Raw genomic sequence first — 141,517 nt, 5'->3', positions numbered from 1 at the left:
CCGGCCTGTGCCACTATAGCTACAGTCCATAATGCCCCAGTCCCATCGCTTTGCTGTTTTTCTAGGTACCAGGAGTTCTCTGTGGCTCCCTGAAGCCACAGGCAATCCTCACTCTAAGAAGCCTTGGTGAGCTGGGGTGGTAGCTACCCTCTGCTCCCAAGTCTGTGCCCCATCTGTTGGGCTGTGTTTCTGGGTTCAGAGGGTCACTTGCCCACTCTACTTAACCTCTGGAGAAGACTGTGGAAGCGTGTGCTGGCTAGTTTTGTCATACTGGCACAAGCCTGAATTATCTGAAAGGAGGGAGCCTCAATTGAGAAAATGCCTCCGTGTAAGCTCCAACTGTAGGGCATTTTCTTAATTAGAGGCTGATGTGGGAGGGCCCCGCCCATTGTGGGTGTGGCCAGCCCCGTTGTGGGTGTGGCCAGCCCCGTTGTGGGTGTGGTCATCCCTGGGTTGGAGGTCCTGGGTTCTATAAGAAAGCAGGCTGAGCAAGCCCTGGGGAGCGACCCAGTAAGCAGCACCCCTCCATGGCCTCTGCATCAGCTCCTGCCTCCAGGTTCCTGCCCTGTGTGAATTCCTGTCCTGACTTCCTCCAGTGATGAACAGTGATGTGGAAGTGTAAGCAAATAACCCTTTCCTCCCCGACTTGCATTGGTGGTGTTTATGACATGGATAGTAACCCTGACTAGAACAAAGTGATCACCCTGTTCTCACGCCCACTTTCTATAGCTGCAGCTGTGATGGGGGCCTGGCTGGGATCTTTAGTTAAAGATGATATTTCTTTAGTCACACTTAGAATATAAATGAATTACACAGGTAGCCCAGCTAGAGGCAGACAGAATCACAGAGCTGCCTCCTCCATTAAGCCACGTCTGGAAGGACCTCCTCTAAACTCTCCTGAGATGGCCTTTCAGTGTGAGCACCCTGTGGGAATCCCCAGGACAGTGAACTCCCTGAAGGTAGCAGCTGGGCAGGCTTATTATGGTCTACCCTGTGCCAGATATAGTATGTGCTCAATAAATACTTGTTGACTTGAATTGAATACTAAATGAAGATCACTCTGCTAAACAAATGTAGGAACTTATCTCTCTTCCTTTCTTGGTTGATCTCAATGACCAGCTCACAGTAGGTCTCAGCAGCATTACAAGGAGGTGGATGATTCAGGCCCTTTCGTCCATCTCTGGGGTTTAAAGCTCTGTTTCAGTACTGATGGCCACTGTGTGACCTAAGCCAAGTGATGCATTCTAGACCTCATGTCTGGACTTCGTACTTAGGGTAGGTAAGAGCGGAGATCACTGGGTTGTGACGGAAATTAAGGAGACATCTGTGTAGTTAAACCGCCTGGGAGCGTGGGCTTCAGTGACCCTGAATGAACTACCAGAGAGCAAGGACGTGATCTTCTCTTTCTACTCCCTTCTTAAGGCCATACTCAGTGTCATACACACACAGTAGGGACACAGATTTTTGGAAAGCACTGAATCTCCCAATGTGTGTCCCGAACATCCTCCTCACCCCGAGGTTTTCCCCATGGGGCTTTCCCTGTCTTTCCAGCCCAGGTGGACACAAGGCAGTGCTCTGTGGTGGCCTGTTGGGGACTGCACTAGTCCCACGTTGAGGTGGCCAAAATAAATGTTGCAGCCCAGGCAAAATGTTGAGGCCCGGGCCGACCCACTTTTGGGCTGCCACTGTATCCCGGCCCAAGCTGCCGCTCCAGTCTTCAGGTCGGGGGTTCAGCAAGAGCGAGGGTGAGGCCAGATTTTACCTAATGTCTGAGATTCGTCTCTGATGATTCCCTGTATTTTCTGATCTCCGTCTATATATTCTCTGATCTCTGGTTCTGTCTTCTATAATCTGACTAATGTCTTCTATCATCTCAATTCTGATCTGTTCTGTCTCTGCCTTTTATATGTCTCACTTCTAAGCCACGCCTCTAAGTTACACCTTTAATCATGCCCTTAGGTCTTGTCTCTAACTCTGATCTCTATACTTCTAAGTATACTATTAAGTCACACACCTTTAATCTCACACACCTTTAATCTCAAGGTATCTAAACCAAGATTATCCGAGTGTTCTCAGCTGTTGTAGGCTATTGTAATTTAAATCTCATGTCAGGGTATATGGCTCAAGATGGCTGCAAAGCTGATAGCCGCTTTCTGCTAAAAGTTGGCCCCCAACAGGTCCCCCTTTTTAAATTTTTTATTAAAAGGGAAGATTGGGAAAACTTACGGAAACCGTGCCTGTCCTAGGTTGGAGCAAAGGACCCCAGCCTCCCTTTCCCATCCTTGGATACTCAACAGCCATTGGTTGAGCTCCTGTCTTAGGATGGTGAGGCCTCCCTTCTTTTAGGGGCAAGGGTCTCGGTATGCTCTCTTACCCGTCACTGACTATCCGGCTTAGCGCGTAAGTTAGGGAATACACCTCATTAGTCTTGATGACAGAGGTTTTACAATCCCTTACTTCCAGCCTGTAACAATGGACCTGTGTGGGTTTCATTTGAATAGCATCTCATACAAAAGCCATCAGTTTGTTGAACCGCATGGACCCATAAGACAAGAGACTTAACAACACCTGAATAGTTAGTATGACAGCAACACTCTTTTTAAAGGGCAACATATAACTCCCTCTATCAGAGGAGTAAAAAGTGTAAGCCTCTTCTATTCTGTTTATAAATGTCTTATACCAGAATCTAAATCTATAGAAATACAAAACTGATCATAGCTTTGATCTAAAGAAAACTAAGGAAATCCCTGTTCCTGCTCTAGTCAATCTCAAACCCAAAAAACAACTATAGTAACTGTGGTAGTGGGTTTTCTCCTGGGTCTAAACAATCTAAATTCCCACTAAATCTAAAACAATCTAGTTCCCCACTAAATCATAAGTCAGGGAATCAAGAGTCCAATAGAGCCACCCTGGAGATATGGGTGGTGATGTCTTCTTCAACACTGATAACTTCCCAAGTCAGGTTTACTCGTTGATCTGTTCCAGTTTGAAGGCAATTGTGAAGCATCTTCATGTTTCCTGTGAAGAAAAAATATGCTTCTCAGGGGGGTTTCTCCTCCCTGGGTTTGTTATTGTTGTCTATTTGTTTAATCAGTCTCTCTGGCAGCCAACGTGCAGCATCTGCAGTTTGGGAATATATGCAAACAGAACCTCTTCCCCAGATAAGCACTGGATCTGGCCCATTCCAGGTTCCAGTTAATGGGTCTTTCCAGAGGACTGTTGCAAAATTCTTTTTGGTATCAGGATGCCAGAATCTATCTGCAGCAGATTTTCCTTCAGAATCCAAATTTAAAAAATTTAAAATGAAGAGTGCATGATGAAGGATATTTCTGGGGATCCCTTGGTAGGGTACCATTCCCCCTTTTTAATTTGTTCAAATTGACATTTAATGGTTTGATGTGCCCTTTCTACCATACCTTGGCCCTGTGGATTATATGGAATACCCGTTTTATGTAGTATTCCCAATCTTTCACAAAATTGGTGGAAACTGGAGCTTGTATAACCTGGGCCATTGTCAGTTTTTATCTGTTTAGGCACACCCATTACAGCGATTGTAGCAAGCATATGAGCAATCACATGCTTGCTTGCTTCTCCAGTTTGTAATGTTGCATAGATGAAACCACTGTATGTGTCTACACATACATGTATATATTTTTGCTTGCCAAATTCATTATAATGAGTAACATCCATTTGCCAGATACTGTTTGGTATCAGTCCCTTTGGATTTACACCCAAATGAGGAACTGGTAAAAGTTTAACACATGATTGACATTGTTTGACAATTTGTCTAGCTTGTTCTCTGGTAATTTTAAACATAACTCTTAAGGTTTTAGAATTAAGGTGATGTAACTCATGAGCCTTTATGGCCTGATCCAAATTAGATTTTTGATCTGATAAAGTCACTGCAGCTATTTGAGTAGCTAGGTCTGCCTTGGTATTTCCTTCAGAGAGAGGACCTGGTAGCCCAGTGTGGGCTCTCAGGTGTCTTATAAAGAATTTACACTTTCTCTCCAAAATTAATTGTTGGCACTGTAAAAACAAATCAGCTGCTTCTGAGGAATGCTTTATCTGTGCAGCAGTTTCTAGCAGAGGGATAGACTGAGCTATGTATGAGCTATCTGTATAAATGTTAATGGGTTGATTTGGAAATGCTTGAAACACAGCAATAACAGCATGTAATTCAACCAATTGAGCTGACACAGATGATGTAGCAAAGGAGATTACTTGATCTTTAAAGGCATAAGCAGCTGTTCCTGATGAGGAACCATCAGTGAAAACTAGCAATGCTTCCTTGATAGGTTCATGTGCAGTACGAGATGGAAAAACAAATTCATGATGATTACAAAACTGAACCAATTTATCTGGTGGATAATGATTATCTATCTGACCAGCAAATGAGGCACATGCAATAGGCCAGACTTCAGAATTCTGCATAAGCCAATCAACCTGATGCCTTGTATAAGGTTGTACTATTACATCAGGATCTTTTCCAAAATATTTTTGACTGTTATCTCTGCCTTTTGTGCTGACCGTGGTGGAGACTGGTGGGTCTCCGGCAGAGCTCGGGAAGGCTGGTGACAGTGGTGTGGGGAGGACCTGGGAGAGAGTAGGGACCCTCCAAAGGTGGCTCAAGGAAAGTGGGATTTGGCCAATCAGCATGACCCCTGTCATGTGACTGTGCCCAAGTCCCTCCATCATTCTGAGTGATGCTTCCTGCGTGAAGCATTCAGTAAGTGCTCCAGTCTCTGCTGCCCCTCCTGTGGGAGACGGAGGCCCAGAGAGAGCCCCGTCTCTTGCTGGTTCCAGCAGAACCCTAACCATTCTCCCTGCAGCCGAGATGTGCTTAGGGTGGATTAGACTGGGGGTCTCCCTGGTCTGAGAGTGGGCTGCACACAGGTGGGGGAGCACTTTCCCCAGTGGACACAAGTGCTGTGCTGGATCACATCTCCAGTCCTGAAAACACCCGTAGAACAGAAACACCTGTGTTCGCCCCTATTTTACACCTAAGGAAACCGAGGGTCCCAGGGATGTGAAATCACTCACCCATGTTCAGGGGAGTCCCCAGCCCAGGGTCTGTGTCCAGAAAGGGATACATAGTACACCCTGGGGTGGGAAGACCAGCTGTCCTCCAGGACCCTCAAAACAGAAGGGAAGAGGGAAGCCAGTGCCAGCAGCAGAGGGGCTTGTGACAGCGTTGGCAGCTTGCAAAGAAACGCAGGAGAGACTTTTATTATCCTCAAAGCACCACACATCCCTCTAGGCCACGCCTCCTGGCCTTGCCTGTCCCTCTAGGCCACGCCTTCTGGCCTTCTGGCCTCCTGGCCTTGCCTGTCGGGACTCCAGGTCAACCTTCCCATCCCACCCACCCACAGATCTCGCTCAATGCCCTGTAGTCCATGGCTTACTTCGATCTGCAGAGGATGCAGACTGGAGCTGCAGGTTGGCTGTGAGATCCAGGGGACCATCTCTAATCTCTCACACATCGGCATCACACGCATCTCAGCTTCCTCCCCTCCCCAGAGAACCCCACACATCGGCATCACAGGAAGGTTATACACACACATCACACACACACACACACACACACACTGACATTACAGGATGGTTATATACACACACATACCACACACACACACAGACAACACACACACACCAGCATCACAGGAAGGTTACACACACACACCCCTGTCCACCCCTACCCATACCCAATCCCTCACCCCCATGCCACCACCCCCACGGGCATCACAGGAGGGATTCACCTGGGTGTACACTGCGTCCACATAGACTTTCTGCCACCACACTGCAGCAACGCCCCTTCTACTGTCCCAATGTCTAATTCTTGTTTGGTCCTGCTATGTAGCCCAGGCTGGCCTGAAACTCAAAGAGGTCTTCCTTACTCTGCGTCCCAAGTGCTGGGATTAATATGGGCACAATGTCCAATTCTCCTTACGAGAGAGCTCTTGCAGGGTGCTGGGGCTTCATTGTATTCACATTAGACCTGAGTGGATGAGAGCTGGGGACATAGGGTGTGCCGCTAACCAAGCCACCTCTATGTCCCTGTCAGGCCTATGGGACTTCCATGTTCTCTCTCCATGGCTATTTGCCATTGCCCTCCCTGCAATGGCTGATTCTTAAAGGAAATGGGCACATGTCCCGCCCTTCCTGCTGGCCACCATCCCTCTTCCCCGTAAAGCCCCTTCCTGTGTTAGCTTGGGGAATTTCTGGAGAACATCTCTGGTGGACAGGCAGCCAGTGAGGGCAGCCTGGCACTGGTGCAGCCTCTCCCAATGACCCAAAGTTTCCAAACCATGTGTAAGAAGCCAGAAGGGAACCCAGAAATAGTGAGATCAAAGAGCAGGGTTCTGTGTAGGGAAGAACGTTCTGGGTGGAGGGGGAAGCTAGTGCTCTTGTTTCTACAGTCTCTAAGCAAACCAGTGACAGACAGTGGCCAGGGCAGGTGATGGGAGGGGCCCCGGCCATGATGAGTGTTGCTGCAGGTCATTATCAAGAAACTGCAGTTGAGCATGAAAGCCCTGGAGTGTGGGGGCGGGGCTTGAAACTCCACGGGGCGGGGTCAGCATGTCCCTGAGGGCCCTGGAGTGTGGGGGTGGGACTTGAACTCCACGGGGCGGGGTCAGCATGTTCCTCAGACCCGTGTGTCCAAACTTAACAAAAAGTAAACTAAGGTTCAGTTCCTCAGTCACCTGAACCTCATTTCAAGTGTCCTTAGCCACACGTGTGTCTGGAGGACAGCACACACACGGGACACTGGCCCCCAACACAGAAAGGGTCACAGGCACACTGTGCTAGAGACAGCACTCAAGGCTTGGGTGGAAAACGTTGTTTTGTTTGTTTGTTTGTTTGTTTGTTTTTTGAGCAAAAGAAGGAAGCCAGTGGGGACGGGCTCCAGTGACTCAGTGAGATTGTCTGGTCAGTGCAGCATGGGGCCTGTCATAAAAGAACACTGAACAGTTAGCTGGCCTGCATGTGAGAGAGATGGCAGGATGGAGACAGGAGGAGGTTGTGTGTCACAAGGACCAGCAGAGGAAGCAATAGTGTGCCGTGGTTCGGGTCTCGGCAACTGGGTGGGTGGGAGGCTGGTTCTCTGAGGTGCTTTGGTCTGTCGTTTCCTATTGCTGTCATAGAACACTGGAGACCAGATCATTTAATAAGCAAAGTTCATTCAGCTTGAGACTGGGAGTCTAAGATACGTGTGACCACCATCCATCTTCCCTGCAAAGCCCAGATGCATATCTGGCAAAGACCTCACATTGCACCAGAATTTGACAGAAAATGGAACAGCAAGCAAGCATGTGTGGAACTGAGAGGCTGTGCAAGGTGGCCTTGCTTTAAACAACTGCTCTTGGGTCTGGGAGCACTGCATTCACTCCCTGGAAACACTTCATTTCCTGGGGACACTGCATTCATTCCCTGGGAGCACTGCAATCATTCCCTGGGAGCACTGTATTCATTCCCTGGAAGCACTGCATTTATTCCCTGGAAGCACTGTATTAATTCCCTGGGAACACTGCATTCATTCCCTGGGGACACTGCATTCATTCCCTGGGAACACTGCATTCATTCCCTGGGGAGACTGCTGCATTCATTCCCTGGGAACACTGCATTCAATTCCCAGGGGACACTGCATTCACTCCCTGGAAACACTTCATTTCCTGGGGACACTGCATTCATTCTCTGGGGGCACTGCATTCATTCCCTGGAAGCACTGCATTCATTCCCTGGGAACACTGTTCATTTCCTCAACAAGCTGGTCGGTCACCTTGCAGCTTTGTCATGTCAAGGAAGAGGCTTCAAGGTCATTTTAGGATGAGGCATCACCATCTTTAAACCCTGACAGGTAAGATCCCTGGGAGGGAGGAGGAGAATGGGGGAAGGGTTGATGGGGTGAGGAGGTGGGAATACAGGGAGTGAGGAGGGAAAGGGAGACAGGTGGAAGGAAGAGGGAGGAGGGAGGAGAGGAGGGGAGGGAAGAAGGAGAAGGGCAGGTTGAACTCACTGCCAGAGGTGTAAGCCTAGAGCTGTGGGCCCTTTGAGGTGGGTACGGTAGGCTCCCTCCCTCAGGCCAAGATAAAGAAGAAAAGGGGCAGGGACAGAGAAAAGAGGCTAGAGGAGAAGAAATGGAGTCAGGATAGGGTGGTACATGTTTCAAGAGAGCAGGGCTGTGCACATGCCCAGTGCACATGCCCAGTGCACGTGAATATGCAGGTAGGATCCTGCATCCACACCTGGGACCTCGTTGCTAATTGTTCTGGAAAGAGAAGATTCTGATACAGAAGGAGATGAAAAAGATTTGTTGAGGTTAGTAGGCAACATTGGTATGTGTGTGCACATGTGTGTGTGTGTGTGTGCGCGCGCGCGTGCATGTGTGCAGCTGAATAAAACAGTATCTGTTATGTGTTTAATCATATATACATCCCCGGGGCTGGAGAGATGGCTCAGTGGTTAAGAGCACTGACTGCTCTTCCAGAGGTTCTGAGTTCAATTCCCAGCAACCACATGGTGGCTCACAACCATCTGTAATGGGATCCGGTGCCCTCTTCTGGTGTGTCTGAAGACAGCTATAGTGTACGAGTATACATAAAATGAATAAATCTTAAAAAAAAAAAAAAAAAGATATGTCCCGGTTCTTACATCTGACCCTCTGAACATCAGCTGAGATGAAGATGTTGATGTTTGGAGGGTGAGGTCTCTGTTTCCTCACTGACAGCCGCCATGCAGCATCTACTCCCAGGGCAAACGGTCAGGGATCTGCTCGGGATTGCCTTCCACAGTTCCTTCTGCCTTTCGGAATTAACAAGCCACGGCATGATTTTTTTTTTTTTTTGGTTTTTCGAGACAGGGTTTCTCTGTGTAGCCCTGGCTGTCCTGGAACTCACTCTGTAGACCAGGCTGGCCTCGAACTCAGAAATCCGCCTGCCTCTGCCTCCCAAGGGCCGGGATTAAAGGCGTGCGCCACCACCGCCCGGCGATGGCATGATTTTTTAAAAAGCACCCCACATTACCCAGTGGGAATAGCTCATTGGGAATCAGCAAAGCCTTGTGGGACTGTGGGTGTGTACAAATTTCAACAGGTGTGCTTTCTTGCTCCCTTCCCTTTAGCTCAGTAACATAATAGTGGCAGTCTTTTTTTTTTTTTATGCTCTTAATATGTCCTACACTTGGCTCCGAACGTAAGTGCTATCTCATTAAGTGAGAGATAGTCCCTGTTTTCTCAAGGACAGAGGACAGGAAAGGGGGAATGCAGTCTCCCCAGTAAATGGAGCTGAAGTAGCTTTCCCAAGATGCATCACTGCCAGAGACGACCCTTCTGGCAGCACAGCTGGTCTGGTCCACTGGCTGCTTCCATGGGTGCTACAATCGAAGCAGAGAAGCATACCCTTTGTCTCTGTCACAGCTAGCTTGCTGACTGACTGGGGGTGTGCCTCGGTAGTTAACGTCTGCCTCTCTCCCACCCCCCCAGTCAGTGACATTGGCTGGGTGGCGGCATTTTGCCTGGAAGAAACCTGTGTTTGCAGCCTCAGAAAGCTTTTTCAGGCTTGGGAGCCTTAGGGAATATAGAGCCAGATGGGGCCGGTAGATTTCTTCCAGAAAGAGCTCATTTTCTTTGCAATCCCAGGATAATTAATGTGTTAAGGGTCAACAGCGGTGGCTGGTGTCTCCCACTGGCCTGGGGGTGGGGGTGGGGGCGGGGACTGGAGCAGAGGATAACCATCTGCTAATAACCCAGGGACAGGGAGGACCTCTGGCCTTTCCCAGCCCTGGGTGCTCTGGGTGTGGGTGACAGAGAGGATTAGAGAGGTGTATGAAAGATGGTCTCCGGAACCAGATGGCCAGTCTACAGCTCTAGGGCAAACCCAGCAGGTGGCTGCTGAGTCTCTGATCAGAAAAAGCCAGCCTGGTTCAGAAATGGGAAGCCAACTTCCTGGGAATTGAGGAGGAAGTATCGTGGGAAGGCAGAGGCAAACATACGTTTTCCTTTGGGTCCCCCCCGGGGCTCCCTGACCTTCAGTGTTCTGCTTACACAACGAAACACATCCCCATCTGCTGCGGAAACCACCATTGCTCAAAGCATAGAGATGGCGTTCCTCTTCTTCCTCTGGACATCTGCGTGCTGAATAATCTTACTCCGTTTCGAGGAGTGCCAGAGTTGACTTAGCCAGGGTAATTAGAAGGATTCACAGCGGCCTTTGCTGTGCAGGCTAGTTCTATGTCAACTTGATACAAGCTGGAGTCACGGAAGGGGCCGGGAGCCTCTATTGGGAAAATGCCTCCATAAGATCCGGCTCTGGGCAAGCCTGCAGGGCATTTTCTTAATTAGTGATTGACAGGGACGGACCCCGCCCCCGCCCACTGGGGGGGGCGGTTTCATCCCTGGGCGGTAGTCTTGGTTTCTATAAGAAAGCAGACTGACAAGCCATGGGGAGCAAGCCAGTAAGCAGTACCTTCCATGGCCTCTGCATCAGCTCCTGCCTCCGGGTTCCTGCCCTGTGTGAATTCCTGTCCTGACTTCTTTCAGTGGTAGACTATGATGTGGAAGTATAAAACAGATTAACCCTTTCCTCCTCAACTTGCTTTGGCCAAGGTGTTTTATCCAGCAAGAGTCACCCTCCCTAACACACCTCCCTAATTCCCTCTATTGTAACTAAAGCTGCCATGAACATCTTTTTGCTTAAAGCCTAGAGGTTCTAATCCTCCTGCTTTCAGTTCCTGAGTTGCTAGGATGGCAGGTACTCCTCATTGTGCCTGGTTTATGTGGTACTGGGAATCAAACGCAGGGCTTCCTGGTTGTCATCTTTTGTGGGCAATATTTTCAGAAATGGCGGGCTACTTTTCAAGAGGGCTTCAACAAGCTACGCCTGCTAACATTCACTTTTACGATGGATGCACTTAACACCGTTGTCTCCCCAAAGTCCGCAGGTTAAAGTCCCAACTTCAGTGAGGTGGATTAGAGGCGGGACTTCTGCAAAGTAATTTGTATAGAGTCAGGCTAAGACCCTGTGATGGGATTTTTGTCCCCGCAAGAAAATGAAGCGACCAAAGTGTTCTGTGACCGCTTGGTGTGAGGATTCAGTGGCAAGGTGGCGGTCTGTAAGCCAAGGGACATCCCATCAGCATCTGTTAGCCAAGGGGCGTGCCTTAAGCATCTGTAAGCCGTATGCCCTCAGCCTCCCATAAACCAGGAGGGCGTGGCCTCAGCATCTGAAAAAAAAAAACCGGGGGCGTGGTCTCAGCATCTGAAAACTGGGGGCGTGGCCTCAGCCGAAGATAACTCTCGAGGCAACCGGTCTCAGGTCTCAAGTGTTTAAGCCACACTCCTACATTTACAGTCTCCTCAGCCGACAAGACACATCCCTTGTGTTACTTCCAGCCAAAGCTGGCCTGGGTGCAGAACGGAACTGGTGTTGCTAGGTCGTAAAAGGCATCACAGCCTCCAGAATGCTGGAATCACTAGCATTCCCCAGCTCCCCCAGTGCCCCAGTCTCACTTGCCTCTCAATTAGCCTGGCTGGCCATGGGCCTTCAAGCCTTCAGCTGTCCACAGCGCCAGCTCTCAGCTGATTGCAACCTCAGGAGAGACCTCACAAGAGCCACACCCACGCAGTAGGGCGTCCTGATTCCCAAGCTCAGAAACTGAATGTCAGCGTGCTATTTTCTGCCTAGATGGTTCTGGTGGCGTCTTTTACAGCAATAGATAACGGATCAAAGACTGGAGCACCTTTAAGATTTATGACCCAGCATTCCAGAGTCTCCCCCCCACCCCCCACCACTCCCGCCCCAGTCACCAGATTGCTGCTTCCTGTTTTGTCATGGGACTGGCCCATGTGTGACATTGCATAACCTTCTGATAGGAGTTCCGGTGTCTGTCGTAGGGTGCGTGTGTTTGGACGCCACGTCTGCAGCCGCTCGCCCTTTCTGCTCTGCTCCCTCGTGGAGAGTGGGTTTTGATTTGTGGCCCTGAGCGTGTCCACAATAGGATGTTCACAGCTTGTTACTCGTGCCCAGCTAAACCATCTAATAGAGCAATGCTGGGCAGCGAGCAAGCCCAGCCTGTTTTAAGTTAATTCCTCTCTTCTCTGTATTCTCTAGAGAAGAGTAAGCAAAAACATCTGGCTTCATTGGCGGCCACGCCGCTGGAATACTCGGTACAGAAACAAAATGGGCTTCCTTTTCTCTGCCCTGCATATTGGAAAACTACCCCACATGATGAGGACCCGGGCCATTGGAAGACATATTGGAGGATTTCGGAAAATTTAAACAAGTGGGAGTCTCCTTGGTACCTGACATGACCTTGTTTACATAAGCGGCAGATGGCATAAAGAAGCCACAGACACTGCAGCTGGAACGGGGTTCAAGTTCTAGTCGCACTTCCTACAAGCTGTGTGACCCTGAGCAGGTTTTTGGACCTCTCTGTGACTTACTTAGTATCCTTTTCTAGAGGAGATACTAGGTGTTATTTTTGTCTGTTTAAGCTTTATTTGGTGATTGTTGTTGTTGTTTTTGGTTTTTGAGACAGGATTTCTCCGTGTGTAGCCCTGCCTGTTCTGGAACTAGCTCTGTAGACCAGGCTGGCTTCAGACTCACAGATCTGCCTGCCTCTCTGGCTGAAGGCATACCCCAGCATAGGCCTGGCTGTTTGAGATATCTTGAGGTTCCAATATGAACTAGTATCCAGACTAGAGTGTGTTAACCCTGCCCAGTGACTACACAATGGTTACTAGACAATCCCATGGCGCCTTGGTGAGGCTGTGTCACAAAGTAAGACAGACTCAATCTTTGAATCCAGCTGTGTGGTGTGAATCAAACGTCTTTGGCAGCCTCGGTTTCTTGGTTTGTAGAATGGGCGCACAATAGGTATTTCTGAGTCATTATGCAGGTTAGCGAAGCAATGGAGGAAGGAAGGTTCTTAGCATTAAGGAGGTCCAAGACACATGCAACTATTTCTTTTTGTAGAGGAAAGCATCCGGGGACCATCGTAACCCAGCATGATTTCTGACAATTTAGGCCGCCATCCCCTTAGGTTCATGGGACCTAGAACAACACATCCCCATTGACTTCAGGCAGAAACCCTGGATAGCAAAAAGGTCATCCTGGGACTTCTAGAAGGGACAAGACTGTGAATGTCTGTTAGAGCAGCTTCCAGAATTCCACCCCAGCACTGACTTGGTATAAGGAAGTTAGTGGTTGAAGTCCCCTCCTGCAGGCTCGGGTCCTTTATGCACGTAGCAGTGTTCAAGGTGGGGACCAGTGCACGCCCAGCACAAGCTACATGCCAGGCCTTGTTCCAGGTTCTCTTTGAAAAGAAATCTATGTATCTATGTGTATCTATGTATGTATCTACCTATATATGTATCTATGTATTTATTTATGTATCTATCTGTCTACATACCTATCTATCTATCTACGGTCTTACTAGGTAGCTATGGATGGCCTGGAACTTGCTTTGTAAATCAGGCTGCCCTCAAACCCATGGAGATCCACCTGCAGGTGCTTAAAACTGCCAGAGTCTCCTGGGACTGGAGTCACAGTTGGGAGACATGGGTACTGGTGACTGATTCCATCCCTTCTGGGAGAGTGAACCACCCTCTTAACTGCTGAATCATCCATCTATTCATCCCCCCTTTTAAAATATTTATTTATTTATATAAGTACACTGTAGCTGTCTTCAGATGAAAGTGTGCATCTGGTCCTATTACAGATGTGAACCACCATGTGGTTGCTGGGAATTGAACTCAGGACCTCTGGAAGAGCAGTCAGTGCTCTTAACCACCGAGGCATCTCTCCACCGCCCCCCCCCCCCCCTTATGATTTTATATGGTTCTACTTTCATTTTACCTGTGTATGCATGTATTCCTGTGTACTTGTGTGCACATACATGCATACTCCTGAACGCAGGTGGTGTCTATGAAGGCCAGAGTCTTCAGATCACCCTGAACCTGGGATTTCAGGTGGTTGTGAGCATCTCTCCTGCACCTAGTCTCTATGGAAACATGCGGTCTTCCAGAGAGTCCTGGACAGCCCAGGCAGTTAGTGTCCCATTTTACAGATGAGGACAGTGAGGCATCAGAAGATAGGATGGATTGCTACTGGTGAATGAATGGATTTATTCCCATGTAGTCTGAACTCTCAGTCAGACTATTGGCTTTTACTCCTGCAGGATTATATTCTCATGACAGCACTGAGGGGTGGGGGTGGGAAGCCTGAACTCAGACAAGGTGTGTGGACCTCTGGCCAAAGGGCCTGCAGTATAGGTGTGGTGGGGAAGGCTATCCTAGATGTTCTGTTCTACCCAAAGTCCCTGCTGCGTCATTCACAGAAGAAGCTCTTAGAACGCTGGACATCCACGGTACACTTTGCCAGCCACCAAATGGACAGGGAGGATGGCAGGGTACACTGGGTACTGCTCTACCCCTGAAGGTTGCCCCCAGCAAATGACATGTTCTCAAAGAGGCTGCAGCCTTGAGCTTGGTGTGGGGGTCTCTACCACTGCATCTCTAGAGAGCTTCAAAGTAGCTGTGTTGGTCAGACAGGTTGAGGAAGCCAAAGCCATGGCCTGGGTCAGCAGGCTGCTGTTGCAATGGTGAGCATAGCCCCATGCCCTTTGTCCCCCAAGTGCTGGGATTCCTTTGTTTGTTTGTTTTGTTTTTCAAGACAGGGTTTCTCTGTGTGGCCCTTGCTATCCTGAATTTCCTTTGTAGACCAGGCTGGCCTCGAACTCTCAGATCTGCCTGCCTCTGCCTCCTGAGTGCTATAAAGGCACATGCCACCAATGCCTGGCAACGCTTCCTTTTATTTTTAAGTTAATTATTTAAGCTTCTGTTTATGTGACTAGAGGCTTATCCAAAACCACAGAACACTGGTGGAAATATGTTGTCTCTGGCTACTTTGGAGATCCAGGATCGAACTGAGGTCTTCAGGCCAGGCCGCTGTGCAAGCACCTCTGTTTGCTGAGCCATCTTGCCATCCCTCCCACGTGGTTCCTGATTAAACAAGATATTGCAGCTGTATTTTCTCAGGTCCCTTACCCAGTAAGCTCAGTAAGTTTCTCTACATCTGAATAGCCGGGGTCCCGCCATGTTTGGAGCCCTAACACTTCTTTGTGGGTGTGGTCCTTCACACTGTAGATTGTTTAACAGAATCTTGGGGTCTACTGGTCAGAATCCGGGCCCACCCTTCTGCGTGCGGCAACCTAAAATATCTCTAAATACCACCACGGTATGTCTCTCCTGGGAAGGTGGGAACAAGGGCCTGCAGTTGAGAGCCACCCGTGCAAGCCTTTGCTGTATTAGTTAGTATTAATTCTCCCTACATGGTGGCCGGGATTGCCTATTTGAGCGGTGCAAGCCCGGCCATGCTTTGGATGTGCAGTGGGCACCTTTGTGCAAAGGATGCAGACGCCAGCTTCATTACTTCGGTAATTAGACTCTTGTGGCAACCAAGCAATTTGGTTGAGAAGATTCACACTTTTTTTTTGGAGAATCTGCGGTACTGTTTTATCTGGAAACCCTTCCACCTGGCACCCTGCTGAGGACCGTCATAGGGATACACTGGATTTAGGGACCGTGAACTTATAGAATTCTGTTTCTGTTTGACTGCCGGGCAGCTACTTACTGAAGACGTTTGAGGGAAAAATGAGTAAACACAGAACAGGAAGTGGGAACACAACGCTTACCCGCATCATCATGGTTGTTGGTCTTGTGTGTCCACTTGAGGACACAGTAGAGGTCCTGGTAGCTGATTAAATATGCTTTCTGGGTGTGTCTGGAAGTCTGTGAGGGGGTTTCCAGAGGCAATGGGTTCAGGCTGCCCTGGAACTTAGGATCTACCTGCCTCCATCTGCCTTCCAAGTGCGGGATGATGAGTGTATGTGCCACACACAGCTTTAATCCCAGCACTCAGAAGGGGCAGGACGGTCTCTGAGTTTGAGGCCAGCCTGGTCTACAGAGTGAGTTCCAGGATAGCCGGGGCTACACTTGGAAACCCTCTTGAAAAACAAACAAACATAAATAAATAAATACATACATAAAAATGAACGTTTAAATGGGGGACAGAGTGGAGCAGATGATCGTCCCCAGGGGTACACACCATATATCCCGTGAAAAGCCTGAACACAAAGGCTGAGGAAGGTCGCATTTCTTCTCCATCTGCCTGTTTCCTGTTTGTTTGTGAGACAGGGTCTCACACAGCCCAGGTTGACTTTATTAAGTAGCCCACAGGACACACTCAGGGCTTCTCCCATATACTAGGATTACGGGCCTGGGCCACCACAACCAGCTTCCCTCTGCTTGTTTGAGCAAGGACTTCAGTCTTCTGAAGACTCAAAGCTTCTGATTGTCAGACCTTATCCCTTGAACTTGACTATGCTCCATTGGCTGTCTGGCTGTCAGGAGCCTGAGCTACATCTTTAGCGGCCCGAGTCTCCAGAGAGACTAGCACATCTGGAAGGTTTCTGTACATCATCAGGTAACATATATCCCTTCAGAGAACTGCTTCCTGCTTGAGAAAGTTCCACAGCTTCTGATAACCTGGATTACTCTTCCTCACAGAGTAGTAGTCTGAGACCACACTCCATGTCCGTGTTTCTATTGAGCCACAGACCTTCCCAGAGGTGTGACCACTTGAAGGCCAGAGACATTGACTTCATGATGGATTGAGCAGAAGTTGGGTTGAGAGTCCTCTTTGCCTCTGAATGGAGTGCAGAATGTCCCCTGCAGCTAGCCACACCCTGTTTTTCTGTTTCAAGAGCACCGAAATGGATTTACCTAGCTTCTCTTATTACACAGCAAGGGTGGGTCCACAGTGAACTGGGGTTTGATACATGTCCTCACATGTACATGGTTGAGGAGCAGCCATGGGCTCACTGGTTCCATATCTGTGAATCACATGCTAAGGTTCATGTGCGGGACTTTGGACTCCAGTACAGTATAGCTTTAAAAGGTGAGGTTGGAGAGGGGAGATCTTTGTTTGTTTGTTTGTTTGTTGAGACAGGGTTTCTCTGTGTAGCCCGGGCTGTCCTGGAGCTCACTCTGTAGACCAGGCTGGCCTCGAACTCAGAAATCTGCCTGCCTCTGCCTCCCAAGTGCTGGGATCAAAGGCGTGCGCCACCACTGCCCGGCCCCAGCCGAGGGGAGATCTGAAGCCAGGAAGTTAGGTCATGGGGGCGTTGCCTATGGAAGAATTACTATTTGGTCTCTCGGAGTGAATTCATTCACATGAGGATAAGAAAGCCAGTCTTGGCTGTGTAGTGATTTTGAGGCCACACCAGGCCTCAAGGCTGTGTGAGATCTTGTAGCAAAAAGTAAACAAAACAGTACTTCAGAGAAAGCTCAGTGCTTTAGAGCAGGGATGGTTCCTCTAGAGGACTTGAGTTGACTTCCCAGGACCAACATCAGGTGGCTCAGAGGGCACCTGAACATATGTGCACACATATACACACAGAGACATGTATACAGACACATAATTTACAAAGTCCTGGCTGTCCTGGAACTCACTCTGTAGACCAGGCTGGCCTCGAACTCAGAAATCTGCCTGCCTCTGCCTCCCGAGCTGGGATTAAAGGCGTGCGCCACCACTGCCCGGCCTTAATTTTTTTTTTTTTTAAGACAAGGTTTCTCACTGGACTGTTTTATCTTTGACTTCATGAGTGGCAAAAACATAGTGTTTAGGCAACTGGAGTCACAGATGGTCATGAGCCACCACCTTGTGTGCAGGGAATCAGATCTTGGTCATCTAGAAGAGCAGCCAGTGCTCTAACAGCTGAGGTATCTCTCTAGCTTTATGTGTGTGTGTGTTTATGTGTGTGCACATATGTATATGAATGTATTTTTGTAGACATATGTAAATATGTATATATTTAATAAGTATGAATGTTTTGCCCATGTGCACATATGTGTGCCATTTGTGTTTTATGCCAATGGGAGGCATCACATCTCTTGGAACGAGAGTTACAGGTGGTTTTGAGCCAGCATGTGGGTTCTGGGAACTGAACCCTGGTCCTCTGCAAGAGCAGCTGATGCTCTTAACCGCTGAGCCACCACTCCAGCCCTAAAATGTAAATGGTTTTAGTATTTACACAGTGAAGTGCGTATATGCCACAGAACGCTACTCAGCGTTAAGAAGGAACGTGCTATTCATATGTGCAAAGGCTTGTGCGTGCCTCTGGGAATAAAGGACTAATACCTATGGGTTGTGGATTATACGATTTCATTGCTATGATAGCGTTAGAAAGCCAACATTTTAGAAATACAGACCCAATGAGTGCTGGCTAGCAGTGAAGGGGTGGAATGCAGGATGGAGGTGAGTTCAATGTGACAGAAGAGACCCCCTCGGGATGGGAGTAGTTTCTATCTTGACTATTTCAATGTCAGTGACAGACTTGGGATGCTGTTTTACAGTTTTGCCAGTAAACAGCCGAAGGCTCTACATGATTTGTGTGTCTTAGTTTTAACATCTACAAGTTACTCTCCAATGCTCTAAAACAAGGAAAGAAAACAGTGTAGGGCCGAGGGGCAGCTCAGGGGTAGTAGGGTACACAGGTAACATGCGGTTCAATCCTTGCCACTAAGGAGAAGAGGAAGAGAAAACACCCCGTGTGGAGTTCAGTCGATCACTTGCTTGGCGCTTTTCTTGTTCTACAGGACAAATACCCAAAGAGAAGAGAATCAAGCTTGGTCAGTGTAGGGTGAAATTTAATATTCTCCAAGCTCTTCCATTGGTCAGTTAGAAGACATGACCTTTGGCATCATTAAAGCCTCTTGTCTGTCTGTCTGCTTACCTGTCTGCCTGCCTGCCTGCCTGTCTGTCTATTATTTATTTATTTAATGCTTCCCTGGGGCTAATTCATTAGCTTCCAGTTGCCCTGGCAGCTTAAGACTCCTGTCCCTATTTGGTATAGAAAAATTATTTGCTATGAGCTGAACAGCTGTGAGGTGGTCAAGTTTTCCCACAGCAAAGGGTTGTGCAGTTCTCCTGCTGGTCCTGGAGGAGAAGCTGGTCGGCTACATGTGGGCAGGTGTGGAGTAAGAGATGAGGTGGCGTTGCTTGTCCACAGTCTCCGCCCTACCAGTGGGAGGGGGGGTAGGGGGAAAGCAGAAACGGGCAGCAGAGGGAAAGTCCTGTCCTTGAGACCACACTGTGGTGGTGCCATCTGTGGGAGTTTAGAGTCGTCATATACCTTTTTGTTTGTTTGTTTGTTTGTTTGTTTGTTTTGTTTTGTTTTTTTGAGACAGGGTTTCTCTGTGTAGTCCTGGCTGTCCTGGAACTCACTCTGTAGACCAGGCTGGCCTCGAACTCAGAAATCCGCCTGCCTCTGCCTCCCAAGTGTTGGGATCAAAGGCGTGTGCCACCACTGCCCAGCCCATCAGATACCTTACTTCTAATTTTATCGTTCAAAGACTGAGGGGACAGATGGATCGATAGTGCACACAGCACATAAAGTGCTTAAGTGTCAGGATCCCCAACGCATGCAGAAGTCAAGGTTTGTAACACGCATCTCTAATTCCCGGGCTAGGGTGGGAAGACAGGTAGACCCTTGGAAGCTGGATGGTAAGCCAGTCGAGCTATTGTGTGACAAAACACAACACACATGTCTATACATCCTAGATAGGGAACCCAGGACAGACCAAAATATAGATATCACCAAAGTCCAACTTGGTCAACAATGAGTTTTCTTGGGGTCATACAGGAGTATGGGTGAGGGGTTACTTACAGGAGCAGAAATGACTCAAAGACAGCTGCATCACCAAAGCCCATCCCAGCACCGGTGACCGCTCACAAAGCTGGGACCTGGAGCACACAGACTGCAGGTATCTGGGTAAATTAGAGTGTCCTTTCCAGGTGCCTGGGTTGGTCTAAACCTCTTCCAGGCAGCTAGGCTGGTCTCAGAGTCGTCTTTGCGGTTGGTTGGGCTTGTCTGAGAGAAATTCTCCAATTTTATTGCTTACTCTGGCGGGGAGGGAGGGAGTGAATCTGGTCAGTTTCAGGGACTTCCTTGTAGTATTGTGAATTGTTTCTCTTTCTGCTTAAGGAGCTTCCCTGAAGAATGAAATGTTTCAATCTTGGCGGAAACTGTTACACAACAGTAGTCAATAGTTGGTAAATCTTAAGTTTTTTGTTTTAAACAGTGTCTTTAAAAATAAGGTAAGGTGTGGTAAAGACTTCCAAAGTTGTCCTCTGGCCTCCCCATGTGCGTATACACCTGGGTTCAACATGCATACATGGGGTAATTGACAGGGTCGGTGTGAGTTCACTGGTAGAGGCCCTAAGTTAGAGACTCTGGGTCACAAACTATATAGAGAGTAGAAAAAGAGGGGAAATAGGACCAGCAGGTAAGACCTGAGTTCAGATCCCCAGTACCTATGGTAAATGTTAGAGACAGCTGCTGGGCCCCCCACCCCAGCCCCCAGCTCTGTTGAAGTACACGAGAGGACTGCTGGGGCTTCTTGAAGGATACCAGCCCAGCTCCAGGTTTGGTAAGTTACTCTGTCTCAAGAGAATAAGGTGGAAATTGACCGAGCAGGACACCTGATATCCTCACTTGACTTCTGGCATACACATACCCACTTCACACACAGCTGCATGTTCAACACACACACACACACACACACACACACACACACACACCAATGAGGGGAACTGATGTGTCTAATATCCATAACACAACGACTGAAGTTCAGTTTGAATTAAATGAGTCTGTCAGAATCCAAAGTCTATGCTTTTTCTCTTTCATCCGCTGCCCCTGAGGCAGTCCAGGTAATTACTAACCAGCTAAGAGACCAGGCTGTGCTGTTAGACAGATGAGGATTCCGTCTGGTCCATGTTGGGTAATTTTAGGCAAGTCAATGTCTCTAATTCTCCAAGTCTTCACCCTTATAACTGGATTTTGGGAAGTCTTTCTATGGCCGTGGGGTTGCTGGAAGAATTTCTGATAATTCTGCCACATCAGGCATTTGGTGGCTGCTGTATTCAACTGGATGGCTTGTTTCCAAAGGCATGGCCAGTGTTCTCAGTATCTCTCAGTTCTCTCTCAAGAAGTCTGCACTCTTCATTCTCCCCAACACACTCAGCCCCCACAGTCTGTGCCCTTGTTTAGTTAAGTATAAAGGATCGTAACAAAAGCAACTGGTTTTTCCAAATCACCATATGCCAGTGACTGCAACAGGAATTTTACCTCCTCTATCCCATTTAAGCAGAGTGGCAAATCTTGCTGGGTATGAAGTACCGAGTCCCTCTGGTTAGCTTAGCTGCTTAGAGGCAAAACACAACCCACTCTCCATATGGTTGAGTCACAGTAGTGACAGCAATAGGTGCTGTGTGTGTGTGTGTGTGTGTGTGTGTGTGTGTGAGCTCTGTCAGGGAGGGGCTGCTATCATAGTCACAGATACGGAAACCAAGCTTGGGCTGGAGAGCTGTTGCTCTGCAATCAACAGCATTTCCTGCTTTTTCAGAGGACTCTTGGTTCCTGGTACTACAGTGGTCCTCTCACAACCTGCTGTAACTCCAGGTCCAGGCTAGCTCAGTCTCATCTGACCTACAGGGGCAAGGCATGCAGGTGGTGTAATTACATACACAGATGCACCCACGTAAAATCAACAAACCAATCTTTAAAAATAGAGCATTGCAGAGAGAAAAACTTGCTGAGCAAGCTGTTTGGTGCTAGTAGACCTGGTTTACACAACACATAATTTAAATACACATACATTGCTTGATTATTTTATTTTATTTTTTGAGGTGGAGTTTCTCTACTTATCTCTGGATGTCCTGGACCTCAGTATGTAGACCAGGTTGGCCTGGAACCACAGACAGAGATCCACCTGCCTCTGCCTCCTCAGTGCTGGGACTAAAGGCATGTGCCTTCTGTTTTGAGGTCACAGGAATTCAGGGTCTCTATCACTGAATGTTGACCATAGGCTCCTGGACATTTCTGAGGCTAAAACAAAGTGAAAATTCGTCCCCCTGCGAACGGTAAAGACGCCTTACTTTGAGAAACAAATGGCCCAACCCCTCAGCTGGCCCTGTTCCCTGGACTCAGTTTCCTTAGGTCTTGGTATTTCAAAGCTTGATATTATTGAAGGGGCTTTGGCTAGTAATGGGATAACCTTATACTCAAGATTAGGAAACCGAAATCCAAAGAGGTGAGCGAACCGGCCCCCTTCATCTGAGAGTAATAGGGCTGGGACTGGAATCCGCGTATTCTTAATAGAGGGACTTTAGCCAGGGAGTCTTCCAGCCCAAGAGTTGCCATCCTGCCCTGAATAGGTAGTGGGACAGAGAGACCCTGGGTGAGAGGCGAGAGCCAGCCCTGATGGAGGCGGGGCTTCTAAGAACTTGGGGCGGGGCTTACGGTTTAAGTACGCTCGGGGCGCGGGCGGGACTTGGGATACAGCAAATAGGATGATAATAGGTTTCCCGGGGCTTCAGGAAATCCGATCTGGGATTTGCGGCGTTGAATTGGGGGAAGCTGGGTTTTTTGGGGGGGACTCACGGACTCGGTGGGCAATTAGCTGCGCTCAAACCACCAAACTCAAAGGGAGGCTTCGTAGAGCCGTGGGTGGAGCCGAAGAACACCCGCCCTGGTACCAAAGAACTGGGTGGGGCTCGAAGGAGCCCGTGGGCGTGGCCACTCGGCCATTCAAGTGCCCTGGAAAGCGGGCGTGTGCTGGAAGCCTCCCTGCGTCTCCCCGCGCCACCAGAGGGGGCGCTCTGAGGAGCGCCGGGCATCTAACCCGGGCCTTCCGGAAGTGGGCGTGGCGAAGCGCGGTTCGGCGGCGCTGGTTGGGCGCGGCGCGGCGCGGGGGCGGGGCCTGCGCGAGGAGGCCTGGGCAGCGGCGGCCGCGCCCCTCCCCCGCGCGGCGCTCAGTGCCAGGCGGGAGGCGGCAGCGGTTGGAGGCTTCGCGGGGCTTTGCAGCTGGGACTTCGGCGGCGGCGCCTCGGGCACCCGGGCTCTGGTAAGCAGCGCGCGCTCAGGAGGGGCAGCTCGGGAGCGAGCCGGGGCGGGCGGGCCTCCGGGGCCCCGCGTGTGAAGCTCCGGGCTGACAGGAGCCGGCGGCGCCGAGCGTGCGGGGCGCACGCGCGTGCCCGGGCGCTGCGGCCGGGGAATGGCCGTCTGTGGGCAGCCGTGAGCCCGGCAGCCGTGAGGCGGTGTCTGCGGGCTGCGGGGAGGCCGCGGTCGGACGCTCACGTGGGGCTGGGTGCGCGGGGTCCGGGGTGCGGGGTGCGTCCGGGCGGGGCTCCGCCTGGCTCCCGGTGCCTGGCTTCCTGGACCCTGAAGACCCGGGGCGGGGGCGGGCTGCAGCGGCGTGGCCCCGGAGGAACCCTGTAGGGAGTCCGGGTGCGGAACCTAGTGACCCGCGGGGCAGGTGGGGCTCAGCCGCGCCGAGATGGCTAGGATGACATCAGAGGTGGAGGGTGGGGACGCCCAGCCCAGCTCTGCCGCCGGTCCCCCGGCGGTTGTAGGCACAGCAGCCCTCTCTCCAGTGATGTGAATGCGCTGGGGGAAGTGGCCGGCTGCAGGGCTTGCGGAGAAGAAAGGGGCTTCCTCCCGGAGGGAGGTGCCGGCCCCGACGTCCTTTTTTGGGAGTGTTCAAAGGGTTTTTTTGCAGGCTGGAAAAGGAAATGCAGGCTTTCGCTCCACCGTGGTTTAGAATCGCATCCTATATTTGGCCTTCGTGTAGGCTGCCCTTGTTTTGTGGTGTCAGGACGGCTTGCTCTACACATTTCGGTCGTGGGATTCAGAGTGAGAAGCAAATTGCAAGTTGTTCCATCTCCTCCCAGGATTGCTTCCTGTAAGCATTTAAAAAGAATCGACCGCAGAGTGTGCTTATACCCAGGGCCACATATGTTTAGTTTTGGAAATGGTTGTCATAAAATATTGTACCCCCCACACCCCCCCATCCCGTGGCCTGCCTTACTGGGATTATACTTGCGAGGCTCTTAGTCAGCCTATATAATAATGTGTCTCATTGTCCTTGTCTGGCAGAACCCTGACACTAGGGCCTGGTAGTCGAGGGAAGAACACGGTTAAGTACAAGCAGTTGCTTCCTGCTGCCCACTCGGTTGTGAAGGCAAATTGTAGTTCATATTCCCATCTGCAGCCTTGAAGCAGCTGAACACAGAACTTGGGTCTGCATCTGCTAGAGAACACTGACCTAGGGAGACTTGGAAATGCGTTTCATACGCAGTAATGTTTGGCTAGACAGAGCCTGACATTAAACCTCAAATCTAGAGGGTGACATATTGTACTGGCTAGTCTTCTGTTGGCTTGACACAAGCTAGAGTCATCAGAGAGGAGGAAGCCTCAACTGAGAAAATGTCTCCATAAGATGGGGTTGTAGGAAAGCCTACCGGGCATTTTCTTAATTAGTGATTCACAGGGGAGGGCCCAGCCCATTGTGGGTGAGGCCACCCCTGGGCTGGTAGCAACTGGGTTCTATAAGAAAGCAGGCTGAGCAAGCCATGGAGAGCAAGCCAGTAAGCAGCACCCCTTTGTGGCCTCGGCATCAGCACCTGCCTCCAGGTCCCTACCCTGTGTGAGTTCCTGTCCTGACTTCCTTTGATGATGAACAGTGATGTGGAAGCATTAACCCTTTCCTCCCCAAGCTGCTTTGTAACTAGAACTAAGTAACATATATAAATAGAAAAAAAAAAAAAAAACTGTGGTAAAGCAGAATTGCTTTGTATCATAACTCTAGAAGTGTCCTGTCTTTTGGTAGTTGACAGTCACACAAACAGACTCAATATAAAGGTCAGACACAGCTTTTTTTTTTTTTTTTTTTTTTTTTTTTTTGTTTTTTTTTTTTCCAGACAGGGTTTCTCTGTGTAGCCCTGGCTGTCCTGAACTCACTGTGTAGACCAGGCTGGCCTCGAACTCAGAAACCCGCCTGCCTCTGCCTTCCAAGTGCTGGGATCAAAGGCGTGCGCCACCACTGCCCGGCAGACACACACTTCTTTAAGAAATTAGAACATGCTTTCTCTGTGTGTGTGTGTTTTACTTGTAGACAGTACATTAAAGCCTGATAAATTTAAAAGTATTTTTTATTATTTTAAGGTGTGTGTGTGTGCACGCGCACGTGCATCTACGTGCACCCTTGCTGGCCAGAGGCATGGGATTCCCTGGAGCTGGAGTTGCAGAGGGTTGTGAGCCACCTGCATGGGTGGATAACTGAACCTGGGTTTTCTGGTAGGGCAGCAAGTGCTCCTAACTTAATCTTAGTCTCGTCTTTCCAGTCTCTTAAGTGTCATGAATTTATTTAACATAAATATCCTGGAGAAATGTCACTGCAGAGGCATTAGAGTTTTCATGGATATTTGTTACTTTGGTCAGTCAGATCATGCTGATCAGTATTTGTGTCCATGTATAAATTAGGATTAGATTCAGGATCCTTAAATACCATTTTTAAACATTATTTCTGGGACCCACTCCAGCTGTGTGGGGAGTCTCTGTAGTGCTCATGTGATGGAGTGTTTGGAATGATGTTATTAGCTTCTTAGCTAACTAAGTGGGGACGTGGAAGACTCTGTTCTTCACGAGAGCACAACACTCATTAGGTACTTTGACATGTCACAAACCGGCGCTTTAGAAACATGGTCATTGAAGTGGCTGACCTCTCCTGGGGGTGGCACAGTGAGTTTACTTTCATACTTAGCCTACTGACCCCTGTGCTGAAGGCTCCTGGGCTTGTGTTCCACCTGACGGCTTCCCTGTGTCAGCGAGCTCTGAGTTACCAAAACCCTTCTGGGACTCGCGAGTGTCTTTTAAACTGAAGAGGCCTTCTGTATGAAAACGTGGAATTCTTCATGAATATTTCAGCACGGCCCAGGACCTAGATGTTGAGTCATGGAATCTCTTGGGTTTTCCCTGCCCTGGTTGAGGTTCTGCAGTTCCCGAGCAAGATTCACTGCTATTTCAGCACCTGCTAGGTGCTCTGACGGTGCACAGTGGGTTCTTTTCTGTTTTATAGTGGCTTTATTGAGCTGTGACTCACATGCCTCACCTGAGGTGCACAGCTCACGGGGTGTGGCAGTATCACAGGGCAGTGCACTCGGTTGGGAGTGTTTCCCCACCCAGGTGAGGAGCTTCCTATGTGCCACGGCTTCCCACCAGCCTTCCTCCTTCTCAGTGCTCGCCCACTGACCACCTCCGTGGATCTGCCGTCCTAGGACAGACCATGCGTCCAACGGTCAGTAGGTGGTCCTTGTTCCTCACCTTATCAACAGACTTTAAGATTTATGTATTCCACAGTGTGTGTAGAATAATCTGTTTATGCTTGAGTAATATTTCATTGTATGGACATACCATATTTTGTTTATTCGTTCATACTTGATGGATGTTTGGGTGTTTGCCTTTCGGGCTAGTTACTACAGGTAAGTCGGCAGTGAGCATTCCTTTGTAAGCGTGTGTGTGAAAATGTGTTCTCTTTTCTCTTGAGTGGCGACCGAGAGTGGAATTGCTGGTTATCTGATAAGCCTGTGTTTAACTCTTTGGAGGAACTGCTATGGTGATTTCCAAAGCAGCTGCATTGTTGGGCGTTTTTAACCCACAATGAGTGAAGGCTGCAGTTTGTGTCTCTTCACGGTGAACACTGTATTCTCTGTCTTTTGGTTCTAGTCAGACTCTGGGTGGAGAGGAGCACCTTGTGGGTCTGGCTTCTGTTGTACCCCTGATCAAAAGTGTTATTTCATGACATCAGTGGGCGCTTGCATGCTTTACCTGTTTTTAAAGTAGAGATTGCTTTACTTTTTAAGAATTATTTTTATAAACACCCTCTCAGGTACACAACTGGGCATTTGTGAGTCACTTTTTCCTGATAGTGCCCATTGAAATACTTATAAAAATTAAATTTTTATAAGTAGTCAGTTCTTGCAAACTAGAAATTATTTAGCCTTTAAATCACATTTTCATGCCTGTCTGGTTTGTTGTTTTCTTTTCTTTTTTCTTTTGTTTTGTAGCAGGGTCTCACTGTAGCTCAGGCTAGCCTCATCCTAACACCAGTCCTCCTGCCTCAACCTCCCAAGTGCTCTGGCAGTTTAGTTATGTGAGTTAAAAGCCAAATGTAAGAGGGTTGGGGAAAGAATTGAATTAATCACCAAGAGGGCTATTGAACAAAAAAGGTTGCTTTTTTAAGTCTTGTAGCCCACACCCTTTACAGTAAGTTCAGATTTATTTATTTTTATTTCATTTAGTGTACATATGAATGATGAGTATGCGTGTGAACGATGTACGTGTATGAATGATGTACACGTATGTGAATGGTGTGTGTGTGTGCGTGAATGATGTGTGTGTATATGAATGTGTGTATGTGAATGGTGTGTGTGTGCGTGAATGGTGTGTATGGATGTGTGTATGTGAATGGTGTGTGTACACATATGTATGTGCGTGCGTGTATATGCGTGGTGTACATATGCAGGCACACAGGCCACAGAGTACCTGTGGAGGTCAGAAGACAACTTGCAGCTTTTTAGTTCTAGGGCTCCAGCGTCATTTGCAGTTTGTGCCGTCAATGTCCTCAGCCAGTGAGCCTTGCTGCCAGCCCCAGACTTTTTAGTGAGCCTCTGGATGGAGAGAGTTTCTGACGGCAACCTGCCTCATCTTGCACCAATGCTCCTGCCACTCCCTGAATTGTCGGTTCTCAGGTCTCCTGAGGTGCTTGCTCATACGTCATTCCCTCGAGATTTCTGGATCCTTCTTGTCTTTGGGGGGTGGAGGGTTTTTGACTTCCTGACAACTCTTTTACACTAGCCGACATTGTCCCTGTCCTCGAATATCATAATTTATCACTGCTGTCTGCCACAAGGATCTAGGTCTGGGTTTGAGCAGGTAGTATAGAAGCTGCCTCCCCCGCGGAGGCAGAAGGCCAGGACATGCCCCATAGAAGGTAGACCAAGGTTCTGCCTTCTTGTTCAGAGCTTAGTCACCAGAGCCCACTGGCTGTTTACTGGGCGAATCACAATTTAGAGAAGTTAGCTGAGGTGATCCTGAAGACAGTAAGGCTCCTGGTTGCTGACATCTTTATTGTCTTTACAGAAAGAGCATAAAGGACGGGTAATTCCCCTCCGCCTTCCTGGCACCCAAGTCAGCTTCTTACTCCAAAAGTGCTCAGTTGTAAAACTGAAGTGAGACCTTCCCCCGAGGCCAGGCACACTTGTCTGGGCTTCCTCTCTCTGACACAGCCTTTTCACCAGGGCCAATGGTTTGATATGATTGAGCCACTGGGCGCATACAGGCTGCCCTTGATGGTACAGGGGTCAGCGTACCACCTGCCAGACTGTGGTGCACCCAGAGGAGTGGGTGGACCTCGAATCTTAAGGTGGCATTACGTGTTCTTGTTTTTGAGATGGGGTCTCACCCTGTAGCCCTTGCTGTCCTGGAACTTAGTATGTAGATCAGGTTAGCCTGGGACTCACAGAGATCCCCCTGCCTCTGACTCCTGGAGTGCTGGAATTAAGGCATCTTTTCATCCTGTTCATACTTTCTAGGGTCTCTTGCAGGACCTGACTACAGGAAGCATTCTTTAGCTACGCTCATTTCTGATAGTCTAATTAGGACATTTCCTTTACTGTCTTTCTGCAGAAGGAGGATCCTAGCAGTTGAGGGTTATCTCTCCCTCACTGCAGAGGCAGGGTGGTAAAGAAGGCGCTGTGGAAGCCCTAGGCATTCGGTCCACCCTGGAGCTGGAGTTACAAGCAGTTGTGGGCAGCCTGTCATGGGTTCTAGAAACTACACTTTGTTTTGGGACCTCTCAGAGCAATGGAAGAATGTTTAACTTTGGGGGCGGGGGTTATGCTGATGAAACTGAGGCCATGGTTTCATGCCTATCTATCTGGAGATGCGAGATGCCTGTTCACACTGGGGGGGGGGGGGGTTTCACACCTGTATCTATCTGGAGATGCCTATTCACATTGAGGCTGCAGTTTCATACATGTATGTATCTGGAAATGCTTGTTCAAGCATGTGTCCATTGTCTCCACCTATGCTTGTGTGTTTCTTTTTTTTTGTTTTTTTTATCCGATTGGCTGTCTGTCAGTCTGTTTAAGGACAAGGACTTAGTTCCAGGTACCTGACTGGTCTCTTCAGGGTTAGGAAGGCTTGCACCGAGGCATTCGTCGAGCTCTGACGGATGCTGTCCCTGCTGTAGGGAATCTGACACCTGTGGCCTCTGGACATACGTACATAAAAAACGTTAAAGTAATAAAAAGGGCTGGGCATGGTGGCGCACGCCTTCATTCCCAGCACTTGGGAGGCAGAGACAGGTAGATCTCTGAATTTGAGGCCAGCCTTGTCTATATAGTGAGTTCTAGGATAGCCAGGGCTATGTGGAGAGACCCTGTCTCAGAAAACCAAAGGGGGCCAGGTGGAGAAAGAAAAGAAAACAGAAAAAAAAGAAAAAAGTAAATACTAAGAGTTAAAAAACTGCGAATGACGTATCTTGCAGCATCAAGCCACCTTTTAAGGAGTGTGTCCTCTTAGGGGTTGAGAGTCCTCATGCTGGCTGCCACTGTAGACCTCTATGAACCCAGCTGCCAGCCTCCAGCTTCCTAGTGGCTCTACTCACGGCCAGAGCTGGAGACACCAGGCTGCTCTGCCTCTGGCATTTCAGGTGCCAGGGCTGTGCTCCGGAGCCTTCCCAACATGCTCACCCAGGAGCTGATGCCCCCACCGCCATTTCATTTGTAGTGTGAAGGTGAGGTGGGTGTGAAGTACAGTATGGGCCCTTAGGTTAAAATCAGCTTCCTTTTTATAAGCTGACCCTGCCAGTTTTAGTGTCTGACCCAGTTTAATGTCTGACTTCCTTTAGCTTCCACCCTGGGCTTCTGCCAGACCTACAAACAGCAGGTACAGGGCTGTCACTGCAGTTCCTGCCTCAGGCCCTGCTCACCGATTCTGCCTGCGCCTGGATTAAAACACTGCCAGTCAGGCTGTGTCCTCAGGACTCTGGGTGCTTGCTGGGTGCCTGTGGCAGTGTGGCTGGGTGCCTGTGACAGTGTGGCTGGGTGCCTGTGGCAGTGTGGCCAGCCCTGGATGGGCTTTGCTGTAGACATCCCTTCTAGTTTTGTTTGTGTCAGGGTCTGGCTGTGTTCCCTGGGTTGGCCAGGAACTTGTTCTGTAGTCCAGGAGGGCCCACAGATCATTTTTCTCGCCTTCTGGAGTGCTGGGGTGACAGGTGTGTATCTGGTCACACCCGGCAGATTTTAATTAATTAATTAATTAATTAATGGTGCTGGGGGTCGAAGACAATAAGTATGAGTCATTTTTATCTTTTCAGTAAGATAAACTGTGATCACGTTTTATGTTTTAAAGGCCAGTTAAAGATGAGCTTATCTTGTCTTGCTGGGAAAAGGGCACTTGTCTTGCTGAGCTGGGGTGGGAACAGCACATGTGGCTGTTGCTGGAGCAACTGACAATCACTGCTTCCCGCTGGGCAGCCTGAGACAGCCTGCACGTGAGTGTAGTCACACGGTGGCTTGGGGGATGAGCCACTGTGAGTCCCCCCCACCCCAGGAGAACAGAGCTGTGGTCATTTCTGGGACAAGCTGGATGAGAGTGTTGAGTGTTTTCCCTTTTGGCACTGATGGGTGCTTGACAGGCTTCAGAAGCAGCTCTCCCGAGGACGAAGGGTTAATCATTATTTGCTTACTTCACACAAGACATACTTAAATTCCTTTTCAGACCCGTCAGCATTCTTTCCCAGTTAAAGATTCTAATTCCTTTCATTCTTAGAGACTTAAAGAATCAAGACTGATTTATCCATATAAGAGTGTGTGCCGCCCCAGTGGGGTCTGGGGGCGCTTGTGAATGAACTGGAGCTGTTATCGCAGTCAAGCAGGGAGATTTGCGTTAAAATTTATTTGTATTTTTAAATTTCACTTTGTTTTTATTTCAGTGTCTATTTCAATATAACATACAGTAAAAAAAAAAAAAAAAAGACTAGTAACGTTTGTAATACTTACAAAGGAAAGAGATGCTAAAAGCTGTGTACCCCAGTTTTAAAAAAAAGCTCTAACGGAACACTTGTAATAAGTGTGTATCCAGACACTCGTTGTGGACCAAACTTGACATCCTTTGGTCAGTAGTTCTGTCTGTTGTTTATGTGCAGGATTTCTGTACAGCCTCTGATTCGGACTCTCGGGCCATTCTTCTAACCCAGCAGGGAGGACACATGCACAGGATCACTTATACTAAAGGAAGGAATGAAGCAGGAAGCAAGTGCCCAAGGCCTCTGTCCGACATACGGACAAGCATTTACCTTTTCCAGAACCAAACAGTTCTTCCATAAAAATATTAGCTAGCTAGGGCTGCAGAGATGGCTCAGAAGTTAAGGGCACTGACTGCTCTTCCAGAGGTCCTGAGTTCAATTCCCAGCAACCACATGGTGGCTCACAACCATCTGTAATGGGATCCGATGTCCTCTTCTGGTGTGTCTGAAGACAGCGACAGTGTACTCATAGAAATAAAAAATAGGGAAAACCAGGGAGGGGGATAACATTGAAATGCAAATAAATAAACAAATAAAAAAATAAATAAATCTTTAAGAAATATATTAGCTAGTTAGGGCCGCAGAGATGACTCTGTGGTAGAAGCACTGGCTGCCCTTGAAGAGTGGGTTTGATCCCCAGCTCCCACAAGGCTGCTCACAGCCACGGGACACCAATTCCAGGCGGCCCAAAGCATTGTTCTGACCTCCAAGGGCACCAGGCAAGCATCTAGGACAGAGGTAGACATTTTGACAAAACACTTAAGCTAATTATCAATGCTTCTAGAAATCTAGTAAGTAGACAAGCTCCGCAGAGCTGGGGCGGGTTCCTTCAAGCCCAGTGTCTGTATTAAAGAAAGAAAGGGCAGAAAGGCTTTGTGTGGTGTTTGTACATCTTCACTACACTTTTCTCTCCATTAGGCAGAGGGATTTTAATTTTAATTTAATTTATTTTTTTTTGTTTTTGTTTTGTTTTGTTTTTTTTTTTTTTTGAGACAGGGTTTCTCTGTGTAGCCTGGCTGTCCTGGAACTCACTCTGTAGACCAGGCTGGCCTCGAACTCAGAAATCAGCCTGCCTCTGCCTCCCAAGTGCTGGGATTAAAGGCGTGAGCCACCACTGCCCAGCTTAATTTTTATTTTAAAAATTGATACATATTTTTTTTCTGTGTGCCTGTGAGTTAACTGAGGATGACCTCCTGGAGCCAAGAACCAAACTTGGGATTTATGAGAACAAGTGAGCCGCTGAACTCGTTCTGTGGTCAGTAGTATCTTTAGCCTGACACTGTCGGCTTCGTTTCTCTTGGCAAGCAAGCGAAGTCCTGGAGCCAACAAGGGCAGGCCATTGCTCTCTGGATGATACTTGGTAAGATGTGGTGTCTGGTTTTATTTTTAATTTTTAAAGTTTACCATGTGCACTTGTGAGCGCATGATGCATGTGTAGCAGGTGCCTGTGCTGTGCCGAGGGTGCAGAGAGAGGACGGCCTTGTGGAGTTGGTTCTCCCCTTTATCTTTACTTGACTCAAGAGAGCACACTCAGGTCAGCAGGCTCTTGGGACAAGTACCTTTCCTCTGGGCTGGCTCATGGGCCCGTAGTCTCTTAGGAGTAGGGTGGCTGGCTGCTCAGGGCTCTCTCCTGTGCTGGCCACGGCTGCTTTGCAGCAGAGCTTCAGCAGAAAGTTGGAAGTTTTGTTCCCCCCTCCGCCCCCCAAGATTGTCATTTCAGTCTCATGCAGTGTGAGGTGTCTTGTGTGCCCTGGGCTGAGCTACACAGTGAGGGGAACTAGCTATGACCCATGGAGCCTTCTGAATGACTCTGAACCCAGATGTCGTCTGTCTGGAGGCAGGCAGTGTTTGCAGGCCCGCTTTGACTCAGGACTAGTCCAGAGTGTTTGGTGTTTGGGGCTGAGTGGCTTTTTAGATAGAGTCAGCATAATAAACCCCAGCTATGGAGAATGTGTCTGCTCAACTCACAGCGGTGTTAAACTGTTAATGGTGGTGGTGGAATTCTGGGCCTTGCTTGCCAAGAGTCATGTGGAAGAAGGGTTGGCTCTGTGGTGCAGCTCCTAGCGTTTCTCTGCAGGGCATGTGTCAGGAGGTCCCCTGCCTCAGCTCAGCAGCCCTCCACGTCTGCTCTGACCTGAGTGGTGCGAGCCAAGCACAACTTACACTGTTGTCTCGTGCTTACTGATGGTCATTATCACACACTAACCAGTGACAGGCTGTGTGTCAGTCCACTCACAGATGCCCTGTGTTAGAGGGTGACCCTAAACTTAGGGCCATCTTATATGTGTAAGCATTTGTGTAGTGCCAAGGGTTAAATCCTGACTTTGTGCTAGGCAAATGGTCTATCAATTGATCTGGTAGTAACAGTTTTTTAAGAAAAATATTTGTTGTTTAGGTTCGTTCTCTCTCTCTCTCTCTCTCTCTCTCTCTCTCTCTCTCTCTCTCTCTCTCTCTCTCTTTCTTTCTTTTGAGACAGAGTTTCTCTGTGTAGCCCTGACTGTCTTGTAACTCACTCTGTAGACCAGGCTGGCTCTGAACCCATAGAGATCGGCCTGCCTTTGCCTCCCAAGTGCTGGCATTAAAGGCATGCACCACTGCTGCCTGGTCTGACTGTATTTTATTCTTAATTATATGTGTGTGTCTGGGGTAGGTACGTATGAGTGCTGGGACTTACAGAGGCGGAGGTAGGTGGAGTTAAGACAGGTACAAGCTGCCTGACGCGGGTGTTGGGAGTCAAATTGAGGCCTTCTGTGAGAGTAGTACATGCTTCAACAGCTGGGCCGTCTCTCCAGCTCAAACATTTTGAAGAAGAGTTTCCTGGTTGGTGAACAGACTGTCTGTGAACTGTATGTGTTCAGGGTAACAGGTTTCAGGAGAACAGTTGAGTGGATGAGGGTCAGGTCGAGCCCACACAGAGGTGCCTTCCCTGTAGCTGGCAGGGAGGAAGCTGTGTGCCCTGTCTGCTGTAAGAGAGTGAGTCCGCTGCTGTGCATGGTCTCCCTCCTCCATCTTTTCTGTCTTCCTTCTGTGGACCATAGTGGGAAGGCACCGTGGCTTCTGGGACCTTTGGGAAGAGGATTAGGGAGGGTGGCGACCGAGACAGGCTTGCAGTGGCAGAGGTACCCTCTTCTCTGCCTGGATTTCTGCTCCTCTTAAACTCCTCAGGTGCTTCCCGTGTGGAGGCTCTGGGGCAGCTGTTTCTAAGCTGTCTGTGGTGCAAAGTATAGGAAGGGTCGGGAGCTTGATTTTTCCTGGTACAAGTAAGTGGTTTCTGGTTTATAAAGTTTGTTACGTTTTAACTTACCTTGAAAGTATACAAAAAGGGTTTTCTTGTTTTTAACTAATTAACTTGTTTATCTTGGAGATAGGTCTTTCTGCATAGTCTTGGCTGTCCTGTAACTTACATCCTAGACCAGGCTGGCCTCTGTCTCCCAAATGCTGGGATTACAGCTGGGCAGCACCAGTGCCCAGCTTGTTTTGTCAGGGTCTCTGTGTAGTCCTGGCTGTCCTATAGCTCGCTGTATAGACCAGGCTGGTCTCAAATCCACCGAGATTCTCCTGTCTCTGCTTCTGGAGTGCTGGGACTCAAGGGCTTTCAAAAGGTTTGAAAGCGCAGACGAAACCTCTGTAGACATCTTGCGGGCATGAGTGAGCCTGGAGAAGTTGAGGTGTTGGAGAGGCCAGGTCGTGGGATGTCCCCGAGCAAGGTAGTGTCTGAGGGTGTGTGACAGAGCTGGTTTGGACTAAACCAGGAGTAAGTAGGGAGAAACAGTGCAACGTGGATGGTTTTGTTCAAACTGCAGAAGGTTGTGATACTAGAATCTGTTGTCATTCAGTGTGTCTGAGTAGAATGCAAATGACATACAATAGCCTGGAATAGCAGCTCACACCTGGAGTCTTAGAAGAGGCAGAGTGACTTTGAGGTCAGCCTGGCTATAGAGTGAGACCCTGTCTCAAAAACAAAACTACCAACAACGAACAAAACCAAAAAGTATACGTTAGCCATGACGCTACAAAGGTGGAGACCAGTCTGTGGTCTTGCCAGTGCCTCCACCAGCTCTGAGCAATCACATTTTGAATTAAGGTAGTAGAAACTAAAAACTGAACCAAGTAAGAATTGGTTTCTAGTTGGAGAAGGGCAACACTGGTACCATTATATTCTGTATTTCTTGAAGGTACAGGATGTTTACTTTTTTGTGTGCCTTTGTTTCTCAGTATAGCCTGGCAGTCAGGCAGCTGATGCTGAACCCGGGTTAGTTGAATAATCACATAATTGCCTGGCACACTTGTGGGTAGAGACTCACATGCATTTTCTTTAAAAACCAAACAAACAAAAAAGCAAAAACAACAACGAAAAGTCACCTGTATTAATGTATTTAGTACTTGGGCCACTGAAGGTTGGAGGTCAGAGGACCACTTACAGAAGTTTTCTCCTGACGTGTGGGTCTGCGAGGGGGAATTTAGGAACTCAGGTTGTCAGGCTTATCCACAAGCACCCTTACTCTCACTAAGCCATCTTGCTAGCCCACATTTTGGGTATTGGAAGTTTACTTGGTTGAGTTCTTGAGCAAATTCAGAATATTGTCAGTATTGGGGGTTTGTATGTTGTGCAGTGCACCTGAGTGTGCATGGTCATGTGCATGTGTGGAGGCTGGAACAGTGTTAGGAGTCTTCCCCTGACACTGCCTTGAGAGGGCCCTCCCTGAACCAGAAACTGACATTGCAGCTAGGCTTGCTGGCCAGAGCTCGCTCAGGACCTGCCTGTTTGAGTCCCACAGTGCTGGGGCTCCAGCATGTGCAGCCCCCCCCCCCCCCCCAGGTTTTATGTGGGTGCTGGAGGTTGGAACAGGTGCTCCATCTTCCTAGCCCTTTGCTTGTTTTGCTCTTTAGCTCAGGCTGGCCTCACACTCACTGTGTAGTCTCACCTGGTCTTGAGCCTCAGATCCTCCTGCCTCAGTCTCTGGAGCGCTGCGGTCATAGGCTACAGCACCTGCCCAGGCTAGTAGTTCTTACAGGTTTGTTTCATAGCTCTGGCCAGTGAGTTTAGCTTTAAACAAGAACTAATCTCACTTCCTGACTGATGTTTTCAATTGTCTGAAGTCATTGTTCAAAAGAATTCAGGAAAAGCCTAGTGTGTATCCAGGTAAGGATCAGCTTCCCTTCAGTGTCCCTCCCTTTAGCATATGGGCTCCCTTGCCGGTGTCCTCACTGCATGTGCACCCTGGAGGAGCAGGGACAGAGGAGGCCTGTGGGGACTTGTAGTCCAGCCCCAGAGGAACTGCAGTGCAGGTGAATTGGGTAGGGCGATCTCACTGCGCCTGCTCAGTGTCCTACTCAGTGCTCCTTTGTGCTCTGTAGTGAAGGTGGGCTTCAGTGTTACAAACGGGTGCAAAAATGGATTGTTTCATAATTGTGTTTGTGTATTTGTGGGTGTTTGGTTGTCATTCCAGCTGTTTTAAAAGATGACTACATTTGTATGTCTGTAGGAGTTTATTATTTCTAGTAGTTTTTAGAGATTTCCTACAGACTGTAAATGGAGTTGCTTATGAGAGTATTACTGTCACTTGATGCTATGCCTCACTCTCCTTTGTGGCTAGAGAATCTCTCTCTCTCTCTCTCTCTCTCTCTCTCTCTCTGTATGTCTGTGTATATTTCTCCCCTCCCTCCCTCCCTCCCTCCGTCTGAGAAAAGGATTCTCTGTGCAGCCCTGGCTGTCCTGGAACTAGCTCTGTAGATCAGAGCAGACTCAGGGATCTGCCTGCCTCTGCTTCGTAAATGCCTTATTTTTATTTTCAAGTCACCTCCTCAGTTTATTTCCTTTCAGTACACTTTATTTCAGACAAAGTAGTGTGTGTGTGTGTGTGTGTGTGTGTGTGTGTGTTACGGTTGACGGCTGAAGCTGGAGCTGCCCACATGCTAAGCAGATGTTTCGCCTCTGAGCCGCATCCCAGCCTCAAATGGCAGATCAGAGTCACCAGTCTGAAAAGGCGCTGGTTTTATGCACCTGGCTGTTTGAGAAGGGTCTTTGAAGAAGCTGCTGAGGCAGGAGGTCAGCTATCCTTGCCTCTTGCTCTGGGCAGGAGGGCACTGCCTACGTGGATCAAAAGTGAGCCAGCTCACTGGGTAAAAGTGCTTGCCTTGCAGGCCTGGCTACTGAGGTCAGTCCTCAGAACCCACAAGGTAGAAGGAGACACTCCTCCAGTTGTCCTTTGACCCCCATTCGTGTACACACACGCCTCTGCAGTCACACTAATAATTTTTTTCTAATGCTAGAATCAATTTTAATGCCTTTCTTATCAAATAAGGTGTTTGAAATCCAGCTGGTGGTGTCCATCCTCTTTTGGCTCCATCCTCTTTTCCTGGCTCAACTGGGACTTACCCTTCTGGCTCAGACAGTTCATCCGAGTGCTCTCACATGCTCCTGTCTGCATGTCCAGTCTCCAGCTGTATTCAGGGGAGGTTTTCAAATGCTAAAGTGATTGTGCCAAACACTGGGCTTCTCATCAGTGTGTGTGTGTGTGTGTGTGTGTGTGTGTGTGTGTGGGTCCATGCCCTATCCTGTTACCCTCCTCCTGTCCAGTTCACATCTGCCCATGCCTAGAGTTAGCTTCTGGGACAGCAGGTGCTTGTCAGTCTCCTGCAGTGTCCAGTGTGGTCCAGGCACATGACTGGGGCCTAAGTCGTCGTTGAAGAAATGAATTAGAAGGATAAAGAAGGACCTTCACGTTTGAGTGTGTCATGTGTGACCCTGTAGATGCTAGAAATGGATTTGTTCTCCGTGACCCAGCATGTTTTCCTAGGGAGGTGTGGACTGGTGTACAGAATGTGTAGACTTGGGCTTTGCATGATGAGAAAGAAACAAGTCATTTTATTTTATTATAAACAGTTTCCAGTTTATAGCCGAAGAAACAATAACCAGGGGACCAGAATAACTTACGTAGGTAGGTGACAGTCAAGGATGACCTCGTCTCTTACCAGAACCATAGTGTCTTATGTTCACCTGCAGCTTCCTGTGACTCCTCATCAAGAGTGTGTGTTCACACACCCCTGCTTGCACAGGGTATTAGAAAGACACCTGACATCTTCAGCTGAAGCTGTGTCTTTAAGAAGTTCAGTTTCTGACTGCATTGGCAGGTTGGTCCAACACTCCCAGCCTCCCTGCCTCTTAGCATCCTGGGTCAGTCCTGGCTTTGTTTTGTGTATCCGTGGCTACACGCCTTCTTATTTTATCATATTATTCAGATCAGGGAATCTAGTCATTCCATTTCTTGAAACAATAAAATTTCCAAAGAATTATTAAAATTTCATTGCAAAAGAAACTTCATTGACTGAATAGCGTAAAACAGACTTAGCAAGTTTGGACAGTCATATTTAGCCTTTTCTTTTTCCTTCCCTGTTGTTGATAAGAAAAGTAGGTCATCAGTGTAGCAGGAGTGTTCCGAAACACTCTGGGCTGTTCACATCCGCCAGCGCTCTGCACTCAGCCCGAGCACTCTAGAGACCAATTTGGCTCTTTACAGAGGCCTCTGGGAGATGCCTGCAGCCATGGATGGTTTCTGGGCTGCCACCGAGTGTTCTCTGGGGCAGGGAGAAGCTGAGGTGTCTTCAGATGCAGGCGGGGAGAGGCAGTTATTATCATAAAGATACTGGTGATAAGCAGAGGATTGGGACGGGGAGGGATTGTGCACATGCATCTTTGCATGTTAGTCCTGTAGTAAGATCATGTACTGTGACGCTGGAGAACTAGGACTGTCTCCTAGCGTCCTGCTTTAATAATTGCAGAACCTCTGTCCTCACTCGGTGCTCCTCCTTAGGTGACTTAGAATGTCTGTAATGGCCCTTGGGTCTTCAGAGGGCCTCTGGATGCAGGAGCGAACATGAGTTCTTGGTCTTCAGAGTCGTTCCATGCTCACATCACCCAGGTTCGTTCCCTGTCGCAGTGATGGGCAAGCATTTCCGTGATGTTGCCGTTTTCTTCATTTCTCATGTTTCACATCAGGTAGTCTCTAGCTTTTTTTTCCTAAAATGAGTACAAGTTGTAAAATATGAAGGTTTTAGAAAACTTGAGAAAGTATAGAGAACTGTTAGCACAATTTAGCCTTTAGGGATTGCATTTTTGGTGGCTGTGTGTGCACACATATGTCTGTGTACATGCGAGTGTATACATGTGTGCATGTGCATGTCTGTAGTGCTTTATGATCATTGCATGTTCTCTGACAGCTGAACAGTTATACAGCCTTTTAAATCAGAAGTGAGGATTCGTTTCCTTGGGTGAGACCAATGCTTTCTTTGCTTCATCTCAGTATAGGTTATCCAGAACACCTTCTGAATTTTGGCTTTTCCATTTGTTCTAATGCCCATAATGCTCAATGGAGTTTCATATTTAAAAATCACTGAGCCAGCAAGTGGCACCATGGCCGGTGAGGCAGCACCCCAGGGAAGGGCTCCGAGGAGTGTTGTGGACTGACTGAGAAGCGGAGGGATGTGTGATGTGGAGTTTGGTGCTGAGAAGTCAGGAGAGCCAACGGGTGGGCCGGCTCTGTGGCTCTGGGACATTGTGACTCAATGTCTCCCAGAGAGGGAGGGCTGAACAATGCAGAGCCTGGAAGCCAGTGCTTTGCAATTCCGCTTCAGACTTCCTGTGGCCCAGGCTTGCCCTCCTCCCCCCCCCCCCCCCCCCCCCCCCCCCGGCCCGGAACCACCATCTAAGTCTATTTTCTTATATTTGTTTCTAGAAACATTTCAGAGCCAGATTGTTTTGGGCTATGGAATTGAAACATGTGTCTGCCCAGACTGTCCGTCTGTCCCTGGCTGAAGAGAAGTTACTTGGAGGCTTTCATGGATTTGACTGTTCTTACCATTCTCTGTCACGATATGCTGAACACACAAAAGCTTATCCTGTGCTTGCAGCATCTGTGTTAGGGAGCTAGCGGTCTCCAGCAGGAATGCCTTCAGCAAGTCCAGCAAGCACAGAGCACAGGGCTCCCTCTTCCCCCTCCCTCCTCCCCTCCCCAAAGCCCTGGCTTAGCCAGTCTGGCTGTGTGTAACTTGCTCTGCATGTGGTCCTGTCTGCTGAACAGTTTTATTAGAGAGCACAGGGGTGCTTTGCAGTTAAGAGCACTTGTTGCTCTTGCAGGGGACCTGGGTTTGATTCTCAGCACCTGTCTGAACTACAGCTTGCAACCATCTGCAACTACAGCTCCAGGGGATCTCAGGCACCAGGCACACATGAGGTACACAGACAACCATGCAGACAAAACAACCATACACATAAAACACAAAAACTAATATATATTAAGTTAGGCAAGTCTTTAAAAAAAAAAAAAAAAAAAAAAACTAGGTCTCACCGTGTGCCTCTGACTGGCTTGGAACTTGCTTTGTAGAGCAGGCTGGATCACACGGATTCACACACAGCCACCTGAGTCTGTCTCCAGAAGTGCTGGGATTAAAGCTGGGAGCTACCTCACATGGCCTTTTGTTTTTCTTGAAATGTCTCCTGTGACTGTTAGTGTTGAATGCAGTGAAATGTGTGATTTATAAGGATTCTTTGAGTATCACTGATAGACAGATTAAAAGCCAGCCCCTTCCCACCCAGAAATGATGAGTGTTGGATGAGTGTTGGATGAGTGTTTAATCAGGGATCTCCTGCATCTACTGTAATCATCTCTTGTGACTATGTTCCGCGTGGGCGGACAGGGTCACTACCTTTCTTACTTCTTAAAAGAGACTCGAGAGTTGAAGACATCTGCCTCAGTTGTTGCCTTATTGGGTGTTTTGTATGTTGTTGTTGTTGTTGTTTTGTTTTTCAAGACAGGGTTTCTCTGTGTCGCCCTGGCTGTCCTGGAACTCACTCTGTAGACCAGGCTGGCCTCGAACTCAGAAATCTGCCTGCCTCTGCCTCCCAAGTGCCGGGATTAAAGGCGTGCGCCACCACTGCCAGGCTGCTGTTTTTGTCTTTTGAAGTTTATTTTTTAATGTTTGTTTGTATGTTTGGCCTACACACGTCTTTTACCACTTGTGTACCGATGGCATTGGGTCCCCTGGAACTGGAATTACAGACAATTAGAAGCCATCATGCGGGTGCTGGGAGTCAACCCCAAGTCCTGTGGGAGAGCAGCCAGTGTTCTTAACTGCTGAGCCGTCTCTTAGCTCCCTGCTCTTCTTTTAATAAAACACATCCAGTCTGCGTTGAAAGTGCCTGTCATAAAAACAGCAGCTTCTTGGAGGCATGGCCTGTCGCTCGCAGAGGCTTTGGAGGCTTTCTGTGGTTGCTGCTGCCTGGGGGAATGTTGGAGCCCTTCTGTGCATTCCTCACTGGTGTGCTGGAATGGTGTCTGCAGAGCTGCTGGCAGGATTCTGCTTATGGGAGCTTTCCTGTGTTTCTCGCAGGATGTGTTTCCTTTCATACGCACCATAGAAATACATCTGCATGACTCTTTAAACAGACAGAGTCTCAGTAAACAGGAAAATGTCGGGATGGCGGTCCTTTTCTTAAAACGAGATTGGCGGAGACAGACGGAGAGAATGGAGGACCGCTTACTCAGGTGTTTTGGGGACAGTTTATCCTCTGCCACTACAGTGTCACAACTGTATCTCATGTGTCTTCCCTTCTCAGACATCACTGTTCTTCCTGTGCTGTGCAGTAACCGCAGACTCGCTCACTACTGGCTTGCAGAGCCATTGCTGGGGACCCAGCTCTTAGCCACGGTGTCCCAGCTGGTTGGTCAGGCTTCCTTCCTTACGATGCCTACCCGAAACACAAGGAAATCTAAGTTCCTTGTTTCCCTGGTGTTAGGCATAATGAATAGTACTTTTCAGAGTTTAGGTTTTCTTTATTCGCTGTCAAAGCCGAGGTATATACTGTCTGCCTGCCAACATGTTATTATGATGGGGGATGGTGGCGAAGGCATGGAATCCCAGCACTTAGGATGCAGAAGCAGGAAGGTTGCGAGTTTGAGTCTAGCTTGGGCTACATAGAGAAAGACCCTATCTAAGACACAAAAGAAAAGCTTGGGTTACTTGGCTTCAGCAGTACCTAGAAACGAGGGCAGAGAGACAAATAGCTATGTTTCTGAGACTGACGCCAGCCCTAGAGAGGATATTCAGTGTGGGCCTGGGCCTCAAGCTTCCTCTCTACTGGGCTATTCAGGTGTTGTAGGCAGGGTCACTATTGCTGTGAAGAAATGTGGTCATCAAAGCAACTGGGGAGGAAAGGGTTATTTGCTCACACTTCCACATCACTGCTCATCACTGAAGGAAGTCAGGACAGGAACTCACGCAGGGCAGGAACCTGGAGGCAGGAGCTGACCCAGAGGCCATGGAGGGGTGCTGCTTACTGGGTCGCTCCCCAGGGCTTGCTCAGCCTGCTTTCTTATAGAACCCAGGACCACGATCCATGGCTGGACCTTCCCCCACTGGTCACTAAGGAAATGTTCTTGCATATAGCCCTGTCTAACCTGGAGGCCATTTTCTCGATTGAAACTCTCGATTGAGGTTTCTTCCTCTCAAATGTCTAGAGCTAACATAAAACCCGCAGGCACATCAGGTAACCCAGGCTAACATCAAATTCACTTTGTGGCTAAGGATAGCCTAATCTTGCCTTTGCCTTTCTAGTGCTAGATTACAGGCGAGTGTTATCACATCTGGCTTTTGTTTTTATTTTTTGTATTTTGTTCTCCTTCCTCTTCCACTGCAGCCACTGTCACATCTGTGTTGTGTAGCCCAGGTCGGCTCCAAACTGATGTCACCTAGCTTTCTGACTTTATGAAACTCATCCAAGCATTCTGTCAGTCTTACTGAACCAGGGCAGAGTGGTAAATTGCATCTTGTAGGGGTTTAGGTTAGATTTGTAGTTCTTACACCACTTGTGTAAGTCCAGGGTCTTACTGTGTAATCTTGGGTGGCCTGGAAGTTACCATGTAGACCAGGCTGGCCTTGAACTCAGAAATCCACCTGCCTCTGCCTCCCAAGTGCTGGGATTAAAGGCGTGCGCCACCACACCCAGCTAGAGTTTGTGTACGTGTGTGTGTGTGTGTGTGTGTACGTGTGTGTGTGTGTGTGTGTGTGTGTGTGTGTATGCGTGCGCGCACGTATGTGTGTCTGTTTGCAGGGAGGTCATTCTTAGGTGGGTTTTTTTTTTTTTTTTTTTTTTTGCCTTTTTTCTCCTCCTCCTTTTTGACATCTCCCCCCCCACCCCCCCAGCTGGAGCTGGCCAGCACGGATCCCTTGCACTGGGGTTACAGTGTGCTACCTCCTCAACTCTTGTCCAGCAGTTCTGGTGGCAGTCAGCCCATTCCTTATATGCCAAGTGCTCTACTGGCCGAGCTTGTCCTTGCTGGCCTATCTATCTGTCTATCATTTTATTGACTTTTGGAGTCTTGCTCCTGATTCCAGGCAGATCTTCAGTTCTGGCCCTCCTGCCTCAGTCTCCATCCTGCCTGGCTCACTGCCCTCTTATGTCTGAGATGTTCTCAACATTTGTGAAGAAAAGGTCACATGGGGGGGCAGAGCGCACTCATAACTGACAGACTCATGAGCAGCCTTTCTGGGGCAGGCTGTTTAGCATACCTGATCTCCTTGTTCAGGACTTCTCATGCAGGTGGCTTCCCTTACAAATAAATTATTTTAGTTTTTAAATTTATTGTTTTATCACTTAGATGAGAGAACTTTAAAAAAAAATCCAAGTTTGAGAAGATGTTTACTTTTTTCTTTTTAGTTTGTTTTTCACATCTTAGTTTTCCAACTGAACTTTTGAATGCCATTAGTCAACACTGGTGGCTCTTAGAGTTCCAGTCTTTGGAATAGTTTTCAGATTTTTCCTTGTTTGGAAAGGGTTAATGCTGCCGAGGCGGGAGAGCACAGAGTTTTGCAGAGTTCTTGGTTACCAGTGGTATTCTGTGAAAGCTCTACTCATGTCAGAGTCAGGGAGGCATTGGTTGGGATTCTTCCCTCGGGCAGGGAAACTTAGTAGGCTCTTAAGTAACAGTTGCTAGTGTTTACAGATCAGTGAGGACTAAGGAGTCCATGCTGGACGCTGTACAGATTAAAAAGAAACACCTGTATACGTGCCATGCATTCACTTAAAGCATAAGAGAGAGAAAACCAAACCAAAACCAAAGCCATGTGCACCCATTACCACAGTGACTTAGGAAGGGTTTCATGACCCCTAAAGAAGCCTGTGGTGCTAGAGAGGTGGCTCAGTAGTTAAGTGCACTGTCTGCTCTTGCAGTGGACCTGGGTTCTAGTCCCAGCACCCACATGGAGGTTCATAACCACCTGTAACTCCATTTGCAAGGGCTCTGATGCCCTCTTTTGGCCTCTGCAGGCATTGCATGCTCCCTGACCCCAAGTGTTTTGTTTACTTTGTTTTGTTTTTTTGAGACAGGGTCTTGCTCTGTGTCCTTGGTTGTCCTGGAACTTGATTGTAAACTAGTCTGGCCTCTGCTTCCTGAGTGCTGGGATTAAAGAGTTTGGCACAGTGCTTGGGGACGTGAGTCTTAAGAAACAGCCCCCTGCCCTTTGTCTTTAGCTCTTAACCCTCAGCCCCCTAACCTGCTAGCTGTATTTGCCTAGTACAGGCTTACTACAAACAGAGCTAGGCTCTGCAGGTTTCTGGCCTATAGGCCTTCTGTCACTGCAGTGTTGCCAAGGTCTCCCCAGGCTGTAGGGTGTGCTGGTGTGTGCACACACTGCTGAGCGGAAGTCTCTGTGACAGTAGCATTTTATCTATTAGAGCAGCACTCGGAGTTTGTCCTTTGCTGGGGGGGGGGGGGCAAGGGGGAGTCTGTGTACTCATTTTCAATTCTCTCGAGAGCCAGGTCAGGTAGAACCTGTTAGAGCACAGGAATTGTGAGGCCCTTTCGAAGCTCAGCCCACCTGACACCCTGGAGACCCCAGCAGCCCACACCTCATCAGCGATCGCTGACTGCTACCTAGTTCATTCACGGAGGCTTTGCTTTTCACGTCCCAAGGGGCAATAATGCCTTGCACGTTCTGTGGACATTGGACAGACGCATGTCCCTGTTGGGCCTTTAATCCATCTGGGGAATGTGCTGGTTATACACCCAGGGTCTTACATATGGCAGGCAAACGCAAGACCCCCTAGCTGAGGCTGGCTTTGAATTTCTCATCTTCCTGCCTCCGGATGCCTGGCCAGTCCGTCTTTGGGATTTTAAATTGTCTCCTCTACTCTGTCTCCTTTTTAATAAGAGTTCCTCATATATTTTAGGTATTAGTGAGTGCCTTATTAGATTTAGGGTTTGCAACAAATGTCTGTGTGTATGTTTTATTTTAGTTAGTTTGTGTTGATATGATGTGTGTGCCGTGGTGCGTGTGTGGAGATCAGGGACTAACTTGGAGAGGCCAGTTCTCCTCTGTCTCACTGAGCCCTGTCAGCTCCTCTGCTGTCGCCATAGAGTGTCGCACCTGAGCTGCTTCTGCCATCCAGGGCCAGGAAGCCATCGCTGTGTTTCCTTCCGGGAGCTTTGTAGTCTCGGCTCTTGATCACCAGCATCTGTTTGCCTGCTCTCAGGGCTGTCCTGCTGTGTCAGCAGCCTTTGTTGACACTCCGTGTCCCATGAGTGGTTTTGGTTCCTTTGTTGAAATTCAGTTGGCTAGAAGAAGCATGGGTTTACTTTGGGACTGAAGTTCTTTTTTAAATGTGATTATTATTGTTGTTGTTAGTTTATGTGTGTGCACTGTGTGTGTATGTGTGGGCATGTGTATGTATATGTGTATACTGTGTGTATATGTGTGTACCCTGTGTGTGTGTGGGGGCACTTGTGTGTATGTGTGGGCAAGCGTATGTGTGTACACTGTGTATGTGTGGGTACATGTGTGCATGTGTTTTTGTGGGCACATGTGTATGTGTGTACACTGTGTGTATATGTGGGTTCATGTGTGTATGTGTGGGCATGTGTACAGAGCTCAGAGGACAGCACTGTGGACTTGGTTCTCTCCCACCATTTTCACTTGTGTTTGGGGGTCAAACTCAGGCCACCAGGCTTGTGCAGTAGTGTCTTTTCTTTCCCTCTGAGCCTCTCTCTGGCCCTGGACTTTGAATTCTGTTGCATTGATTTAGGTCTATCTTGTCAATTCTCACACTGTCGTGATAACTGTTTTCATTTTTCTGCTTTATAAAAATGTGCACGGGCGGATTTCTGAGTTCGAGGCCAGCCTTGTCTACAGAGTGAGTTCCAGGACAGCCAGGGCTATACAGAGAAACTCTGTCTTGAAAAACCAAAAAAAAAAAAAAAGCACGTGTATTTGTGTGTGTGTGCAGTCGTTTTTTCCTGCTTCTGCTGGGATTTACAAGGTGCCTCTGTCCTTGTGAGCTCCTTCCGAGATGCTCAGTGAGTGTAGGGCACGCCCATAGCTGCCACTCAGTGACACAGGCTTTCTCTCTTCTGAGCTTTGTTGTTGGGTTTGCTTTCTGGTGGGCTCCCTTCCGTCCTTATCCGTGGTGTGTATGCCTGTGTGCATCCCCCTCTGTGTGTGTGTGTGTGTGTGTGTGTGTGTGTGTGTGTACCAAATGTGTGGGCTCTGAGGGAGCAATAAACACTTTTAACTGCTGAGCCATCTTTTGAAACGCTTGCTGGGATGTGCTGGTTGGGGCTCTAGCCTTTGTGACTTGTAGAACCAACCGATGGCTGAGAAGGAGGTGGTTTTGGAGAGTGACCAGTATAGAGGTGTGTTCCTTGAGTTTTTGCCACAGTAGAAGCTGTGTCTGACTCATTCCTGAAGGAAGAACTCATGCTGTTTCACAATGAAGGCTGTGGCCTAGTGTCAGCCCTTAGCATCTTGTACCAAGCATTCAAAGTGTACAATCCCAGGAGTCAGCAGGAAGGTCAGGCAGCGGCTGGGCTACAGAACATTGGGCGTGGGGGCTGCCACCAGGCTTTTGCCTCTGCCCAGCCACACATCCCAGCAGTGGAGAGGAAACTGCCACAGAAGCCTTGCAAAGGAGAACAGAGGCTGGCATGAACTTTCTCTGCATCTGCTAGCAGTGGGAGGGGACGTAGAGGGCGAGAAGCAGCATTGCCCACCTCAGGTCCCACATGGCCCGGACAGACAGCTGTTGGTCTCTTCTGTTCACAGCGGTCTGGTTTTCGGTGAATTTGTCAGGGCTTGGCCATGTGCCGGTTCCACTTAGCTTTATCCGAGTTCCATTTGTCTTTTTGAACAGAATGCTGTACAGCAGCAGACGGGAAAATTACATCAAGTGCTGGCTAGGAAACCCGAGGTGTGGGGGCGGGGCCTGGAGCACAAAGCCTCCCATGTTCATACCCATCTGGCAACCCAGAGAGGTCCCAGGGCCCCAGCTAGCTGTCACCCACAATCCCCATGCCCAGCTTCCTCTGCAAGCAGTTGAATGACCTAACACGAGCCTCCATCCTGGTCTCTTTTCTTCTCCACACTTGCCTGTTCCCACCCTTCTGTCCAGCTGCCACTGCCGTGCAGTTCAGGCTTTGGCTGTCATGGCTTGTAGCCCAGTATATGGCCCCTAATGTTCGCTAGAATGGAGCTGGCAGACTCCCGTCATCGTGAGGCCTTGATCAGCCGCTTCCCACTTAATTACAGCTCCTTGTTCTAAGACCCGGCTCTTGACTTCTGTGGCAGCCTCAGGTCAGATTTCCGATCTTGCTGGGCCTTAGCAGCCAGCAGTTGGTCTGGGTAGCTCTGTAGGGCAGAGGGTATTTGGCAGCACAGGGAAACAGGGCAGCAGCCTCTCGTCTCTTGAGTCTGCATAGTTGGTTGTGTGGAGTGACTCTAGGCAGCCAGCACAGTGCTCAGACGGGGATGCTGATGTCAGGGCAAGGGAGGGATGGTGTTTAAAAACTGGGAAATTACCCTGGCAGGCTGAGGAGAAAGCCACCAAGTCTATCCTGTTTGGGGATTTCCTTCAGCTCCACACCTACCAGGTTCCTTCACCTAGGTATTTTCTTATCTCCAGAGTAGGAAGGGCAGGATGAGTTTTCCATGGATTTTCTTTCAGGTCCTGCCTTGATCTTTCTCTGGAAGTGCACACTCTCGGACTACCTCTGATGTTGTGAGCCTTCCAACCTGTTTGCAGTGCTCTCCCTGCCCCTGCTGCAGAGGGTCTGGGATTTGCAGTCTGACTACCTTTTAGGAGCGCAGACAGTGCCGAGGGGCTGTCTCCAGCTTGCCTGTGCAGAAGTGCCTTAGACAACACGTGGTTCTCACACTTCCCGCCACTTTCCTTTCACAGACACCATGCGGCGAGTGGTGCGGCAGAGCAAGTTCCGGCACGTCTTTGGACAGGCAGTGAAGAATGACCAGTGCTATGACGACATCCGTGTCTCCCGAGTCACCTGGGACAGTTCCTTTTGTGCTGTCAACCCCAGATTCGTGGCCATCATCATAGAAGCGAGCGGGGGAGGGGCCTTTTTGGTGCTCCCTCTGCACAAGGTGAGTGAGCGAGTGAGTGAGAGAGCGACATCCAGATCTGGAGCTGGAGATACAGGCCGCTGGTTTCCAAGTTGCCTCATGTGGGTGCTGGGAACTGAACTCAGGTCCTTGGCAAGGGCTCTGACCACTGAGCCATCTCTTTCAGCCCCTGGCCTTTTGGGTTGTGAGTTGTAAATAGAACACAAGCTCAAGAAAATGTCCCAAGGGATGGGTTTTAGCTCTGCAGTTCATTGCTTAGGTGTATATGATCCTGGTTCCACCCCTGCTGCCAGAGTAGCAGGTGTTGGAGGTATCTACACAGGCAGACACAATACAAGATTCGAGATTTATCCCACTCTGGTAAGAGTGAGAGGTCCCACGGGGTGGCTCTGTGTGCTCTCCTCAGTGTGGGTGCCGGTCCTCTCTTGCCTTTCCTTGAGCCCTGTCCTAGCAGGGTATAAGATGGAGCTTTGTCTGCCTGTTCTTGTCGGAGGAAAGGGGATTTGGTGAGTCGTAAGCTTTAGAGCTAAGAGTTAGTGCCCTGACATGAGGTGGAAGTGCAGGGGTTGGGTGCACTAGCTGTTTCCACGCCGTGAAAACCTAAGGGCGGCAGTGAAAACTAGGGCACGTCTCACTGTGGATCGAGGGGCCTGAAAGTACGCACCACGAAGTCCACCCTCTGTCAAGAGCACAGCGTGACAGCACTCGGGGAGGCTTCTGGTTCCCTCTCAGATGTTCGTGACTAGCTTGTTCTGGCTGACGCCTGTGCTCAGCTTCTCTGGCTGGAATGGTTAGTGCACAACTGAACCAGCTCTGGAAAGAAGGGAGGTGGTGCTGGAGGATCCGCGGGCACTGGCCCCAGTGCACCTTCCCATTAGTCAGCGTGAATCTTACCATTCTTTGGAGCTTTTTCTACTGGGATACTTTGCTTCTGTTGACTGCTGCCATATCCTCGGGCCTTAGCCTGGTTTTGGAGTGAGGGTTTGAAGAGAATGTCGGCTGTGTTCAGCCCACATATCTGTTTAGTATGTTCTTTCAAGGGTTTGCTTTTTTTTCTTAAGATTTATTTATTGTATGTATATGAGAACTCTGTCGCTGTCTTCAGACACACCAGAAGAAGGCATCAGATCCCATTACAGATGGTTGTGAGCCACCATGTGGTTGCTGGGAATTGAACTCAGGACCTCTGGAAGAGCAGTCAGTGTTCTTAACCACCCAGCCATCTCTCCAGCTCCAAGGGCTTCCTTTTAGCTATGTGTAGGCGTGTGCATGTTCGTGGACGTGTGCTCATGGGGACACGTGCATGTGGAGGATAGAGCCTTTGGGTTCCCTGGAGCTACAGATCGCTGTGAACCCCCTGCTGTGGGTGCAGAGAATAGAACCTACGTCACTGGACAGCTCTTAGCCACGGCCCATCCCTAGCCTGTGTATTTCTTTATTAGTAATGAGAAGCCCTCAGGAACTTTTTGTTGGTAGGGCTCAGGCCAGCCAGCTGAGAGGACAGCCACAGCCTGTCAGCCAGGTCAGGAACTCATGGTCTGCTTGGAGTTAAAGCAGTTTTCTTTTTATAAACTGAGGAACGAATTCAAGACATTCTTTTCTTCAAAGAAATGGAACAAGCCAATTAAGAAGCCCAAAATAAACTCTGAATGGCTAATCTTCCATGGAGTTCAGACAGTTCCTTCAGCTTCCACATCCACAAAAGGCTCTGTGAGTCTGCCTTGCCTTCTGCAAACCACAGGAGACTTTGACCCTCATGGCGCTTGCAGGAGACCTGTCTGGTGTCGTGGTTCTTACTTACGTTAAGTGGCCTGTATTGGTCGGTAGGTATCACGTCACTTGGTAACCATCCTTATGAGAATGAGAATGCGGCCAGTCCTTGGCTGCGAAGTAAGCTTAGTGGGTAGAGTTAGCATGAGGACCTGACTTCAGACCTTCAACATCTGACAAGCCAGGCCCAGTGATGCTTGTCCATAACCCCATAACTAGGGGGGCCGAGGCAGGAGGAGCCTAGGGACTCTCTGGCTGCCAATCTATCAAACTGGTGATCTCCAGTGTCTCACTGAGAGACACCGTCTTAAAAGGGGTTGGGTGGGGTGGGACAACAGAAGATACCTCTACATGTCTCTGTGTCAGAATGAATGGCGCTGAGGGAGGCGTGCAGGCTGGCCACTGAAGAGAGGGAAGAGTCCTGGCTGGGTCACCTTGATTTGCCACCCTGTGCCTTCATTTTTCTTTCTGTAATATAAAGGAACTATATGTAAAAGTGGCTGGGGGGTGGGGGCTGGGGACTTAGCTCAGTGGTAGAGCGCTTGCTTAGCAAGCACAAGGCCCTGGGTTCAGCTCTCAGCTCTGGAAAAGGAAAAAAAAAAAAAAAAAAAAAAAAAAAAATAAATAAAAGAAAAAGTGACTTTCTGAGCCCTGAAAATTCCGTGTTCTCAGCCCATCTTCTCTCAAGTGGCAGTTTGTTCTGAGGTAATTTCTGAGTGATTTGTATTCAGAATCTGTAAAGGAAATGCTGGTTTCTCCTTCTCGGCCTGACTTGTAACTCTGGGGAACAGATGCCGGGCCCCCGCCCAGCAGGCGAGGGTGGTGGTTAGACCTGGCTGTGGTAGAAGGCCTGGCTGTGAGCTCCATGTCAGTTGACAGTGATGTTTCTGCTCTTCCTGGGCTACTGCCTGCTCACTGGGCCATCAGTAGCTGTAGCTAATAGGCCCATCCTCACTGTTGGCCGGAAATACCTACCCTGTAATAGATGGTCTAACCGTAAGTATTTGAGGAGGGTTGTGGATTTTACATCGTTTCTGATACTTGATTGTTTCTAGGTCAGATTTCGTTGTTGTCTGACCATCATTATGTGACTGTTGGTTTGCAGTTTGCAGGCTCGGTACTGCCCTTTGCAGTGTTTCTCCTTTGTGGGGGGGAGGATTGAACCTCAGGCCTGACGCATGCTAATCAAGTCCCCTGTCACCAAGCTGTACCCTGCCACCCTGCACCCCCACCCCAGCGTTGTAGACGGTTTTCTAAGCTGTATCTTATTAGTTTGCTGTGATTGGCCCTGTGTGATGGTTTATATCTTTCATCCCAGCACTTGGAAGGCAGCCCACATAGTGAGTTCCAGGCCAGCCAGCCTACATGGTGAGACCTTGTCTCAGCACCCACCCCAAGATGGGCGGGAGGGATAGCAAAGACTTGTAATCTCAGCATCTTGTGATTAGAGTTTGGGAAAATAGGAATGTGTTATGTTACATGGTCTCTGTCTTCCAGGACTTAAGATCCAAGATGAAAACAATGACAGGGACAAATATATTGATACACACATGCCTGTGCTCACACATGAGTGGTCAGCACATGCACACACATGCCTGTGCTCACACAGGAGCAGTCAGCACATGCACACACATGCCTGTGCTCGCCCACACATGAGCGGTCAGCACATGAGGCCACCTGCGGCCACGGATTAACTGGCCAAGGGTTCACCTGAAAGGGGGCTGGAAATGAGGAAAGGGACGGAGGGCGAGAAGAGGTGAAGCCAAGACAAAGTTCTCTGATCAAGGCTCGAAGCTTTAATGTCCAGCTCTCAATTTAAAGGGAAAGGGCCCACTCTGACCCCTTGTTTCAGCCAGAGATGGGTGGGGCCGGAGATATCTCAAGGCAAGCCCAGCGCAGTTCTGCTTCTGTGTTCTGTGCAGCTAAGGTGGGTAACTCCACCTAGATCCTATCACTTGGTCTGTTGTGGTAAGCAAGGTCTCTCAGGCCTGCTTAAGGCTGGGGGAAGGGCACAAGCACACATACCTGTGTTCACACGAGCAGTCAGCACACACATGACCGAGTTCACACATGTGCCTATGCACACACACACACACACACACACACGCTTGTGCTCACACATGTGCCTATGCGCACATGCGAGCACACACCTGCGCTAAAACATGAGTGTCAGCACACACATGCCTGTGCTCACACACGGGCAGTCAGCACACACACCTGTGCTAACACATGAGTGGTCAGCACACACACCTGTGCTCACACACGGGCAGTCAGCACACACACCTGTGCTAACACATGAGTGGTCAGCACACACACCTGTGCTCACACATGAGTGGTCAGCACACACATGCCTGTGCTCACACATGAGTGGTCAGCACACACACCTGTGCTCACACATGGGCAGTCAGCACACACACCTGTGCTCACACATGAGTGGTCAGCACACACACCTGTGCTCACACATGGGCAGTCAGCACACACACCTGTGCTCACACACGGGCAGTCAGCACACACACCTGTGCTCACACATGAGTGGTCAGCACACACATGCCTGTGCTCACACATGAGTGGTCAGCACACACACCTGTGCTCACACATGAGTGGTCAGCACACACACCTGTGCTCACACATGAGTGGTCAGCACACACACCTGTGCTCACACATGGGCAGTCAGCACACACACCTGTGCTCACACATGAGTGGTCAGCACACACACCTGTGCTCACACATGAGTGGTCAGCACACACATGCCTGTGCTCACACATGGGCAGTCAGCACACACATGCCTGTGCTCACACATGAGTGGTCAGCACACACATGCCTGTGCTCACACATGGGCAGTCAGCACACACATGCCTGTGCTCACACATGAGTGGTCAGCACACACACCTGTGCTCACGCATGGGCAGTCAGCACACACACCTGTGCTCACACATGAGTGGTCAGCACACACACCTGTGCTCACACATGAGTGGTCAGCACACACATGCCTGTGCTCACACAGAAGCACCGGCACACATGGCTCGTCAGAGACTATTGCTTGAGGAGTACGCAGGTTCCCAGCTAAGGTGTGGCGACTTGGATTAGCCGGCTTGCGCCCGGCTCTTTGGTAACACTGCTCAAGCCGTGGCATGCCACTCTGCTCTGCGGTGCTTTCTGCAGGTGTGGTCTGACGTGTGTTCTTGTTCTCCAGTCTTTCAGAGAATGAGTAAGACAAGGCTGTCTTGTTGAGCACAAGCTGGCTCGGTGATTTGACTGGCACGAGGGATAGCTTTCTCCCCCGATACAAGTGCCAAGCTGCCTCACCTACAGCGTGCAGGCTTTCAGTCCCCTTAGCAGTCAGTCTGCCAGGCTCACTCGTGAGGCACAGCTGAAGTGAGCTCCTCTCCTTGCTGCGGATCACCTGTTAGGTGTGCACTCGAACTTTAGACCTCAGAAACCTGCCAGTCCCGCCTGAGACAGGTAGGTGGAAGGGTGCTCTGGGAGCTGTGCTCCTCACCTGCATGGAGGCCCCACGCTGCAGGCCCCGTCTTCCTGGTGCACTTGGGTGTTTGGGTGACTCGGTAGTCAGGCAGCAAGTGTAACACGGGTATCCTCAGACTACAGTCTTTGGCATACAGTATTTGCTTACACTGCATATGTGAGTAGTGAGCGTTGTGTTGCTTAGTCTTATGTCAACTTGATACAAGATAGAGGTAACTGAAAGGAGGGAACCTTATCTGAGAAAATGCCTCCGTAAGATCCAGCTGGAGGGCATTTTCTTAATTAATAATTGGGTAGGGGAGGGCCCAGGCCATTGCGGGTGGAGCTATCCCTGGGCTGGTGGTTCTGGGTTCTATAAGAAAGCAGGCTGAGCAAGCCATGGAGAGCAAGCCAGTAAGCAGCACCCCTTTGTGGCCTCGGCATCAGCTCCTGCCTCCAGGTCCCTGCCCTGTGTGAGATCCTGCCCTGACTTCCCTCAGTGACAGACTGTGACCTGGAAATGTGAGCTGAAATCAGCCATTTCCTTTCCAGCTTGCTCTTGCTGTTTCATCCTAGCGATAATAGTCCTAAAACAAGTGGCTTTCTGATTATCTGTCCTGCCCCACCCAGATCCAGGTTAGGGCCTTACCCAGAAGGGAGTGCTCTTCCTAGCCTGGCATGTGTCCACCACCACACCCCTTCTGGTTAGTTGTGAGTATTCTATAGACAACGGCAGATAGTGTAAATGCTTACACATTTGTGTATGCGTGCGTGTGTGTGTGTGTGTGTGTGTGTGTGTGAGAGAGAGAGAGAGAGAGAGAGAGAGAGAGAGAGAGAGAGAATATAAACATTCTCTTTGAGATAGGGCTTTTTGTGTCGCATATACCCCTGAAGCTTGAATGGAGTTTAAAGAGTGCTTTAAGACCGCACTTTTAGGGTTGTAGCTCCGTTGGTAGAATGATTACTCAGCACACACAAGGCCATGAGTTTGGTTCCCAGCCACATAGACCAGGCATGGCGATGCACACCTGCGATCCTGCCACCTGGCAGGCCGAGGTAGAAGAGTCCTGAGTCCAGAGTCACCCCCTAGTGGTGGTTTGCATGGGAAAGGGTCCAGTAGGCTCATATGTTTGAATTCTGGTCCCTGATTGGTGGAACTGTCACTGAGAGTAGGCTTTGAAGTTTCAGAGACCCAAGCCACTCCCGGGCGACTTCCCAGTTCTGTGATTGTGTCTCAGGATGTGAGCTCTCAGCGTTGCTCCAGCACCGGGGAACTGAGGCTCAGTCCTCTGAAAGGTTATGCTGAGCCATCTTCTCAGCCTCGAGTGCTTTCTGCCTGGACCGTGCTGGGTTATCACATTCTTGTATTTCAATGTTATCAAAATAAGTAAATAAAACAAATGGGAAGACAGCTCTGTCCTCCCTGTGAAGATGCTAATCCAGATGTGTGCTGCTTTGTCATGGCTTTGGGTTTACGGTCTGGCAGGCCTCTTCTGTGTGAGATGCCAGCACTGCCGAATTTAGTGTCCCCAAGACTGAGACCCTCCTGCATGGAGTAAGTTGTAAAAATTCACCATTCATAGCTGGGTGGGGTGCTGCACGCCTGTAATCCCGGTATCTGGGAGGCAGAAGCTAGTGGATTTCTGTGGGTTAGAGGCCAGCTTGCTCTACAGAGTGAGTTCCAGGACAATGGGGCTATGTAGAGCGACCTCTCTAAAAGAAAAAAAAAAAATCATTATTTGTAGGCAGCAAACATTCCGTCCCCACAGGCTTAGGTCACATACTCCAGGTCTTCAGAGTGCCGACTCTCCAGTAATCTGGTCTGTAACAAGAATTCTCCTCCTAGTTCTTCATGGGCTTCTCCAGAGCAGAAGCCGTGAGACCCCACCCTGGGCAGTACCCATGAGTATCACCCGTCAGCATTGGCTGCAGCTACAGACACCAGGGATGAACACACGGCCGGATGCCTGTCCTGTTCTGGAAGAGAGCAGACCCTCAGCTCCATTGTCTTTACAGTACAGCAAGGAGGAGGTGGCCCGGAGGGTCACCCTTGCCATGATGATGGCTTCACACAACAGAGGATGCCGAGGTCCCACGGGGAAACATGGCACTACAGTGGACGCTACACAGTTTATTCCCCCCTGCACTTGGTAGGAGGACGCATGCCTCCCGTGGGTTCCTGCCATCCTCCGGATTTAATATCCACTCTAGGATCTTGTCATTTGGTATCCCAAAGACTGAGGCAGGAGGATCCGAGTCTCAGCCTGAGATCCCTGATGAGACCCTATCTGAAAAAAACAATAAAAATAAACCAAAACACAACCCAAAGACTATATTTTAGGTCGGAGCAAAACTTACTGTGAGTGTAGCTGCACACAGGCACCGGCCAGCATCTGCGCTGAAACCACCACTGAACAGGCGCCTCAGCCTTCCTGTGACTCTGAGAGGACAGCAGACGTGTTGAAAAAAGCTGCAGACACGGACATACTAAGTCCTCCCTCCAGAGGGGACAGGAAGATGATGTGCACCTCACATGTCACTCAGCGAGTCCCTCCTAAGCCTTAGCTGCCTGTCTCGCACAGACTGAGCCCTGGGGTTTCACCTCTGTTCTTGTCTCACCCCACGGTCACCCACTGGCCCTGGGGTTTCATCTCTGTTCTTGTCTCACCCCACGGTCACCCACTGGCCCTGGGGTTTCACCTCTGTTCTTGTCTCACCCCACGGTGACCCACTGGCCCCAGAGCACTTAACCAGAACCCGTGCCTCCTTGCCCCTTTTCTGTGTAAGAAGGAACCCACCTGCCATTCCTGCACAAGCATGAGTCAGGGCACAGAAGCCATCTGAGGCCTCAAGGGAGTCCTTCCAGGAGGGTGCATGTTCTCCGAGCAGTGTGGGAGAAAGTCTGAGAAAGCCCAACAACCTTCAGAGGGCTTGGAAGTAGCCGCTGGCGGTGCTCCCCGCTGCTCGGTGCTGCAGTGTGGGGCTGCTGGCTCTCTGAGTCGTCTTCCTCTCTTTGTATGTCACTCTGCCCCTGCAGTTGCCCACACTGTGCCTGCAGACAATCGGGCAGTGTTTCATCAGTTGAGAACACTTTCCACCCTTGACCTGCTGAATGCATCAAGTGGATCCATGTGTCCCAGAAGGCTGCATCAGTTTCACCGTGCAGCCCGACCAGGGCCCTGTGTGGGAGGCCACACCCCAGGTGGCTAACCTCTGTCTCACCCTGGGTCTATCCACAAGGTAGAAAGCAGATACTCAAACGCATGTTGATTTGATTCTTCTCAGAAATCAGCCATCGGTCTCATTTAAAGCTGCCCCTGTCAAGTTGGCCCTGGGTGGGGTCGGGGCTCTTCACAGCTACACTGAATAGGTCCCTGGTCACTGGGCTGAAGTCTCCTGCAGCAGGGATTCTCTGAAGGCAGAGGGACTTGCAGCATGATTGTGCTACAGGGGGATTCTCCTGCTCTAGAACGTGTGGTAGATGTCATAGTCAAACAGTTCAGAAACACCACGTAGATCTGTGAATTGTGAGCTGCACCTCAGGGCGAGGCCATGTTCTGGTTGGTGCAGGACAAGCTCCTGACTCAGCATTAAGGAATGGTCTTTCCTCTCCTTCCACTGCCGCAGAACCAGCAGCGACTCACCATCTCCCGAGCCTCCGTGTGTTCCCACAGCCCAGTCGGGCGTGCAGCAGTCAGCTGTGCAGCCGCACGTTTCTGGATGGACTCTTACATTCATGGTTCTGACCTTGGACCACGCTCTGGTTGTGCATGCCAGTCCTCCAGGTGCACTTCAGCAGCGTGCCTGCCAGCTTACTGTAGAAGTTGTCGCTAAAATACACCACTCTGGCTCCTTTCTATCCAGTAAGCTTCAAAATTCATGCAAGCTGTTCTGTGTGCACATCCGGCCTTTCTGTAACTTTGAGGTTTACCCCAAAGTCAGCGGCCTTTCACCTTTCATGAGGTCCCCCTTAGCCACTAGGGAGCTGAGCTTCATGGCTTGAACTGTGACCACATAGACATGGTCCCACTGGTCTTTCCAGTGACGAGCCTCACCCCTTGTCGTTGAGCTGCTGAGGCTGGGGGCAGTGAGGGGCATCTTCCATCTGCTCAGGCAGTGAGCAGGCTTTTCAGTACGTGCTTGTCGCTCTGTATGCTGTGTTTGTCTTTGTTCAGGTGTGTGCACCGCACGCATCGGTGCTGCCCTTCACACCAGACAGCGCGTCATCTCACACGTCATCTCACGTAGGAAGCCGTCCCTGTGCTCCGTGGTGCTCCCTGAGACCTCTTCCCATACATCATTCATTTGTGTTGGGGCCATGGGGGACCTGTAGGCTTAGAGTTTGCAAAACCTGCTTTAATTCGGGCTCTTAGACACTTCAACCTCCCTTCTAGCCCACCTCCCAAAGGCAGGGCAAGAAAGCTTAGTAGGAAACAAGCTTTGTGGACCTATTTATTTAGATCCACAAAGGGAGGGGAATCTTCACTGTCACAATATCAGCAGTTCAGTCCAAAACATCAAACACGAGTCAGTAGCTGCAGCTGGATCCAGAAAAAACCGAAAGGTCCTGCCAAGTCAGCACGAGTCCAAGGAAGCAGCCAGAAGCTGCCAGAACATCCTGAGAAGTTCTTTGGCGACTTACTCTTCATGAAGTCAAAGCATTCAAAGATCAGCAACGAGGTGCAAGGTGAACCAATGCAAGAGCCTCATCACTGTTCGTGGGGTTGTATTTATATTTTCTAAACATCACATGTCACCTTCAGCACAACATCCTCTCACCTGTGTCTGCTTCAGCACAACATCCTCTCACCTGTGTCTGCTTCAGCACAACATCCTCTCACCTGTGTCTGCTTCAGCACAACATCCTCTCACCTGTGTCTGCTTCAGCACAACATCACATGACATAACTGAGTCTCCAAAGAAACCAGAAATTGCCATTTGAGGCACCCCGAGGATGCCAGTCACTTCTTCATGGGAACAACTCAAGTCTCTGTGGACAGTCCCCAGCTGGCTGTAATGCACAGCATCAGTCTTGATTGTTACTGTCCAGGAATCAGAAAACTTGGTTCAGCCTGGTTTCTGCATGACAGTGGTGACTGCTGATGAGAAGGGTCTGGGCAGCCCTGAGCAGGTCCTAACCCCGAGGAATAGTGTGTGCAGGTCCTAAGCCCTAGGATTTATGTGTGCAGGTCCTAACCCTGAGGGTGGGTGTGTGCAGGTCCTTAGACAGCACCGCACTGTCTTTGTCTGCTGGTTGTATCCTCACAGGTAGCATTTTACAGCTCAGATGGGCTCAGAGCATAGGACCAAGTGGCAGAGTGCCACCTCAGCTGCCAGTGGCTGTAGGGTCATTGCATGGCCAGCTCTCCTGTGGGCAGGAGGGAAACATTCCTGTAACAGCTGCCCAGTGCTGAGCCTGTGACTGCAGAAATCACTCAGGCCCTGGGTGATGACTCCCACCAGAGGCTGGAGGACTTCACAGGGAGACTCTTTGCTTTCAGGTTCTGGGAGTTTGCATCTAGGAGCTGAGGGAATACAGTCTGAGAAGGGGAGGTGTTCTGCCCCAGAAGGACAAGGGCTGTGGCCACATCCTCTTCCAGACCGGTACTTCAAAGTGTAGGCTGGCTTCTTTGGTGTGTGGGAAATGGCATGCTAGAGGAAATGGGTCTGATCATCTGTGTATCATGTGAACAACATGTAAGGCAGAAGTTGTTGAAAGTAGCTTTTATGATAGAAAAATCACACATTTGTTGTTGGTGGTCTTCCTCTTCTTCTTCCTCCTCCTCTTCTTCCTCCTCTTCTTCTTTCTTCCTCCTCCTCCTTCTTCCTTTCCAGTATGAATTGTCTAAAACTGACAATTTCCTTGAGAGCACGTGAAGAACCAGAGCAAGCACTCAGGTCCTGTGACAACTCCCATCAGCCAGGATGTCCCTTAGCCATCTCAGGACGAGGCAGCGGGTCCAGTCAGACAAAAGTGAGACTCCATAGTCTGGCCCATCCAGTTGTGTCAGGAGACTGTCCTTCCTGAACTGCCACCTTTGAGCTTGGTGCATCTGCTGTCTCTCCCGTTCTTCAGAACTCTTTGAGTCTGGGATGGAGTGACTGTCCCAGGCTGCGGGCGTGTTTTTTCCACCTTCCATGTCTAAATCTTCCTGTGACTTCCCGGGGTAAGTCGTTGTTATTTCTCTCTACAATGTGAAGGTCTGGGGGCCTTCGGGGCGTGGAGTCCGGTTGAACATCCTTTGCACTCTGTCCCTGGAAGGGACAAGACAGTAGCTTGGCCTTCGTGTGGCAGGCCCATAGGCCCATAGGTCCACAGGAGTGCTAGCTTTCCAGTCTCAGTGTGTACTGTGCCTTGTGGTAGTGATGAGATCTGAGCAGCTGTCTGTTGAGGGCCTTCCATGCTGGCTGCTGTCCTGATGAGTTCCTCGGTTCACAGGCGGTTCAGGAGGCACACAGCCTCCCAGGGTGCTGTTCTGTGTGCTGCCTGTGCTTGCTTGCACCTGCCAGCTTTGCGTTGGCTGCATTGCTGTGTTGCTGAATACACACGCTGACAGGCGGTTTTATTTCTGCAGAGCCGTGCTGATTGTCCACTGTAGAGGATAGCCATTGGTGTTGATGGTGGAGGCTTTTATTCCCTGACATTTCATTTCTTGGTGTGTTGTGACCTGCCAGTTCACTGCTTACTGAAACAGCTTCTGTCTGATGCCTTTAGCACCTAAATTCTGAAGTGTGTGGGTCTTGAAAGGCTGGGGGATGGTCTGGGCATTCAGGGGGAGGGCACCAGGTGCAGAACAATGACTTGTAAATTGTGTCCTGAGCTGCCAGCCACACGGGTGCTGCTTGGCCTCATTACCACATGAAGTGCCACAGAAGGGCCCTTTCATTTTCTCTCAGTGTCTGTGTTCTCCAGCCTCACTGGAGGGAGCAAGGAGGAGGGTTGCTCGCTCACTTGCCCCCAGCTAACAATGAAGCTCAAAGTGCTGCCAGAGGAACCTCACAGTGTGCCCCGGGCTGTGACTCACCGAGAGTATGCCCAGCAGATGATGTGTCCACCCTCCCCCACTCCCAGAGATGAGCAGCAGGCCGCCTGTCCTTTGTGCACCCCTTGCCTCATCCATGTCCCAGCAGCCGGCCCGCAGGCCTGACAAGCTCTGACAGTGCTTTTTACCATATATGGCCATCAGTGCTCGGTGGCTGACAGCTGGCCAGGATAATTTCCTTCCTCTGCTTTGATTGGCTGCACAGCTGCTTAGAGAATGGTGGGATCTGGAAGTGTGTGGTGAGAAGCCACCTAGTCAAAAGCAGAGAGTGTTTAACTCTTTGCTGGGCTTCTGGAGCCCCTGCTGGGCACGGCAGGCCGAGGCAGGGTCTCGGCACATGTGGATTGCTCAGAAAGTCCACCCGGTTCGCATTGAACACGCTTTTGCGGTGCCGTCTACTCATGTAGTGAGCTGCTCTTGCCAGCTTGGGTCTCTGTTGGTTGGGTGCAGAGTCCAGGGAAGGCTGAGCTGGGAGCTGGGGGTGAGGTGCATCTGGAGCATCTGGCTGAGCTCTGTCCTGCATAAGGGACACAGGCCATGGAGTTGGGTTTGTACTCTGGTCCTGCCCCCCAAGGCAGTACTGTTCTGTTTTTCACTCCCACTCTGGAGTCCAGAGGCTATGTCTCCCTCTGCTCACTAAACAGGGACTAGACAAGCGCCCATTCTCTTAATGATGGGGCCACTCCCTCTATCCTACACCTAGTTCCAGACTTCTCGTACTTGTGATTCTAAGTTCTTCTCTCAACTCATTGCAGAAATACCTAGCCAGCCTTAGGGTTAGGGTTAGGGTTAGGGTTAGGGTTAGGGTTGGCACACATCTTTAATCCCAGCATTAGGGGCAGAGGCAGAGGTAAGCAGATCTCTGAGTTTCAGGCCAGCCTGGTCTACAGAGTGAGTTCCAGCCAGCCAAGGCTATGTAGGGAGACCCTGTCTTAATAAACTAAACCCCCACACCTAAAAAGGAAATAGATATTTTTGGGTTGCTATTTTGTTTTTTTTGAAAGCAGAGTGACATTGATTATTAAGGAAACACAGGAAAGAACTCTCCTGGATGCCAGAGGCTGATGGGGAGGCAGGTTCAGTGTGGGGCTCTTACTGTTCTGTCGCTAGAGGGATTGAGTTTAGGACTTGCCTGTGTGTGTCCAGGGCAGTGCCACTGACCTACAATCCCAGCGTGGTATGCCTGAATAAGAACATGTTACCTTTACCCTTTTCCCCCCTTCAGGTAAACACTAACAGTTTACCTTCTCGAGTTCTCAATGGGCTTTAAGTCTGATCTGTATTAAATCCAGTACCACTGCTTGGGCCAGCAAGATGGCTCAGTGGGCAAAGGTGATTGCTGCACAAGCCTGGTGATCTGAGTTTAATCCTGGAATGTGTGTAAAGAAGAAAGAGAGAAGATGTTCCACAGACTTGCCCTTTTGAGCTCCACATGTGTGATGTAGCATGCACATGGCCCTCACCACACACGCATGCACGCACGCACGCACGCACGCACACACCATAATAAATTTAAAAGTTATGATTTTTTTTTTTTTTTTTTTTTTTTGGTTTTTTGAGACAGGGTTTCTCTGTGTAGCCCTGGCTGTCCTGGAACTCACTCTGTAGACCAGGCTGGCCTCGAACTCAGAAATCCACCTGCCTCTGCCTCCCAAGTGCTGGGATTAAAGGCGTGTGCCACCACCGCCCGGCCTTAAAAGTTATGTTAAAGAGTGCACATGGTGGCACACACTTTAATCCCAGCACTCGGGAGGCAGAGGCAGTCAGGTCTCTGAGTTCCAGGACAGCCAGAGCTACACAAGAAGAAACCCTGCGCCCTAGACAAAGGACAGAAAAGGGGAGTTGGTGAGCCCAGCTCTGGGGATGCCTGTGATGCGCCCTGTGCCAGTCACTTCCCGCTGTTTTCTCCCAAGGCCACACCCCCTGCAGCCTTAGCTGCTGGCTTACCTCCCTCCAGAACACCCCCTGTCCCCGCAGCCTCTGTTCCTTACCACAGAGCTCACTCCATGCGTTTCATCAGCAAGTCACACATGGTGTGCATCTCCATAGCTGAGGCCACCCCTGTCATCTGCAGTCACCACGGCGCCTCCCCGTGAAGCAGCTGAGGCCCACAGATTCCAAAAGAACATGTCTTCACATAAATAATTCTGTCATTGGGAAAGGAAGCTGGAGAAAAAGAGGCGGCTTCAATAGATGCCCTTTCCTGACTCCTTTGAACCCCGCGCATGTGAATGGAGCCCTTATGCTTGGCTGGAACTTTCCTCTGCTTCCGAGGAAGCACGTGCTTGACTCCATTCTCCGTGCTGGAGTTCACGAGCCCTCAGTTTATTCCCCCAAAATCAGAGATGATGGTGCTGACATGGGGCACACCAGATGGGTTCGCGCCTCATTTTTTCCCTTACAGAGCAAACATCTGGAAATACCGTGTTGCTTGTCCCTCTTCCGAGAGTCATGGGGCCCTCACCCGTGACTGGTCATAGCTGGTTTAGGCCAGAGGCACAGAGGGACAGCTGAGGAGTTGGAAAGGGACAGGGGAGCAAGGCAGCTGCCCAGATTCATAGGAGACGGCGGAAAACGGAGTGGGCTCCGCGGCGAATTTCAGGATAGAAGCTAGGATGACATGTGCAGCTGGTTCGGCATCTCGAGGGAGTATTTGAGACTGAGGACGTGTGCTGCGTGTCACTGGAGTCCTTTGCTGGCTCTGGACAGGAACTTGTGAGACATGGTCCTGTTTCTACCACGGAAGGGGCCGGTCTCTGCTCATCGGTCCTTCCTAGCACCAGTTCCATTGTGTCTAACTGACTGATGGGACACACGTAGCGTGAGGAATGCTCTTGTTCTGCATGGTCTTGCACAAACCACACACATTCCAGGCCTTGGGTCTTGAGGGCCCAGGAAGATGAGAACACCCAGGTCCCTCTTCACAGGGTGGAATTCCTCAGTGGTTGTTAGTGCCTGTGGGAATCCCCTGTGTTGTATATACTGTGTACATTGACAGTTTGATTGCAGCGCGGCCTTAGCACACAAAGCATGGACCCTCTAAGGGGGAGGTGTGAGGCAGACACAGCACAGGAGGAAGCCACCATGGTTTTCTCTTGGAATTGATGGGAATACACTGTAACTAGAGACTTAGGCTGTATTTTAAGTTCTTAAAGAGGAATACCTTTACACAGCTCAGAACGGTCCTCTTTTAGAGCCAATAGATAAGGCTTTATGACTACTGACATCTCCATCCTGTTTTTACTTTTCACTCTCTTCCACCCTCGCCAAGCTTAGGACAGGAAATGCTGTCTCATTGACTGGGTTTTGCTAAGCTCCCTCTCTCCACGGGCCCTGCTGAGTCTTGGTTTGAAATGTTAAGGTCTTGCCCCAGACCCAAAGCACATGGCAGTGCTGGCATCAGCTTTACTGCTGGGGGTTGCTGCCTGGGACACGCTCAGAGCTGTCACCGTCAGCCCGGGCCAGCCACGTGGAAACTGCCTTTACACCTCTGCCTGGTGCCAACTGTCTGCATGCCTCAGAGGCTGAATTTTCCCTTGGGTTCATGTTGCTTGGCTCAGAGCAGGCCACTAGATCTGTCAGGTACTAAGGAGAGTGTGCCAGGGTGCTGACCCACTTCACCACTGTCCCACGAGTTTATGAACCAGGGCCTGGAACAGCCTGTAGAATCTTGGTGATGGTTTGACAGTTACTGAGTTAAGTCCTGGTAATCTCGACCACTTGGGTTTGTGTTCAGACAGGCATGGTGTGCCGTATGAGTGAATGAAAACCTTATTGAAGGCTCAGAACACAAATGGCTGTAGTTTTCATCCTAGAAAAGGGCAGATGCTAGGTGACATGGTACACACACCCAGGATCCAGGCCAGCCAGCTAAGCAGTGAGACATTATTTCAGAGAAACAAGCAAATAAAGCAAAACTAAATCAGTGACATCCAGGCCAGTGCAGTGGCAGGTGGACATGCTTACCATGCAAGCCTGGCTGATCAGTCTCCAGACCCTTGGCTCTGTGACCTCTCTGTGACCTCCACGGTATGCACACCCACCCACGTGCAAGCACACCTTACACACTAATAATAAAATTTTAGAAAGAAAAATTGGGCTACTCTCTCTAGATGGTGTGGTTAAGGTGACTTACCCTTACTGAGGCAGCAGCATTAGAAAATGAAATTATTATACTGAGAGCATGGAAATTGGAGAGAAGTCCTTAAAACGTCATTTTTTTAGTCAGAAAAACATACCAGAAAACTGGCTTTAAGTCTGTAAGCTTTCCAGCCTTGGTGTTATTTACACGTGCTGCTGAGGTAAGTTGTGGTATCATGGAGTGTGTAGCAGACCCTCAGGGTAGGCACAGTCCTCAGTGTCCACGGGATGGCAAATGAATTCATGTCTTGGGGTGCGTGGGAACTGTGTGCCCCGAGTTCCCCATGTCCCCCTGGTGATGTCTGCTTGTCCTTACACATTAGTCCATTGTCACGGTAACCAGAGTGCCACACGATATGCTGTTTCGTTTGATTGCCAGTTGCAATGGGTACCAAGTGCACACATGAAGGTCGGAAGGTGACTTGATGCAGGGGTTCCTGGGATTGAACTTAGGTCCCCTGGCTTGGCATCAGGTACCTTTCACCTCCAAGCCCTCTTGCCGGGCCTTATCGTCACATCTTAATAGTGCATACCCTTTGGTAAAAAGTCTGCTTGTGCTTTAGTATAATTTGATTTTTGTTGTGGGCGAGAAGGTACCTGGAGGTTATAAACCGTGAGCACAAGAGAGCTGCCGTCCCGTTCGGCATGCACTCAGACCACCGTCCCTCTGTCTGTGCCTGCCTCGCTGTGTAACCAGTGCCTTTTGTGCGGTGCTTCGGTGTGACGGCTGCTCTGTTTGTTGGAAGGATTTAAGGTGACATCACAGCCAGAGGAAGCAGCTGCTTGCAGAGTATCCCGTGTTGTTAACTCTGTTTTTGATGGCCGGCTGCCAGCGATCGATCGCAGGCTACTGTTGTGCTCTCTGCACAGCCCGTGCCCTGGTGGGAAGTTTCCTATCCAAACCAAGTATTGATGGCCAGTGATGGTTCAGATAGCTGCCTCTTGGGTACGGTGCTTCCGTTTATTTCTGAATAATTAAGTTTCCGTATGATCATTGGTCCTGTCCACACCCTGAAAGCGATAGTTATCATCGTAACTTGTGGTTTGTTCTGTTGTTTGTGTATCTGTTGTCTTGCTTGTAACTTGCTCTCCAGACAGGCCAGCCTTGACCTCACAGATAGTCACTTACCTCTGCCTCCCAGGTGCTGGGATTGAAGGTGCAGAACCACCATGTACAGTTCATAGCAGTGCATTGATATGTCTGAGTTCTGCTCATTGTTGTCTTGGGTTCCAGTCGAAACGGGGTATGCGAGCCGTCCTTCAGCAGCAGGCAGCATCCTGGGAATACAGCGGGTCTCTGCTGCTGCTGCAGGCTTGCCGGGCCTCAGATGGGAAGGGCAGAAATTCTGCTTATTCTCAGAGTTCTTACCTGGTTAAAGAGTATGTGTGGACACCCACCTATTGACCTGTAGCTGGCACTGTGTAAGCTGGGGTGATTAGAGAGACTTCTCGTGTGTAGTTAAGCTAGTTAGCTAGGCTTGGCACTCCAGGGTTAGTTTTGACTTGTCTGGTTCTCATCAGTGGCCCCACTTAGCCCAGACCAGATACCACCTGTTGTTCTGGGGAGGTCATGTTCAGTGCTATATTTTCCGTCACAGTGCCGAGTGGGGCTTGCTGAGGTGAGACTTTGGGATACAGAAGCCTGGGATAAGACAATTCAGCAGAAAAACTTTAGCTGGAGAAAAAAATATCAGTGGTGACTAGTGAGGTGGCTCAGTGGATGGAGGCTTCTGCCACCATGCCTGACCACCAGCTTCTGTCCTTGAGGTGAAAGGAGAGACCTGACTCGCAGAAGTCGTCCTCTGACTTTCACCCGCCTGGGCTGCCATGAAAATTCATAACAGTGCATTGATATGTTTAAATTTTCCTATTTTTTAATAGGAAGCATCAAATAAAGTGCGATACTCATGTACTTCCCCCAAGGTTGGACAGATGTTAGCATTTTGCCGCACTGGTTTCCTCCCTCTTGAAAGATGAGTACGGCAGCTGTGGCTGGCCTGCCGCCCCTTCTCCTTCCTCACAGAGGCCCATCTTCTCAGATCTGCTCCTGTGTTCCTGTTCTAGATGGTGGTCCTTTCAGTCCATGGCAACCCCAGCAGTGCCAATAGCCCCCACACTGTCCATGAACACACGCCTCCATTTTTAGGCCTGTGGTCTGGAACTTGCATGTAAATATTTGTTCCCATGATGGAGGATAGCAAACTAGTTCTTCCTTCTGCCACTGCTTGCAGTGCTGCAGGGAGCCTTTCTCACATGGGAAGAGCAGGACCCTTTGATTCCCTTACCAAGGTCATTTAGGAGGGGGCGCTTCACCTGTCCTGTTACTCACAGGAGGAATTGTGACGACCACAGCGGTCCCGTGTATGCTGTTTGTAATGGATGTCACCTGGTTCCTGTCACGTGCTTCCTCGTCATCTTAAATTGATTTCTGGGTGTGCCAGTGTGCGCACGCAGGTGCCCATGGAGGCCAGATTCCCTGGAGCTGGAGTAACAGATGGTTTTGAGCTGCCCACCGTGGGTGCTGGGGCCTGAACACAAGCCTATGGAAGAGCAGCAGGGGCCTTAACCACTGCACCGTCTCCACTGCAGTTGTCTAGTTAACCAGTGAGCCAGGATATCTTCTCGCATCTGCCGGGTCCCAGGCTTCCCTGTGTGAGCTGCTCGCTCCTGTCATCTGCCGATGTTCTGGCTGGCTGTGCTGACTGCTGGCCCTGCTCTTGTCTTGTCTGCTTTCAGACTTGTCTCTTTCACCGGCCTATGTGAGTGTATTTGTTCTTTTGTTTTGAGACAGGGTCTCTTTGTAGCTTAGGCTGGTCTCAACTCACAAGCCTCTTGCTCATTTTCCTCCATGCTGGGATTACAGGCACTGACCACTGTATTTCAGAACAACTCAAGCTGGGCTGGCTGGCTTCCTTCCTTCAAATGTTATATATTTATTTTTTTATTTTTATGAGTGTTTTGCCTGCTCATGTGCCTGCCTGGCATCCTCTGAGGCCAGAAGAGCACACTAGATGCCCTGGATCTGGAGTTGCAGATGGTTGTAAGCTGGCACTTCAGTGTTGGGGAACAAGCTTGGGTCCTCTGGAAAGTCAGCTGGTTCTAACTGTTGAGCCACCTCTCCAGCCCAGTGGTTAGTGATCTGCATGGTGAGTGAATGCTTGCCTGCTGTCCCTCCTCAGGTCCCTCTGAGTTGATCTCAGTTCTGTTCCTGTCTCTGTTATTTGGAGAGCTGGTTCAGGCCGTCGTTTTTGCCAGGATGGGCCAGAACTCATTTTCCAGTGGTATTTCAAGTTTTTTTTTTGGTTTTTGTTTTTTCAGATTAAGTTTTGACAGGTTACGTTTTTTGTACGTACAGTGGTTCCATCTGGAGTTTTCGGATGGCTCTGATGTGGCTCCTGGACTCCCGCCCGTCCTTCCCTGTGTCTGTCTTTGTTCTTGTGTGTGTTTGTTCCCCTTTGATTTCCTGACCTGTCTGATTTCACTCTCCTATTATTGCTGTTTACACTGGTGATTCACGTGAAAAAAACTTACCATATTGAGTATGGTGTTTTCTTTTTGTTTTTTATTCTTTTGAACAAAGATACATTTGCAGTATTATTTTTGTTGAAATTGTCCCTTTTTGTTGTTTGCTTTTTGAAAAGGACCACTCTTGAATGGTGATACAGTCCTTCTGAGTACCCTGTCCTTAGGCATTCTCTGTCTTTTCATTGACTGCTGTTGAGGTAGGTGTGTGTGTGTGTACATGTTATAGTATTAGGTTAATACTATGTGAGATTTATGCCTGTTGAGTCCAAAGATTCTTAGGCCGCTGATGAAACCTGAGAATTCTTGGCCACTGTCTACATTATCCGCTGCCTATTCTGCCTATTCTATTGACATGGGAGCCAGACATCATTCTGTCTTAGGAGACATTCTCCTGTCTTAAGAGGTTTTGGGCTATGGAGTATCACACATTCAAAATGATGACTTTAAAACTATAGTGAGATGAGAGTTAGAAGTTTCTAGAGTGTCATACAGAACACTCCTGAGCCCACCTGCAACAGCCTACACAGTGGAATATAACCAGGGGTAAAGTCAGATAACCAGCGGCCTCCTGTGGGTGAGCCCGGCTGTCTGAGTGTGTGGCAGACTCCGCCTTTAAGGAGAGAGAATGAGGTGTGTGCCAGGGGAAGGGGTGTCTCTGACCATCATGGCCGATAGAGTATCGATCCAAGAGGTCACCGTCTGCTTCAACTGTGACTAAGTAGCTGGTGGCGGCTCAAACTTCAGGAGTCTGACCCCAATAGTTTATTATAGGCATGTTGAAGCATAAGTTGGTTAAATCGTCTCTTGGGACAGTTAACTCAATCTCGTGTACACAATGAAGATGAAGACGTGGCCATGTCGAAACTCTGTAAACTGTATATGACATCTCTCATGACAGTGAGTTCTATAGGTTGGCCACATGTGACACGTTCCATATAGATGGATCCTATAGATCGACAAGCTCAAGATAGTGGGCGAGTAGAGGATAGGGCAGAGGTCAACAGGTTAACCGCATCAGCTCCCAGATGTCTGCGAGGGTCCTCTGAAGGAACAGGCTGGTGCGTTTAACATTCCCAGTCTCCTAGGGCTTATCCATGTGCACAGGGACCTCCGCCCACACTGGGATAGCACGGATCCCAGTGAAGATGAAGATGCGGGAGGGTGAGTCCCAGTGTTTGCTGAATTCTGAAGTGCTTTGCATGCTGGGACACTGACACACACTGGCCCTTGGTTGTCACAACAATCAGGTTCAACAGCTTGAGTAAGGTGGCCGAGAGCCCACAGGTGGGAAATGGCAGACACATCACTCTGGCCTGGACAGTCATGGTGCTGAAATGATGTGGTGTCAAACGGTGTGCCCTGTTTTTCTTTTTTTTCTTTTTTCTTTTTGTTGTTTGTTTGTTTGCATGCAGTGCTGGGGACGAAGCCCAAGGTCTTGTGTACGTTAGGCGAGCGATCTACCTCGAGTCAGATCCTCAGCCCCTGCATTTAATGACTTTTGCCCAGAAAGGGTAGTCTCTGAAGATGCCTGGACCATAGGCCGGTGGGTAGGAGACTCTTTAATTCTCAGCATACTTCCTTCTTAGCAGAAACCCTGGCCTGCATGCTCTGTGACCACACACACTGTCACTTGCTCCTCGGCTCCAGTCCTTGGTCAGCATAGGGTCACAGCCTTCACAGCGAGGCTCTGTCTCGTCAATAGAAATTTACAAATCCGATGTATGGATGAATCGGTGGTGGGGTGATGTAATTTCTGTGCTGGAGGAACTGATAGCGGTGGTTTTACTGCGTCCTCATCCTGTGCGAGGTGCCCTGAGTCATCTCTGTATCTTACCCGGTCACTGTAATAGGACCTTTTGATTTCCCTACACATGGTCTCTTGTTGCATTCTCACCATCAACCTGGGAGCCGGGTGTCCTGCCACCTGTCCTGCGGGCGGGGACCACCTGTCTTGTGGGCGGGGACCACCTGTCTTGTGGGCGGGGACCACCTGTCCTGCAGGCGGGGAGCTGTGGCGAGCCATTGGCTTTCCTTGGGCTAACCTCTAAGCAGTGGGGCCTGGATTGGAGCTCTGATGCTGAGCTTGAGGGCCTGTCAGGTTAACACACCCTCTCTGAGGATTCCTGTAGTGAGTCAGATTTCAAACAGTTTACTAATCTGGAAAAATTGCCAAGAAGCCCGCCCCAGTGTGGAGACCATCGATACAGTCAGAGCGCCGGTGGGTGGATCTGTCTGTTACACAGGGCAGCTGCCATCCTGTTAGAGAAAGAAAATAGCTTCTGTGTGCCTATTGGTACCACAGTAGTTGTCTTAATGGACCCCAGTCGGTGGGTTGGCTTGTTAGATCCAAGCAGGTAACACCGGCTTGGTGGTGACTTAGGGAGGGAGGCATTACAGCCTCGCCCTTGAGCCTCTGCGAAGCAGCTATGGCTTTCCCTGTATTTCTGACACCAGACACCACCAGCGTGCCTGCGAGCTACAGTAGCTCGTTCTCATAAGTGAATGCGCAGGCCGGGAAGGGGCTCAGCAGTTGAGAGCTCCAACTGATCTTGCAGAGGCCCCAGGCTCAGTTTGCAGCTCACAGCTGCCTGTAACTCCAGCTGTGAGGGCATCCTGGCCTCCAGGTCCTTCTGTACACACAGACCCCTTGATTCACAATAAAATAACATTTCAAAGAGGGAATTATAGCTTACAGTTTGAATAATACCAAGGGTCCCCCTTAACCTAGTAAAACTTGTCTACTACAGTGTTGTCGCTATAGAATTGGGCTTGGGTGAAAAGGCTGACCGGTAGGTTGTCGTTGCATTGTTTTTAATGCAGACTAAGTATTTGGTTCTGGAATTTAGGTCTTTGTCGCTGGTGGAGCGCCAGTAGTGAGTATTCTAGAGGTGAAAATGGACGGTCCTTACTAGTCAGCATCGAGGATGAATGGGTGGCGCTGACAGGTGCTGATGCATTGATGTCACACCGTGTCACATGATCTGTTTGTCTCTTCTTTCAGACAGGACGAATTGACAAATCCTACCCTACAGTGTGTGGCCACACAGGACCAGTGCTGGACATAGACTGGTGTCCACATAATGATCAGGTCATTGCCAGCGGATCAGAGGACTGCACTGTTATGGTAAGTCCCCATGGTGTGGTGTGACACAAACCACTGGGACCCGCTTCCTGCTCTCAGCACGTGTCCACGCACGTGTGCGGGGCTAAACAGTAGGAATGGCAACAGTGTTGGCTTCATTGGATTACGCCATACGGCTTTGTCAGGGGTGAGCCATTTACAGGCCCTTGTTATCAGTGAGTTGTACTGTTTCTTGTTTTTCTTTTTGGGGGGTATGACTGCTCACCAACACTTGATATAGGGAAGATTTGGATGCAAGTAAGATGGTTTTCTAATAATTTTATTAATGATGACTGTGTGCCTCCTACCAAAAAAGATGGACCGACTGTCATCCACTGTGCAGCATGGTGCCACACACAGCGAGTGTTGTCACCCTCTGTGCAGATAGTGTGGGGTACGGTGGGGATGAGGATGGTGGGAGTGGAGCCGGGCTGGTCCCAAGCGTGTGCTGGAAGGTGTTTTCTTCTGCTGCTGTGGAGGAGGAGCCTTTATTTTCATTGCGGGTGTTTTACCTGTGTGCGTTCATGTGTGTCTGTGCCCGCTGTAAACACGGGGCCTACGCTGGCCAGAAGCAGACAGTGCATGTGGAGCCAGAGGTAAATGGTTGTGAGCCTCTGTGTGGGTGCTGAGAATTGAACCCGGGTCCTTCCTAAGAGTGGCCAGTTTTCTTAACCACTGAGCCATCTCTGCAGCATCAGAAAGTGTGTTTTGAGGTGGCCCATGCTGGCCCATGCTGGCCCATGCTGGTGCTGGAACTCCTAGACTCTGCTGTTCCTCCTGCTTCAGCCTCCAATACTGTTTCAGGGCACCTTTCAGGATAGTGTTCCTGAGTGTGAACTCACCCTCTGAGTAAGATTAGTGACCTGGATCAGTTCTCAGTGTGTGCTGGCTAGTGGACGTTGTCTCAGTTAGGGTTTTACTGCTGTGGACAGATGCCATGACCAGGGCAACTCTTACAAGGCAACATTTCATTGGGGCTGGCTTACAGGGTCAGAGGTTCAGTCCATTATCACCAAGGCAGGAGCATGGCAGGGTTCAGGTAGGCGTGGTACAGGAGGAGCTGAGGACTGGCTTCCAGGCATCTAAGACAAGGGTCTTAAAGCCCACATCCACAGGGACACACCTACTCCACTAGGGCCACGCCTTCTCCAACAAGGCCACACCTCCAAATAATACCACTCTCTGGGCCAAGCATATTCACACCATCACAGATGTCAGCTTGACCCAAGCTAGAGGCATTTAGGAAGAGGGCACATCACCTGAGAAAAAGCTCTCACTACATTGGGCTGTGGGCATTTTCTTTTTCTTCTTCTTTTTTTGTTTTTGTTTTTGTTTTGTTTTTAAAACGTTGCAGTGTCTTTTTTTAAGGCAGGCTTTCTTTCTTTCTTTCTTTCTTTCTCTCTTTCTTTCTTTAATGTTTGTGAGTACACTGTCACTGTCTTCAGACACACCAGAAGAGGGCATCGGATCCCATTACAGATGGTTGTGAGTCACCATGTGGTTGCCGGGAATTGAACTCAGGACCTCTGGAAGAGCAGTCAGTGCTCTTAACCATTGAACTCAGGACCTCTGGAAGAGCAGTCAGTGCTCTTAACCACTGAGCCATCGCTCCAGCCCCTGTGGGCATTTTCTCAAGTCATGATTGATGACTGCTCACTGTGGGCAGTGACACCCTTGGGCAGGTGGTCCTGGGCTCCATAAGACAGCAGGCTGAGCAAGCCATGGGGATCACGTAGATAAGCAGCACCCTCCATGGCTCTGTAAGTTCCTGCCCTCCCTCGGCGGTGGCGATGGGCTGTGCTGAGGAACTGTGAAGCAGAAGGGCTTCCTTCCGAAGGTTGCCTTTGGCTATGGTGTTTATCACAGTGTGGAGACCCTAAGACACAACACTTTCCCAGATGCCGCTGTAGCCCTGAAGTAGCAAAGCTTCCCCCAAGAGTCCCGGTGTCACCTCAGGCAGGGAGCCTGGAGCACCACACTCTTCTTGCTTTTCCTGGAGTCTTGTTTTGTTGTTTTGTTTGTGTGTTAGATTCTTTCTGTGTCTCTGATCTAAAACGTTACCTAGGATGCGTTATTAGCTGAGTATTTACACAGACAGGTCTGCGCCGAGCTGTATTAATGTAAACACCTCCCACTTGCCTGTGGGCTTTTGGCAGCTGAAAGCACATTGAATGTGCCGCCAGCAAAGGAGTCCTTCTGTGTGTGTGCTAGCCAGACTGATGACGAATGACTGGATACGCTCCCTACTGGAAAGGAGCACAGGTTAGACCTGCTGCCAGGGCCTGCTGCTGAGAGTCCCAACTGCTGTGGAAAAGGCAGGTTTGCTGTGTTTCCTTGTTGCCAGCCTTGCTGATCGTGTTACCCTTTAAAACAACAACCAACACCTTTAAAACAGCAGTGTTTGAGGAATGCAGCAGTAGATGGATGGAGTGGGCCAGGTGCCTTCCTCCTCGGCCTCCCTCACACCCTTCAGTCTTTCGTCTCTTCCTATAGGAGGCTGCTCGCTCACACGGGCCTCTCTAAACACCAGGTGGGCACTGCAGTTTACAGACAGCACAGCGGCTTTCAGTCAGTCTGTCCTGTCTGTTTCTTCCCGGGCTTCTGTTGCAGAGCGCTGGTTGTCTGACCTCTGCTTTTCAGCAGTCTGGATTTTGCTGACTGTGTCCTTCTGGAGCAGGTCAGGGCTCTGGCCTGAATTTCCTGCACATGTGCAGATCCTGAAGCGTATGTGGGTCCAGTCCCCGGAGCGAGGCTCATGTGTTTCTGTCCTCTTGGGTCTGCACGGCTGTTGGAGCTTTGTCTCTCCACCTGGTGACTCAGTAACAGAGCCCAGAGTGGCTCTAGGAGCTGCCTTGGGATAGAGGTGAGGGGCCGGTGATCAGCGGCTGCTCAGAAAGTGAACCCTCACCGTTGCTAGTGTGTCAGTGGCCTGCTTCGTTAGGTCAGAGAAGTAGGGTGCCTCTGGATAGGATTTTGGGTGCTTTGGTCCGTTACCAGTTTTGTTTTTATTTGAGGTTTTGGGGAAATTCCAACATCAGCTGTAATTCAGACCTCTGTCTTACAAAAATCTTCTGTTGCTGCTCCTGCGTTGGCAGAACAAACATTTTGTTAGTTGAACAGTGCTCTGGGCCAAATCTCCTCGTTTCCTTCAGTCTTAAGTGTGGCCGCTTCAGATTAACCGAGGCTACTGCTCACCCACTCAGTGGCTCCACAGGAGTGTGCGGACAGGCTTGGAGATGTCAGAGCGGAGTGAGCTTCACAGGCTTGGCCTCCCGGCTGTGCTGGCTCCGCCCTCTACCCCTGTGCTGAGGACAGTTCAGACTGGCAGGAGATTGTAGACTTTCAAGTCTCCCCACCCCACCCTTCTTTTAAACAGAAGAGCTCTGGATAGTCGCTCAACCACGGAGCTGCAGGTGATAGGCAGAGTTCCGGGGTCTTGGCCCAGCTGAGAAGTTCTCAGCCCAGCAGGCCTCTCTCAGCCTCACCCCACAGACGGTAGGGCGCTGATGTGAGGCCAGGCCTGTGAAGAGAATCACACAGAGCTGGATATCTGTGAGGACTTCTATCGTGGATACATGGCAGCAGGATCACCTCAGCAACGTTCTGTAGTCAGTACAGCAGAGCCAGCTCCTCACAGAGCTGAGAGGATACTCTAAGTGTAAGAACTGCTTGTGAATCACTGAAGCCATTGAGTTGTAAACTTGGCTCTGTTCATTTTGAGCTGACTTGGCTGAAGTGATGTCTCTCAGTGTTAGAGGGTGGAGTCTACAGTCTCATTATTCACCTATAGCTTTGAACCTATGATTCTCCTGCTTCCGTCTCCCAAATGCTAGATTACAGGAATGGGCCATCCTGCCTAGCTTCTCCATTTTTTTGTTTGTTTGCTTTGATTTTTGTTTTTGTTTTTCAAGGCAGTTTTTCTGTGTATCCCTGGCTGTCCTGGAACTCAAGACCAGGCTGGCCTTGAACTCCGAGGCAGACCTGTGCCTCAGGAGTGCTGGGATTAAAGGCGTTCACCACTACCTGGCTGCTTCTCCATATTTTACTTTTTTTTTTTTTTTTTTTTTAAGATTTATTTATTTACTGTGTATGAGTATACTGTCGCTGTCTTCAGTCACACACCAGAAGAGGGCATCAGATCCCATTACAGATGGTTGTGAACCTCCGAGTGGTTGCTGGGAATTGAACTCAGGACCTCTGGAAGAGCAGTCAGTGCTCTTAACCATCTCTCCAGCCCTATTTTTTACTTATTGTAGGGGTCACCTGTGGAGATCAAAGGACACCTTTTTGGGAATTGATTCTCTCTTTCCACTTTGCTGAGGTGGGGCCTCTTGTCACTGCTTCACCATGTATTCCAGGATTAGCTGGCTGGTGCTCTTCAGGCAGCTCTCGTTGTCTGTCTGTCTGTCTGTCTGTCTGTCTCCCTGTAGGAGTGCACCACCACAGCCATGTTTTCACAGGGCTTCCAGGAACTGAACCCTGCTGTCAGGCCAGCAGCAAACACTTCTGCCCACTGAGCCATCCTGCCAGCCCAGCGTTTCCCTTTAAAGGCATATTCTTTAAGCAACCTGTAGTGGAGTGTGGTGGGCAGTTTGCATGCTCAGGCCAGCCGTTTGGGGCAGTGTTGACACTGCCAGGCAGCAGGTGAATCTCATCCCGGAAGTTCCCCTTGCTCCCAGCCCAGGGTTTGGTATTGTGAGCTCTGCTCTTTAACCATAGCTTCCTGTGGAGGTTTTCAGATTGTGGTTTCTCAGTATTTTACTTGGGGAATCTTAGTCCCAGTAAATGGCAGTGATTGAAACGATTCCAAGAACAGTCAGGTCAGGTCGCGACTGCTGTTGGCTACCCTTGTCTGGAGAGCAGTAATCAGACACAGATGCAGAAGCCATGGTTCAGACTGAGAGGTAAAAAGATCCCCTTAGCTGTCCCCTTAGCTGTCCCCTTGGTGGTCCCCTTAGCTGTCCCCTTGGTGGTCCCCTTAGCTGTCCCCTTGGTGGTCCCCTTGGCGGTTCCCTTAGCTGTCCCCTTGGCGGTTCCCTTAGCTGTCCCCTTGGTGGTCCCCTTGGCGGTTCCCTTAGCTGTCCCCTTAGCTGTCCCCTTGGTGGTCCCCTTGGCGGTCCCCTTAGCTGTCCCCTTGGCGGTCCCCTTAGCTGTCCCCTTGGCGGTCCCCTTAGCTGTCCCCTTAGCTGTCTCCAGCTCTCACATCCTAAGCAGTTGCAGATTGTTTATTTACGGTGAGTGCTTTCATCTGTCTTCCCATATCCGTCCTCATCCTAGAAGTTAACAAGAGTGAGCATGTTCCAGGTTTATCTGTGCTTTTATCATGGATTTTTTTCAGCAGACTTTATTCATTACAGTAGAAGCAGGAGCCCTACTGCCGTGTGTTCTGTGGTGTGTCTGATGTACAGATCACCTCTGGGCTGTTGGCCTTTGGCAGATCCAGCCTTAGTCCCAGGCCCAGCTTGCCCTCTAGAAAACACAGACGTGCCAAGCACGCTTTGTCTCATGGGGCCTCCGGACCGTTCTGCAGCAAATCCCTCACCTAGCGTCCTGAGGGACCTTCTCTCGATCTGTCCCTTTGAAATCAGTGCCCTGGGCTCTTTACAGACCTGCCCTTCTACAAGAAAGCACCTCATGGCTGTAACTCTGCTGTCTCACTCAGCAGTCAGCTCCTGGCGGGTGATCAAGATAGGAGAGTGGGCTCTGGAAACACTTTGTGTACTTTAAATTTGTGCCATGTTTGAAAAATAAAACCGTTAAGCCAATTGCATCGACTACTTATGGGGAACAGGTTCCCCCTGCCCTGCCTCCTGTTGGCCTGGCTCTGCAGCCACGCTCTCCCCGTGTGCAGGCATCACACGTGGAGGGGGCACAGCCTGCAGGCTTTGCACTGGTGCTGGAGCGTTTCTTCAGAGCCTCGGTGGGTTTTCAGTGGTTGAGTCCGGCCTTCATCTGGAAGCCCTTTGGGACTGATTGTGTTGTTTTCCTTTCTTTCTTTCAAAACAAAACATTACTATGGTAATGTGTTGTCCAATAGAAGTTTTACAGAGACTCCAGGGCTTTTTTTTTTTTTTTTTTTTTTAAATAGGCAGGATAGTGACTTGTACCTGCCTTGCTGAGGTGCTGCTCTGGACCTTCTGTGGAGGGCATGTCTGCCGTTTGGCTCCCTGCTCAGTGAGTGTTTCTAAGAAAGCTTAGATGTTTTCTGACTGTTTCTGATGTTGGGGTACCGGTGTGTAGCCACAGGAGCAGAGAACAACTCCCCTTCTGCACGGACAGCATCTGCACCGATTGTCCCAGGCATAAACAAGGGCTTTCACACACAGGACAGTGGGATGTCAGTGGATACTAATGAGTTCACTACAAGAGTCCGCTCAGAAATTCTGGGGCTCAAAGCTATGAAGTGTGCGTGATCACAGTGTGCTCGGCCTTGACCAAGGCCTCATCTACATGTTTGTATCGGATCACTGCAGTGACACAGGGCAGACAGGGGCAGAGAGCATCACAGCTTGGAAACCCAGGCTCACATGGGGACAGTTTTGTCAGAAGGTTCATGCAGCCGAGGAGGACAGAGTTCAGAACCCAGGCCTTCCAGCTCAGAGCTGCTTCCCTCCCCACCAGCAGTTTCCTATTAGGTAGCGCTGTGCAGAACATTAGCTCAGCAGGCCAGGTCATGCTCCCTTGGTGTAAACAAGCAGTTTGGCTCCCAGCACCTAAGGGTTCAGTGCTACCATGGTTAATAGCATCCCAGCCCCAGAGGCCCAGGACAGAGTGCCAGCTTGTGCAGGAGAATGGGAGTAGAGTGCCACTCTGCTCTGTGTCCCCAAGCAAGACCTTCAGTGACATTGACAGGCCATTACCAGAAGTAGCAGACCCCCTCCAGGCAGAGAGCCAGATAGTGACAGCCATGAGCAGGCCGGCAGCACCAGGGAGGCCGTGCTGCCTGTGGGGACACAGCCCTTTCTTTCCCACAGCTCACATCAGCTCTGTTTGTTCTCCTCAGCTCTCACTTCTGGTGTCTTACATTTTGTTCCTCAGACTTTCCCAGACACCTCTTCGCGTTATCTTGACGGGTTCCTTTCTGTGCTGGCCCCTCCCGCAGCCAGCCTCTCCCAGGCATTGTTTCCATGCTTTTTAGAAAATGCTTTGTGCACTTGTCGGGTTTCTTTTGAAACTGGCTCCTTGCTTTCCTTTTCCTTCCCTTTCTTTCCCTTGCTCCTTTTCATTCTTAGAGGTCATTTCTTCAGAGACGCCTGCTGGACCAGCTCCTATGGTGTGGTCCTAACTGTGCTTGCATTTTCAGTCAGCACCTGCTTACGGCAGCACAGTGGTGGTCACACTGGGCACCATCCTAAGTGTTCACATTAGCCTGCCCACTGTCCATCACCCAGGTTCAGTGCACACCCCGAGATCACTCACTGCACATCCTCAGCGCAGTGGAGCGCACTGCTGCGTGCCGGCCACACTTGGGGTGCTGTCCACACTTGGGTTGCGGCCCACACTTAGGGTGCTATCCACACCTGGGTTGCGGCCCGGGGTGCCGTCCACACTCAGGGTGCATTTATGTGACCCGAGCTCATGCAGCTCCAGCACCTTCCTTCCGTATCTGGTTGTCAGTCTGTGAAAACTCGGTTCTCGTTCAGCCCCTGGTCATTCCTGCTGCCTTGGGTGGCTCCTCAGTCCAGTGTGATGGACCCAGGGTGAAAGGAGCTGGGTCTCCGTGTCTAGTGGGTCAGTGCATCTAGTTGCCTGGCAGGAGCCATCAAGTCTGCTCAGCTACAGTGCAGACACCAGCTGCCCTGGTTTAAGATTCTGTCATACGGGGCTGGAGAGATGGCCCAGCGGTTACACTGGCTGCTCTTCCAGAGGACCTGAGTTCAGTTCCACACGACAGCTCACAACCATCTGTAATGGGCTCTCATGGCTTCTTCTGTGTGCATGAAAACAAAGTGCTCATATGTAAAATACGCAAATAATTAAGAACAAATTTAAAATTCTGTCCTATAACCAATGTTCTGCTTTCATCGCTGACATTTCCTCTCTACTCAAGAAGTGGGTGAAGGAGATATGGAGGCCGGTAGGTGCCCAGAGCTCTGCTGCACTGTTCCAGGGCATCTCCACAGGCTGGGGCGAGGGCGACACCTGGGGGTAGCTCGCGGAGTTACAACACTTGCAGTTAGAAGCAAAAAACAACAAAAACCCCCGAGTGCCTCTTGAGTCGGTCACCCACATTCATGAGTGTGCCTGCCAATGTCATGCTTCCAGCAGAGTGACCTGTACCGATTCCGTGTGCTCTGTTCAGCTTCAGCTGTGATTATACTCAGCCAGGTTCAGCCGGAGCTGTTTAGCTAATCAGAAACCTTTATTCAAATTTTTAAAAATGTGTCAGGATGAAGCCCACTGCCCTACTGGGAAGTAAAGCAGTGGCCCTGCCTGCCAGGGGAGCAGAGATGTCCTACAGGGAGGGTTGAGGCAAGGTGTCCTGTCATCTTGCCTTCTCCTCTGGCCTCAGCTGCCCGGGCAAACTTCACTAATGCTGGGAGCCAGGGCAGAACAGTTGGTGGCCTCTAGGATTGGGCCTCAAGTGTTTTCTATTCTGCTGTGATTTGCAAGAGATGTTTTATTTACCTCAAGTAGAGTACAGCTATGACAGTGAGCAAATCACCCAGGAGGCTGAGGCAGAAGGATCTCTGAAGTTCGAGGACAGCCAAGGCTACACAGAGAAACTTCTGTCTTGAAAAGACAAAATGAAAAAAAGAATGATGGTCAGGCTGGACAGACGGCCGGGCCACAGGCACTTGCTGTCTTGGGGAGCCTCCAGGCTTTCCGAGGTGATGGGTTTAAAGTCCAGTCTTCATGGAGTGGACATGATGCAGTGATGCTCTTCTCGGGCTTGGGTGCCATGCTGCTCACCTACGACGGTTCTTAGGGAGTAGTTGTGTGTCTTGACTCTGAAAACCTCCATCTTTGCCTGGCGCGGTGTGTGGCTGAGGCTGAGGTAGGGGGTTGTTTTGAATTTGATGCCACACTGGGCTGCGCAACAAGACCCTAAAACAAGAAACAAGGCAGAGAGTCCTCAGCTCCCAGTGTTGAGCAGTGGAGACTCTGCTGCGTCCTTCCCCTCCCCTCCCTGTGACAGTGTGCAGTCTGGATGTCGGCTGGTGTGTGAGTGCACATGTGTGCAGTAAGTGCACTGACAGTGTTGGCCAGGCACCATCCTCGTGCTCTCTGTCCCACTGCCTTCTGATTCACAGGAGTCACGGCTGTGCAGGACAACTGGCTGGCCCACAAGCTCAGAGTCTCCTGTGTCTACAGCCCTCCTCAGCAAGTCCTGGAATCATAGGCACGCACGGCCATGGCTGGCTCCTTATTTGGTGCTAGCAGTGCAAACTCGAGATTTTCCTGTAGAGTGAGCACTCACTGAGCCGTCTCTAGCCCCCAAAATGGATTTTTTTTTTTAAGTATACACCTTGTTAAGATATAATTCACAGGGCCAACAAGATGGCTCTGCAGATAAAGACACTTGCCGTGCAAGCCTTATGATGTGAGCTCAATGCCTAGAAGCCGTGCAAAGTTGTCCTCTGACATCCACATGCGTGCTCCACACACGGGCACACACAGAGAGGCACACACACGTAAACACACACAGAGGCATATGCACATACAGGCGTGCACACATAACACAGACGGACGCATACACGTAGGCACTACACACACACACAGAAGTATACAGCAGCAAATAAGGGTTTTTTTAAGATACAGTGTATACAGAATGTGCTCGTTTAAACTGTGCAGTTCAGTGGTTTCTACTGTGCTCGTGAATATGTATACCCACCAACACAAATTTGACTATTTTCACCGACTCATAAAGGAATGTGGAATGTGGTGACTCAAGCTGTATTTAATAAACGCTGGTTCAGAGCTGTCTGGTACCCACCGGACAGTGGTGACAGGGAAGCACCAAGTGACTGAGGTGAGCCCTCTGATGGCGCATGTGTGTGAACACGGGCTCTGTGTGTTTACATGTGTGATGTGGGAATATTTCTGCCACACCGCAGAGAGGAAATCTTACTAAAGAGAAAGGAGAACACTCACTGCTCGGTCAGCATGAGCAGCCTGTGGTTCTAAGGATGCCGTTGGCCTGGCAGGTCACAGACGAGGAACCGCAAAGTTAGCAAGTACTTAGTATACTTACATTTTTAAAGCAGCCACACAGTCGTTTCATATGTCCTTCGCCCAGGTGCCACTGGGTGGCCATAGTGATCTGGGAGTCAGGTGACAGCAGCTTTCAGACCTTCTTCTTCCTGTTCCAACAGGTTTGGCAGATCCCAGAAAATGGACTGACCCTTTCCCTGACTGAACCTGTGGTGATTTTAGAAGGTCACTCAAAAAGAGTTGGCATCGTGGCCTGGCACCCGACAGCCCGCAATGTGCTTCTCAGTGCAGGTAGGAGCCCAGAGCTGACTTGTCCTTGCCCTGTGATGGGACTCTGCCAGAGCAGCAGCACCGAGGAGCTGACAGACTCTACACGACTCCGTCTGTACCCTTGATGTGTGTGCTCTGTGGCCTCTCCACATGCCATGCTGTCCCCTCTCTCCCGCAGGGTGGGGCCCCACACTGTCCTCTGCTGACTGAGCTCAGCTTGTCTCTCAGCTCCCAGCTCTGGACACTGTGCTGCTTTTGGCTTCTCTGTTAAACTGCTCCACAGTGAACCCCGGCGCCCTCTGTCTCTCTGCTCACCACTTCCTGTGGCTTGATTTCCAAGTTCATCTTACAGAAATGTTTGTCTTTGCTCAAATTTTAAATTCATTCATTCATTCATTCATTCATTCATTCCTTTCCCTCCCTCCCTCCCTCCCTCCCTCCCTCCCCTCCCCATTTTCCTAAAAGCAACACATCAGCCGGGTGTGGTGGTGGAGTAGGTCCGAGGCTAGCCTCCTGGGGACATGACTCATTCAGTAACAGCTTCAGAACCCGTGTGAGGGAAGCCCGATGTGGTGGTGAGTGGCTGTTACCCCAGTGCCAGGAAAGCAGAGAAAGAAAGGCTGTAGCCTGGGACAGGATAGCAGGCCAGGCCAGTGAGAGACTGCCTCAAGAAAGACGCATACTCATCCTCTGGCCTTCACACAGTGTGGCCACGCATATGCACACACACACACACACACACACACACACACGTAGCAATACAGAAAGCGGTAAGTAGTTAGTTCAGCTTTCGGGGGGGATAGAAATGAGCTATTTTCTTGGTTATAGGTATTTGTCAGAACTTACACCCTAGATATATTTATTGGATATTGTGAATTACACCTTAATAATACTGGTTTATTTTGTTTTAATGGGTTTTTTGCAAGTTGGCCAGATCAGTTTTTAACTAAGGCTAGGAAGTGTTTGTGGTGTGTGAGGTTAAGAATGGAGCGCCAGGCATCTACTGATAGAAACGCCAGTCTACAGAAGACATGGTAATGTTCCAGCTTAGCCACTGTTGACCGTCCCTGAGTCCTGATGATCTCAAGAACGAGGTCAGGTGGGCAGCTAGCTGAGGGACAGCATGGCAGGTAGGACCCGTGGGGACCATGCAGCTCACCCTTTTCCTGTTCGCATTGTGCAAGCAAAGGAGATGGACCACCTGGCTCCGTTAGTCCAGCTGACCCCAAAACGAGGCTTCTGCTGTGCTGAGCTTCTTGTTGGGATGACAGAGGGACTCCAGGGGCTAACGCAGTAGTGTTCGTTTACAGAGATCTTGTCACTCCAGCCTAGCAGGCAGGGCCTCTTGTCTCCAACACCTTCCTGTGCCTCTGTGTCCCTGTGGGGCTTGTGGCTTTCTCTGGCGTGCTGTGTGGGCTTCTCACCTGGTGACTGCTCTGCTTGGTGCCTGCAGGCTGTGACAATGCCATTATCATCTGGAACGTGGGGACAGGGGAAGCCCTCATCAACCTGGACGATATGCATTCAGACATGATTTACAACGTCAGCTGGAGCCGAAACGGTAGTCTCATCTGCACAGCGTCCAAAGACAAGAAAGTGAGGGTCATCGACCCGAGGAAGCAGGAGATCGTGGCAGTGAGTGTCCTCAGCGCACAGCCCTGGTGGCCGACTGGTAACCTCTCCTGGGCTCTGAAGGCTGCCATACGCTGTCCTCATGGAGTGTGGGCCTCAGCTGAGCAGGGAGGCTGGAGGGGGTCTCAGTATGGGCTTCCCACTTACCTTTCCACAGTGTAGTTTGAATATGTGAAATGTGTATCTGCTCCCCATCCTTCCCAGGAGAAGGAGAAGGCACACGAAGGAGCCAGGCCTATGCGTGCCATCTTCCTGGCTGACGGCAATGTCTTCACTACTGGCTTTAGCCGCATGAGCGAGCGGCAGTTGGCACTCTGGAACCCAGTAAGCCAGTTTCCCTCCCTTTCCAAATTTCTATCGGTTTGAGTGGGGCTTTGGGGCTGGCAAGGGCTCCCAGGCTTCTCAGTGTGGTTCTCTAAGCTCTTGCTGTTCTAAGTTAGCGGGAGGGTCTTCTCCTCGGTGGGGCACAGGCAAGCGCACCTTAGAAACTCAGGAGCTCCAGGGTTTCTGATGCTTAGACCTGGGACCTCACAAGGATGAAGCACACAGTCCTGCTGAGGAAGTGTTCACCACGGGCATGTGCACTTTCTGTGAGCGTGTGAAGGAAGTAGTGTTCCCTGCCGCCTGCTGGATGTAGGATGGACCGGTGTCTCGGTTCTGCAACTTCCTCTACATATATCATTCTTTAGAATAAGGAAGTGGTGGCTGGAGAGGGGGCCAAGAGCAGTTGCTGTTTGTAGCAGCTGTCACCTGTGGTCACAACTGCAGCTCCAGGGGATCTGATGCCCTCTTGTGTCCCCAGCAGGCAACTGCACTCACGCGTATCTGTGGCTGGCCTGGAGCTCCCAGGTCCTTTAAAATCAAAAATCTTTTCAAAAACAAAACAGCTCAGAGGAGAAAGGTTTTTGTTGTGACCCTACACTGATGTCTGCGTTGATTGCGAGGGAGTTTGATTTGCAGTGTTTACATGCATGAGGTCATCCGTATTCAGACTTGAGGTTCTGCTGGGAAGATGGGGTGGTTATAAGAATTTGTCTTTTAAAGATGTACGTACATGTGTGCTTATGTGTGTCTTCTTACTTATTTTCAGAAAAATATGCAGGAACCAATTGCCCTCCATGAAATGGACACTAGCAATGGGGTGCTGCTCCCCTTCTATGACCCGGACACCAGCATCATTTACTTGTGTGGGAAGGTAAGCAGTGATGGTGGATCAGCCATAGAGGGGCAGGGCTTAGGTAAGCAGTGATGATGGATCGGCCATAGAGGCAGGGCTTATCCTTCAGAACCCTAGAAGCTCGGCGATGTAACTGATGTATTTAATGTTTCTTAAAGTGTGTGTGTGTGTGTGTGTGTGTGTGATGTAACTGATGTATTTAATGTTTCTTAAAGTGTGTGTGTGTGTGTGTGTGAGAGAGAGAGAGAGAGAGAGAGAGAGAGAGAGAGAGAGAGAGAGAGAGCGAGCGCTTGAGCACATTCATGCTGAAAGCTCATTTCTCTTTCAGACCAGGTTGCTGGCATTGAGTAGCTTGCCAAAAAATAGCTGACCGCTTTAAACATGATGACCATGAGAGAGAGTGTGTGTGTGTGTGTGTGTGTGTGTGTGTGTGTGTCTGTCTATCTATCTATCTATCTATCTATCTATCTATCTATCTATCTATCTATGCTCTAGCTGCATGTATACCCAAATGCCAGAAGAGGGCATCAGATCCCCTTACAGATGGTTGTGAGCCACTGTGTGGTTGCTGGGAATTGAACTTGGGATCTCTGAAAGAGCAGTCAGTGTTCCTAACCATTGAGCAGTCTTACCAGCCCTAACCATGGGGTTTTAAAGACTGAGAGCCTGGTGCTGTGCAGGGCTAGAGGAAACCGTTGGAACACTGATGCTTCTTCTAGAGAGCACCTGTTTTGATATTCCCTGATTGTGTGTTGCTGCTGTGGCCGGGGAGTGAGGCCTCTGATGAAGCTGTGGTCTCCTTTGCTCACTTGACTTTAAGCTGGTGCTCAGGGCAGTTGTGAGCTACTCACATTCTTGCCCTGACCCTGAGCTGGTTTCGAGGCCCAGGAGGCTTCTTCAGGAAGTGCTGGAGAGTTCTCAGGAAGAAGGGCTGATCTTGCTGGGGAAACAGCAGCTCATAATTCAGGCAGATGTGTTTGGAGAGAGCAGTGGGCAGCTACTGAAGTTAGATTTCCATGAATTCTGGGTGGTGTGGGTACCACCCACTTAAAAAATGTCTCCATTAATGTGGGCACTGACTTGTCTGGTTCTCAGGGTGACAGCAGTATCCGCTATTTTGAGATCACGGACGAATCCCCGTATGTCCACTACCTCAACACGTTCAGCAGCAAGGAGCCGCAGCGGGGGATGGGCTACATGCCCAAGCGGGGACTCGATGTCAACAAGTGTGAGATTGCCAGGTAAAGAACTGAACCCAGCGTGTCCAGCTGCTCCTGACACAGCAGGCCAGCTGCAGGCTGCCTCGGTGTGTTTGCAGTTGATTGTGGCTTGTGACCTGTCCTTGCAGTGGCACAGCAGGCCTCAGGGTCTCGAGTGCTCACCTCCTTCTGGCTGAGGCTGTGTGCAGTGTTCCCTGGAAGGCAGATGGGCCAAGATCCTTGTTATAAAATCTAAAACGGAGTGGGGGCTGCCTGGCCGGCCCGTGCCAGCGTGTCCCCTGAGGGATCACGCCATGCCACAGACCTGGTGTAAGGGAGGGTTATTTGTAGGAAGGGGAAGGAGAGAAGGGGTAGAGGCAGACCGACAGGAACAGACCCAAGAGGGCAGAGGACAGAGAAGGGGGGAGAGAAAGAGAACAGGAGAGTTCTGCGTAGATGGCCGAGTCGATGGCTCGGTGGGTAAATCCAGCTCAGTCTTCCAAGCACAGGTTGAGCTTAGGTCTCCAGGACCCGTGCTTGTGCACTGCGGTGCACACAGTGATCCCACTGAGATGGGAGGTGGAGGGGGGAGACAGCTGCCTGGAAGCTCCGGTCAGCTAACCTGGCCAGTGTGGGACCGTGTCTGGAACAAAAGGTAGAAGGCAGGGCCAGCAGGATGGCTCAGTGGGTAGACATTTGCCACACAGACCTGATAGCCAGAGTTGGATCCTCGGAACTCTGTAGAGTGGAAGAGGGGCTGACACCATCGTTGTCCCTGACCTGCACACATGTGCTACGCATGCAGAAGTAGCAGTAAGCCGTCTGAGGTCACACGTGTGCCATGTTCAGTACCTGTGCTAGCAGAAACTCAGGCCCAGGACACAGGTGCTGCCTCCTGGAAGGTTGTGCCCTCCTGTCTGAGGACACAGCGGGTCACTGCAGTATGGCTGCAGCCATCTTTCACAGGCCTTCCATGCTTGCTGTCTCCAGCTGTGTGGACAGTCTGTTTTCCCCTCTGCAGTGGGAGCACCAAGCTGCTCTTGGCCTGGAGCAGCAGCTGAGGTGCTCAGTGGACATGCGCTTCAGACCCCACAGGGCCCTGGAGAGAGCAGTCTGGGGGTCACTCACATGTTTCTCTCTGCAACTTTGCTCTTTTTTCTCCTTTGAAGATTCTTCAAGCTTCATGAGAGAAAGTGTGAACCCATTATCATGACTGTCCCCCGGAAGGTAAGTGCCCAGGGGTTTGGTTTTCTGTTTTAGTATGTGTGGGTATTTTGCCTGTGTGCCTTGCTGTACACTGTCCCCAGTTTGAAGTAACTCACGTTTCAGAACTCAGATCATTGTGATGTGCGTGCCTCTTCCCCACTGCTCCAGACTGCGGGGGACAGTAAAGGCTGGGGCACCTCCCGTGGGGATCGCTTGCTTTGCGTACATACACCACTGCATTCGGGCCAGCCTTTCTTCTCACTGACCCAGCGTTCCCCAAATGCCTCTTACAGTCTGACCTCTTCCAAGACGACCTGTACCCTGACACGGCAGGCCCGGATGCTGCACTTGAGGCCGAGGAGTGGTTTGAGGGGAAGGACGCAGACCCTGTCCTCATCTCCCTCAAGCACGGCTACATTCCAGGCAAGAACAGGGACCTCAAGGTGGTCAGGAAGAACATTCTGGACAGCAAGCCGGCTGCAAACAAGAAGACAGATCTTATCTGTGCCTCCAAGAAGACCACAGACACGGCCGGTGTGGTAAGGAGTGTGACCCTCTGGAGAGACCCCTGTGGCCCCCAGCCCTGGGTGACTGCAGTATGCTAGGCCGGCCAGCGCTGGCTTTTGTAATGCCTGCTGTGCTGTCTGAGAGTGGACAGGACCCCTGCTGGGCTACAGGAGCCAGGGAGGGAGGGAGGGAGTGCTCCTGGAGAAGGAGGGGGGCTGAGGGGTGCTTGTTCCCTAGTGTTCCCTAGTGTTCCCTAGTGTAGTGTTCCCTAGTGTAGTGTTCCCTAGTGTAGTGTTCCCTAGTGTTCCCTAGTGTAGCGTCACATGGTGCTGTGCTGCCGATGTGGCTAGCAGTACAGCTACCTTGGCTGGAGCTTGGGGCGGGGAACCTACCAGCAGAGGGCACTGCTGACTCAGGAAAGAGTGGCTGGGAGCGGTGTGGAGGCCCAGCAGCAGCTGAAGCGCCTCAGGCCACAGCCAGCCGAGGAGCCAGCTGTGCACTCGCCTAAGGTTTCCAGTTACTAAGCTCTTAGGAGACACTGGGTCTTCAGAGCCCTACAGAGCAGAGTGAGTGGGCTGTGGGCCCTGCTGTGTCCGGGCTTGCCCTGAGAGGGCTCTGGAGTAGAGGCTCTGCCCAGCAGGTGCAGATGGAGGACCGGGGCCACACCGAGGCGCTGTGTTCTCTTTGTGGGCTCTCGTCTGTCTCAGCCTCGTGCTGTCCTAGGGGCTGCAGCTTGAAGTCCCGAGCGTGTGAGAGGCTCCACTCCGAGCTGTCAGAATTAACAGCACGGGAACAGCTTCGTCAATGCCGTCTGCTCACCTTGTTCTGCTTGTTTCTTAGCAAAACGAAGCCAAGTTGGATGAGATTCTGAAAGAGATCAAGTCCATAAAGGACACAATCTGCAGTCAAGACGAGCGAATTTCAAAGTTGGAGCAGCAGCTGGCGAAGATGGCGGCCTGAGGCCCAGCACCTCCACAGACGCCGCTGCTCGTGCGTGCTCCACGGAGGGCACACAGCCATTTCAGATCTGTCAGCCAGCGATAGGCCACCTTCCAGTAAGAACTCGATTCCTCTCCCAAATTCACGAAAACATGAGAGCTGAGCTTTTTACGGGGCGCTTCTGATGTTTGACGGGTCTGGCGACCTGTTGAGCTGCACTACATTTGAAATGCCAGATACTCTGAATTTTAGCAAACAAGCCCCTGACCCAGTGTCCTCCCCATACACCTCCTGACGACCGGCGATGCCACCTCTGCTCCGTCTCTTCCTTCTTAATGTTGCCAAAACCGGAAGTAGCTTTTTTTTTTCCTTTGTATTTTGCTACTTTGCAGTATTTGTGTGGTTTTTTTTTTTTTTTTTTCCTCCTCAATTTGAAAGGGACAGCACTGTGTATGTTTATAAACTAAATGAAGATGAGATGATTATTTTATATAAACACGAGAACAATCAGCACAGCCGCGCAGGGCTGGTTCACTCACAGCACAAACCTGGGCGTCTGACGACCGTCCAGCAGGAAGACTTGAGAAATCATGTGTACCCACACACTGCCCCGTTCCCTCGAGTCTTCGACCAAAAGCTCTTGTCCTGTCTCTCCTTGCTCGCTCGTTCCCAGAAGTTGGGTGGTTGCACAGATGGAAATCAGCTCCTTGATGCTGTGCCTCAGTGATTATAATCTAACCCAAACTAGCTCTGTTTCTGCAGCTTTGTTCTCCGCAGATGGTCGCCCCGTCGCTTCCAGCAATGTGGCTCACTTCCGGGCTGTTTTGGACAAGGGTAGCCAAGGCGAGTGGATACCCGTGTGTTGACGGTCCTTGTTCACTGAGGCAGCTTGCCTAGCTAGCCCTTGAGTGTAGTGTGGGGCTTGAACCCAGGTGCCGTGCACACAGCCTCTGCCCTAGACCCTCCATTTCCCTCCCTCCTGTCTTCCCTCCTCACTTTGCTGCCTCCTGTCTCCAGTCCCCGAGGGCTCTTGAATGTTGCAGCTGAGGGAAAGGTCCAGAACAAAAAGTACCTTCCTGGCCTCACGGTGCATGGCTGCAAAAGCGGACGACCGGATAGTGTCAGAGGGATCACGGACGGCAAGCCTTGGCATGTGTTCGCGCGGGTGCAGGCACAGTGCTGCCTGCCAGCAAATGGACAGGTTATCAGGACAGAGGCATAGTGTGGCAGCAGCTGCTGAGAGGGTGTGGACTGACTGGGTACTGTTGTAAGAAAAGGTTCTCTCAGCCACCTAGACGGGGGTCGCTGGCACCGCAGCTTCAGGGCACCTGAGCCTTCACGGGTCTTTGTGTCTGGCTGGCGTTTTGATGTTGGGTAATGAGATGGAGAGAAAATGGCTGGAATGACTCCTCTGTCTGTACGTGGTCTGTACGGGTGGTGTGCTGAGGACCTGTTTCAAGATTCATAAATGTTCTGGGGTCAGTTGAATTAATTAAGTAAGCAGTTGTAGAGGCTGGCGATGAAGCCAGGGGGGGGATGAGGTTCAGGGGAAGGAGTGGTTGGCGTGTGTGCCAGGCTGAGCAGGCACCGGCACGCTGTGGGGGGCTGTTTCCCTGTTTTGTCTTAAAGCCGTGGCACCGGAGGACAGTGAGCTGCTCCTACACCCACTCTTATAGAGTGGCCATAGTGTTCTGTCAACACTCACTTCCGTTTTCAGAGATAAAAGACATTGATTACAATCGTGTGCTGTGCTTCTGTCACCCTTCCCTCTGCCGTCTCTGAGCCAGCCACACCCCTGCTGGGCACAGGCGATCAAGAGATGCCCGTGCTCACAGACCTGCTGGGCAGACCCTGCCTCCAGCCTGTGGGCTGTGACCTGAAGCCAAGAACCTTCCACTCTCTTCCCTAGTTTGGGGGAAGAATGGTAATCTCACGAGGAGCGAGGCACCCAAAGCTGACCACTTGGCCTCTTGCCAGGGACACCGTGGCCAGTGAGGGGAGCTCCTCCCTGGATTTTGTTTGTTCTTCTTTTGAGACAGGGTATCATGTAGGCCAGGTTGGCCCCAAATTTGTTGTGATCTCCTAGCTCCCATCTCCCGAGTCCCTGGGATCACAAGCCTGTCCCACCATGCCTGGTGTACATGGTGCAGGGGACCCAGGGCTCTGTGAATGCTCAACAAACACCTTACCTCCCAAACCACATCCTCAGACCGAGGTCTCAGAGCCCAGCACTCAGAGGCAGGGCCAGCCTGGTCTACATAGTGAGTTTCAAGATAGCCAGGGCTATTTAGAGAGACCCTGTCTCAAAAAGATAAAAAAAAGACCAGGTACAGGTACCCCAGGCTGTCCTTGAGCCTCGTGCCTCTGTATCCTGAGCGACGGGGTCGCACGCCCTGCTGGGTGGTAGATGGCAAGCCTTGGCTGTGCTTCTGCACAGCAGGTCCTCGGCGGCTCGATTGTACCTTGGGACTTCCCGTTTTCTGTTACCCCATTGCCCGATGACATTTCAGTTTTTATACAGAAGAAACCTTGTTTACCTTCCTTGGCACCTAAGATGTGATGAGCAAGTACCGGAAGACCCTCCCCAGGTTCCTTCCTCCCGAGCAAGGGGGGCAGCCGCTGGTTCACACGCCAGGCGGGGAGGGGAAGTTGGCAGGCCTCTCTGAAGACCTAGAGGCCTGGTGGTCTATTTACGACTGGCCCCGTTGTCTGGTTTTGGCCACCTTGACTCTTTGCCAGAAGACCTAACAGCTTCTTGTGTCATCCCCAGACAGCGAACCAGACGCTGTCTGGAGAGAACTTACTTTTTAAGGTTACTTCCCTCCCTGTACTTAATGCTCCATGTCCTGTCCAGAAACACTTTTTGTTGGGTCTTGAAGAATCTGTTAACTCTGAGTGGCCCTCTCTCCTTCCAGAGCCATAGACAGTCCTGACATTGTCACGAGGCATCGACACAAAGCATGGCCAAGGCACACTTCACTGGGGTTGGGGGAGGGGTTTGTTGCCCCTACAGGCTACTGCTTGCTAGCAGTCACGTGTGCACCATGACAGCACCTCAACTGTTTGTAGCTTCTTCGACTTCTCACCTGAAAGCTTCCATCTGAAACACCAGTGGGACATAAAGTGGAGGCTTTGCGGTCTGAGGGGTGGCCCCCAGTTACCGGCCACACTGCCCTAACCCCGTATGACTATTTAGTCACGTAAAAAAGACACCGAGTTAGAAACATTAAAAAAAAATCATAAGTTGTAGCTGGGGCTGGAGCGGGTGCACAGCAGTCAGGAGTACGTATTTGCTGGCACCCTCGTTGGGTGCCTGGCCTTCAAAGGCACCTGCACATGTACAGATGCTGATGTTCAGACACAAATAGACATAAAGATAAATCTTTAAAGCTGGGCAGTGGCGGCGCACGCCTTTAATCCCAGCACTTGGGAGGCAGAGGCAGGTGGATTTCTGAGTTCGAGGACAGCCAGGGCTACACAGAGAGACCCTGTCTCAAAAAATAAAAACAAACAAATCCTTTAAAATGGAGAGTGAGGTACAGTTGATATTGTGTGTGTATATAACTGGTCGGGTATAGCAGCAGCATAGTCATAAATCCCAGCACTCTGGCAGAAAGAGTTCAAGGACAGCCAGGGCTACAGAAAGAAACTTTGTCTTGGAAAACAAAAAAAAGCTAATAACAACAGGGTGGCAGGTTTTTTTTGTTTTTGTTTTTGTTTTTTTTTTTAATGTGTTTTGAGAAAAGGTCTTGCTCTAGGGCTTTGCCTGGCATAGATAGAACTTACCTTGTGGACCAGGCTGGCCTTGAACTCTCAGAGCTCACCTGCCTCTCCCAGTGCCGGCACTAAAGGGGTGCGTACCTTGTTAGTGTTTACATTTTAAAGTAGTAGGCAGAAATCCAAAGGAAGACTGTTGAGTGAAAAGAATCGTGAAGTCCAAATCCCAGTGTCCATATACAGTAGGAACATGATGGGACTGGACAGCCGGCTCAGCAGCTGGCCCTTAGAGAGGAACCAAGTTTAGTTCCCAGCACCCACATCGGGTAGCTCACAACCAGGGATCCAACACCCACTTCTGGCCCCTGTGAGCACCTGAACTTTGCCACACTCACAGAAAGATACACATAGTTCAAAATAGAATGCATGTTATATTGATTTGAACACGCTACACATTTCGGCGGTTTTCCTGAGTCCTGGGAGATCTGCTACGACCTGAAATCTTGCTATCTTAGTTTTGTAAACCAGCATGGCCAAAACCAGCTCAGAGAGGAAAGGGCTGGTTTCCTCTTACAGCTTATCCATCATCCAGGAGTCCAGCTAGGAACTCAAGGCAACAGGAACCTGTGGTGAGGGTTTGTAGAGGAGCAGGGGTTCACAGGCTCTGGTCCAGCCAGTCCAGCAATGGCTGTCTCCTGAGGGAAAGCTCAAGAATCCAATAAGCTGTTCAGTGCTTGAGGCTGGATGTCTCAGCTGGTCTTCGTTCTACACCAGAATTCTGAAGAAGTAGGCCGTAATGCCAATGAAGGAATGCCTCAGCAGCCAGAGAGATGAGAACAGGGCCAAACAGGCAGAAAACAAAAGCTTCCTTCTGTGTCCTTTATAGAGGCTGCTACTAGGTGTGGCCCTACCCACCTCAAAGGAGCCAATCGAGAAAAGTCCCTTGCAGGAATGCCCTGTTGCTTGGGTTTTTAGCTGATTCGGGTGACTGAGGCCAAGGTGACACAAGAGCAGCCATTACAAGCCTGGAGGCAGGAGTAGATGCAGAGACCATTGCGTGCTGCTTACTGGCTTGCTCAGTTTATTTTCTTATACATCCTAGAACCATCTGCCTAGGCATGACACTACCCATAACGGCTGGGCCCACCTCCATAAATCATCCATCACGAAAAGTTCCCCAGGCTTGCCTCCAGGTCGATCTTACAGAGTCATGTTCTCAACTGAAAGTCCCCAATGACTCTAGCTGGTGTCAAGTTGGCAAAGCCAGCCAGCACAGCGGACCCGTCATCAGTCTGACGCACAGACGTAACACTGTTCAAGTAGAATTTTTCCTTTCTCCTTTGTTCTCAAGGAGACATGCTAAATATAAAACAATATAACTATATAAAAACATAATATAAAACATCTCAGCTTTTAAAAAGTCCCACAGTCTTTCAAAATTTCAAATATTAACACGTTTCCAAGCCATCCAAAGTTGAGCTAGGGTTGGCTGGAGTTAACTTGTGCTTGTACAGCCTAGATCGATTCCCGGCATTCACCTATTGGCTCACAACCACGTGTTAACTCCAGTCCCATAACCCTAACCCTAATCCTGACCTCAGTGGACACCAGGTACACATGAGAGGCACAAGCATACATGCAGGCAAGGTACTCATGCAGAAAATAATAAAATAACAAATATTTAAAAGCGAAGGAAAAAAACCTAACATCTCCTTTAAAGTTCAAAGACTCTAAAATATCCAAAAATCTCTAAAATTTCCATCTCTGTAAAACTCCAGTCTCTTCAAAACACTATAGGCCTCTGTAAAATCAAAACAAATACTTTTTTACTCCCAAGAGGATGGAACTAGCACACAGTTGCAATGAAAGTCTAGTAGTGTGGAAAGTTTAGTACTTGACCTCTGGGACCCACTCATGGTCCCCTGGGCTCCACAGGACCCAGGCGGCTCGTCCAGCTCTGCCCTCTGCAACAGACAACAGCCTGTCTCATAGGCTCAAGCCAGCTCCACACCTCAGCTGCCGCTGTCTGCGGTGGTGATTCCACAGTACTGGCATGCATTTCCAAGATGTTGGGGTCTTTACTGCAACTGGGCTGCACCTCCACCCATAGCCTCTCCTGGGGGCCCTTCGAGGAGCCTGGCCCTGCCACATGGTGCCAAAGCCTCAGCTGTTCTCTGTGACCCTTTGATGCTTTCAAAACCAGAGCCACCTGGGAAACTCTTACACATTCCCCAGTTTGGAGATCACAGACTTCTCTGTGCTGACACAAAGTAGTCCCAGGATTTACGGTCCTCAGTGATGCTGGTCTCTTCGAATTGCTGCTGATTTCTCAGCTCCAGATGACCAGCATCTGTTGTCCCAGGAACACAAAGGTTCAGCACCACAAATGGTGCTGGGCGCTTGTTAATCCACGGCTGATTCGTCTGCCCCAACTGACCAGAACCACGGATTCTTAAAGTTCAATCTATTAAGTAACCCCATAAGAGCAGTTAAGGGACTCTGAAACTTCACAAGCCGGGAGAGCAAGCATTCAAGGTCCAAATCTAAAGGGGACATTTCAGATTCCAACAATTAGCTCTCCTACACCCATGCTGACTGCATGTGCAGCTAAGACCCTGGTGGGTCATCAGGGAAGAGCTGTGTCCATCAGCTGGTCTGGAAGGGTAGTCTGTCTCTGCCAGGCACTGCTGGGTGCCTTAGAAAGGTTGTAGGAGGTGTGGATTTTTCGCATGTCTTGTTTCTTCAGGAGCGTGTGTGTGTGTGTGTGTGTGTGTGTGTGTGTGTGTGTGTGTGTGTGAGACAATCCTGTAGTCCAGAATGTCCTCGGTCTCACATCACCCGTCTCAGCCTCCCCTTTGCTGGGATGTGAATTCGAATCGGCATGCTTGGCTTCGCCCCCCACACTAGAGCTTCAGGTGTGGGGAAAGGCTGTTGACCACTTTCTGCTGCTGGAGAACTCGGCTCACTCTGGGGTGGGACCGCTGTCTGAGGAAATGACCTACATCGCGGTTTCCAGTGCGGAGACAGCTTCAGGTGCTGCCTGTGTGGGTATCCAGAAGCTGGGCTTGAAAGTGTACCCCCGACACTGTGTTCCTGTTTGAGGAGGGGAATAGAATCTGGAGAGTGGAGGGGGCAGTAGCCATTTCCCCTTCGGGTGACTCAGACAAACCTACAAGCCCCTGGAGTGGAATGAAGCCCTCCTCTAGCTGGGCCTTTCAAATCAAAGCACTACTTCTCTTACTCTATTTTATGACACCTTTGTGTCCTAACCTCACCCTCTCCCCCCCCACCGCCCCCCATAGATAGAGACTCTTGACTGGCCAGGTTTAAGTTTTTAAGATTTATTTTTAGTTATTATTGCTTGTGTATGAATCATTTGAATTTGCCTGTGTATAGACCTGTGCACCACAGGCTTTCCTAGTGTCTTCAGAGGCCAAAGGGGTACACAGGATCCCCTCAAAATGGCGTTACAGACATGTAACTGTGAGCTGCCATGTGGGAGCTGGGAACTGAACTCAGGTCTTCTGCAAAGCAGCAACTGCTCCTCATCTCTCCAGCCCCCCTTATAATTCAGCAAAACCAAGACACACTAGAACTCATCAGTGGTCTAGCCTAGGAACCAAAGGCCGTTCATAGGCCTGCTGAGAGAATTGTTACTTTTCCCACGTGCTTGTCGTGGCGACCCTGAACGTGAGGAACACTGGGGTAAGGAGGAGGACACGCTCGGCACACACACATCCTGCCAAGAATCCTGCTGGCCCTCCGAAGCTTCCGTCATGTTTCCTTTCTGAAAGGTGAGGTCCTATGAACAGTGTGGGCAAACTGAGACCAGTCATTGGACCTACCTGGAGCTATCTCCCAGGCTAAATAGAGCCCAGCCTGTTTCTTTGAGTCGGTGACTTTTAAAGTTTATCCACCATGGGGCTACAGAGATTGGCTCAATTTGTGAAATGCTTGGTGGCCAAGCTTGGGGACCTGGTTTGAATCCCCAGCCCCCACAGAAAGGTTGGGCATAGCAGCGTATGCTGGGGGGTGGCAGAGACTTGAGAGTCCCCTAGGGCTTGCAGGTCACTGACTCTAGCAGAATCCTTGAGTTCCAGATTCTGTGAGACTCGGTCTCTAAATATGTAAATAAATAACACGGTAAAGACATTGAGGAAGGTACCAGGAGCACCCGAGATACAGACACGTGTAGGTGAAACACTCACACACATACAATTTTTAAAATTACAAAAGCAGTTTTTTTTTTTTTTTAACTTGGGTTGCACTGGGACAGGGCAGACTTAGTATCTGACTATCTCTGTATTTCCAAGATTTCCAAGACTGGATGAGCCTGGCCAGTGGAAGCTCAGGTCAGCTCTGGCCATCCAGCACTTCCTCCCTGGTTAATGAAGTCACTGGGTTTCAGTTTCCTCTCCTAACTAGTGCAAAGTGCAGTTAAAGGCCCCGGAGAAGACACAGCTATGTGTGCCATGGTGATGCCCCTAAACTCAGTGTGGCCAGGAGCCTGTGAGCTCGCCCTGCACCCCACCCCCACATCAGCTAAAACAAGGAAGACTCAGGAGACGCTTGTCCACCAAGCAGAAGTTACAGTTCCACTTTTGAGATGGGCCCTGTCAACAGTGACCACTGAGGAGCACCTGAGAGCACCCATTCCCCAGCAGGCCCAGAAACAGACCTCAGTTCCCAGGCTAGCTCGCCACTGGTCTCTAGCACACATCAGGATTGTGATTCCTGCCCTACACTCCAGGGGCTCATAAAGACACTGCATTCTCCCAAACTGGTCACAGCAGGCTGAGATGCAGGAAGGAGCTAAGATTTAGGATCTAATTAGGTACTTTTATAGAACACTGTGTCTTTTCTACCTACCAGCAGATCATCCTGGGCAAGACACTTCACTCTCCTGGACCTGCTATTTCTTATCTCTAAAATAGGGGCAGCAGTACCTCCTTATGAGATTTTTTTTTTTTTTTTTTTTGGTTTTTTTTTTTTTTTTTTTTTTTTTTGAGACAGAGTTTCTCTGTGTAGCCCTGGCTGTCCTGGAACTCACTCTGTAGACCAGGCTGGCCTCGAACTCAGAAATCCGCCTGCCTCTGCCTCCCAAGTGCTGGGATTAAAGGCGTGTGCCACCACCGCCCAGCCCCTCCTTATGAGATAATCATAACGGTTAAAGAGCCCAGAATAAGGGTTGGGGAACCTGAGCACCAACTATTTCTTAGTGCTAGGTTCTGTGCTAGGACAAGGAAATGCCACACCAAGCAAAATAGTCAAGGCTTTCCTCCCAAAGCTTCCAGGAAGACTTCACTCATCAAGCAGGGACAGGACTGGGTGCTCTGGAATCATAGGGAAGGGATGTGGCCATCTGGGGAGGCACACGACTTGGGTCTGGTAAGTGGTAATTGTTGATTAAAAGGAAAAGAAAAAATGCCCCAGGCAGAAGAAACACAAGCCACGGCCATGGAGACAAATACTGTGTTTGTAAATAAAGTTTTATTGATACTCAATTCATCAATTTGTTCATATAGCTGGTGTTGTGACTTTAACAGATCCACAGAGACAGTAAAGATCTACTGTCTGGGGCTGGAGGGATGGCTCAGTGGTTAGAGCACTGGATGCTCTTCCAGAGGTCCTGAGTTCAATTCCCAGCAACCACATGGTGGCTCCCAACCATCTGTAATGGGATCTGATGCCCTCTTTTGGTGTGTCTGAAGACAGTTATAGTGCACTCATATATAAGGGACCTGGGGGCTAGCACACGCAAGGGATCTGGGTTCAATCAACAGGACCTAAAAAATACAACACATGAACACGACACCATTATAGGAATTTATGTATATGTTGGCTCCTTAAAGCCGGCAGCTCCAGGCAGGCGAGAGGTGAGAGAGGTCCCAGCCCTAAGAAACACACCCAGCCGGGAGTCTTGTCGAAGCAGGAACTCAGCTTTAATGCAACAGCCTCTTGTTTATATGAACTCGGAGCATAGGGAGGAGGGGTTTTGGTGGGGTGAGATGACCTAGGGGAAGGGTGACAGAGGGTATGGGGTGACTGACAGGGCCAATGGCAAAGCTTTACATCAGCAACAGAACAGGTCTTGCTGAGTCACCCCGTATGGAAGTGACTAAAACAGGTCTCAAAACTCGAGCCAGGCTTAGACTCTCCCACAAGGCCGCAGAAACTCGAGCCGGGCTTGGGTTTGTCCACAAGGCCCAAACCAGGGCCAAAATGGGGCCCAATCATGTATATATTAAAAAATAAAATAAAATCAAAGTAGACGGGGGCAAAGAAAGGGCTTCCATACCACTTCTGGGACAGCCACACGGGCTCAACACTGAGCAAGCCCTGGGGCCCACAATTCAGCTTTGCTGATTACTTGTGTCTGTGTCCTGCTTTTCCCTTGAGGGGTGGGACCCGCTTTACAGGCCTCCTCCACCCCCTCTTGTCTGTTTTGAAGCAGAGGCTCACAGTAGCTTCCTTCCTGAAGTTCAGCATGTAGACCAGGCTGTCCTCAAACAGAGATTCACCTGCCTCTGCCTTCCAAGTGCTGGGATTAAAGATATGCGCCACCCTTCGGGGCCCTGTTTGTGTTTTGTTTTGTTTTGTTTTGTTGACATAGATCCACAGCCCTGGCTATTCTGGAACACCATCTGTTGTTCAAGCTGAACTTGAAGTGGCTGTAATCCTCCCACCTGGGCCCACAGAGCACCAGAATTACAAGTGTGTGCCACCACACCCAGGTCCTCAAACCTCTTATGCAAATGATGGCTGCTGTGGTCTGTAACTGATTTTTGACTCTTTCCAGGCTCCGTTTCTAAAAAGCAGAGCAGAGACTGGCCTGCAATCCCAGCTATCTGGGCGGTAGGATCAAGGTAGGTTCAAGGATTGCCTGGGCCACAGAGTGAGTTCAAAGCCAGCCTTGGGGATTTAGCAAGGGCCTGTCTCAGTCAAAGGTCGGGGGAGAAGAGAGCTTGTCAACATCCATGCCTGATAACAGTGATCCCCCTGCACTCTGAATACCCACGGTGTGCTTAAGGGAAACTGAGATAAAAGGAAAGAAATGTTTTTTTTTTTTTAAGTTTATTTAAACAATGATTCATAAATTATGAAGTTTGAGGCTGACAGGATGGCTAAAGGCGCTTGCCAAAAAGCCTCACAGCCTGAGTTCAATCCCCAGGACTCAGAAGGCTCCCAAAAGTTGCCCTTTGACCTGTACATGTGCACTCATGAGCACATGCACACACATGCAGACAGACAGACAGACAGGCAGACAGACACAATGTAGTAAAAATTAATAAATCAAGAGGCTTCAAGCCAGACAAAGTTCAGGAGCCCGGCCAAGGCTACTTGGATACACAAAAGGAAAGCAAAGATCTGATTGGCTTGGAAGACTCCTAGTGAGCGATTATACCTGTATTGGCTACTTCTGATTGGTCGAGTGCAAGTTCAGACTGTCTGTAAGGAGCTCTAAGAAAAAACCGCTAAAGCTTTGCTTGCGTCTGTTTGCAAATCAAACAGGGCCTGTCTGTCCGTGACCGCCTGTCTTTCAGTCTGCCTCCTTTCAAGTTCAAGCATGAATATGGTTTTTAGCCCCCGAGCCATATTCCACCACGGGACAGATTTCCGTGGCGTGGGACTTAGGTGTTTCCCCAAATGTTCCCCCAGGTGAGTACCATTGCTCTGTCCCTGAGTGAGGTGGGGGAGTCTCCTGGGCTCCTTTCCGAGAGGCACAGACCTGCTCACGGTGAGCATGCGCCTTGCAGGTGTCAGGTGCAGGAGGGTGTGGCTTTATGGCCCCCGAGAAAGGAAAGCACGAACTGGAATCCAGGTCGCTGGCTGCCGCAAGTCTCCCTGCTTGAGGGACCCTGACAGGGCTGAAGGGCCGCTTCCTCCCGCCACATAAGCAGGCTGGGGTGAAGCTGGGTGGCGGAGCATTTGCCGGCATGCCAGGCAAAGAACAGTTGCAATTCCCTCCCATGCTGCTTACGTCACAGCCCGGACCTGAGTCCTGTTGCTGCAGTGATCTGTCTGTTCAGCCGGGCTCAGCTGTGGGATCCGGCGCTGGCTTCCTTAGGTGGCTGAAAGGTCCTGACATGGCTGACGGGAGCCTTGGGTCTGTCTGTCTGTCTGTCTGGTTGGTTTTGTTTTGTTTGCTTGCTTGCTTTATTTTAAACTATCTTGTGTATTTGTGTTTTGTGCATATCTGTGCACACATTTGTGTGTGTTTGTGTGTGTGTGTGAGAGAGAGAGAGAGACAGAGACAGAGAAACAGAGAGGCAGAGATAAAGAACAACTTTTTCAGGATTCAGTTCTACTTGGCAGATTCCAGGACTTGAACTCAGGTTATCAGGGTTTGGCAGCAGGCACCCTCTCCTCAGCCCTGTTTTGTATTTTGAGACAAGCTATGTGACCCTGGTTGCCCTGACACTGTATAACCCAGACTGGCCTCAGCCTCTCAAGTGCTGGGATGGCAGGCACACACCACCTCGCCCTCTGGTTTTGTTTTCAACAACTTGTGTATACACACAGGCACCGTGCAAGGCAGGGTATGGCCTTCTCTCTACATGAGTCCTGAGCCTGGCCTTGCAAAACTGCAGGGCAGACCCTGGAGGCTCATCCATTTGTCTGCTTCCAGATTCATGATGGGCATGCCTGGCCTCCAGCCTCTGCCTGTGCTACCCTCAGTCTCCTGCCTGACTCTACAGCTCACCCTGGAGTGACATGTTTACTGGAGGGTATGTGGTAATCGTCTACCAACCTGTTAACTGGCTGGCCTCACCATCCCATGGACAAGGGGGATGGCATGAGACTGTGGCTGGTGTTCAACCCAAGATGGAGGGTTGGCCAAAGGAGCAGATAAGGGAGAAACCCATTGGGGAATGGCCCTCCCTGCCCAGGGAGTCCTTGATTGCTGCTAAAGGGACCTGCTGGATTATTCATGGAGTGGTTAAGACAGGGACTTACTCTTTAGCCCAGGCTAGCCTCAGACCCACAGTGCTCTTCCTGCCTTGGCATCCCCCGTGCTGAGATTAGAAGTGAGAGCCACTACACCCGGTTATGTAGAACCTTGTGAGAGGAAAAGCCTCTTATAGCCCCGGAGAAGGGTCCTAAGGCCAAGCTGAGCTGTAGAGATGTAGAGGGATTGGGGGATATGTACACCCATGCATGTCACACACACACACACACACACACACACACACACACGTACACACGCATATGCATACACACATGCACACATGCATGTGCACACACATGTATACACACGTGCACACATGAGCACACACACATATATACATGTACATGCACACACATACACACACATGTGCATACACACATGTATCCACACACGTGCACACACACACACACACAAGTCACTCTACCCATAAGCCTCATAGAGGTGGGTGCTTTACCGTTCCTGCCCCTCTGCCTCCCGTTCTCCATCTCCAATAGAATTGGGACCCGCTCTCCCTCCCTCCCATCTGGTCTCTGCCTCCTATGGCAGACTTTTGCTATCAGCCCCAACATACCGCCACCACACTGCCCACCCAACTTTAATCAGACTTGTCACCAAAGCTGTCACAAACAAGGGGGTGTGGGGCGTCACGTGGCCAGCCTGAGTAACCACATTCTCGCTTCCTTCTTCCACACCCTGCCGTTGGGGGAAGGCGGACTGGGACCACAAGTGTCTGGCAGTGTGGACTGGGGCCTTGTCACTGAGGCAGAGTCGCTTCTGGGCCCTGAGGTAGCTGCCCCATGCTCTGCTGGGCACGGTAAGCCTGGTTTGCAAAACCATGGGGTGTGGCCGGGGACCCAAGGGACAAGAGGCTCACCTTCGCATTGGTGGCGCCTGGGCCCTTCTGAGTGGCACTGACACTCGGGGCCGAGGTCTCCCAGGAGACTGGGGCTTCTCCACTTAGGCTGAAAATGCCCAGCTGCCGTCTGTTTACCAGGCTGCTGCCTTGCAGTCTCTGAATGGAGACTCAGAGAAGTCCGGGGCCCTCTCCCTGGAAACTGTCCCACCCTTCCTCTCATCAGTGAGAAGCTCAAGGCCAGAGCTGCTGAGACTAAATCTGGACTCGTCCAGAAAGGGTGTGGAGATTGTCTTGAGGTTGCTAAGGCATGAGACATTTCTTGGGATATTCATTCTCTCTCTCTCTCTCTCTCTCTCTCAAATCAGATATGGTCTCCATTTGTTCATTAGGCTGCCTTGTAACTCTGTGTAGCCCAGGCTAGCCTCTTGCCTCAGCCTCATGCTAGGGTTGCAGGCATGTACCACCAATACCAGCCTTCTTTGATCTAAATTTTCATTTATTATTGTTATTAATACTTATTATTATTATAATTTGCATGCGTGCACATGGCATGTGCACTTGTGTGCACAAGCAGGCACATGGGTGTCCTGTGACATGTGTGGAGGTCAGAGGATAACTCGGAGGAGTCAGTTCTCTTCCACGGTGGGTTCTGGGAACTGAACTCAAGCCATAGGTTTTTTTGCAGCAAGCACTTTGACCCTCGGAGCCGCATAGCCTCCACCCTGACCCTTTGGGGTGTGTGTGTGTGTGTGTGTGTGTGTGTGTGTGCGTGTATTTAAATTAAATCAAATTGAGAAACAGTCCTTGTTCATAGGAAATTGCTTTTAAATTGGTCTTATTATTTTTAAAGGTGTTCTGTGTACTTGTGTTTGAGGGTGTGTATGTCTTCGTATCACATGTGCTGAGCCATCTCTTCCGGGGCTCATTGTTTTCGAGACAATCTCGTGTAGCCCAGGCCGGCCCCAAACTTACCATGTAGCCAAGGATGACCCTAATTCTGTGCCTCCATGTCTCAAGTGCTATGATTGTGGGCATGTACCTCTGCCACACCTGATGCTGGAAGTCAAAGCCAGAGCTTCAAGCATGCTAGGAGAGCACACAGCCTGCTAGCCACACCCCTAGTCCATTCCCGCTAGCCACACCCCTAGTCCATTCTCAAGAGCTTGTACTTGGGATCTAATGGAGACTATAGGGGACCCGAAGACCCAAGCAGGTCCCATTCCCTCCCCCCACTCCTGCAGACTTGTGTTCTTTGCTGAGTGAGGTTGGGGTTTGAGGCAGCCTCATTTGCAAGCTCAGCAAATGCCCTGCCTCTGAGCATCCTCCAGCAGGTTGCCCTGGAGCTGGAGATTGCTATTGTCCGGACTTCTCTGGGTTTCTGCTGGTCTCCTTTCCCCATAACTAATTTTCATCTGCAAGGGCCTGGCCTCTTGGTGTCCAAGGGTTAGGGAGGTGGCTTTTCTGGGTGTCTCCGTTGGTACCACACCCTGTGGGGAAGGTTCCTTCCTTACCAGCTTGGCCAATAGCCAGAGAGCTGAAACTGGGGAACAGAAAGGACTGGGTCCTCCTTCCAAGCTTTCCAGAAAACCTAGGTTGGGTCCTGGGTGGGTCACCAGAGGGGCTTTGGGGTCACCCAGATGCTCCTGGTGGATGGTGCTGTTGTTTGTAGGTGGGAAAACCAGGCTCTGAGGGGAGAGGCAGCTACACATGACGTCATAGCCAAGAAGGCACTCAACTAGGTGTGGCACAGGCCTTCTGGCTGCAGGACCCTGTGTCCATGGGGACCAGGTCTCTCAGTCCCCTTTACTGTATAGAGCAGGAAGCAGGTAGCGCAGGACACTGGGAGGAGACAGGCTGGCTGGGCTGTGTGCTATCCGTGCCTCTTTAGAAAACCAGGGAAAGCTCTCCTTCAGTTAATTTGTGCTAAACCACAGGCCCCATAGCTGGTCAGTGCCCTGGGGCTCTAACAAGCGAAGCTTGGATCCTGGAGTTAGGGAGACCCCGGTTATCTAACACTGTGCCTGTGGCCTTGCGAGGGGCCATGGGATATTAAGTAGATGCATAGGATGTTCCCGAGTAAAAAGTTGCAGGGCTCAGGGATGGAGGTGCAACACTTTTAAGCTCAACACTTTCTAGAGGCAGAGGCAGGCAGAGCTCTTATGAGTTTGAGGCCAGTCTGCTCTACATAGTTAGTTCCAGGCCAGCCAGGCGGTATATAATGAGACTACATCTGTCTATAGAGATAGATAGATAGATAGATAGATAGATAGATAGATAGATAGATAGACAGATAAGAGGCCAAGTGTCAATAGGTCTAATCTCAGTACTTGGAAGGCAGAGGCAGGAGACTCAATAATTCAAGGTCATTTGGGGCTACAGCCAGTTGTAGGCTAGCCTGGGCTACATGAGCCTGCCTCAGCGCAAACATAAAGTGGGAATGGAGAAACAGCACGCAGGTGCAACACTGGGGGGTTCAGAACGCAGATGGTTGTGGCGCTGAGCTTCCGGAGTGGGGCTGAGACGGCTCTGCAGGGGGATTGTCTGGCTTCAAGCTCCTGCTCCTGGCCACCCACTGCAGGCTCTGGGCACCCAGTGGACTTCAGGGTGACAGCCCCTATCCTTCAGTAGGGGATGCACCAGGGACTCACAGACAGGTTTTACAGCCTTGCCCAGCATGCAGGGCTCACTCGGAACATGTGACTCACGAACCTGAGGAAGCTGAGACCGAGGGTGGTGTCCAGGTCCTGCCTGAGAGGCTTCTGGGGAATCTCAGTTCTGTAAGGAAGCCAAAGGCCAGTCACAGCCTGCTCCATGGTTGGGGATTTCCCAGGACTCGGCCGTGGTGAGCAGGGGAGCCCCTTGCCCTAAATGCAAAATTCAAAATTATGACAATGAGCCATTTGTGGTTTTAGAACCAGCACTTAGGAAGCAGAGACAGTTGGATCCCTGTTAGTTCGAGACCAGCCTGGTCTCCATAGTGAGTTTCCAGACTAGCCAGGGCCACATAGAGAAACCCTGTTTCAAGATGATGATGATGATGATGGTGATGATGATGATGACAACTGACTTTTATTGAGCATTTACTGTTTGCTGAGCATCTCACAAGGACCATCCTCCGCTCACCCCCAGCAGCCCCATGAGGAGTGGATTCTCTTGCCTCTGCACACACTGATCTTACCAATGTTATGATTTATGATTCCCTACCCTCACGGCACTGTGAAAGTGACGGCCATTCTGGAGAACCCATGTTCTGGGTTTTGAGTTTGATCTATCCTGGGCTATCAATTCTTATACCCTGTAGGCTGGTGTTAGACGATGTTACCCAGCTGCAGGCTAAGGTGAGCGTTCCCAGCATGCTTTAGGTGGGCCTGGCTACTCCATGTGTCAGGTCAAGTGTGCTGATGTATTTCTTACCTGCTCATGCTACCGTGGACTTATAGGGACTATACCCTATGGTAAACTGAGGCACAGCTGTACTGTAGATGAGATATCCATGGCTCTGAGGGGTAAACTGAGTTGCCCAAGGCCACACAGCTTTCAAACTGTTTGATCTGACTCCACGCAGTGTCCCATCCACCAGGATATACACCCCTCATAGGACCCAGGGTGCCTGCACCTCAGTCTCCCCTGGTTGTTGGTCTAGACCTTGCTTCTCTTGGAGGCTGAGACTTTGAGATGATGTTCAGGGTCCAAGATTCATGGAGGAATGAGACCCCTGGAAGCCTGTTCTTCATAACTGACAGCGGTTAGGGAGATAGCTACCGGTTAAGGGTGAAGGACAGGAAACAGGCAAGCATCAAGACAAATCGGATGTGGCTGTCTTCACCCTCGGGGAGCTCAGCCCAGCCCCAATCTTGTTTTCCTGTCTTCAGAGGAGGGGAGGGGCAAGCCATCCCTCCAAGGCTTGCTGTCCTCATCAGTATCATGAGGATCCTGAGATCTGCTGCTCCCCTGGGAGAAGATGGGGGAGTTCAATCACAGAAGAACCCACTCATGGTGGAGGTGTGATGTGGGTTTTACGAGAGTCACTTACCTTGGAGAGCACACAGGGATGTCAGGAAAATATCCACCAGTGGAGCCCCTGGAGGGCGGACTCTGGTCCACCTGCTGTGGGCGTGGCTCACCTGCAGTGGGCGTGGCTCGCACTGGAGCCATTTGATTCCGTCCTCTGCAAGGACAGATACTACTACAGTGTTACAGGGTCTGTCCTTTTGAGGTACACAGACGACAGGGAGCAGCCTGGAGCGCCCAGTGGCCCTGCTTTTTTGGAGACTGGGGGATGTCTGTGATGTATGACGTCTGGGTCAAGCGGATCGCTCTCGCCAAGCCCAGGCACAGAGATGTGAGCTTTCTGAGGGAATCAGTGCCGAGCAAATGTTCTACCACAGAGACACGCCCCCAGCCAGGAGACACATCTCCAGCTCTTGGCTTGTTTATTTATTTACTATTACACCTGGACCCCTTCTTGCCTCTGCCTCCCAAGTGCTGGGATTGCACCTATGCATCAGCGTGCCTGGCCATATTTTTTAAAAGAAATTACATTAGTTAATGTATTTACTTATTTACGTGAGACAGGGTCTTGTTGTGGTGTCCAGGCTGGTCTCAAGCGCTTGGTCTGCAGTGGTTCTCCTGAGCGGCAAGCACACCAGGAGCCTCCACCCTGCGCCTTACTTCCCGCAACAGGGAGGGAAGTTCCCTTCCTGGCTGCCCAGGGTTGCAGCATGCTCGCTCATCTCCACGGCCTCTGAGCCTGAGGCCTCTCTCCCTGCGTCCCCACAGAAGGTGCTCCCTGCGTCCTTCCCTTCAGAAGCCGACATCTGGGACATTTTTGAAGCAATGTCACTCACTTTACCTATGAGGCAGCTGAGGGTCAGAGAAGGCGCTCAGAGTCACACAGTTACTGTAAGGATGAGTGTGGGACTCAGGCCAGCTGGGTCTTCACCATAGGTCTCCTGCACGCTCAGGGGATTGTGGGTAGAACAGATAGCCACCTATGGAGAGAGCCCCTCAGGACTCCTGCCCTTCAGACCCTCCAAGCTGTCTTGCCCCAAGGAACTCGCCTCTGTAGTGCCCCTACCCCCTTCTTTCAGGAAGTGGTTGCGTCTCTACCTTCCAGGAACCAAGGGGAGGTGTGTGTGTTTGTGTGCGCAGGGTCGGCATTGTTATGATGACATGGACCTCGGCACAGGGTGGCTTCTTCCTGCATTGCCCCACCCCCAACCCAGGAAAATGGGGCTGAGGCGGGACCATGTATTCCTCCCCAGAAGGAACTCTGCTCAGAGAGGCAAGCATCTGTCTCCAGGTCACACAGCTTCTAAGATGCAGTGTCTGGACCTCCTCCCACCCTACACCATAGTCTTCTAGGACCTTGGTTTCTGAGCAAGGCCTGGCCTTTCCCCCAATCAGGACTCAAGCTCCCAAGTGGCCCCACAGGCCTGAGCTGAGCCCTCTGCAAATCGTCTCTGCTGTTCACTAGGGCTGTGTTCTCAGGTAACTATCCCTGCAAGTACTGTACTCTTGGTTTTCACAGGGTTTTTGTTATATGTGATCAAGCTGGGCTTGATGGTGCACACCTTAATCCAGCAGGCAGAGGCAGGCAGATCTCTGAGAGTTCAAGGCCAGCCTGGTCTACAGATAGAGTTTTAGGAGAGCCAGGACTACGTAGAGAAACCCTGTCTCAAAACAATAAAAAACCAAGAAAAAAAAAAAAACTCATAAAGATGCATTATTTTAAAAAGTCAGCAAGCCGGGCGGTGGTGGCGCACGCCTTTAATCCCAGCACTTGGGAGGCAGAGGCAGGCGGATTTCTGAGTTCGAGGCCAGCCTGGTCTACAGAGTGAGTTCCAGGACAGCCAGGGCTACACAGAGAAACCCTGTCTCAAAAAACCAAAAAAAAAAAAAAAAAAAAAAAAAGTCAGCAAAATTGTAAGTAACCTGTGAAGGAGGTCAGATAGAGCAAAGCAAAAAAGGGCCCACAGATTAGAGTCGCCTTGTCCCTCCCTCCTGCCTGCCAATCACAGGAGTAAAGGATACAGGAAATGACAGGTGTGCTGCAGTCTGCTGCAGAGATGTTATTGGAGGGGTTGATTACCACTAAAGGGTATCCAGAGCTTGTCACTCACCACAGAGTTTGAAAATTTTTTTTTTAATGTGTTTTAGTGTCCCACCTACATGTGTGTCTGTGTGAGGGCATCAGATGCCCTGGAACTGGAGTTACAGACAGCTGTGAGCTGCCGTATAGATGCTGGGAATTGAACTCAGGACCTCTGGAAGAGCAGCCAGTGCCCTTAACAGCTGAGCCGTCTCTCCAGCCCACCACAGAATTCTTTTTTTTTTTTTTTTTTTTAGAGACAGGGTTTCTCTGTGTAGCCCTGGCTGTCCTGGAACTCACTCTGTAGACCAGACTGGCTTCGAACTCAGAAATCCACCTGCCTCTGCCTCTCAAGTGCTGGGATTAAAGGCGTGCGCCACCACTGCCCGGCGCCACCACAGAATTCTTAAGGGCCAGATTCTGACGTCTATGGCTACTTGGCCAATGCCAGGAAGAAGTGAGGGGACAGGGGGTTACAGGAAAAGGGCTGTTCTTCCTGGCTCCCTCACGGGGAGGACAGCTGTCCCATCTACAGACAAGTCTGGAAGCTGAGAGCTTCCTCCCGGTCACTGAACTTGTAGCTGAGGGCTCTGGGCCCTGAGGAACTTACAGAGTAAGTGGACGGAAGCAATCACAGCAGCCGATGTTGTCTGAGAGCCTGCCGTGGCTCTCATGACATCCCCCAGCGGCTCTGAGGTCTGGTCATCCCCCTGGTCCAAGCAAAGACACAAAGGGAACATGGCAAGAGATGGATGTACTAAGGGGGAAACGCTCAGTGGCTAAGGGCACTTGCTGCTCTTCCAAGTGACCCCAGTTCAGTTCACCCACATCTGGCAGCTCACCACTGACTGTAACTCCAGCTCCAGGGGATCCGTCGCCTCTACCGTCTGCGGGCGCCTGCACGCGCCTGCACTTAGGAACGCATTTTTGAGATTATAATTACATCATTTCTCCCTTCTCTCCTTCTCATTCAAGTTCACGACCTCCGTTTTCACTGTTACATGCATATATGTATGTGTATACACATTTATTCTTAAATATAACCCGCTCCGTCTGTATGATGCTACTCCCATGCATGTTTTCGGAGATGACTGTTCAGTAGTGGATGGCCAGTCGGTGTGCTCTTTCCGACTGGGAGATTGTTTCTCCGCATTTCAGCATCCCTTGGGTGCCTGCAGTTCTTGTGTAGGCCTGAGGCCTTTTCTTGTCCACTTTGGCATGTTTGTGGGTGTCCTTGTTCAGCTCAACTATAACTTTAAAACAACAACAACAACAACAACAAAGACCCGAAGACTGGCAAAGATTGTGTGGGGCAGGGAGGGGACAGAGAGACGAGGTCAGGGATAAGGAGGAACGTAAGGACCAATGAGCTGGCTTTGTCCTCAAACCAGGGCGGGCTCTTCTGCTCGGCCACTGTGCGACACCTGCTGGTCTGCTTATAACTTGTTTCCACAACACTGTTAATAGCTAACACAGACACTAAGGGCTGGTGAGACGGCTCAGCTGATAAAGGCGTCCGCTGCCAAGCCTGACGATGTGAGTTCGAATCCCTGGACCCACAGGAGAGAACTGACTCCTGTGGGTTGTCTTCTGACCCCCGTCTACAACACCATGGCGTGAGCATGCACACAGATGTGCACGTACACATACAGACACAAAATAAATAAGACAAACAAAACCTAGACATTAAGGAGAACACGAAAATGTAAATGCGGGGGGAGGGGGGGGGGAGCTGGAGAGATGGCTCACCCTTGAGAGCACCGCCTGCTTTTGCAGAGGACCTGGGTTCAGTTCCCAGCACCCACATGGTGGTTCACACCTACCTGTAAGTCCAGTGACAGGGGATCTGATGCCCTCTTCTAACTGCTGAGGGCACGTTGTCATACGGGTGGTGCACAGACATACCTGCAGGCAGACAAGACACTCATAGACATAAAAGAAAATAAATATAGATCATGCTGGTTTTGAACTCACAGAGATCCATCTGCCTCTGCCTCCAAAGAACTGGAGTATCCCCATAACCGGCTCAAATTTCTTTTTTAATTTCATGTTTTCAGGCGTTGGGAGTGGAGCCGGGGCTTCGCCCACTCTCAGCAGATTCTCTGACACTGAGTCACAGCCCCCCACTTGATTTCTGCTTTGAGGGGGTTGTTTCTTTTTTTGTGGTGGGGGAGTGTTAGAAATGGGGGTCTCGTGTAGCCCAGGCTAGCCCCAAACTCACTCTGTAGTAGAGGCTAAGCTTGAACTCCTGAGCCTCCTGTTCCTGCCTCCCAAGTGTTGTGATTACAAGCGTGTGTAGCCATGCCCAGACCCTTCAGGCGTCTTTAAACCTTCTTTATTTTTTTTTTTTAAGATTTATTTATTTATTTTATGTGTATGAGTACACTGTCGCTGTCTTCAGAAACACCAGAACAGGGTATCAGATCCCATTACAGATGGTTGTGAACCACCATGTGGTTGCTGGGTATTGAACTCAGGACCTCTGGAAGAGCAGTTGGTGCTCTTAACCGCTGAGCCATCTTTCCAGCTGCCTCTTTGTTTCTCTCTCTCTCTCTCTCTCTCTCTCTCTCTCTCTCTCTCTCTCTCTCTCTCTCTCCCTCCCTCTCTCCCTCTCTCTCTTTCTCCCTCCCTCCCTCTCTCTCTCTTTCTCTCTCCTTCTTTCCTTCCTTCCTTCTTCCTTCCCCCCCCACCACACTTCCCCCCCTCCTTTATTTATTTTTTTCTTTTGACACAGATTCTCATTACGTCATACAGCCTGGCCTTGACCTCAGTAGGTAGCTTGGCCTCCTGCAGTTTTTCTGCCTCAGGCTCTCAACAATCAATTTTAGTAGAAATAAAATATTTGAGGGCTGGAGAGACAGCTTGATGGTTAAAAGCACTTGCTATCGGGCTGGTGAGATGGTTCAGAGGTTAAGAGCACTGACTGCTCTTCCGGAGGTCATGAGTTCAAATCCCAGCAACTACATCTGGAGGACCAGGGTTTGATACCCACCTGCCACATGGCAGCTGACAACTGTGTCTCCGGTTCCAGGTGATCTGACACTGTCCTCAGACACTGCGTGCACGTGATGCACAGACATCCAAGCAGGCCAAATACCCATGTGCACAGAAATAAAATAGTTTTTTTTTTTTAAAAAGTATATATTTAACTGCTGGTCCTCGTAGCTCTGTGCTCAGGAGGTTGAGGCAGGAGGATCAGTAGTTTAAGGGCAGCCTAGGGTGAGACTCATGTCTCAAAAATATAATAAGCAAATAAAATGTAAAAAAGTAGATAAAGGGGGCAGTGGACCCAAATTTAACCAAACTGCTGGAAGGGTGAGGAACCTTCTCTGATAGCTGGTTGGCATTGTTTGTGTGGATAAGCACAAAGCTTCCAGCCAAGGGTCCCATCTCAGGGGATGTCTACCATTACAGACCAGACCAGCACTGTCTTGAGGTCCTTGGCAGGGACAGGCTGACACCACATCTCGGCTCCTGTCTCCCCAGGTACCATGTTCCTACGTTTCCTTTTGCTGCTGACCATCTTAGGCCCTGGCAACAGCCTTCCGCTGTGGGACTCTTGGGGCCACGAAACCAAGGAAGCCTTGAGCCCTGTGCATCTCCGGGAACGGAGACAGGTGGTTGGGGATGAAGATTTTGATGACCCTGACTATATGTATACCACAGATCCCCCAGAACTGCTGAAAAATGTCACCAACACTGTGTCTGCTCACCCTAAGCTTCTGTCCACGACGGCCATGCAAGAGCAGAGCGTTCCCATGGAGGCTGGAACCTCTGAGACAGCCACTGTGAAGGTTGCCACCACTGGTCCTGCTGGCCCAGATGCAGGAAGGCCAGCTGTTGGGATGCTGAGCACAAAACCTGCCACACAGTGGAGTCTAACCACAGGGGAGACGACCATCCAACCGGCATCCACAGAGGCAGAGACCTCTCAGCCAGCATCCCCAATGGCAGAGACCCCTCAGCCAGCACCCACGGAGGCAGAGACCTCTCAGCCAGCACCCACGGAGGCAGAGACCTCAAAGCCAGCACCCACGGAGGCAGAGACCTCAAAGCCAGCACCCACGGAGGCAGAGACCTCAAAGCCAGCACCCACGGAGGCAGAGACCACCCAGCTTCCCAGGAATCAGGCTCTAGAAAGTCTGTTTACAACATCTGCAGCCACAGAAGCTCCTTCCACAGAACCCACTGCCACGGAGACGGCGTCCACAGCGTCTACCGCCTTCCTTGGGTTATCCGTGACTCACAAGGACTTTGGTCACTTACCTGACAGTGGCCTGAAGAAAGGGCTGATCGTTACCCCTGGGAGTTCGCCGGCACCAGCCCCAACCCCACCAGGGACCTCGGACCTCATCCCCGTGAAGCAATGCCTGCTGGTTATCCTCATCTTGGCGTCGCTGGCCACCATCTTCCTGGTGTGCACAGTGGTGCTGGCGGTCCGCCTCTCCCGGAAGACCCACACGTACCCAGTGCGGAACTACTCCCCTACGGAGATGATCTGCATCTCGTCCCTGCTACCTGAGGGGGGCGACGGAGCCCCTGCCACGGCCAATGGAGGCCTGTCCAAGGTCCAGAACCTAAAGACAGAGCCCAGTGGGGACCGAGATGGGGATGACCTCACCCTACACAGCTTCCTCCCTTAGCCTCCCCCGCCCCACCCACCTGAGCGCGACCCTTGCTGGCTCCATGCTCACCCACAGGTCACCAAGGCCATAGATCTGGACTTCCTAGATGAAAGTTATCCACAGGAGTCTTTAGGGAAGGGGCCTTGGACCCCTCCAATCACAGTCCAGAGACCCCAAGGTCCTGAACTTCCTGCTTTGTTCATAGATCCTGGTGTCCTCCAGCTATAGTTAACTGGACTGTACAGTGTTAGTTAAGGTTCTCAACCTGTTTTCTGTTTTGTCTGGAATCCCCTTCCCCAGTTCCTCCCACCGCTGGCTGCGTGCCTCCCTGTAGGTCACTGGATTCCTGTCCTTACATCCTCAAGAAAGACTCAGTTCCCTTATCCCACTCCCAAAGCCATCTTCTTGGTCACCATGGTTACCTGATAAGAAGGAAGCAAGCACTGGGGGGAGGCCACCTTGTCTGCTCCTCTGTCCCCAGTGAGGGACAGCTTGGCTTTCCCAGGCCCCAGGCTTGGAGGGATGATTCCTTCCTTTGGGTCTGTGTGAACCAGAGTTTCTATCCAGTGACAAAGTGACCTCACACTGCAGCCTGGCCCAGCACAGGCACCCAATAAATATATGATAATAGACACTAGATGAGTCCTTCATAAGCCCAGGCTGCTACTTCCGGCCTTCCCAGAGGGCTCTTAGGCCATTGTCCATGCTGCTCTTAGACAATAGAGACTTCTAGTTCACGCTTGGGCAACTGCAAGGGGGCGCTGCAGAGCTTAAGCTGCACGTGGTAGCACATATCCATCATCCCAGCACTAGAGAACTGGAGGATCAGGAGTTCAAGACCATCCTCGGCTAGATAACAGCCTGGGCTACAGGAGACCCTGTCTCAAAGAAAAAAATAAAACTGGGTCTGGCTGGCTGGCTTGGTGGGTGAAGGTTCTTGCTGCCAAGCCAAGCCTCAGGACCTAAGCTCCACCTAATCTCCACGGGGGCCCTCATGGTGGAAGGAGGAGGCCGAATCCCCAAAATTGTTCTCTGACCTCCACACCCACAGGTAACAAATGGACACAACTACACAAGTAAACAAACTAGAGAACTTTATTGAATCCAGCCTTCCCAAGTTGGGCCAAAGGAAGACAGTTCCTTTGGGATTGGCTGATATTTTTCTTTCTTTTCTTTTTTTTTTCTTTTTTTTTTTTTTTAAGATTTATTTATTTACGTTTCTGAGTACACTGTAGCTGTCTTCAGATGCATCAGAAGAGGACATTGGATCCTTTAACAGATGGTTGTGAGCCACCGTGTGGTGGAATTGAACTCAGGACCTCTGGAAGAGCAGTCAGTGCTCTTAACCCCTGAGCCATCTCTCCAGCCCTGTTGGATTTTTTTTAGAGGCTAAGACAGTGAGTTCACATCCTTTTTGTTTTGTTTTGTTTTGTTTTCCAGACAGGGTTTCTCTGTGTAGCTCTGGCTGTCCTGGAACTCACTCTGTAGACCAGGCTGGCCTCCAACTCAGAAATCTGCCTACCTCTGCCTCCCAAGTGCTGGGATTAAAGGCATGCGCCACCACCGCTGGGCTGTGAGTTCACATTCTTATCACCCTGGGGACATCAGAGACAGGTGGCTCGATGGCCAGCTAGAGTCTCTCCTATCTTCAAAAGGCCAGGCCAATAAGAGATCATCTCAAAAGAAAATTCCTTAATGATGACAGCTGAGATTGTCCTGTGGCCTCCATGTGTGCATGCATTCGTGCACGTGCACGCACACACACAGACACACATGCCTTTACAAACAGGCTTTGTGAGTTTATTGTCTCAGAGGGTGGCAAGACACAGGGTCACAGTTTTGTCAGCTTTCTGGCCTTAATTTTAGTACCTGTGTTTCAAGAGCCCCTTGACCCCAGCCAGGAGGGCTGCCGCATATGTGGGCCACACAGACAGTGAACACGCCCACTTCACTAGGACATGAAGGTGTCATGGCACCTGTAAGTCTCCTACTTGTCCTGCCCTAAACCCTCCTTCTGATCATTTCCACAGACAGAAGGGGACAGCTGCCCGGAACACATAGCACCCTGTCTCCTGGGAGAACAATGTTTTTTTCTCTTCCAGAAAACACCCTCTGGAGCCTCTTTGGGAAGAAGAGGCCTTGCCCCACCTGCTGAGGGTGTGACCCACAATTCCATCGAAGAAAAGGCTTCATTATGGGAGAGAGGGATGGAGAAGGAAGAGAACCACAGGGAAACACAGGAAGGACCGCGGCAGGCACTAGGGCCCTCAGGGACAGAGCAGGGAGTGGTAGGGAGACGTCCCAGCAGCTGAAGGTGGCAATGCCTGCCGCTTCCCTCTGGACCTTCAGAGGAGGCCATCTGGTGGACTGAGAAGATCCTGGGTTTGTCTCCCGTTTGAATCAGAAACAGTAAAGGGGAGAATTCACAGAGCAGGCAGCTACAGGACATGAGGGCCCCAGGGCCCTGTCTCCTTCCTGAGGATGTTGGGTAAGAACACGGGGGTTTTCTTTCTTGGAAGGGGCACCCGCTGGATGAGGGGAACAGCCACCAGGGGGCGCCAGCCACCTGTTTCTGGAGGGAGAAGGTGTCAGGAGGAGCCAGCCTGGGGTTTTGCATGTGGACGCATGTGGACGCGCTTGGCTTTTCTGGTAATATATTCGCTAAACAATTGATTCTCAAAACGTGACACTTGGCCCTTGGGAAGATTCCAGGTGTCTCTGGCTCGCAGCTGCCCTCCCCGCCCCCCTCTGTCTGCCCCTGACCATGAGTGGGCCAAGGCACCGGCTCAGCAAACCCACACGTGTCTGCAGTCCGTCTTGAAGCCCTTAAACGGCCTTCGAAGGACATCCTCAAATGCTCTCTGTTTCACGGGGGAGGAAACTGAGGCACAGAGAAGTGACGCCCAGCCCCGCCCCCATCACGCAGAGAATCTGGGGACAGGCCCTGCTGCTCTTACTATGACGTCATTCCATGCTCCAGACCACAGTGGGGTTCTAGGGGAATTCTGTGCCCCAAAGACTCACCCTGCTGACCTTCCCTGTCTCTCTTGTTGTCCCTTCACAGAGAAAGGACAAGGTTACTTGGAAGGGTGACTGGAAGGGTAGAACCCAGCCGCTCTCTGTGCAGAGCTGAGGCCTAGCACAGAGGGCCGGCATTTATTCTGCACTTACTGCATGCCTGACGCTTGTATTATCGCACTTACGTCTTAGGGGAGGACAACAAATAGGGGTGCGAAGATCACCTGAGCTGCTGCCAGGGAAACTGGAGCTCAAAAATAAGGAGAACACAAGTTGCATTGCCAGAAAGCCAGAAGAGACGAGGAAGGGGTCGGGCAGGAAGAGGGGTCAGGAGGAGGGGTCAGGCAGGAGGTGGGGGTCGGCAAGAGAAGGGAGGCTAAGTTCAGTCCTTGACTCCGCCCCTTTCACTCCCAACATGGGTGCGGACAGCTGATGGGGCAGGAGCTGAGGTTTTTCTCCCTGTGTGTCACTCACACAAGCCACCGGGTGTTAGAGCTTCTGCTAGCACGGACCCAGGGGTGCGCGTGAGAGAAATGAACAAGGCGGGGGTGGGGGGTTGTATTCAAAAGAGGAAGAGTTGCCCCGGGGGGCGGAGTGGAGGAGACTGAGGATGCGGGCAGCTGATCCCGATGGATGAACGGAGGGTGGAGACACACCTGCGAGATGCTGGAGCTGGTGAGAGGAAGGGCGAGCTAAGACCTCAGGGCTCCGACGTGGGCCCTTGGGAAAGGCAGCAGAGGGCAGCGGAGGGCTGGGGTGAGGAAGGGAGGGGTCCCTAAAGGTTTCTGTCTTGAGGAGTATAAAGGCCTTCCAGGTGCTTCCCTCAGGCCAACGCTGTTTGACGCCGTCAGCGGAATGCACAGGGAAACCCCACTGAGGGTCACGGCACACCAAGACTGAAACTGCAAAAGAGCAGCATGGGGCTGGGTGGGGAGGCTGGAGTGCTCGGCATAGCTGGGGGAGTTATTCATGGCAGTACCCAGCTGCTGGTGAGGATGGGGAGGGGCTGGGGTGCTCGGCATGGTTGATGGGGTCCCATAAGTTGCGTCTGCTTTGGAAACCAGTTGGGCAAATTCCCGTAAAGCTCACCAGTCGCTGTAACAACTTGGGTATCCCACTCCCAGACATTTCACCCAAGAGAATGCGAACACACGCTGATCTGAACCGGTCCACCGGGAGGTAGCAGTCTCAGTCCTAACAGCTAGTTCAGCCGGTGAAGCGGGTAACGACGTTGTCGTATGTCCATACAGTCAGATGTCGTATGTCCACACAGTGGGCCAGTACTCAGAATAAACAAAGCGGATCCCAGAACACCTGCTGACCCGGTGAGCTCACTGACACAAGCCAGGCTGTGTGTAGAAGTGGATCCCAGCCGGGCGGTGGTGGCGCACGCCTTTAATCCCAGCACTAGGGAGGCAGAGGCAGGCAGATTTCTGAGTTCGAGGATTAGCCTGGTCTACAGAGTGAGTTCCAGGACAGCCAGGGCTACACAGAGAAACCCTGTCTCAAAAAGAAGTGGATCCCAATGGCATAATATCCAGGAAGGGGCTGGAGAGACGGCTCAGCGATCGAGAGCATTAGCTGCTCTTGCAGAGGACCTGGGTTCGGTTCCCAGCACATGGGAGCTCACGACCATTTGTAATTCAGCTCCAGGGTATTGGGTGCCCTCTTCCCACTCCCATAGGCACCAGGCTGTATGTGGTGCACATACATGTAGGCAAGAAAAATCGTCATACACATACAAAAAAAAAATCTAAAAAAAAAAAAAAAAAAAAAAAAGTTAAGTTCAGGAAGGGGCCGGAGAGCTGGATCTGGGCTTAAGAGTACTCGCTGTAACTACAGAAGACGGGAGTTTAGTTCCCAGCACCTGGGTCTGGTGGATCACAATCACCTGTCACTCAAGCTCCATGGGATATAGCGCCCTCTTCTGGCCGCTGTGAGGACTTCACTCATCCACACATGTCCATACACAAACACCATGTATAAAAAATTTTAAAACTATAAAAGTTCAGAAGGGCTGAGGAAAGGGCTCCGTGAGAAAGTGTCAAGTAGAGGATCTGAGTTTGAATCCCCAGAGCCACGAGATGGTTCCTGGGATCCCAGTGCTCTGTGGTGAACCGGGAGGCAGAGACAGAAGAATCTCCCAAACTCAAGGACTCAGCTCCTTTATCAGAGCTACATCCGGGCTCTGGATGGATCTAGCCACCACTCTGGCCTCCTGCACATCCCCAGGCTTCTTCCCGAGGAGTACATTTCACTCCATCCTTGCCCTGGGACTGGATGTGGAGATGAGGCTGGTCCCTCCTCCTGCAGGATGGGTGTGTCTGTGTCTGTCTGTGTCACCCAAAGGCCATTGTTTACCTGTTCACAAGTTCTCCATTCCCTGGGCTAGGAAGGATATGGCTAGGCTGGCTGTTTTCTGAGGGCCCCTTTGTGCCTCCTGGTGTTTATTTGAAACCTGGGTGGTCCTTGGGCAGAGGACGCTGCCACTCCCACACACCTGAACCCCCCTGCAGACAATCAGTCCTGGCAACGGGAATCTCTTGCTGCTAGCTAAGCTGCTTGCCAGGCTCTCCCACTGATCCCTCACCCAGGAGGGTCCTCACACATCCGTCACTGTGGGGAACTCAAGTGGCAGACATAGAACATCGGTCACATTCATCGTATCCAGGCAAGAGCAGAGAGGAGATGAACTCACACTCATCTCAGCTCCCTTTCTCCAGACTTGTGCAGTTTGAAATCCCATCCTAAGGAATGGTGCTACCTACAGTGGAGGGTTCTCCCTGCTGGAGGAAAATCTGTAGACATGCCCTTAGAGCAACCAACCTAATCTAGACACTTCTTCTTTGAGACTCCCTTCCCAGGCTGATAATCAAAATTACACACAGTCTTATCTAAAGCCACACAGCCTGAAAATCAGAGATCTGGATTCTCTCTCTCTCTCTCTCTCTCTCTCTCTCTCTCTCTCTCTCTCTCTCTCTCTCTCCCTCTCTCTCTCCTCTCTCTGCATAATGATATTTATTTATTTTTTGTTCAGATATAGTGGCACACACCTTTAGTCCCTGATATCAGGAGGCATGATATCGCTGTAATTACAGAAGATGTGAGTTTAGTTCCCAGCACCTGGGTCTGATGGATCACAATCACCTGTCACTCAAGCTCCAGGGGATATAGCGCCCTCTTCTGGGTTCAAAGCCACATGAGTTCAAGGCCAGCTTGGCCTACAGGGAGCTAGGCTCCAAGTAGTTCCAAGACGACAAAGAGATACGACGTCTCAAAAAAAACCAATACATAAACAAAAATTAAAAAGTATAAAAAGTAAAAAGCATAAAATTTTATAAAGTTTAAAAGCTCTTTTAGCATTTAATTAGCTCAGGATTAAGCAGGTTTTTTTTTTTTTTAATTTTGAAAGAATTTAAAACTTTTTTTTGAGACGGGTCCTCTGTGTAGCCCTGGCTGTCCTGGAACTTACTCTGTAGCCCAGGCTGGCCTCAAACTAATGAGATTCATCTGCTCCTACCTCTAGAGTGCTGGGATTAAAGGTGTGTGCCACCACCACCTGGCTTAAATGTTATTTTATGTGAATGTGAGTTTATGTATCTCACAAGCCAGAGAATGTCGGTCTTCTGGAACTGGAGTAAAAGGCAGTTGTGAGCTCCTTGGTATAGGTGCTGGAAACCAAAGTCAGTCTTTGGCAAAAACAATAAGCACCCTAAACTGCTGGGTTAACTCTCTAACCCCTAAAGAGCTGAGATCAACTATGACCACAGCCTAGCTCCCTGATCCATGGCTGGAAACTCCCCAAATTTCTAAATTGCCCAACTTTTCAACAACAGAAAATTACTCTCTCAGAGAACCTTGAGTCCACAGAAAAGTGGGGAAAAGCCACTAGTGTATCCTGTACTCCTGTGGTGCCCATCTGGCCAGAGGGGAAGTGGCCTAGAGTGGAAAGAGCAGAGAGGTCACCTAAGTCCACCAGCTTTGGGTTAAACTCTAGGAGCCCAGGAATAGGCCACCACCCTGTCAGTACCCCTACCCCACTGCTTCATCTGTGAATTGTGTTAGCTCCCTCTGTAGGCGTAGCTTTGAGGGGCTGAAAGCAGATCTGAGCCTCTGATGTGTTATATGATAGACAGTGATTCCAGAGAGTGATCACGTTTAGCAGCAGGAGACTGCAGCTCAAAGAGGGAAAGCCAGGAGGTGTGGAGCCTCTGCCTGGAAAACAAAAAACAAAAAAACAAAAAAACATGAGTTCCTGTGGCTTTACTGTGTTGAAAAGAACCCCAAAATCCATGTGACAATGGCATTAGGAAGTGGGACTTTTAAGAGGTAATTGGAGTTCACAGAGGTCATAACTATAGGGTGCCATAGCAACAGTACTGGCTTTGTAAGAAGAGGAAGAGAGACTCTTTTAAAGACACTTTGCTGTCCTGGAACTCACTGCATAGACCAGGCTAGCCTGGAACTCACAGAGATCCACCTGCTTCTGTCTCATAAATGCTAAGATTAAATACGTGAACCACCATGCCCAGCCCTGTTGAGCTTTTAAGGCCACCATTTTGTCATATCACATTCAATCCCCAGGCACAGATAGGGCATGTTTGTAAGCAGGCGGAGAGAGTCATTTTGTTGTTGTTGTTGCAGCCTCTGGTGACTGAGCAGACTACAGGTGACCAGGGAACATTTGGCAAATGTTGTAACAGTTGGAAATTTAAGTGAGGCAGATCCAGCCTATCTCAATAGAATACTGAGCAACTGAAAATGATGTTTTTAAGAAAATAATATGGAACCCAGTTGTGGTGGTTCATGCCTGTCATTTTAGCACTCAGGAAGCTGAGACTGGAGGATTGCTTCAAATTCAAGGGTAACCTGGGCTGTATAGCAAACATTATTTATGCCAGTCTGAGCTACAGAGTAAAACCCAGTCTCAAGAAAACAATATTACAAAAACTAATAAGGGGGTTGTGAGAGGATTCCTGGGGTAAAGGCCACGAGTCATTTTGCCACATAAGCCTGAGAAGTGAGTTTGATCTCCCCAGAGCCCACAGGAAAGTGAAAGGCAAGAATTGACTCTTCAAAGGTGGCTTCTGAATTTCACATGTATGCCATAGCATGCGTGTACATATGCATGCATGCACGCATGTGCACACACACACACACACACAAGTTAAAGACAAACAGGGAACATATCCATATCATCTATGTTAAATAAATTCTGAACCTGTTTTCTTAAGATTTCTCATGACCAGAGGAAATAAACACATTAGTGTAAAGACATCAGGAACCCAGCTTTGCATGGTACCAGAGCCCACACAGGAAAGTTGTGGCAGCTTCACCTCCCAGGGGACTGTGGCCACCCTGTGGGTACTTTTGGTTGTTACGGCTAGGGAGATCCAACAGCCATATAGGGGTGCAGCTCAACAGGGCACAGTGTCCCCCTACGGGGTGGTTTCCTGTGTCTGTGGTGTCTAAGTAAGGACTGGCTCTGAGATGTCCTTCCCAACAATTTCTGGAAGCCCCATTGGCTTCTTGGTCCTCATGAGCTTGGTTGAGGAGTGGTCTCTTGGTAATGGGAGGTTACAGCCAGCTCTGCTGCTAACCCTGGGCTACAGAGCTCCCCATGGCTGAGGCTAGTGGGAGGTGAGAGCTCCCATGGGGGAAACTTGACAGGAGCCATCTTTTTCTCTTAGGGTGCCTGATACTGAACACGTGGTTGTCTTGCCATGGCTCTGGCCTCTGTGGCACAGTGTCAAGCAATATCCCCTAAGACTTCAGCAATTCCTATGGAGACACTGAATGCAAAGGTTCATAAGTACCATCCACTCAACTCTTCTTTTTTAATTTAATTTAATTTAATTTAATTTTTGGGCTGGAGAGATGACTTAGCAGTTAAGAGCACTGACTGCTCTTTCAGAGGTCCTGAGTTCAATTCTCAGCAACCACATGATGGCTCACAACCACTTGTAAGGGGTTCTGACGCCCTCTTCTGGTGTGTCTGAAGACAGCGATGGTATACTCACATATATAAAATAAATAAATGAATCTTAACTTTAAAAAAAATATTTTTATATGTCCTTTAAATTTATTTATTTATTTACTTTATATCCCAATATCAGTGCCCCTTCTTCTCCTAGTAACCACTCACGCAAGTCCTCCCCCCATTCTACCTTCTCCAAAAAGAAGGGGAAGCCCCCTGTCTGGGTGCTACCCCCCCCCCCACTAACACACACACCACCCTCCCAACCCATCCCAACCCATCCCTGCACAGCAAGGCGCTGTGGGACTAGACACATCCTCTCCCACTGAGGCCAGACAAGGCAGTCCATTTAGGGAAGTGTGAGCCTCAGGTGGGCAGGCTGCAAGCTCAGGGATAGCCCCTGCTCCAGTTGTTAAGGGACCCGCCTGAAGACGAAACTGCTTCTCTATGTGCAGGGGGCTGCTCAACTTTTCAATGGAAGCTTCTGGGCCCCAACTCTGCCCCTGTTCATTTCAAGATGCACATCTGGTCCAGGTGGTTAAAGGAAGGCCCTGTGTTCCTCCCTCTGAGTCCCCATTCCTCAAGCCTTCTCTTCAGTGCACATTTTTTCTACCTCAGGACCTTGGCATGTGCTGCTTCTGATGCCCGGTGCACACGGACCTCTGCATGGATGGTGCACATGGCTGGCGTCTTTGAATTTTTTAGGTCTCAGCCTGAACTCCATCTGCTCAGATAAGACCAGTCTGCCCGTCAGGGTTCACCCCAGCAGCCTCTTTCCCTCATCCAGGCACTGTGGGTTTGTGCTATGTGATGGCTTAGTTCAAATTCCCTATCGCTATATATAGCACACAGTAGGGATACAGAAAACATCTATGGATCAATAGGAAGGGAAGCTTTGAAAAAGGCTAAGATGAGAAACGGACGCCTTGAAAGGTCTCCAAGTCACTGGTTCAAATCCTGGCCCTGATGCTTACTTGGGGGTGTGTGTGCTATGGGGTAGCTCCACCTTTAGGCCTCACTTGCTCTCCTTGAGGTAGAGAGGGGAGCCCTTGGTACCGATCTGCTGTGCCCATCCCCCAGCAGCGAAGCAGGCAGGGGCACCATGGGGGCCTCACATCCCTCTCAGTCTGTCTGCCTCTGTGGTTTTAGGGAGCCAGACCCCGCCCTGCTGAGCGCTCTGTCTTTTGGCCTAAAATTAGCTCACAAATTCCTTGGCTGCCCGGCCTTAGCTTCTAAGTGACAATTCAAACCAGATGTTTGCAGCTGGCGGGGCCCCATCCCCCTAACCCTGGCTGACCCACACTGCTAGCCTATGTTCGGGCTCAATAGGTTAGACCCAGGCTTGCGGGTCTATCTGTTGCTCACCTGCCTGGGCCCTGGGGCTGAGTGGGCAGTGGGAGGCTGTATGCCCAGCTGTCCGTGAATAGGTCATTTCTCTAAAGATAGGGGGGGGGGGGAGGGAGGGCTCACTGAGCATAGGAGGGGGCTGAGTGGAGCCCTGCTGGGTGCTTCTGGGACCTTCACCTGAGCTCCCTGAGCAGCCTCTGTCACTGTACAGCTACTCTTCCAAGTGGCAAGGGTTCACAGCCTTCCCACAGGAACCCTTGTTGGACAGCAGAAGGAAAGGCACTGGCTGGTCGGCCACTCAGTGTGAGGTGTCCCCTGCCAAGCCACAGACCCTCAGGGCAGGTAGTGTGCTCTTGGTGACACCAGCTGCTTCCTTGATCCCACCCTCAGAGCCTGGTTCCATTTGGTAGGTGGTCTGGATGTCCTGGAAGACTCTCCCCGTGCAGCTGCCCCTGGGTAACCCCTTGACCCAGAGGCGGAAGGCGCTGCCTGACCAGCCGGAAGAGGAGGCAGGGGACCCAGCTGAGTCAGAACTGTGATCAGGTGGAAGGAACACAGGCAAGGACCAGAGACCTGCATAGCCATCAGGGGTGGGCGTAGAGCCATTGCTCTGCCTGGAGATGGGTTATGCCTGGAGATGCCTTTGAATATCTCTTTCTCTAGGTCCTTGAGAGAAAGGGATTGTGGGTACACAGAGGCTTGATGGAGGAAAGATGTGATCATATTTTACACAAATGTACTATACATGGTCGACACGGAGGAGACCAAATCTCTTTGAATGTCCCCAGAGCTCCAGGCCTGACCCACTGCCTTCTGACTTCATGTCCTCCCATATCCACTCCCCCAGCCCCCACTCTGCTCTGGTCACGTCCCCCTCCTTCCCTCTTCTGGATGACACCAGGTGACCACACCTCAGGATCTCTGTACCACTCTCCCTCTGCCTGGACCGTTTCTCAGAACATCTCCTGGACCCTCTGGTCACCTTCTGGTCGACTTTGCTGGAATGCTGCTTTCTCTCAACACTGCAGCCAGCCTGTTACCACGGAGACAGGAGCTACCATCAGGGCATCTTTGAAATGGTCCACAACCACTGACCAGAGTGTAGGTTCCAAAAGGACAGGCCCGGGTGGCACCTGAAAATGTCCAGAACATTCCATGAGGTGTACAAGAGAGGGAAGGGAAAGGTGATGTGGAGAGATGACGGGGTATAGCCAGGAGAAACAGAGGAGAGAGACATCTAGGACTGGGAACTTCAGGCCCCTCCCTGCTATTAGACCTACTGGGTCTGCATTTCCCACAGCACTGCCCAGGGTGTTGGGGGTGTGCAGAACAGGGAGGTTGGTGACTAGCCTGAAAGAGCCAGCAGGCAGCTGGCAAATGGGAAGTACATCCACCAGCTGCACCACACTTCCGTGGTCCCCCCAGTGGGCCCCCCCCCCCATGCCTGGTGAGTCTTATAAAGTGGCTCCTTCCACAGCAAGAATGTAAATGTTTACAAGCCAGTCACAGCTGGCCGGCCACCCGGCCACAGGAAGTTCTGGGACCCCCGTCATCGGGCTGTACGTATACCCCCCTTGCGGAGGGATGTGGGTTCTGAAGAGCTTTGAACTGAGTCACAATCTGGCCAGGCCATGAAGCTCTCCAGTGTCCAGCTGTACCTTTCCACACTGTGTGAGACCCAGGCTTAAAGGCCACAGTGTCAGAATCACCCTGTTCCTTAAGCCCCTGGATTGCCAGAACCCCCTAAGAGTTACTCTATGAACTTCTCAACCCACAGCTACATCAGCCCTTTGTCCTAGAACCACACAGACTGTGTTCCCTTGCTCAGTGTGTGGGGAGTTCAGCTCGTCCTTCTTGTTGTCCAGCTGAGGGTTACCATATGCATGAGAGCCCAACTTTTTGTTGTTGTTTGTGTGTGTGTATATTTATTTATTTGTTGTTTGTTTATGAGACAGGCTCTCATGTAGCCCAGGCTGGTCTTGAACTCACTATGTACCCCAGAATGTCTTTGAACCCCTGATCCTCTTGCTTCCGTATTTTTATATGACTGCAGACATGGGCCACCATGCCTGCTTTCTGCATTGCTGTGGGTGAACTCTGGGTCTTGTGTGTAAGAGCTTGGCCACTTGAATTTCTATTGTTCTATTTAGCTCTGTGAACTGGACACACCCTATCCCGAGAAGAGTCGCACATTGTCTTTTTGATTGATGTAGAAGAACCCAGCCCACCGTGGGCAGCAGCATTCCCTAGGCTGTATGAGAAAGCCAGTTAAGCACCTACCTGAAAACAAGCCAGCAAGCCATGTTCCCTCCTGAGTTCCTGCCCAGGCTTCCCTTCATAATGGCAACCAAAAAAGCCAAGCAATGAAGCTGCCCGTATCTCCAGCTTATCATAGCCGGTCTTGATGTCACCTTGATTAGACTGACAAATGTCTGGGAAGCTGGTGAAACTCCACCCTTTTTCCCCCCCTTTCCCTTCTCCCTTTTGCTCCGGCCCCACTCACTCCAGCCCAAAGGTTTATTTATTTATTATATGTAAGTACACTGTAGCTGTCTTCAGTCAGACATACCAGAAGAGGGTATCAGATCTCATTACAGATGGTTGTGAGCCACCATGTCATTGCTGGGAATTGAACTCAGGACCTCCTGAAGAGCAGTCAGTGCTCTTAACTGCTGAGCCACCTCTCCAGCCCTGAGATTCTACCTTTTATTGGCTCTGAGGTCATCACCAAAGGCCATTAGATTTTTTTTTTTTTTTTTTTTTTTTGGTTTTTCGAGACAGGGTTTCTCTGTGTAGCCCTGGCTGTCCTGGAACTCACTCTGTAGACCAGGCTGGCCTCAGAACTCAGAAATCTGCCTGCCTCTGCCTCCCAAGTGCTGGGATTAAAGGCGCCACTACCGCCCCGGCAGGCCATTAGATCTTGAGGGTGAGCTGGGGGTGGATGACAGGTAGGAGGTGAAGCTTTTGGGGTGGTGAGTCACTTGGGTGTCTTCAGGGCTCTATCTTGCCCCATTCCGTGTTCCTGTTCTCTTGGTTTCCTGTCTGCTGTGAGGTAAACAGTTTGTCATCGCCACAAGCTCCATCCACACCGACGTTCTCCGCTGAAGCTTCTGAGATGTGAGCCAGAACAAAACCTTCCCGTCTTCAGTTTTCCTGTCAGGTGGTCACCCCGAGAAGAAAATTTGCTGATAGAAACCACACGTGTGCAAACTTCCTGCCAAGGGCCGGGATGTTTCCAGTTCGGGGTCTGCTGTGCAGAAAGCTGCCGCCGACACTTGTCTTTGTGTGGGTGTGTCTTCATCCGCTTGGGCGCACACACAGGGTGTGCGATCTCCAGCTCAGGGGCCAGGTTTGCAGTCCTCTTTAGAAATTATGACCTTAGCCGGGCAGTGGTGGCGCACGCCTTTAATCCCAGCACTTGGGAGGCAGAGGCAGGCAGATTTCTGAGTTTGAGGCCAGCCTGGTCTACAGAGTGAGTTCCAGGACAGCCAGGGCTACACAGAGAAACCCTGTCTTGAAACCCCCCCCCCCCAAAAAAAAAAAGAAAGAAAAGAAAAAGAAACTAAGACCTTTGTCCACCAACACTCGATGGAAAATACACAGAAGACTGCAGGATGCCCGGAGGAAGTAAGCCACCCTGGTCCAAAAAGGAGAAACTGGGACAGAGCCCGGTTGTAACGTACCCTGGTTCCTGAGCTCTAGGTCTATCAGATGCTCAGTACACAGATGGCAATAAATGAATGCAGTTTGTTTTCTGACGAGAAAACTGAGATCCAGGCTGGTTTCGTAGCACCCCCCAGAACTCTGGTTCAGTCAGACATAGCCAGCCACCATGCCTCTTGAGAGCCCCAGGCAGGATGCTACTCCAGGATAACCCTCCACAGGCCAGGCTTGGGCTGTGGTGGTGCTGCAGCCTAGGACGCCGTAGCCACATAAAAGGCTCAGCTATTTTTGCTTGGAAGTCAGGCTTTGGTGCTCAGGGTTATGTAATGAGATGTGGTCCTGGACCCATAAGGGACTGGGGCTGGGGACTATGGTGGGATGGCACTGCAGGAGCCAGTAGGAGCAGTCTCAGCAGAGACCCAAGCTAAGGGCGTTACCCGGCCCTCCTCCCAAGCTCCACTGGTCAAGGTTGCTGAACCGGGTCGTGTGGCTGCTAATTGCAAGGGGCTCAGGGCAGGGTCTCTGAAGTGTTTTCAGATTGAGCAGAAACCCTGGTAGTTTCTGGGCCCCTGAAATTACAGGTTGCAAGTGAACCGCCCAGCCTGTGCTCCACACCGCAGGCCTGCCCACGCCCCATAGATGCCACAGCAGGGCCCCACACATGTCCCAGAAACCGCGGGACGTGGTAGGAGACACTGAAGAAGGATGGAGCTTCTCCTGTAGCGTCGGCTGACTAATGCCTGAAGATGCAGTATCAGAGGGCAGCAGAGGCGTCGCTCAAACAGCCAGTGCCTTTTTTGAGCCCCATATTTTCCAAGCAACGTCCTAGACCAGTGGTTCTCAACCTGTGGGTCGCAAGCCCCCAAAAGGTCCCATATCAGATATCCTGCATCTCAGATATTTGCACTATGAGTTAAAACACTCGCAAAGTTACAGTTGTTAGGTAGCAACGAAATAATTTTGTAGGTGGGGGATCACCACAACGGGAGGAGCCTTATTAAAGGGTCACAGAATTAGGAAGACTGACGTAGACGTCAGGGTTAGAATTGGGCCCCAAACAAGCAAGGTTCTTTGTCCCTGCTGACCCGGCTCACCCATGCTGGCCTGACAATAATCCAGAGCTGCCTCAGTGGTACTGTGTGTGCTCCCGACCACCTCAGGACCTTTGCACATCCTGCCCAGCTGCTGGGAACTATCCTGCATCTGCACCTTCCTAAATACCTCTCTCCATTTTTGAGGGCAACTCTATAGTCACTGTAGTTCCTACAGAGGAAGCCTGGGACCGGACTGGGCTCCCATGGCACATGGAGTCCTGAGCAACCTCTCCCAGCTCTCAGACCAATGTGCAGTCAGTCAGAGGTCCCCAGGTCCTCCCTTTGAGGTCCACTTGCTTACTGTGGTTTTCCTACCTCTTGTGAGCTCAGCCGGTCTGCTCATCACTGGCTCCAAGGACCTGGCTGTGAGCTGGATACCACAGTCTCCGGATGTATCCGCAGAACGAGTGAAATCTTAAGTGTCTTCAGGTGGGGAGCCTGAGGGTTGGCAGTGAATGACCACCGGCATCTGACCGGAAGCCATGTTTAGCTGTGGCCCAGGGGAAGTGCTGTGCTGTGCTGTGGCCGTGTTCTTGTCTCTGCTCATGAGTGGCACCGGCACCCACTGAGCACCTACAGGTCATAGGTGTGGTGCAAGGTGAGGAATTGTGTACCTATGAGTGCATATGTATGTGCTATGTGAACACATGCATATGTGGACAGGTGTGTGTATGTGTGTATGTGTGTATGTGTATGTGTGTGTATGTGTGTGTATGTGTCTATATGTATATATGTCTGTATGTGTGTATGTGTATATATGTATATATGTGTGTGTATCTGTGTGTATCTGTGTGTGTATGTGTGTATACTATGTATGTATGCATGTGTGTGTATGTGCGTGTGTGTATGTGTGTATCTGTGTGTGTATAGTATATATGTGTGCATGTGTATATGTGTGTGTATGTGTGTGTATATGTGTGTATGTGTGTATATGTGTGTATGTGTCTGTATGTATGTGTCTGTATGTGTGTATAGTGTATATGTGTGTGTATGTGTGTGTGTGTCTGTGTGTGTCACACAGTCCCTTTCCCGAGGCACATGAGGTAGGAAAAGGTCTGTACTGTGGGAATAGCCCAGTCAGAGGTGGGTCACTGGCCTGGTGGTGACACTTTCACAGGTTGGAAATAGAATCTGGTGCATCAGGGGGTGCCCTATGGCCAGGCTTCCATTACCCCAGGGCCTGCCACTCAACTGTGAGCCTCAGTTTCCTATTCTCTCACATCTCCACACACAGCACCAGAGCTGCATTCTGGCACCACAGCACCAGGCTCTGCAGGGCAGGTATCACCCAGGTGGCAGGGGGTGGGTGGTCAGCATCTTTGGCCTCTGCATCCCCAGGCTCAGCAGAAATGACCACATTTGCACTGAGCACGATCAGACTTTTCCTTAACATTGTGCCTTCCATAGCGGAGTGGAGTGACTGTCTGTCTGTACCCACCCATCACCCAGCATGAATCAGTCACCTGGAGGCAGCTCAGTGGCCCCAGCGGCATGCATGCAGTCTTGGGTCCCATGAAGTACATGCAGGGGGACTGAAACCTCAAACTCGGGATCAGAAGCTCAAGACTGTACTTGGTTGGGTGTCAAGTTTGAACCAGCCTGGGGTGCAGGAGACTCTTGCCTAGAAAGAGAAGAAAAAGAAAGAAAGAAAAAACGAAAAGGGAGAAAAAAAATCATAAGTCACATTGATTTAAAGTCACATCCTTTAAGGTAAAGGACATGGGAGTTGTGGTGGGGACAGGCAAGGGTCTGCACAGACCCTATGTAGAGTTGCAGGAGAGACTTGAACATGCGTGGACTCTGACATCTGAGTCTGGACCCAGCCCCAACCAGCACCAAGGTAGGACCTTGTCTTCCTTGGGGCAGAAGACAGAAGTGTGTAGACCCCTGATCTGGGACCTAGGCTGTCTGTACCCCAGCCCTTGGTCTAGCGTGCGACTGCGTTATGAAGACTTCTGTGGTAAAGGATGGCTAGTGTGCCTAGAAACCTTAACTGAGGACATGTCACCCCGGCGAGCCTTCACCCAGGAAAGGGAAGAGACCAGAGGACACTGAGCTGACTGAGCATTCTGCGTGGCTGCTGGACAAGGAGGGAGGGTGAGGCCTGTAGCTGAGGCGTGGAGGAAACTCCCAGAAGCCTGATGAGGCTGAGAATTGGGCCCTCCCTTGAAGACCAGTTGTTCTGACACAAGTCCTCAGTCTGTCAAGAACAGGGCTTGCTCCCAGGGAGGAGGAGGCCCTGGGGAGGGCTGGCTGCTCCTGGTGACCAGTCTAAGACAGGCTAGCCAGGGCCAGGGCCATCATCATCCCAGTGTTTTGAAGTAAAGGGAGGGGGCACAGGCCTGCACGCCTGTGTGTGCCCAGGTAGACATCCCTCTCCTTCTCCTTCGACAGTGGGGTGTGGGAATCAATTCAAGGGAGGGCAGGGAAGCCTCCATTCTGATTTCCCAAGGACTGGCCTCTTTTGGACCAGTAGGGGCTGCCGGGACTACTGCAAGGCACAGCCATACTGAGAAGACCCAGCTCCTAACTGTGCTGAGATGAATGAACCCCTAGATGTTAGCCCTGCACCTCTCGCCAGGCAGCACCCTCTTTCCTGTTCTCCCTCTGTCCCTTGTGCTTCCTGGTCACACCAGCTCTTTCCTGGCCACTGCCACTGGGCCGCTACCTGAAGTGCCTTGCTAGTCCCCCTTTGTGGGATCCCAGGGTGTATTAGCCTCCCTGCCTGGCTCCCCTGTGACCCTCTCCTGACATGGAACCCCCTCTGGTTTGAAGAAGAGCAACACGCACCCCATGATGAGTCTCGATGCATACAGCTCTGGAAGCCTGTGAGCTCCTAGAGGTGGGGCTGTGTCTGTATCCTGTCTGGCTGGGTCCTGCTCAGCCCTGACCTTCAGTGTGGAGATGCATCAGACATTTACTGAAACAAGTGCATGAGTGAGTGAGTGAATTAATGAATGAGTAAATGAGTGAGTAAATGAATAAATGAGTCAGTGAATAAATGAATAAATGAGTGAATGAATGAGTGGATGAGTGAGTGAATGAGTGAATGAATGAGTGAATGAGTGACTGAGTGACTGAATGAATGATTGAATGAGTGAATGAATGAGTGAATGAATGAGTGAGTGACTGAATGAATGATTGAATGAGTGAGTGAATGAATGAGTGGATGCGTGAGTGAGAGAATGAATGAATGAGTGGATGAGTGAGTGAGTGAATGGATGAGTAAATGAATAAATGAGTGGATGAGTGAGTGAATGAATGAGTGGATGAGTGAGTGAATGAGTGAGTGAATGAATGAATGAGTGGATGAGTGAGTGAATGAGTAAATGAATAAATGAGTGGATGAGTGAGTGAATGAATGAGTGGATGAGTGAGTGAATGAGTGAGTGAATGAATGAATGAGTGGATGAGTGAGTGAATGAATGAGTGAGTGGATGAGTGAGTGAATGAATGAGTGAGTGGATGAGTGAGTGAATGAATGAGTGAGTGGATGAGTGAGTGAATGAATGAATGAGTGAGTGAATGAATGAATGAGTGATAGGTCCCATGGATCACTGGTCAGTTACCCATGGTGCTTCAGGATCAGTTAATTACCATCCTCAGGACCAAGCTGCTGTATTTGAACTTCCCCATCCCCTTTTTACTTCTGTGGAATGGGCTCATAGTTTCTGCTCAAGCTGCCCTACTGGGGCTTTGTGAGGCCTCAGAGTTCAGGATGCCAGTACTTCAGGGAGCCCCGCCCCCATCCCCTAAGAATGGAGAAACTGAGGCTGGGGGAGGAACAGCCAGGGCAGTGCCTGAACTTCCCTGAGACACCCCCATTCCCACTCTGCACCCTAAGCCTGGAAATCCTGAGTCACAGCTGGAATGGTCCACGCCACAGAGAGTTTTCCTTCCCACTTCCAGGGGCCCCCGGAGCCTCCTGACCTCATCCTTCAGGGAATGTGGGGGATGGGACGGACCTCAGCTCAAAAGTTCTGGAGACATGCTCCTGGAAGCCCCTCGGTCTGTCAGTCTGTCTGAGTCTGCCCAGGGGACGTGAGGTCAAGAAGAAGCAAGCTTGGCGTATGAGGAGGGTGGGACTGTGTGTGGCCCAGCATCGTCCCGCCCCACACTGTCCCCACCCCAAGCCCTCTTAATGAAATCAAGCTGGCCCTCCAGCCCAGCGGGGAGGAGGAAGGGGGAGGGCCTGGAGGCTGAGGCGGGCAGGCACCAGCCAGAGCAGCTGGCGGCAGACGGCAGGCAGGCAGACAGTCGGACCGTCTAGCGGGCCTGGCTTGCCTACCTGGCAGCTGCACCCGGTCCTTCACCCAGAGCTGGTAAGTCCCGGCTTGCTGCTGCTGGGGACTCTTGGAGGACTTCACAGAGTCCCTAAGTGTGTGTGCAATGTGAGTGTGTGTTTGAGGCCATGAGCACGCATGTGATTAGTTAGATGCCTGTGCATGGATGAAGGCGGAGTATGCATGGAGTTGGGATGCAGAGAAAGTGTCAGGGCGATGTTTCCAAGGCCAGCCTGCTGATGGTGTAAACTTGTATCTTCTTGCCTGCTTTGCTGTAGGCTGTGCTTACGATGTCTGATGCACCAGTTGGTATACGTGTGTGTGTGTGTGTGTGTGTGTGTGTGTGTGTGTGTGTGTGTGTGTGTGTAAAAGCTTGTGTGTAGGCTCTGAGACCTCAGGCTCCTTCCAAGCCTCTTCTTGAGGGCCCCAGGTCCCTGTCCTTGCGAGCCGGGAGGGAATAGGCTGGGGATACAATGTTTCAGCTGGAGGAGCCCCCCTCCCCCCAAGTCTCCTAATTGAAGCCAGGTTTCCATAGTTTGCCTCTCCATCACTGGCCATCAGTTTCTGAGTGATGGCTGGTGGAACAGAGGCTCTGGCTTAGCTGTCTCAGGTCCTGGGGTACCCAGTCCTTCCTTGGGGTGGATTCACCTCATCTGCATATTCATGAACATCTCCATTTAAAACAGAAGCTCCTTAGACAGAGGGTCCAGGAGGGCATCCTGGACAAGTGCATCCACGTGCTAACATTTATTACATGCTAGGCAGTGCTGTGACCTGTCCCATGGCATGAATGTGGGAACTGGAGCTCAAGGGGCTGACATGCCCAACCATTGGGGAGGCCACATCGGGCTGTCCTGAGCCACCTCTCTGTGGGGCTCTGTAGGGCAGGCTGTTTACAGTCTGACTGAGTTCGGATCTGGGGTGAAAGCAGAGAGTTCAGCAGCCTGAAATCCAGAGTCCTTGTGTAGGACAGACCAGGAGCCAAGGAGCCAAGCAAGCCCTGCTTCTCCCCAGCAGGCAGGCAAAGGGCGCCTGACACATCAGCAATCGCTTCAGACCTGTCCGTTCCACAGAGGGAAAACTGAGGCTCAGAGCGTTTAGGGAAAACCATTCAAGGTCCCATGACCATCTCCGCCAAGGTTTGGCTAGCTCCATGCAGACCTGAATTCCCTTACTTAGCTGCCTGCTACCTTTCTTGGGGAGCAAGGAGAGACTGAGGAATTAGGGTCAGGGACTCCGAGAGACAGGAATGGTTTCTGCTTCTCCTTCTTTACCCCTTTGGCCGATCCCAGGGTGCCACAGAGAGGCCAGTGCTTTCTTTTTGCCTGTTTGTTTGTTTTTCGAGACAGGGTTTCTCTGTATAGCCCGGGCTATCCTAGAACTCAAGCCAGTGCTTTCTTGAATCCCCATTGTGGTCTACACGTGTGTGTTCATGCACACGTGTATACATGTGTATTCTGCTCTCTGGCTGGGGGTGGTTGGGGGCCAGAACAAGTGAGGACAGCCATGGATCTGCCGAGGGGAAAATGCTGGCTTATCCTGGAGCATTCCATTCCTGAATTCCAGCTTTCCTGTGGGACTGACCCTGTGCTGGCACTTCTAGAATGTTCTCTCCAGAAGTCCCCACAGCTCTTTGAGTCTCAACGTGGAGCCCACCCTACCCCTGCCCATTTGCAGATGAGCAAACTGAGGTTGAGAGGAGATGGCTGGCAGATTTAGACACAGTGGAACCAAGTAGATCTAGCCGGCCCAGTGGCTTTTCAGTTGATGCATCTGGGGTCAGCAGGCCTGGGGGACTTCTGCAGTGCTGTGGCACTGTGGTCACAGTGGCCTGTCCCTCCGGAGCAACAGCCCTCATTTGCCACAACTATATTTTTAGACGGCATCGTAATATGTAGTTCATTTGAATGCGTAACCCTGCCTCTGTCTCCCGAGTGTTGACCCAGGACTATGGTGTAGCTCAATGGCAGAGCCCAGCAAGTGTAAGACTCTCAGTCTAATCCCCACAGGACCACCCAAAAGAGGGGAGCCTTCTAGGTCAGTTAAATTCTTGCCAAGAAAATATGAGGACTGGAGTTCGGGCCCAGCACCCAGGTAAAAAGCCAGGCGTAGTGATGTGTGTGTCCCGGATCTCAGCCTTGGAATGTCAGGGATAGGGACCAGCCTAGCCACTTTCGATTCTCAGAGATCTCTTAGGTGATGATAGGACCCCAAATTAGACTCTGGCTTCCACGTGCATACACACACATGCACATACGTGCACACCCTCATAGCATGTGGGTGCCCACACTGGAGAGAGGATTCAAATTCTAGCCCAGTCATGGATCACCTGCCCGTCCTTGAACATGTCACTGTTCTGAACATAAGGTGTTGCAGCTGAAGGACTGGATCTATCCTCCGTGGGGCCCTGGGGCACCACCGAGCACAAGCCTGGGGAGTCAGCAACAGAGCACTTGCTTAGTGCACACGGGGCTACGGCTCCTGCTCGGCAGAGAAAGAGGAAGACAAACATAAACAGAACAGGCCCCTCAGTAACTTATTTAACCACTTTAGAAAAGTTTTTTTATATCTTTCTAGGGGGGCTGTGCAGGCCGTGGTGGTCAGAGGATAGATAACCTGTGGGAAATGACTCTCTCCTTCTACCCCGGGAGTCCTGGAGATCAGACTCAGGACATCAGGCTTGGCAGCAAGCTCCATTCCCTACTGAGCCAGCTCGCTGGCCCATTTAACCTCTTTCGATGTTCTGATGTGAACGTCTGCTCTTTGCTGTGTGGGCCGGTTTGACCGAATCCGCATCAGTGTGTGCAGCTTCCTCTGCTGCGGATCCAAGCAAGAGAGAATTAAAACATTTACGCCCGTAAGAATTAACGACAAAAAACGAACGGTACAACAACCCCCAGAACGTTTGTGGTGGTGTTAGTCACCCGGAGCTGACTGGAAGGGCCAGGAGGCTGAGAGACGCTCCCGGAAACTGTACCAATGGCTTCATTTTGGCTCCTTTGGGTGGGGGTGGGGCACCCCGTACCAGCTTTCTGTGATGCCGAGGGCGGGGGGACAGTCACTAAATAACCAGCCTCATTCCTACCTCACTTTCTGAGTCCCTGTCACACAAGAGACAGGGACTGCCTCATCCAACAGGACCTGCAGCCATGGTGCTGGGGACCTCCGCTTCCTGCTGCAGTTGAGAAACTTGCTGTGTGACTTGTCTCCTGTTTGGGGTCTCTGCCTCTGTCTCCCCATCTCAGTCCATGAAGGGAGACTCTCCCTGAGATGGAGCCTTAAACTCTTCTGTCTTAAACCTCTAACCCCAGTCAACCTCGGGGACCAGAGCCCTCCTGGGGGGGGGGGGGGGGCCCCAGCAAAAGTTTGAGCCCCAGATCTCGTTCCCACTGGCTGGGAACTGACGAGTTAGTGTAAGCTTGGGCAATAAGGAATTTATTAATCAGCTCGGCTGTCTGGGCCAGATGGGGTCTGGGGGGTTCATGCCGGGAGCAGCCTTCCAGGGGGGAGGGGCACATCTGGTTCCCATTTAGTCTCGGCGGTGGGGAGGGGCTGCAGCATGTGGGAGGGGCTACAGTGTTAGCTAGCTTTGTCTCCCCAGGAACTGTGGTTCCCCCCCTGGAACCTCTTGGGGTTTTTTTTTTGGAGGCTTGAAGTGAGGTCCAGGCCTTCATGGGTTGGGAGGAGGGGCCACAGATACCCTCAGCCCCACCCTGGTACCCGAGCTTCCGATAGAGTGTGCAGACCTGGCAGCTTCAAATCCTAGAATCCTCTGGAGAAGGAAGTGGGTGGATTGGAAAAGCCTCTGCTGGAGCTTCCAAGGCCTCAGGGTAACAGTGTCCTGAGGCCACTCCCTGTGCCGAGGTGCCCCTCAGCTTCCTGGTCTCCCATCCCCCTGCCTCCCAGTGTATAAGCCTTTGCTTCTTTTATGCCTTCCAGATCTCTCTGGATAAGTCAGTCACTGGATCCCTCTGAGCCTCTGTTTCTACAGAAATGGGGACAATCGTAGCTCTTCCCGGGGCGGGCAGCTCTCAGGCACCATGGCAAACTCAGGTGTCAAAAAGCCAGTGTAGTGATGCATGCCTGCGAGGTCAGGAGGAAGTCATGGGGACTTAGAGGATTCTGGGAGCCTGCTGGCCAGACAGCCTATCCTAACATGCAAACACCAGGTCCCAGTAAGAGACCCTACCTCAAAGAAGAAGTGGAGGGTCCCTGAGGAGAAAGGACATTTGGGGTTATCCTCTGGTCTCCAAATGCATCCTTCCTTCCTCCCACTTATACACACAAAGACACTTCCACTAGTATCTGATGCTTGGTAAGCCACGAGTGTCAGCAAAGACTGTGAATTCAGTCACGCTGGGAGAGCAACTATTGAGCACTCAGTGTATACTCGGGATTTGAAACACCGAGGACAGAGAATCAGGTGCAGGTTTCTGTCCTCAGGATCATCAGAAGGAATTGGGACAGGCGGCATCCCGTGTAGAATGACCGGGAGTGTGTGCGTAGAATGACTTGCTGGAGTGTGCTCTGGCGTCCCGGATGTCCTCAGGAACTAGCAGACCACTCACACCTGAGTCCTGGAGCGACAGGAGACTCAGCCTGACTTCTCTCTTATTCTCCGCGCAGGTTCTGTGGGTCAACATGGTCCCCTGCTTCCTCCTGTCTCTGCTACTCCTCGTGAGGCCTGTGCCAGTGTCGACCTACTCTGTGTCACTCCCAGCTTCCTTCCTGGAGGATGTAGCGGGCAGTGGGGAAGCTGAAGGTTCTTCAGCCTCTTCCCCAAGCCTGCTACCGCCCCGGACTCCAGCCTTCAGTCCCACACCGGGGAGACCCCAGCCCACAACTCTGGATGGCCCCGTGCCACCCACCAACCTTCTGGATGGGATCATGGACTTCTTCCGGCAGTACGTGATGCTCATAGCGGTGGTGGGCTCGCTCACCTTCCTCATCATGTTCATAATCTGCGCGGCACTCATCACGCGCCAGAAGCACAAGGCCACGGCCTACTATCCATCCTCTTTCCCTGAAAAGAAGTATGTGGACCAGAGAGACCGGGCTGGGGGGCCCCGTGCCTTCAGCGAGGTCCCTGACAGGGCACCTGACAGCCGACCGGAAGAGGGCCTGGACTCCACCCAGCAGCTCCAGGCTGACATTCTGGCTGCTACCCAGAACCTCCGGTCTCCAGCTAGAGCCCTGCCAGGCAGTGGGGAGGGAACAAAACCCGTGAAGGGTGGGTCGGAGGAGGAGGAAAAAGAGGAGGAAGAGGTTCTAAGCGGTCAGGAGGAAGCCCAGGAAGCCCCAGTATGTGGGGTCACTGAAGAGAAGCTGGGTGTCCCAGAGGAGTCAGCCTCAGCAGAGGCTGAAAAGGTTCCTGCCGCCCAAGAGGGCCAAAGGGGACCAGAAGGGTCTTTGTCCTTAGCCCAGGAATCCCAGGGAGCCGCTGGTCCTCCTGAAAGTTCCTGTGCCTGCAGCAGAGTCTCCCCCAGTGTCTAACAGGACCCAGAACTGCTGGGCCTGACTGTTGGGTTCTCGAGGGTCACCTCCTTGATCAAGAAGGGCATTCAGCTCTGCTTCTTGACTCCCCTCCTTGGCCATTGCTGGTGCCAATCCTGACCCTGAATGGGCAGAGCTGATGGCCTCTGGTGCACCCCAGGAAACATCACCCCAAGTTCCAGCGCCCTTCATGACTCTTGCCATCCTGGGGGCTTCACCCTAACCCACCACTTCTCTGGGAGGAGAAGGCCAGACACATCCCAGTTGGAGCTGCAATGAGACAGTCCTCAGAGCAGAAAGGGAACAAGCCAGAGGCCGCCTGTGACCCAGCAAACGCCGCTGCTTGCCTCTCGGCTGTGGAGACAAGCAGGGCTGTTAGATTGGGAAGATGTCAAACGGATGGACCTATGGTGATCCTGGCTGCCATTATGCCCCGTGCAGGGATAGCAAGGTGCAGTCTGTTTCTGGTAACGCCAGGGACAGCAGGGCCCTGTGTATCTCCCGATTACCTAAATGTCTCTGTCACTCTGCCCCTGTCTAGTGGACTTGATTAGTTAGGAAGCTTCTGGAAGGGGCCCCTACTTATATCACAGAGTTTCCCCTAGGCACCCCGTGGAAACACAAACTCGAGATCACGTGACTTTAGGAGCCGCGGTGCCCCTCTGCCAGCTGACGAGGCTGCTCTAAGGGTTCCTATTGGGCTGGCTTTGCTACGCCTTCCTCAAGCTGCTTGATTATTATCAGGATGCCTCATAGCTGCAAAGGTCCAAGCATCACTGCACCCGCTCTGGAAAACACTGTTCTCGGTTTTCTCCAAGGCACCCTGCTTTCTGATTGGTTCAGAGTTGGAATGTGGTCCGAAGGGAGTCTGGCTCTCTCAAGTGTCAAGCCACCCTGACTTGGGTGTGTGCAAGAAAGACATCTTGCTGTCAGTGCTGGGGTAAGGGGACTGAGTTCTTCTCTGACAGTCCCTGAAGTAGACTGGAAGTCAAGGGGTGTCTGGGGGCAACTGCCATTCTGGATTCTGACGCCCAGCCTGGAGTAGGGGCCTGGCCCATCCTAGGCTCACACAGTGGTCTGGCAGCCTGAGCCCACACCGTTCCTCAGTCCTTGGCAGTGCTGAGGTTCTGTCCTGTTGGGGATCTTGGGGGTTCTCCACTCCTCCATTCAGGGCTCCCCGAGTCCTCAGCTCTTCGGATGTGGATATATGACACACTAGCATAATAAACACTGATCTGGTTTAAGTCTTTCTGGACTATCTGGGGGCTGCACAGGTCTGCAGGGATGGGGTGTTCATGAGTGTCTGGATGTTCATAGGTGTTGGACCCATGTACCTGGGGAGTCCTGGAGGTGGTGTGTCAAAGGCACAGACTCTCGGCTGCCTGGCTCTGCAGCTGGTGTGGCCATACCACAGCCACCTCTTTGTGCTGTGGGACAAAGCAGGGGTGACGTCATGGCCGCCCATTCCCTGCAGGTGGGTGAGAACCGACAGGGCCTCAGGGAAAATGTTTGGGGACACTCATTCTTGGCAGTTTTTTTGGCCTCCAGAGATGAGCCTTTGAGCCCCCATTTCTAGCTTCCTCTTTCCTGTTGCTGATCCCCTGCCTGGGTGCTCTGGAATCCAGCTGTGGAGGGGGGGGGGGGACATGCCCAGGAGAGTGGTATCTTGGGAGCTGTTTCCTACATCCCTGACCCTTCAAGGACCCCCCCCCCCAATCCAGTTTGAGGGTCCCGGGCTTAGGTTTGCAGAACACAATAGCCTTTGTGTGGTGCAGCTGAAAGAGACCTGTCCCAGGATGCTGTGTAGCTCTGGCCTAGTGGTTCAGTTTCTCTGGTGTCAGGCTCTGTCCTTCTTGACTACCTCTGGCCCTGGCCTGGAAGCACATAAGCTCCCTCACGTAACAACGAGACCCTGAAGACGCTGGTGTGTGTGTGTGTGTGTGTGTGTGTGTGTGTGTGTAATTCTCTGGTCAGCAGCCTTCCATTCCCAGGAAATGTGGAGTTACAAGGCCTTAACAGTAGTGTGTGTCTCTGATCCTGGAGGGAGGTGGGGGGATTAAGGAGGTGGCCTGAGTTTCAGGCCAGGAGCTCAACTTCCTGGTGCCTCTGAGCTTGTGCAGTGTGGTTTCCTATGTCACGACTCCCTTGGGTCCTCCTAGACCTCACTAGAGCTAACTCAGCATCAACCTTCCCCCCCTGGACTAGACCCTCCCCAGATCCTGCTCCTTCCCTCCCTAGTCCTCCATCCATCCCTTCAGGGCTGAGCAGTGGCAGTGGTCCACGGTGAACTGGACCCCTGCCCTCAGCCAGGACCACTCTATGTACCTGACACTTTACTCACTGAGACCCTCAGACCCTGAAGCACCGTTATTACTTCCACAACCCAAAGAAAGAAGGTAAACGGGTCCAGAGCAGCACAGCCAGTAACCCATGTCACACAGCTCGGTGGAGTCCTTTCTGAGTGTTCAGTGAGGGATGGGAGGAGGGATGGAGACAAATGAGGGATGACGGAGGAGACGTGATGAATGGATGGATGTGTGGGTGAATGGGTGGAGGAGGCAGGGAGGAGAGAGTGGCCCCCTCAGGGAAGAGACAGCAGGGCTCCACTCCTGTCTAGAGCCCTCTAATTTCTCCACATCTGCAGGGATCTACCCAGAAGGCCTGTTTTTTTGGGCACACCCAGGAAACCAGAGAGGGAGCATGGGTTGTGGGCTGGGACCACAGGGAAAGAACTGGGCTTGAAGGTCAAAGGAGACATCCTTAGTGTGCCCCGGGATGGGGAGGGGGGCGATCAAGGTCTGTATGGGCTGTCCCTGTCCTCTTAGCAACCTGTTCATCTGTCTCCGGCCAGGCCTGCTGCCACTATGTGCGTGTGTACATGTTTGCGTGTGTACATGTGCGTGTGTATATGCTCGAGAGTACTGTGTGGGCGTTTGCGCATGCATGTGTACATGTGTTCACGTGTGTGCGCGTATGTGCATGCTTGTGTGTATGTGCATGCGTGCGTGTGCATGTGTGTTGCTGGTGACCTGTGTGTGGGGGGGACTAAAAAGCCACAAAGGGAAGTAAGCACCACCACCCCCTTTTCTCACCCTACTCTGGTCAGCCCCAGGGACAGGCTGGTTCGGTCAGGTAAAAACAGAGGTAGGCAGAGTGTAGCTTCTGCACAGGTTCTCATGGTGGGCTCGGAACTTCTGGCTCAATGCCAGCTCTGTTCTCAGCCATGTGACCTTGGGCACACCTCACCGCTCTGGGTTTCTGTTCTTGTGTGAAGAAGGGGGTGTTTTATCCCAGGGCTAGGGCCGAGGTGTAGCCCAGTGTAGAGCGTTTTTCCAACGTGAGCAAGTCCCCTAGTTGCAACCCCGCAGAGACGGAGGAGACAAAGCCCACCGAGAGCAGCCCCAGCCCTGGCACAAAGTCGAGAGATACAAAGTCCAAGAGAAGAGGGGCGTGGGCTTTATCCTCACTGGTGCCTTGGCCGTCAGATGGCGTGTGCATGCGTGCACGTGTACACAAATGTGGCATGAGTGTCGTTACCTGGGGGGCCCATGCCGAGTTGCCCCCTCTGAGAAATCACACCATGCGACAGACCTGGTGTAAGGGAGATTTGTTTGGGGAAGAAGGGGAGTGAGGGCCTGGAGAAGGGATGGACAGTGAAGAGCAGAAAGGACAGAAAGAGGTCGTCTGAGAACACGTGAGAACAGAGCGAGAGGAAGAGAGAGAGCTGAGGTGAACCCTTTTTATACTCCAAGGTACTTGGGCTTGGCAGGGCAGCAGGTGAGCAGGTGGTAAGGATTGGTAGGTCCCTGGGAGGAGCCTAGCGGAATAGCTGAGAAGCTAACAGTTGGTGTTCTCTGTGTGTG

At 50.7% G+C, this 141,517-nt stretch overlaps 3 protein-coding genes across 4 annotated transcripts; all 3 read left to right on the top strand.

Moving 5' to 3' along the window:
* Nucleotides 1-22,829: 22,829 nt before the first annotated feature.
* On the top strand, nucleotides 22,830-90,279 carry Coro1c (coronin 1C). Its single transcript, XM_076922450.1, has 11 exons — nucleotides 22,830-22,963; nucleotides 48,216-48,415; nucleotides 71,336-71,458; nucleotides 81,772-81,901; nucleotides 83,334-83,515; nucleotides 83,717-83,836; nucleotides 84,603-84,707; nucleotides 85,785-85,930; nucleotides 87,058-87,115; nucleotides 87,388-87,633; nucleotides 88,442-90,279. Exons 2-11 carry the CDS (start codon nucleotides 48,221-48,223, stop codon nucleotides 88,559-88,561), a joined length of 1,425 nt encoding a protein of 474 aa, XP_076778565.1. The 5' UTR covers nucleotides 22,830-22,963; nucleotides 48,216-48,220; the 3' UTR covers nucleotides 88,562-90,279.
* Nucleotides 90,280-99,789: 9,510 nt separating this feature from the next.
* Nucleotides 99,790-113,413, top strand: Selplg (selectin P ligand). Of its 2 annotated transcripts, XM_076922449.1 has the most exons (3): nucleotides 99,790-99,916; nucleotides 100,887-100,986; nucleotides 111,641-113,413. In XM_076922449.1, the coding sequence occupies exons 1-3, from the start codon at nucleotides 99,905-99,907 to the stop codon at nucleotides 112,795-112,797; spliced, it is 1,269 nt and encodes a 422-aa protein (XP_076778564.1). In that variant the 5' UTR covers nucleotides 99,790-99,904; the 3' UTR covers nucleotides 112,798-113,413. The 2 variants fall into 2 exon arrangements, with proteins under 2 accessions (XP_076778564.1, XP_076778563.1); XM_076922448.1 differs by lacking the exons at nucleotides 99,790-99,916; nucleotides 100,887-100,986 and adding an exon at nucleotides 101,857-102,021.
* An 18,641-nt stretch (nucleotides 113,414-132,054) lies between these two features.
* On the top strand, nucleotides 132,055-138,898 carry Tmem119 (transmembrane protein 119). Its single transcript, XM_076922447.1, has 2 exons — nucleotides 132,055-132,200; nucleotides 136,788-138,898. Exon 2 carries the CDS (start codon nucleotides 136,803-136,805, stop codon nucleotides 137,652-137,654), a length of 852 nt encoding a protein of 283 aa, XP_076778562.1. The 5' UTR covers nucleotides 132,055-132,200; nucleotides 136,788-136,802; the 3' UTR covers nucleotides 137,655-138,898.
* Nucleotides 138,899-141,517: the final 2,619 nt, after the last annotated feature.

This window comes from Arvicanthis niloticus, chromosome 24 (genome assembly GCF_011762505.2).
Source record: "Arvicanthis niloticus isolate mArvNil1 chromosome 24, mArvNil1.pat.X, whole genome shotgun sequence".
NCBI lineage: Eukaryota > Metazoa > Chordata > Mammalia > Rodentia > Muridae > Arvicanthis > Arvicanthis niloticus.
The sequence above is the reverse complement of the archived record's forward strand: the minus strand, read 5'-3'. Positions and strand labels throughout refer to the sequence as shown.

Bases quoted from the DNA above. Each gene is read 5' to 3' on its own strand.
- Coro1c (XM_076922450.1), top strand. From the start codon at position 48,221: ATGCGGCGAGTGGTGCGGCAGAGCAAGTTCCGGCACGTCTTTGGACAG. The intron at 71,459-81,771 runs GTAAGTCCCCAT...CTGTTCCAACAG, and splicing joins CAGAGGACTGCACTGTTATG to GTTTGGCAGATCCCAGAAAA. The intron at 85,931-87,057 runs GTAAAGAACTGA...TCTCCTTTGAAG, and splicing joins AACAAGTGTGAGATTGCCAG to ATTCTTCAAGCTTCATGAGA.
- Selplg (XM_076922449.1), top strand. The intron at 100,987-111,640 runs GTATGTGGTAAT...CTGTCTCCCCAG, and splicing joins AGTGACATGTTTACTGGAGG to GTACCATGTTCCTACGTTTC.
- Tmem119 (XM_076922447.1), top strand. From the start codon at position 136,803: ATGGTCCCCTGCTTCCTCCTGTCTCTGCTACTCCTCGTGAGGCCTGTG.